The sequence below is a fragment of the Drosophila gunungcola genome, assembly GCF_025200985.1.
Source record: "Drosophila gunungcola strain Sukarami chromosome X unlocalized genomic scaffold, Dgunungcola_SK_2 000049F, whole genome shotgun sequence".
In the NCBI taxonomy this organism is placed as follows: domain Eukaryota; kingdom Metazoa; phylum Arthropoda; class Insecta; order Diptera; family Drosophilidae; genus Drosophila; species Drosophila gunungcola.
Window position 1 is genome coordinate 1 of NW_026453193.1, and position 112,329 is coordinate 112,329.

General features: G+C 41.5%; 18 protein-coding genes across 42 annotated transcripts; 9 read left to right on the forward strand and 9 right to left on the reverse strand.

Annotated features, from left to right (window-relative positions):
* Positions 1-14,476: 14,476 nt before the first annotated feature.
* On the reverse strand, positions 14,477-32,168 carry LOC128261029 (uncharacterized). 8 transcript variants are annotated; one of them, XR_008268204.1, is made up of 7 exons: positions 31,660-32,168; positions 30,896-31,400; positions 30,524-30,819; positions 15,635-15,922; positions 15,403-15,491; positions 14,739-15,227; positions 14,477-14,649 (listed from the first exon to the last, which is right to left on the reverse strand). XR_008268204.1 is itself a non-coding variant. In XM_052994449.1 (6 exons), the coding sequence occupies exons 2-5, from the start codon at positions 30,898-30,900 to the stop codon at positions 15,419-15,421; spliced, it is 474 nt and encodes a 157-aa protein (XP_052850409.1). In that variant the 5' UTR covers positions 30,901-31,400; positions 31,660-32,168; the 3' UTR covers positions 14,477-14,649; positions 14,739-15,418. The 8 variants fall into 8 exon arrangements, 2 of the variants coding, with proteins under 2 accessions (XP_052850409.1, XP_052850410.1); XR_008268203.1 differs by having other exon boundaries at positions 14,739-15,240; XR_008268207.1 differs by lacking the exon at positions 15,635-15,922 and having other exon boundaries at positions 14,739-15,240.
* On the forward strand, positions 20,553-25,975 carry LOC128261027 (collagen alpha-1(III) chain). Of its 11 annotated transcripts, none has more exons than XM_052994444.1 (4): positions 20,553-20,660; positions 21,080-22,174; positions 22,256-22,298; positions 22,965-25,975. In XM_052994444.1, the coding sequence occupies exons 1-4, from the start codon at positions 20,619-20,621 to the stop codon at positions 25,760-25,762; spliced, it is 3,978 nt and encodes a 1,325-aa protein (XP_052850404.1). In that variant the 5' UTR covers positions 20,553-20,618; the 3' UTR covers positions 25,763-25,975. The 11 variants fall into 11 exon arrangements, with proteins under 11 accessions (XP_052850404.1, XP_052850406.1, XP_052850407.1 ...); XM_052994446.1 differs by having other exon boundaries at positions 24,063-25,975; XM_052994447.1 differs by having other exon boundaries at positions 21,080-22,108; positions 24,063-25,975.
* A 323-nt stretch (positions 32,169-32,491) lies between the features above and the next one.
* Positions 32,492-33,212, forward strand: LOC128260983 (uncharacterized). The gene is made up of 3 exons (XM_052994362.1): positions 32,492-32,526; positions 32,585-32,786; positions 32,840-33,212. Exons 1-3 carry the CDS (start codon positions 32,492-32,494, stop codon positions 33,002-33,004), a joined length of 402 nt encoding a protein of 133 aa, XP_052850322.1. The 3' UTR covers positions 33,005-33,212.
* Positions 33,213-34,977: 1,765 nt separating this feature from the next.
* On the forward strand, positions 34,978-35,922 carry LOC128261026 (moonshiner). Its single transcript, XM_052994436.1, has one exon. It carries the CDS (start codon positions 35,083-35,085, stop codon positions 35,638-35,640), a length of 558 nt encoding a protein of 185 aa, XP_052850396.1. The 5' UTR covers positions 34,978-35,082; the 3' UTR covers positions 35,641-35,922.
* A 7,535-nt stretch (positions 35,923-43,457) lies between these two features.
* Positions 43,458-48,309, reverse strand: LOC128261033 (probable cytochrome P450 318a1). The gene is given in 8 exon segments (XM_052994458.1): positions 43,458-43,748; positions 43,751-43,762; positions 44,261-44,756; positions 44,921-45,236; positions 45,306-45,375; positions 46,512-46,712; positions 46,772-46,963; positions 47,767-48,309. Coding segments are annotated over 8 exon segments (1,623 nt in total). The 5' UTR covers positions 47,933-48,309; the 3' UTR covers positions 43,458-43,578.
* Positions 48,310-49,756: 1,447 nt separating this feature from the next.
* On the forward strand, positions 49,757-52,139 carry LOC128261035 (probable cytochrome P450 311a1). The gene is made up of 4 exons (XM_052994460.1): positions 49,757-49,943; positions 50,016-50,393; positions 50,861-51,210; positions 51,485-52,139. Exons 1-4 carry the CDS (start codon positions 49,793-49,795, stop codon positions 52,052-52,054), a joined length of 1,449 nt encoding a protein of 482 aa, XP_052850420.1. The 5' UTR covers positions 49,757-49,792; the 3' UTR covers positions 52,055-52,139.
* A 1,064-nt stretch (positions 52,140-53,203) lies between these two features.
* LOC128261032 (ubiquitin carboxyl-terminal hydrolase 7) lies at positions 53,204-59,073 on the forward strand. Its single transcript, XM_052994457.1, is given in 5 exon segments — positions 53,204-53,333; positions 53,431-54,455; positions 54,458-54,918; positions 55,340-56,737; positions 56,876-59,073. Coding segments are annotated over 4 exon segments (3,420 nt in total). The 5' UTR covers positions 53,204-53,333; positions 53,431-53,644; the 3' UTR covers positions 57,626-59,073.
* Positions 59,074-59,580: 507 nt separating this feature from the next.
* On the reverse strand, positions 59,581-61,455 carry LOC128261034 (pleiotropic regulator 1). Its single transcript, XM_052994459.1, has 2 exons — positions 61,236-61,455; positions 59,581-61,172 (listed from the first exon to the last, which is right to left on the reverse strand). The coding sequence occupies exons 1-2, from the start codon at positions 61,346-61,348 to the stop codon at positions 59,837-59,839; spliced, it is 1,449 nt and encodes a 482-aa protein (XP_052850419.1). The 5' UTR covers positions 61,349-61,455; the 3' UTR covers positions 59,581-59,836.
* A 427-nt stretch (positions 61,456-61,882) lies between these two features.
* On the reverse strand, positions 61,883-64,431 carry LOC128261042 (LSM12 homolog A). Its single transcript, XM_052994470.1, has 5 exons — positions 63,761-64,431; positions 63,057-63,187; positions 62,881-62,997; positions 62,680-62,811; positions 61,883-62,070 (listed from the first exon to the last, which is right to left on the reverse strand). The coding sequence occupies exons 1-5, from the start codon at positions 63,903-63,905 to the stop codon at positions 61,942-61,944; spliced, it is 654 nt and encodes a 217-aa protein (XP_052850430.1). The 5' UTR covers positions 63,906-64,431; the 3' UTR covers positions 61,883-61,941.
* A 488-nt stretch (positions 64,432-64,919) lies between these two features.
* LOC128261043 (chromatin accessibility complex 16kD protein) lies at positions 64,920-65,523 on the forward strand. The gene has a single exon (XM_052994471.1). It carries the CDS (start codon positions 64,995-64,997, stop codon positions 65,382-65,384), a length of 390 nt encoding a protein of 129 aa, XP_052850431.1. The 5' UTR covers positions 64,920-64,994; the 3' UTR covers positions 65,385-65,523.
* Positions 65,524-66,066: 543 nt separating this feature from the next.
* Positions 66,067-71,950, reverse strand: LOC128261041 (regucalcin). 3 transcript variants are annotated; one of them, XM_052994469.1, is made up of 3 exons: positions 71,812-71,950; positions 66,655-67,373; positions 66,067-66,345 (listed from the first exon to the last, which is right to left on the reverse strand). In XM_052994469.1, exons 2-3 carry the CDS (start codon positions 67,371-67,373, stop codon positions 66,153-66,155), a joined length of 912 nt encoding a protein of 303 aa, XP_052850429.1. In that variant the 5' UTR covers positions 71,812-71,950; the 3' UTR covers positions 66,067-66,152. The 3 variants fall into 3 exon arrangements, with proteins under 3 accessions (XP_052850429.1, XP_052850428.1, XP_052850426.1); XM_052994468.1 differs by lacking the exon at positions 71,812-71,950 and adding an exon at positions 69,065-69,214; XM_052994466.1 differs by lacking the exon at positions 71,812-71,950 and adding an exon at positions 67,807-67,962.
* Positions 71,951-73,614: 1,664 nt separating this feature from the next.
* Positions 73,615-89,910, forward strand: LOC128261031 (zinc finger protein hangover). Of its 4 annotated transcripts, none has more exons than XM_052994454.1 (8): positions 73,615-74,281; positions 79,459-79,800; positions 81,001-81,144; positions 81,460-83,305; positions 84,248-85,269; positions 85,871-86,509; positions 86,808-88,278; positions 88,362-89,910. In XM_052994454.1, exons 1-8 carry the CDS (start codon positions 73,982-73,984, stop codon positions 88,535-88,537), a joined length of 5,940 nt encoding a protein of 1,979 aa, XP_052850414.1. In that variant the 5' UTR covers positions 73,615-73,981; the 3' UTR covers positions 88,538-89,910. The 4 variants fall into 4 exon arrangements, with proteins under 4 accessions (XP_052850414.1, XP_052850415.1, XP_052850412.1 ...); XM_052994455.1 differs by having other exon boundaries at positions 81,460-83,293; XM_052994452.1 differs by having other exon boundaries at positions 86,808-89,910.
* A 1,127-nt stretch (positions 89,911-91,037) lies between these two features.
* On the reverse strand, positions 91,038-94,433 carry LOC128261038 (cell cycle control protein 50A). 3 transcript variants are annotated; one of them, XR_008268208.1, is made up of 7 exons: positions 94,223-94,433; positions 93,728-93,996; positions 92,795-92,990; positions 92,400-92,735; positions 91,805-91,970; positions 91,628-91,716; positions 91,038-91,484 (listed from the first exon to the last, which is right to left on the reverse strand). XR_008268208.1 is itself a non-coding variant. In XM_052994464.1 (6 exons), exons 1-6 carry the CDS (start codon positions 94,281-94,283, stop codon positions 91,439-91,441), a joined length of 1,074 nt encoding a protein of 357 aa, XP_052850424.1. In that variant the 5' UTR covers positions 94,284-94,433; the 3' UTR covers positions 91,038-91,438. The 3 variants fall into 3 exon arrangements, 2 of the variants coding, with proteins under 2 accessions (XP_052850424.1, XP_052850423.1); XM_052994464.1 differs by lacking the exon at positions 91,628-91,716; XM_052994463.1 differs by lacking the exon at positions 91,628-91,716 and having other exon boundaries at positions 91,038-91,487; positions 94,223-94,432.
* A 615-nt stretch (positions 94,434-95,048) lies between these two features.
* LOC128261037 (protein DDI1 homolog 2) lies at positions 95,049-99,458 on the forward strand. The gene is made up of 4 exons (XM_052994462.1): positions 95,049-95,638; positions 97,200-97,683; positions 98,033-98,318; positions 98,376-99,458. Exons 1-4 carry the CDS (start codon positions 95,401-95,403, stop codon positions 98,757-98,759), a joined length of 1,392 nt encoding a protein of 463 aa, XP_052850422.1. The 5' UTR covers positions 95,049-95,400; the 3' UTR covers positions 98,760-99,458.
* Positions 99,459-99,610: 152 nt separating this feature from the next.
* On the reverse strand, positions 99,611-101,913 carry LOC128261040 (eukaryotic translation initiation factor 2 subunit 1). The gene is made up of 2 exons (XM_052994465.1): positions 101,097-101,913; positions 99,611-100,048 (listed from the first exon to the last, which is right to left on the reverse strand). The coding sequence occupies exons 1-2, from the start codon at positions 101,789-101,791 to the stop codon at positions 99,718-99,720; spliced, it is 1,026 nt and encodes a 341-aa protein (XP_052850425.1). The 5' UTR covers positions 101,792-101,913; the 3' UTR covers positions 99,611-99,717.
* Positions 101,914-102,733: 820 nt separating this feature from the next.
* Positions 102,734-104,376, reverse strand: LOC128261036 (gastrula zinc finger protein XlCGF57.1-like). Its single transcript, XM_052994461.1, has one exon. It carries the CDS (start codon positions 104,353-104,355, stop codon positions 102,922-102,924), a length of 1,434 nt encoding a protein of 477 aa, XP_052850421.1. The 5' UTR covers positions 104,356-104,376; the 3' UTR covers positions 102,734-102,921.
* A 282-nt stretch (positions 104,377-104,658) lies between these two features.
* LOC128261025 (adenosine 5'-monophosphoramidase HINT3) lies at positions 104,659-105,380 on the reverse strand. Its single transcript, XM_052994435.1, is given in 4 exon segments — positions 104,659-104,776; positions 104,842-104,867; positions 104,870-105,031; positions 105,086-105,380. Coding segments are annotated over 4 exon segments (426 nt in total). The 5' UTR covers positions 105,276-105,380; the 3' UTR covers positions 104,659-104,728.
* A 445-nt stretch (positions 105,381-105,825) lies between these two features.
* Positions 105,826-111,805, forward strand: LOC128261024 (eukaryotic translation initiation factor 4H). The gene is given in 6 exon segments (XM_052994434.1): positions 105,826-105,950; positions 107,405-107,710; positions 108,087-108,227; positions 108,229-108,371; positions 109,428-109,715; positions 110,200-111,805. Coding segments are annotated over 6 exon segments (1,077 nt in total). The 5' UTR covers positions 105,826-105,918; the 3' UTR covers positions 110,367-111,805.
* The last annotated feature ends 524 nt before the right edge of the window (positions 111,806-112,329 follow it).

Sequence of the window (112,329 nt, forward strand, 5' to 3'; positions counted from 1 at the left end):
AAAAAAACAGAGGAGGGTGGTCAAAAAGTTATGATTATCCTCTCCTACACTGGGGTTTCGACGACAGTAAAGTTCACTTTTAAACTTATAATGTTTCTTAAACTATTTACAGCAACAGAAAACTTCAAATTGTTTATTGTAAAAGGAAATTATGAAATAGGAGAAATAATATGTTAAGATTTAAAGATTTCTTTTTTTGATTGTAAAAAAAATACAAGAAAGCAAATTGAAATTGTTTTTTGACAGAATTTGACAGATTTATTAGAATTTTGTCTGGTGGTTGTCTTCATGTCGAAATCTCTAACTCAAGAATTTCAGCATGTGACAGTTTATATTTAAGCATAAATAGAACACATCCTTTTTGCTGATAATATGCCACAGTTTTGAGGTAATAACCATTTTTCTCGGTGTCCATCGGGAACAAGGACACCCGCAACGACATCAATGTTGCAACGGCGTTGCCTTGCGGACTCCGAGCAGCGCCATTTTTGGCTTGACTTGACTGGGTCGAAACGGAACGGAATGGTGGTCCTAACCAGGATCTGGTAGGTCCTGGTTCTGATGCCTATGCTGATGCTGATGCTGATGATGATGCTGGTTCTGCTTCTGGCCCGGACTTGAGCTTGGCTTCGGAGTTGGCGGCGTCGCATTTGGATGGCGACGAGGACAGCCAGCGAGACAAGCTCAAAGGGATTAAAATTAAAATGTCCTTTGAGTTGTGTTTAATTACTTCCTCTCTGGCAATGAAAACTGTCGCAGCCGCGGCCCATTCTTCTGGTCATGATTTCGAGTTTGCCAAAGTTTCCAGGGGGCGGAATCAGACATCTGGCCAGCAACGGTTGTGGGATCAGTGGAAATTAGCCAGGATCAGCGGGGGATTCCCCGTCACCGTTGGGTACGTTTTAAATCGAATTCGATTTTTTTGAAATGAAATTTCAAAATGCGCACCATGTTTCCAATGTAATTTTACACATAATCATTTTGTAAATATTTGCTTGATACCATATAGTTTTTAAATTTTATTTAATTAGGTTCGTAGTTATTTTAAAGTTAAAACGTTTATTACATTTTTGCTTTTTTACCCAAAAATGAAGTAGAAAATAAAGCCGGCAACGCCAACCGATTTTTTCATTTATTTGAACTATTGAATAGAAAAACAAAAACTTGATTTATTTTTTTTTAAATTTGTCAAAATAATAACATTTATGGTGCGTTATTTTGTTGTAACTTAAAAAAAATCAAATGACCGCCATTAGAAGGCGGTTTTGTTTAGCCAACGACCTCAACTATCGAAGTCCCGGGGACTTGCATTGTTTTTCGGCAAATTGGCCAAAATTGATTGGATTTTTGTGTGCCAAATTCACCGACGAATTCATAACTTATTGAAGGTTCTTTCCTAGAACAATGATAGATTCTTGCGCATCAAAAAAAGTTTTCAACTTAATTCCTAAGTAGGCTTGGGTCGCAAAAAAAAAATAATAAATAAATAAACAAATAAAAAATACTAAAGCTTAAAATGCGATCAAACTCACACTATTATGAAAGGTCACTAGTTTATTACTGTGAGATTTAAAAGGCGGCCTGTTTCGTCCCACCCTTTCATATTTAAATTATTATATATTATACATATACCGCCCAACAAAATCCACTGGCAATAAAAACAAATTTAAGGTCATTGAAATGACCCAAAACCAATTCAACAAGATCACTCGAGTCCACTCCACTTACGGAAACCGAAAATGTCAGCTTTAATCTGGTCGGTACATTTACGGCTTAATGGTGGTGGTAGGATGATCAATGGAAGTCCTCTCCCAAGGACCCTTAACCCGCCGCGCACACACAGGCAGAGGCTAACCCACAAAGCCGCGAAAAGCTCAACCGTACGTGAGCAGTTCAGCCTTTAATGGCAACATCGCATCCGCATTCGCATTCGCTGCAGGGCATATTTACAGATACATCTTGGCTGCATTTGCATTCGTATCTGGAGCTGCGAATGTATCTGTATATGTATCTGTATCTGTATCATTCATTCTTATCAGCGTATGGGGGATTTGTCGCCTTTCAAGACAGACAGACAGACAGAGAGACAAACAAATGCAAATTAATTGCCAAGTGGCTCCGAAGGCGGGACTCCCATCGATTGTTTATTTATTATTTTATGCCGGGTCTTCGATTGGCGCTTATCTGCACGGCGGACACCCGAAGATCTGGATGTGGAGGTGGATCTGAATCCGGATCAGGGATGCGACGCCATGCCACGCCATGCCATGCCATGTCATGAATGTCGTGTCCTAGTCGCCAGGCGAATGTTTTGCATATCATTGGAGTCGTCGTCTTCCTCGCCGTCGTCGTCGTCGCCGGTTAGTGGAAATTCGATCCGTGGGCTTTGCATACATTTTCCCTGACTCAGCCCGGACAACATATTTTAGGCCCTGCATCTCTTTCCCTTTCCCTCTCCCTTTCCCGTCTCTGTCACTGCCTTGAATCTGTCCCTTTCTAGCGACTGTCCCGCTCAGCATGGAATTTATTTGAGCAAATTACGAATTATTGCCAGAGTCCTTGTCGAAAACGGAGTCGGTAGCGTACACCAAAAAAATCTAACAAAATATATATAAACCAAAACCATTTAAATCTATCTTCTCTTTATTATTAAAGGCAAGTGTTTATATGAAATCGATGAATCAATGAATTAACACTTTTCATCTTTGAAAATCCACAAATGACATAGTTGTATAACTACGATAAAATGTTAAGCTATAAATTCTTGTTCAGAAATATAAAAAAAAACATTAAATAACATTTTTAAAAAAAGATACAAATGCCTACAATTACAAATATCAAATAATATTATTTTATTTTTAAAAGCCTTCATATTTAATAAACATATTTTAAAATATTTAATTAAAATGGGGCACAATGTTTTTAAAAAACTAAATATTTATAAACAGATTTTGATTGAATAACATTTTTAAAAAAGATACAAATGCCTACAATTACAAATATCAAATAATTTTATTTTATTTTAAAAGCCTTCACATTTAATAAAAATATTTTAAAATATTTAATTAAATGGGGCACGATGTTTTAAAAAACTAAATATTTATAAACAGATTTTGATAGACTGGTTCCGACTGTTTTGTGCAGTGTATCTGGAGACGTTGGACATCTATTATGATTGGCCATTTACATTTCACAATTGCCTTGTTGGCATCTTTTTTCCCCGTCTGTTATGGCACTGTTCTGCTTTTCGGGATCGCCCTTTCTCTTCCCTTTCTCCTCACATTTCTTTGACTTTGTTCTTTTATTTTTTAATGGGCTTTTGAGGGGGCGTGGCTCAAGCCGATTTCGCACACTGTTCGTGTTGGTGGCATATATATACCGAATATATATATATGGCCTGTCTTATGAGTGCTGAGTGGATTTTGGGCCAAATTGACGGCAGACATTACAAGGCATGCATGAATGGCGTCGCCTTGAAGATTATTAACTTATGTCCATAATAAAGCATATTAATAGGTAATCTTGCATGAGAACATCTAACGATTTCAGCAACCATATGTTTGAAAAATCTAATATTTAAAGAGAGTGACAAGCGGTAAAACTGTAAGTTATATGTATATTTGGTTTTTTATTTTAAACTGGTAACTGGTTGTTTTTTCAATGTTATAAATAATAAAATGTTTTTTTACACAATATAATAACTTAGCAAGAGAACAGAGATGTCCACACGCATTATACATTATATAATGTTTTAAGTGGATCGTGGTATGTATGCACATATATGTCCAGATCATAACGCATTCGCACTGCGTTCATTGTGGATATATATATGAAATGTTTGCTTACCTAACAACGACATCGACTTTTTCCGGTTATCGGACTCAGTACTCGATTGTGAGCCGATGATAAGCTGCTTCTCCATTATTCACGGTACAGTGGCTCTCATGTTTGGCCTGATATCGGACGATAGGCAGGCAATATCTTGCACAACAAGGACCAATCGGCCCGCCCCCAAAATGCGGGGAGTGGGGTGGGGTGCGTGGGTTGGCTCAGTGGTTGTGCCGACATGAAAGATGTAAATCAAATCCAGGAAAAATTGGAACAACAAAGGACGAAGAAGGCGCTGGTGCTGGTGCTGAAGCTGGAGTTGGAGCAGCAAGGACAATTCAATCGGAAGGGCATGGCATATGACAGGACGAGAGTCCTGTAGCGGATTGCTGAGCTCAAACCTGGGGGCTGCCCCATGGCAATGCCCAAGTCGAGGACACGTCAAGCAGCCAGCTCACTCGATTGGGGTTCCAGGTGGCAATGGACTATGTGAACAAGGATTCGGATTGGCATTGCCATTGCCATTGCCATTGGGATGGGGATGAGTTCGAGAAAAGGGTTAAAAGGAATAGGGTGGTAAGCAGGTCCCGCCGGAGACTACGGCGCTTCCAATGGGTCAGAGTCAGGCCGAAGCACAAGCTGCCAATTAACCAAACAAAGAAACCAAGTAACAGACGCCCCAACTGGCTACGAAACTTCAAATGCCCTTGCAGTTAATTCGGATAATTTTTAAAACAATATATTGTATTAAGTACATTAAATGTACTTTAGTTACATGAATCCAGTTTAATAATTTGTTAATAAGGGTAACAAAAACAAGAAAGAAAGCAAACTTCGGCAAGCCGAAGTTCATATACCCTTGCAGCTATTGCAAGAATTAAACATTTTTGAAAACATTAAAATTATGATTTACTTTCGTATATGTTTAAAAACATTGAAGCTATGATGATTTGCAGCTCAATTATTTGATAGTTATTTTATATATTTTTATTATTTCTAAGGGAGCTATATGATATAGACGTCCGATTTTGATAAAATTTAAACCATAATTCTGAAATATTTAACCATTGCTATATGTCGAAGAACTAAACAAAAATTAAAAAACAGAAAAGTTATAATTTTTTTCATTTATTTTTCCGATTGTTCCTATGAGAGCTATATGATATAGTCGTCCGACTTTGATGAAATTTAATCCGTAAATCGGAAATATTTAACCATTACTAAATGTCGAAGAACTAAACAAAAAAATAAAAAACAGAAAAGTTATAATTTTTTTTCATTTATTTTTCCGATTGTTCCTATGGGAGCTATATGCTATAGTCGTCCGATCCGGCTCGTTCCGACTTATATACTACCTGCAATAGAAAGACAACTTTTGGGAAAGTTTCATGCAGATAGCTTTAAAACTGAGAGACTAGTTTGCATATAAACGGACGGACAGACGGACAGACGGACAGACGGACATGGCTAGATCGACTCTACTAGTGATGCTGATCAAGAATATATACTTTATAGGGTCGGAAACGTCTCCTTCACTGCGTTGCAAACTTCTGACTGAAATTATAATACCCTCTGCAAGGGTATAAAAACGGGTAAAGACTACTTTATAAAACTTAAACGTTTTAGTTGCTTAGGTGGTACCAAATCCAAGAGAATAACTTCAGTAAAATATGTAAAACTCTCTAATAATCTAAATAAAACTAAAGCCCACGAATTTTTGGTTTAAATTGACTGCAAAAAAATCATTAAATAAATTTATTAAGGGATAGTTAAACAATGAGAAGCATGAATAAATAATCTTATTAAGGGATTGTTAAACAATGAGAAGCAAACATTTTATATGGCATGTAAGCCCAAGTAGAAGTTTAAGCCTTATTCGTTAAAATATCAATAAATTTATAATCTTTAGACAGCTTTTTATGAGTTGCATGAATGGGAATACCCTGTGACAGGGCAAGGCAAAACAAAACACCCGCAGTTCCGACAGCGGAGCATTGGAACAGCCCGCCGGACCAGACCAAGTGGACGGAATAAAAAAAGGAGCATGGAAAAGAAAAAACACGGGCCAAGGGCTAAGCCTGAATTTGTCCGGCCCAGGATTCGACTGCGTAGCGTTGCGTCGGAGGAATCAATTAAAAATTCTATGATTTTACACTTGATTGCATGCGTTTTGGGTCGTCCAGGCAACGTCGTGGCCTGAGAGCTGAAGTTGGAGCTGGAGCAGGAGCAGGAGCAGGAGTTGGAGGACAGGAGGATAGGAGGATAGATGTGGCATGAACCTGAACTTGCTGCACATCCGGGGACTCTGCGTTCTGAGTTCTGCTCATCCGGCATTGACTAACATGCCATACGCCCAATGACTGCTGGTCAGTTGATGTGGAATGGGCCAAACTGACCTCGAGGCGCAGCCGGTGGAGCAGCTGCCGTCAAGTGGTCAATTAGCCAAAGAGGTGGACTTCAAATCGCAGAGGAACGCGAGTCCAGCGAAAGAAAAACGAAACCTCTAACTGGAAAAGGCCCTTTGTGGGCAAATCGCTTGGCAATGGCCAATCAAGTTATTTAACTATCAAGTTATATCACTATTCAGTCAGCTTTTGTGTTTTAGCTAATGGCTAACGATCAAGGAAAATTATTTAAAAAATTATATTTCCTTTTGTGGTAAAAAATTCTTTTTGTACTAATAGATATTTTTTTCAGGTAATGCTAAAATTGTTAGCAATTGCTTTTAAATATATATGTGGATCAATTAAGGTTTAACCAAACCCTTAACAAAAAAAGAATTAAATACTTGTCATTTTCAAATTTCAAATAATTTATGCATTAAATCTTGTATACATCCATTTTCAATTTGTTTTAAAGGTATTCTATAACATTACACCAAATTTTTGATTTCATTTAACAAACCAACTCAAAATGTTATCGGGTATTTAATTTTAGAGGAGAGGAGTAACTTGTGAAATGGTTGTGAACCTCGACCTTTTATAAATCTGTTAGGTATAGTCATTACAAAATTGATTTTTTCCACAGATTTTTAATACTAGAAGCATCGTATTGAGCAAAATCAATTATTGGACAAACACCAAACGCTTTCAAAGATGACATTCCTAAGTGGCCATTTGTTCTCTTGTTTTCTCGCTAGAATAGTATTTGCCTTTGATTGGTAAGCCAAGTATATCTCAGATAATCTCTCGCCAGTGCTTTTCACCGGAAAATTCAAAAGATTTTCATACATTATAAATGCACTGGAGACTTCACCGGATGGCAATTAGCATTTTGGTTTTGGTTTCAGAATTTATTTCAGCTTTGCCGGTGTCCATTTGTTCGGATGGTTTTTTAATCAAAGATTTTAAGCTGTAATTAAGCAAACCAAAAATTGCATGACATATGTGCGTCTCTTTCCACCGTGCCAGCCCTCTCGCTCCCACTCGCCCACACACTCACACAAACACACACACACGATAGACATGTTCAGTTGTGCGCTCGTAATACCCCAAAGAATTAACACATTTTAGTTCAAATTAAATATTTAGTGTAACAACAAATTGATATTTGAATTATTAAAATACAAAATAATGCGACGCCATAAGCACACACACACAAATGCACACTGATCCACACATATGCGAGTGAATGTGTGGGCATGAATATTTTTATTCAAACAATGTACAGTGCGTATCAAAAAAATAATATGAAATTTTTAAAATTTAATTAAACTATAAAATCTCGACTTTAGGGTGAAAATATTGCATTTTGAGATTAAAACTAATTCCTTTTAAACAGGCAGAGATATTTATTTATTTTATTTTCAGCTTAAAAAGTCTATGTTTCTAATGATATCACAAAAATTTAAGATTTGGTTGTAAAAAGGGTTTAAAAAAATTTTTTTAAACTTAAATAACCATATGAAGGTGCTGTAGAAATGACTGAGTTTTGATATTACTTACAATGATTTCCAAAAGTATGTATAAAAGTCCGATTGATTTAATTCGAAAAATAACCTTTACAATGCATACTTTTACACACCTTAAAAAGTTATTTCAAAACTGTGGTAATGTTTGTGCCACCCCTATTATTTCTTTAAAGACTCAGAAACAATTTTTAGAACTTTAAACCGTTTTGTGGGTTTCTTAATATTGGTTATAAATTCAATTATATTGGTTGCTGATTTTGAAAAAGAAGCTGAAGCCCCAAAAGTAATCATTAATTTATTAGTTACTGTTATTAAAAACTCACTTTTAGAAAGATTAAGAGACCCTAAATCAAAATTTGGGAATTTTAATTTTATGATTATATTTGACCAAAGACGGACCCTTATACTCGCGATAGGCACTGCACCCATATATGATTCAACGAAACGCATTTGCACATGGCCAGGTGGGTTGGCTGCCTGAGTTGGATTTGTTGGATTTGTTGTCGGCTGATGTTGATTTTGCATGGCGGAAATATCAGCGACAAAGTTACCAAAATATTGAAAACAAATAAATAAAATTTGCATAAATAAATGCTTTTTATGTGTATGCCGCCGATATGCACACATTTGTGTGTGTTTTAAATCCCTAAAGCACTGGATTCAAATAATAATAAAACAGAGCCGACAGCCTGGCAATAGCAACAAATTAACAACAAACATGTCGCCGAGCAGCAAAAAGCCAAAACATGCCAATTGTTTGTAAAATCCAACAGAGCGAGACAGGAGTGGGCAAAATGTCCTCTGATGCGATTAAAAGCGAATCTTTTCTGCATTCCTGTTGTTGGTCTATGCCAAAACTTCAATAAGTTGTTATACATGTATGATACATTTAATTTATAGATCAATTTTGTGTATTTTACCCAGTTTTTTGGACAAGAGACTTTAATATTAATTACTAGATTTATTTATTTTTTTATATTTTCTTTCCTTCTGTAATTAATGATGTTCATATAACCAATCAAAACATAACACATTTTTCCGAACTATTTTGTTTCACTTTATTTTATGTACATTTTGTCGATTTTGTGTTTAGAATTTTCCATTGATATAATTTTGTCTGCTTTGAATTTATTTGTTTTAACGTGACAAAAAAACTACCATATTTAACCTCCAGCGAAATTTATTTAAATATGTATGCATTTGATTAAAGTTCTTTGGTTTATTTTCAATTATTTCTATGCAAATTGGGTTGCCCTAACTAAAGATCGAGTGACTTCACTGATAGCCAAATCAAAAGTTTCCTTTTTTTTAAGGATTACCCTATTAATCAATTACTTAATAATTTTGTTCATATATTTAGTTCAACCATTTTTAATTAGTTGGAATTTTTAAATTTAATTAAATTAGTTGTGTGTCTATGCTTTGTTTTTCCGCATTTTTATGTGGAGTAAGAGTATTTTTCCACTGATATTCCAAGAATTTTGCGTTGATTTAGCATTTTTATCGGTTAGTGGCAATTTTGATTTAAACGAAAATAAAAATTCGAAATAAAATTGAGCCTGACCAGATAAGGCTATCTATTCTCCACCGACATTCCTCTTTTATTTTGGACACGTATTTCCACCGCCCAAGGCTAATAATTCTTGACCATTCTCGGCTTGGTATCGATGTCGATGTCGATTTCGGTTTCGGTTTTAGTTTTGAATTGGCTTGGGCTCTGGCTCTGTTTGATTTTGCACTGGTCGGTTGAGCATTAATTTAGTCGAAATAATTTATGAAATGAAATAAAAACAAACAGAGTGAAAGGGAATAAATAAATAAATCAATTTTACAATTCTCTTGCGCAAACAATAATAATGCACGACAAAATGATTTCAAATGTATTCCCTTCTCCAATCGTTTCCGATTTTCCGTCTAGCAATCGATTGTGGGTGTTTAGGCAAAGATTTTGTACATGTGGTCATCTTAATTTAATTGGTGTAATTATTAAATAAGGTTTATTGTTTGGATACCTAAATAATTGAAGGCATAAATAGAACAAGAATCACGTAGAATTTAAAATAAAATGTTTGAATACCTGATGAAAAATATTGAGATATAAAATTTAAATGGACAATAATGGGATAATATAAGTATAAGTAAAAGCATAAATAGAATTAGGACCATGTAGAATTGAACATACAGTTTTTCAATATCCGATGAAAAAGATTGAGATGTACAATTAAAATGGACAATAATACAATAATAATATAATTTTGTATACCTATAGAAAATAGTCAAAATCTTTATAAGAAACAGTGAGTTAAACATTAAGAATATTCTTAAATGCTATTTTTAAAAGTAAAATATTACACGTTTGCAAAATGTATACTTATATATCACTGACATAAGCAAAAAAAAAAAATATAATTGGAATTCTGTTAAAGAAACGTATTAAGAAAAATTAAGAAATGCCATCAGTTCAGGCGTTGTGGAATGCAAAACAATTGCTCAATCTAAGTGGCTCAATCCGCAATCCGCAATCCGTGATCCACTTCACCTTGCCCCTTTTTGGACGTCTTATCAAATCACCTTTGCCTCTTCGTTTGGGGCAATAATAAAAGAAATAAAAAAGAGGGCCAAAGGAAGTACAACAAAGCAATCGGAAGCGGCGGAAATCAACGGCAAACAAAGACCAAACACAGTCGCTGACTGCAGCCAGAAAATGTCCCATTCCATTTTCATTTCAAACCACCCACCACCCAAACCCCAACACCCACACCCACTCGCTTTTCCGCCCACTCCGCGGGGCGTTTTCTCCTGTTGCTGCCGCTGACAGTTTTCTTTTGCTCTGCCGCTCTGGGATTTTTCCTCGTTTTGTCTTTTCTTTGGTCGCGTGCGCGCGCGAAAATTAGGAAAATATTGTTTTGCTTGCTTTTCAGCGATTTCTTCTCGTTGAATTTTTCGTTTTTTCAGTTTTTTTTTTTTTTATTTCTTTTTGACGGCCCCCTCTATTTATTTAGCTTTTTTTTTTTCAGCATCAAATAAGCGGATTTCAATTTCAATGCCGAATCAAAGTGGCGGCATGTTATTTGGTGGGCGGAACGTTAAGGGTGAGGCCGAAAAGTGGGCGTTCTGGTGGGTGGTAGGGGGTGATGGGGTGGTGTCAGTCGCAGGACGACAATGAAAACTGGCAAGAAACAGAGCAGACGACTACAATTTCGCCAATTTGGCCACCGTCTGAGTTATGGCTACTTAAAGTTCCACAAAACAGTGGCGCTCAAAAATAGGCGTATAATTCAACGTATTTAACAATGGACAACAAATTCATTCAATATGACAAACGTTTTGTTAAGCGATAAAAACAACATATAGGTACATGATCAAACGTCTTAGTCTGGTTATATAAAAAAAAAATAAAAAAAAAATCAACAATGTAAACATCTGATCAATATTAAGCTGATTATTGTTATATTGTAAATAAATGTTGCATATATTTTTGTCGAGAAATTTCATATAGTAATCACAGTTAAAATATAACGTTAACTAACATTTAATTAACGTTTAATAATTAGTGAAATAATGGAGAAATTAAAAAACTGTCAGTTGTGGCAGCAGATCAATTATATTTTAAATGCATTTTAGAAGGTGGAAAGGAATTTTACCAAAAATTATTTATTTTAATTTTACTCTTAGCAATTGAGCTGGTTAATTTTTTTAAGACAAGCTTTAAATCATTTGTCTTTGTTTTAAATTTCAAGATGCTCGTTTTAAATAAATTAGTTGTTTAAAATGTAATGCAATGATTTAAACAAATTACATAGACTTTTGTTGCTTAGAAACAAAATTAAAATCATGTTTTCTTCAAGCCTCAAGTTCGTTCTGACCACTACCAAATAATAAAATATTAATTAAATGGCCGGCTATCGATTGGGGGTTTTCCCCTCCAGTGGGTCACCATCCCCAAAAAGTTCGTTCCCAGTTCTACTTTTTTATGCTTCCCAAATAAAGCATTTGTATTTGATGTAGTCGTTGTTGTAGTTGCGGTTGCCTCTTGTTGTAATTGTTGTTGTTGTTTTTGTTGTTGTTTTAAATCCATTAGGATATGACAACCCCCTGGTTAAATTCAATTAAATTGTTTTCTCTTTGGGTTTACATTTCTTGGCAACTTTATAATTGTTTCATGTGTTTAAACCACTGCCGCCGTCGCAGCCGCCGACGACGAAAAAAGTCCGTAAGTGGAAGAGGGACAAGGCGCGCCAGGATAGGGCAGGAGTGAAGGAGACGGAGACGGAGACGCAGCAGCGCAAGGACGATGGGACAAAGGACGATGGGCGGCAACTGGGGACCGAGGACGCCAAGGCGCAAAGCCAAGAAGCAGCATAAGAAATTTGTACGTACGACCATTGCCCAAGGTAAAGGAAAAGCCCGGCCAGGAAACCAGAAAGGAACGAAGTTTTCAGTAGCCTCAAGAGATTTTCCTGTTCGTTTTTTCTTACCCATTTTCTTCAATCTTTTTTTTTTTCAGTTTGCCTCCCCCCACTGCCTTGAAACCCTGGGTCTGGCATTCGTTTTGGCCTCTGTTTGCCGTTGTTGTTTTGTTTTGTAAAATAATAATCAACGAAAAGGAGCAAAAAAAAAAAATTGAAAGTATGTAAGAAATAAATAATAAAGCAAAGACAAGGCAGCCAGGAGATGCGATTTTGTTTTACAATTTACTGAACATTCAAAGAGATCGTGATAAGCTAAAATAAAATATCAGCCGAAAAAAATAAACAAATCCTCGTGAGAATAGCAAATAAAAAAAAAAGGTACACCCAGAAAACAAACAAACGTTTGGGGTGTAAAATCAGTTGAAATATTTATTATTATTATTATTTTGGCCATGGTTATCATTGACTGGCTACCTATTAATAGCCTATTATTGAAACTTACAAACTAGATAAAATTCTTTAATAATGTTTAAAGTATAAAAAAAAATGTTTTACTTATACTCTTTTTTATGTTGCTTTTGCAACATTTTGCAACAACTCCAAAAACGTCGAATTTGGCAGCTCAATTTTCTCTCTGCAGGTTTAATTTTCAGCTCGTAAGAGCAAAGACTTTAAATTGTCCTACAGCATAAAAAAAAAGATATTAAAGTTTTGCTGTTATTTTATTTACCATCAAAAATGGGCGAGTTTTCAAATCTTTAAAGTACTACGGCTCAGTAATTGCTACGCAGCTTCTTTCCTCTCACACCTTCCACACCTTCAGAACTTTCTTTTTGTCACTGGATTCGAAATTTCGCCCCTCGACCATATTGTCGAGCTTTCTATCTTGAACGTGTGCTCGGTTTATTCAACAACATCCCCTCTGCACTTCACCCTTGTTCATTTATTTCCCATTTTTTTTTTTGACAGTCACAGTTGCCAGTCGTCGGTCGCCAGTTCGCGAAATCACAGCAGCAAACACACACAACTTCTCAAAAAAAAAAGCAAAAAAAAAAAAAAAAAAAAAAACAAGAAACAAGAAACAAAACCGCCGGCAGAAGGAGCTGGGGTTACATTTTTACATGTGGTGACGGTGACGGTGACGTCGACATCACCGGCGGCTGACGGACCAGAAAATAAGCATCCTGGCCCATTCCATTGGGCCACTAGCCCACTCCACTTGGATTCACCTGGCCTGTCCGTCCCTTCGCCTTCGCCTCCGCCTTCTCCGCCGCTGATGTTGATGTTTTTGGCGTGCGGTAAATGGCAAGGCCGATCCACCCCCTTCCACCGCATTTCAGCCCAACCAACCCCCATCCCATCCCACGTTTCCTTACTCCGGCAGTCACCGCACAAATGTTACAAATATTTGAAATATTTAAAATGGCACGCACACACATATGTGCACCACATACATTTACGGGCTCAAGTGGGTGGGTGGTACCGAAAGTTTCTCACCGAGACCTTTTTGCATTATTAATGGCAAATTTCAATTAGCCGTTTCCTCTAAACGCAGCCAAGCGAGGGCAGTCCGAAAAGTTGGGTAAACTTCAAAACTAGCCACTATCAGGGTTCATGCATAGATAATCTTGCTTTGCTTAGGTCCGTTTTCTCAGTAAGGAATTCAAGTTTTTGAATTACTTTTTGAAACTATATGCTAAGATTTAACACCATTGGGCGTTAACGCACTCTAAAAAGTGAGTTAAGGGCTTTTTTTTCACCCCCATGGGCATTGTCATGCACCTAGAAATTATTTATAATATGAGAATTTGGTTGGCTAATAAAATACCTAGTTTCCAGAGTCTTTCATATCTCGCCTCGCTAATGCCAATTTAATGTTTTTGTTTTGTTTGGCATAAAAGTCAAATGCTAAATGTGTGTGTGTGCGTGCACCTGTGGACATAATTAAAGCTGAGTAGGCAGAAGGAGCGGATTCCCCACATCTGCCAAATCGGGGAGCACTTTCAGCTTACACAGACCAAAAAATTGTCCAAGCCATATTAAAGTAAACAAATATGTTGTAAACTTTCTTAAATTGAACAGAAAGCTTAAGCACATTAAACATATTTGTGTTTAAATTAAAAAGACAAACATATGATCTATTGTATCATTAATTCATAAACAATTGATTTTTTGACCCATGGCTTCTTTAATTAAGCCTCAATAAATTGTATTTAATTCTCAAAAATTAAGATTAGACTTCACTGAAAATCGTCGCTTTAATTATTTCAATAACTAAAAACCTTCTTAAAAAAATACAAAAAAATAAAAACACACTTACCTTATACAATCAATGCATTTAATTAACAAATACTGTGCTGTTTTTTTCCAGGTGCTGGATTTCAGCCTCCGGAAGCCCGCACTCCCATGGGCGTGTGTGTGTAGAGGTAAGCACTTCCGCTTCCGCTTTCATGTTGGTTCCTCCCCCGCTTCTAATCCACCTCCAACCGCCTCCTTTTGCTGGCCAAAAATATGAAATGAAAGATAAGCAAACCCCGAAATCAGCTCCACCATACAGGCTTCAAAAGGTAAAAGGTAAAGTTACCCACCGCGTTGCTCGCCCGCACAGATCTAAATTATTTAGGGATAATTTGAGTGTGCAGCATTTTTGTTATGATTGCTCTGCTGCACTCATATTTACATATGTCCACGAGCTGAAAGAATGAAAACACAGAGTGAGATCCAAATGTAACAAAAGGAAATCCAGCTGGGTGGGAAACGCGATGGAAAGTTGAAGGTAGTGTGGGATGGTGTCGGATGTAGAAATGTCTTTGGTTATTTTGCGGTTTGTTGCCGTCTGTGTATGCGAATGCGAATGGGAATGTGTTTCCCTTTTATGGCAGCCACTTTCCATTCCCACATCAATGTCCTTGTCCCCGTTTCTTGTATCCTCTGCTGGGTATTATCCTTTTGACCAGCAGCTTGCGACGCAGTGAGGCCCAAAGCGATCCTAACCAGTGGAATCGGTTAAAACCGGAACCACAAAAGAGCTTTCAGATGATAACCGATGCCGTAACCAAGACATAAGATTGTGATATCTGTAACATATAACTTACAAAATTTTGTCATTAGAGGTATTAAAAAACTAAAGGTTTTTGAATTTTCATTAAGAGGAAAGTAAGCTGTTTGTTTCATTTGGGAAGATTTAAGTTGATTAAAAACAGAAGTTCTTGGATTTAACCCATCAGCATAAAAGTAATTGATCAAACTCACCTTCTTTTACGTCGACCTATTTATACAAAAGCCGAATTTCCTTCATGAAAAGCTCTTCTTTACCTTGTTTGGAAACTAGCGCAGAAGTTCTGTAAAATAAATCGGTTAAGAGGTTTGTTCTTAGAGTGATTAGAGTGATTTCTAAGGAATTTATGTTATGTAGATCCTTAAAAAAAACAAACAAAAAAAGGAACGTCCCTTTATTCATTATATTTTCACTAAATAACATTACCTTCAATTTGTATGTAGTTGTCTTAACCCTTTTTAGGCACTTAAATAATACTTTATAGGATTTAAATTTGTTAATTCATCAATACTTTGGTTTTAAACGGTTTATGATAACCATGTTACTACTGTAATTTTTGGGATTGCAAGGGTATTTCATATTTGCCATAATTTGGTCATGATTCCTGTTCCTACTTCAGCTTTCCGTTTCCCAGCCAGTGCCGTTGGCCATCGTCTATGTCGTCGTCTATTTCGTCGTCGTTGTCGTCGTCATCTTGTCGTGGCTGTGCGGTTCCTGCGGCAAATTAAAATTAGTTGTTTACTTTGTGCAACATAAACAAATAAGCGCGACGTCCAAGGCCCAGAATCCATCCATCCATCCATCCATCCATCCATCCATCCACCACCACCAGCTAATGCCATCTCCAACTCATCCGGATGTGGCAGATAGAGGCTAGACGGGCACGGACATGGACTCCGCTAAGTTGAGTCCATCGAAGCGTTAAAAAGAAATCATTTATCAGAGCGTCAGAAGGACACTGGAATTGCAGCAAATGCAAATTCAAAACAGAAAATAGAAAATAGAAAACAGAGTGTCGAGATGGGGGCCAACGTGGGCCAATCCCAAATGGAATCTCTCATAATTCGCTGGGACAGCACTTGAATGGACACTCAAGGTTGCAATAAATCTGCTCAGGCCATTTCTTTTGGATTCTTTCTTAAAACGGAATCTCCGGTTTATTGCTCCCATATTGCATCCATTTAATGTCAGTGAATATTTTTAACACAACCTAATCCCCCATGAAATCCCCATTGCGGCAAACAGTTTTTCTTGAAGTCAGATTGCGCTATCTTATCATTTGTTCGTGCTCAACATATATGTTAATTAAAATCAAAGTATAATAACATCCGAAATGGATTAATCATCTGTGATTAGCAATCACAATAAAAAAAAGAGCTGAAAGCGACAGAGTATCACCTTATCTTGGCAATAAAAAACGCGTATAGTTTTATATTGGTTATCATTGCTAAAAGGAACTCATTAGGTGATATATTTATTCGATTGTAATAAATTTCTTGTAAAGTATAATGGTTAAAAAAGTTTCTAAAGAGCGTTTAAAAGAATAAAATTTATCTATCATTAAAGCTAACAAAAAAAAAATTCAAAATCAAATAACTATTCACAAAAAAAGTTTTTTATGGAATATTTTTGTTATATATCTTGTATATCAAGCAACAAAAATAAATGTTTTTTGAACTCTAAACATTTTGAAGACTGCCCAAAAAATCGAATGTATTCATTTCAAATGAAGTCAGTGTGTTTGGTCTTGATCCCCACCTAATTTATTAGTTGTAAAACTATTAACATTTTATATATATGTTTCTTAGATATAGACATATTTGCCTGTGCGTTTCAAAAATAACATTATTACACTGCAACATCGAAAAAGGCTAGCTTGGTACATGACTAATTGATTAAATGAACGGCCATATTGGAAACGAGTTAAAACACTTGCATTGGGATGATTCACTTTAAAGGGTGATAAAGCAAAGAAAATGAGTTTTCTGCCAGCATCGTTTAAGAGATTTATTTATGAGCTCTGTAGATTATCAAAACTGAGCTCTATAAATTATTTTCCCATCTTATCTTTTTTTAAACTCTTATCAATACCACATTTCTTGGAAGCACTTTTAAAATTAGATTTCTCTTTATTTTTGTTTTAAATTTTAATTACCCGTCTGAAGATTAGTGTTCTATCGCAATCCCATTAAAAACATTCCTTCGAAATCCAGTCAAATTGAGTCAATTTACTTTACTCTTCTTCAAAAAATAATTAAAGTTTGATATGGTTTACAGCATTGATATAAAATGATGTAAAAATGTTTTTTTTTTTATATGGAATTCAAAGTATGAACATCCCATTGAAAATTGAAAAACTAGAGTAAGGGGTTTTGCTTGAGAAATTCGGAGAAATTATATCGAATATTTTAATAAGGGAACCGCGAATTCTTTAGCATCTCTTCGTCTCCGCCCACTATCCTATCTCCAATGATGATTTCGCCCATCTCAGTCATCGAAACGCAGTTCACCATCCTCCAAATGAATGAAGCCCTAATGAGCCGCAATCGATCAACTTCGCTGATATGTGGCTCACCCTAATGCTCATATATCCTCCTCACTGTCTGTGTATCTGGGCGTGGGAGCCACTGGTGGAGGATGGAGGATGGAGGGTGGAGGGGCGTGCCAAATGGCATCGCATCGCCAGGGGATTAACAGGCAGTGGCAGCGGCCGCCCGAGGGATAATAAGTGCGTTGGAGCAGCAAATCAATAAAACGCGCACAGTGCCCACGGTTGCGACACACACAAAACACACACACGCACTCGCATGGGACAGTGGACACATCGCCCCGCTGTCACCAAGAATTCGCTGCATCAGTGGCTGCAATTGCGAAACATTGTTAATTTATGCAAATTTAGCCAACGCCGCTCGCTTTGTGAAACGCCAATGAGGCAAGAGAGTGGAGTGAAGCCGCGGCTCCACTGGAAGCCACCGCACCACTGCAACCATCATCGGCATCGTCGTAGTCGACCATAGACCATTGGCCAAAGCCGCGACCACAGCGCCAACAACATTAACGGAGGAGCTGCAGCTGCAGCTGCCACCGCCACTGTTACTGCCACTGCCACTGCAAAGGGCGGGGTTTCCCTGCTCGGTCGCCATTGCAAAGGTGGAAGCTAGCTCGCTGTTAAAAGGGTGTCCCTCCTCTGGTGCCCTTGCATAATTTGAGCCACCACCCACCACCGCCTTGCCTCATTTGCATGACCACGCACCTATCACCCTGATCCGACAGCAGACCCCAAAGCCTATTTGGGTTTGGGTCCACTCCAGCCGCTGGGTTTCGAGCGAATTAGCACTCACCTAGGCAGAAAGTTTCTCATCGCTGGCCACTCGAGCAGTCATAATATTAATCACAGCTGCATACTGACAAAAAAAAAAAAAATGTGTGCGGGTTAAAACACATCAGTATGCAAGTAAAAAAAACCTTAAGTTTATAACAGACTTCAAACATTTATCATTTATTTAATAAAAACTTGCAAATACAAAATTGTATCTAAATATTGTATTTTTTTTATACAAATAGTTATATTAGAGTGATATTTAAACTCAATTATAAAACCGTATATTTTCCGATGAGAAATAAAAACAAAGTAAAAACAAAAGAAAAGAAAACCCTACTTTGTATAGAGCTTTTATCAATTGAGAACACTTTTCTTAGAACAAAACGTCAAGACTGTAATTGATCTCCTGATGGCTTTATTTACTCGCAGTGTATACATATTTGATAATACAAATAAATGGCTAACTGTATTTATTGTATTGTCTAGACACACGAAAACCGCAATGTGACTGCGCCTGCATTGCATTTACCATTTACCATTTTTCATTTTTTCCACCTCGATTTTTCGTTTTTGTTGTATGGCTTAACCGCATTAATGTCGAAAAAAAGTAAAGCAAATTCCACTTAATTGTTCAATTTTCATGGAATTCACCGGTCCAGGCTCAAAGGGCATATGCAATAGGCCGGGGACTGGGTGAAGTTCAAAGGGTGCCGGTGGGAGACTTCGTGGGATCCATGGCAGATGTTAAGCCCACCTTTCGACCTCAGGGGAGTAATGTATATTGCAGGTGGTGTCCATTTCATATGGTAATGGTAGGTAATTGAAGCTTCAGGGGAAACTTGGATTTCTTAATTGAAACGGAGTCGGATTTTTATTATTATAAAATCATAATAAATCGAGTGCAAACCTTGCATAAATTAGCAGTTACTCTCACAATATTGGACCATTGATCATTATGTAGGAAAGAGTGGGCCAAGGATAATAAGACTTAAAGGTTTGCAGTTTTCAATTGCAGCAATAAAAAGTTTTTAAGTACCAATATCAATTATTATTATACATTATATTATAAACATATGCAACAAAATCTGAAAATTGTATTAAAATCCAATTCATTTGCATGCATATGGCAGCCTATGTTTGCAATTAAAAAGTTGGCGTATGCAATTTAGGGGGATTCAACTTGAGTGATATTTGAACTTTAGAAAGTCCGGCCTTAGATCGTAAATTTCAAGGGCTTCGTCTCCTGTTATACAATACCGCTTACCCTCAGCCCTTTGCCTTATCTCATCTGACAGATCTGTCCCAAATGATATGCATTTCGGACAGCAGATCACAGCTGAAGCGTAATCTTGAAACAGTAAGCGCAAACGAAAATTAACAACGCCTACCGAAGATATTTTTGGCAAAGAATACTCGCTGGAAGATGTGCCTGCGTCATTGGCGACAACAACTGCACTCGGCGATCACACACAAAAATCAGATCGAGTGAAATTAAATCAAGAGAAGAAAATGTCTGTCTGTAGGTCTGCTCAGTTTTTGTTAATACCTGTTATTATGTTTATTCAACTAGCAAATAAAGCAAATTCCAGTCAACGGAAATGCGCAGCCCGCTTTATCAACATTTACCTTGACGTTAGTGGTGGCCAAGATTAAGATTACGTATTTGGCAGTAAAAACAATTGGGCGGGAAACCATGTTAGATCTGAGATAAGGGCGCTGACTCATTGTCACAGTCATAGCCATTAAGTGCGTTTAAAGTGGAGTCACATCAAATCTCCCCACTCATCCAAATGCAGATTTAACTTCCCTTTTAACACACACGCTATCACAAAAATGTATTTCGATTTGTTTTGCTTATTTTTGGGCTTCGGATATCACTTGCGCCGCAATACCATAAATTGGTTTAGCCACACGCTTATCGGGAATGAGGGCAAACAAGCGATTATCTTGTATTTGGCTAGCATCACCGGAGATTTGGCTCGGGAAACCGCGGAGATAGCGCCAATTTTGCATAAAAGCCCTGTAGGTTGGCGTACAGAGGATAGTAACGATTCTTCATTCGAACCAAAAACACATCCAACGACGACGATGACAACGAACCGATCCACCAGACTTCTGGTGTTGCTAGTGGTAATTGCATAATACCAAAAATCGCGGCCGGCATCTCGATCCAAGCATTACTTGTATTGGAACGTGTTCCCCCCAATTTTTTTTTTTATTTTTGTTTTTTTTTTTAAATTTGTTGTCTTTACTGACGAGTTGTACATATATATATTTTATTGGAATTTATTCGGTGGCGGCACTTGGATACGCACATGCCTCGAAAACAAACGAAAAAAAAACACCAATCAAATTCGAACCCGTAGCTCCCGGGACTCTTGTTACTTTGGATAACGTTCAAAGCGCTCGGCGATCACTCGAAAGTATCCTACTATGCAAGTGAAATGAAACCAGTGTAATTGTTAAGGTCCCGAGACAAGAACAGTGCACCGACCATCCAAATCCCTGGAGCACGCACCCACTAACAAGACTCCTTCTCCCTCTTGCAGTTAACCTCACTGGTGGCCAACCATCACCAGGCGAATGCCGCCGCCGTGGGACTGAAGTGCGGCGGCCGGAGCGCCGTCTGCGTGGGCCCACTTTCCTACCAGCAGTGCGTGGATGGCCTGACGTCCGGCCCGGTGGTGCCATGCGCGGTGAACACCCGCTGCGTGACCGACGGCCTCGAGATCTGCGTGCCGGTCAAGTCGGCCGCTGAGGCTCCTACGGCTGCCGTCGCCAAGATGGTGACCATCACCGACAGCCCCGTCAGCGAGTCCGCTCCGCTGGTGGATGGCTCCAGCTCCAGCTCCAGCGGTTCAGGAGGCGAGATCTCTACCGAGGGACCAAGTGCCGCCTCCAGTGCTGCTCCAGCGGAGTCACCTGCTCCGGTTGAGACGACCCAGGCACCGGTGGAGACCACCCAAGCGGCCGCTGAGACGACAACCGCATCCATAGATGAAACAACCAACGGATCGGAGGCACCTCTAGAGACCGAATCGACGATTCCCAGCGACACCACTCCCGTGGACACCACTTTGGGACCCGGATCGGAAGCCACTAACCCACCCATTGAACCCGAGAGCACCACAGCCGCTCCTGGGGAAGGAACCACCCTTGCTCCAGGTGATGTCGACCCGAACACGCCCATTGATCCAAGCTCCCCCCTGGACCCCAACGCACCCGAAGAATCTACTTACGAACCCGGTTTAGTCGACCCCACCGCTCCAGCTGAAACAACTGCCGCTCCCGGAACTCCTGCTGATATAACGACAGAAGCTCCTGGAGCTCCTGTGGAAGGATCGACTGCTGCTCCTGTTGAAGGATCTACCGCTGCTCCTGGTGCTCCTGTTGAAGGATCGACTGCTGCTCCTGGTGCTCCAGTTGAGGGATCGACTGCTGCTCCTGGTGCTCCTGTTGAAGGATCTACCGATGCTCCTGGTGCTCCTGTTGAAGGATCGACTGCTGCTCCTGGTGCTCCTGTTGAAGGATCGACTGCTGCTCCTGGTGCTCCTGTTGAAGGATCTACCGCTGCTCCTGGTGCTCCAGTTGAAGGATCTACCACTGCTCCTGGTGCACCAGTTGAGGGATCTACCGCTGCTCCTGGTGCTCCTGTTGAAGGATCGACTGCTGCTCCTGGTGCTCCTGTTGAAGGATCTACCACTGCTCCTGTTGAAGGATCAACCGCTGCTCCTGGTGCTCCAGTTGAAGGATCTACCGCTGCTCCAGGTGCTCCTGTTGAAGGATCTACCGCTGCTCCTGGTGCTCCAGTTGAGGGATCTACCGCTGCTCCTGGTGCTCCTGTTGAAGGATCGACTGCTGCTCCTGGTGCTCCCGTTGAAGGATCTACCGCTGCTCCTGGTGCTCCAGTTGAGGGATCGACTGCTGCTCCTGGTGCTCCTGTTGAAGGATCTACCGATGCTCCTGGTGCTCCTGTTGAAGGATCTACCGCTGCTCCTGGTGCTCCAGTTGAGGGATCTACCGCTGCTCCTGGTGCTCCTGTTGAAGGATCTACCGCTGCTCCTGGTGCTCCAGTTGAGGGATCTACCGCTGCTCCTGGTGCTCCTGTTGAAGGATCGACTGCTGCTCCTGGTGCTCCCGTTGAAGGATCTACCGCTGCTCCTGGTGCTCCAGTTGAGGGATCTACCGCTGCTCCTGGTGCTCCTGTTGAAGGATCTACCGCTGCTCCTGGTGCTCCTGTTGAAGGATCTACCGCTGCTCCTGGTGCTCCTGTTGAAGGATCGACTGCTGCTCCTGGTGCTCCTGTTGAAGGATCTACCGATGCTCCTGGTGCTCCTGTTGAGGGATCAACCGCTGTACCCGCTGGTGGATCTCCTGCTGATTCCAACGTTGCTGCTGGTGGTGCTCCTGGATCTTCTGCTGGTGCTGCCCCAGGATCTCCTGCTGATCCCAATGTCCCTGCTGGTGGTGCTCCTGGATCTTCTGCTGGTGCTGCCCCAGGATCTCCTGCTGATCCCAATGTCCCTGCTGGTGGTGCTCCTGGATCTTCTGCTGGTGCTGCCCCTGGATCTCCTGCTGATCCCAATGTACCCGCTGGTGGATCTCCTGCTGATCCCAACGTTGCTGCTGGTGGAGCTCCTGGATCTTCTTCTGATCCCAATGTACCCGCTGGTGGATCTCCTGCTGATCCCAACGTCCCTGCTGGTGGTGCTCCTGGATCTTCTGCTGGTGCTGCCCCAGGATCTCCTGCTGATCCCAATGTCCCTGCTGGTGGTGCTCCTGGATCTTCTGCTGGTGCTGCCCCAGGATCTCCTGCTGATTCCAACGTTGCTGCTGGTGGTGCTCCTGGATCTTCTGCTGGTGCTGCCCCAGGATCTCCTGCTGATCCCAATGTCCCTGCTGGTGGTGCTCCTGGATCTTCTGCTGGTGCTGCCCCAGGATCTCCTGCTGATCCCAATGTCCCTGCTGGTGGTGCTCCTGGATCTTCTGCTGGTGCTGCCCCAGGATCTCCTGCTGATCCCAATGTCCCTGCTGGTGGTGCTCCTGGATCTTCTGCTGGTGCTGCCCCTGGATCTTCTTCTGATCCCAATGTACCCGCTGGTGGATCTCCTGCTGATCCCAACGTCCCTGCTGGTGGTGCTCCTGGATCTTCTGCTGGTGCTGCCCCAGGATCTCCTGCTGATCCCAATGTCCCTGCTGGTGGTGCTCCTGGATCTTCTGCTGGTGCTGCCCCTGGATCTCCTGCTGATCCCAATGTACCCGCTGGTGGATCTCCTGCTGATCCCAACGTCCCTGCTGGTGGTGCTCCTGGATCTTCTGCTGGTGCTGCCCCAGGATCTCCTGCTGATCCCAATGTCCCTGCTGGTGGTGCTCCTGGATCTTCTGCTGGTGCTGCCCCAGGATCTCCTGCTGATCCCAATGTCCCTGCTGGTGGTGCTCCTGGATCTTCTGCTGGTGCTGCCCCAGGATCTCCTGCTGATCCCAATGTCCCTGCTGGTGGTGCTCCTGGATCTTCTGCTGGTGCTGCCCCAGGATCTCCTGCTGATCCCAACGTCCCTGCTGGTGGTGCTCCTGGATCTTCTGCTGATCCCAATGTACCCGCTGGTGGATCTCCTGCTGATCCCAACGTCCCTGCTGGTGGTGCTCCTGGATCTTCTGCTGGTGCTGCCCCAGGATCTCCTGCTGATCCCAATGTCCCTGCTGGTGGTGCTCCTGGATCTTCTGCTGGTGCTGCCCCTGGATCTCCTGCTGATCCCAATGTACCCGCTGGTGGATCTCCTGCTGATCCCAATGTCCCTGCTGGTGGTGCTCCTGGATCTTCTGCTGGTGCTGCCCCAGGATCTCCTGCTGATCCCAACGTCCCTGCTGGTGGTGCTCCTGGATCTTCTGCTGATCCCAATGTACCCGCTGGTGGATCTCCTGCTGATCCCAACGTCCCTGCTGGTGGTGCTCCTGGATCTTCTTCTGATCCCAATGTACCCGCTGGTGGATCTCCTGCTGATCCCAACGTCCCTGCTGGTGGTGCTCCTGGATCTTCTGCTGGTGCTGCCCCAGGATCTCCTGCTGATCCCAACGTCCCTGCTGGTGGTGCTCCTGGATCTTCTGCTGATCCCAATGTACCCGCTGGTGGATCTCCTGCTGATCCCAATGTTCCTGCTGGTGGTGCTGCTCCAGGATCTGTTGGCTCCAACTCTGCTGCTGGCCCGAATTCGCCGCTTAACCCACCAGCTGGCTCACTCATTCCATCGATTCCTGTTCTACCTGGCGGAGTTGGCAATTGGCCTTGGCATCCGCGCCCGAACATTCCAGTCCTGCCGACCTGGAGACCACTGCTTCCTGGACAAAACGGCTCAGGTGCTGGGGCTACTGCTCCTGGCAGTGGACTGATCAATGGCGTCCTTCCCTTCTGGCCCAATTGGCACAAATGGGTGAACAGCTGGCGTCCAACAAGGCCAGTGACCAGCACCGAGGCTCCTGCCCAACCGGAGAATCCTCAGCAACCACAGAGTCCCCAACAGCCACAGAGTCCCCAACAGCCACAGAATCCTCAGCAGCCACAGAATCCTCAGCAGCCACAGAATCCTCAGCAGCCACAGAATCCTCAGCAGCCGCAGGAAGCACAGAGCCCCAAAAAACCCAACAATCCCGAGACTGCCGAGAGCGTAGAACAGGCTGCCCCAGTTCCGCCAGCCGAAGGAGCTGCGTCCAACGAGAATGCCTCCGTTGAGGAGAGCAGCAAGCCCTCCAGCGAGAAGTCGAAGGACAAGCCCAAGTCCAGTGAGGATCAGTCCAAGGAGCAGGAGCAGAAGAAGCCCAGCTCTGAGGAGAAGGAGAAGGAGAAAGAAAAGGACAAGTCTAAGGAGAAGAAGGACAAGGACAACAAGGAGAAGGACAAGGACAAGGACAGCAAGGAGAAGAAGGACAAGTCCAAGGAGGAGAACGAGCAAGAGAAGGAGGAAAAGGAAAAGGATAACGATGGCGACGACGAGCCGAGCTCCAAGGAGAAGAAGCAGTTCGTAAAGGACCTTATCAAGAAACTGAAGAATGGTGACGAGTGCGACGAGAACGATATCTATCCAGATGTGCGCGACTGTCGCAAGTACTACCGCTGCGAGGTGAAAAAGTCGGGCAAGCACAAGTTCGCACACCTGCGCTGCGACAAGAAGGAACGCTTCGATTGGATCGCCGAGTCCTGTGTGCCCAAGGACGAGGCCCGCTGCCTGGAGAAGTAGGCGATTCGTCCGGGAATAGTCTAGAACCCCCGCCGAGCAGAAATCCTTAAATCTACTGCTGCATCCGTACGATAACCCCACGATCTATTGTATTCCTATATTGGCAATCAAATTCTATTCCCTATCCCTTGGTCCTACCTAATTTATTGCATTATTTTAAATACCCATTATTTTTTTGTTTTCCACAATAAATCTTGAAGTTTATGAAAATCTGGCAAATCAAGTGTGTGTCTTGTGGGTGGGACTTTTTTTTTTGGTAACTGAATCTTACACTGTATCTAAAGGCATATAAGGCATAGGTAGCCTTATGTTATTTTGCACTTTACATTGTCCCACTAATTTTTTACCCGCAACAGTGCATATATTTTCTCTAGAATAGTTGTAATTGACCAGTTTAAATTACTATTACCCTATTTTGATCGATTAATTAGAGACTTAAGAAAGCCTGATGAACCTTATCTAAGAATTTCAAGTTGTCAAAGAAGCAAATGTTTGATACTATAAAACTTTCGCTTCTTTGAACTTGCCTAATGGTGTAGCTGAATTATTTAAATTAGTAAATACATCACTTTGTAGGATAAGTTAGTCAGTTAAGAAAAACGGATTTATTAGACACAGCTTTTAATGTCAAACAATGATGATCCAAAGGACTGTCCCCTAAAGCCTAATCTAACCAGCAAATATTCAATACTGCCCATATTTCGTGCCTTTAAACTCACTAAATGGCTTCCCAGCACAGCTGTTTCGAGTCTAGCCTAGTCACCACTTCTTGTTTCTACCAATTTGCTGATTATGCCCGGAAATCCCCCGTCTTCTCCTCGAAGGCGCATAATGAGTGAAGTGAAGAAACTTTGGCAAAGTTCCTCAGCGCGCTTCTTTAAAGCATCTCACTTACACTTGCCAAGTTTTTTTCCTATGTAAATATTTAGTGTAGCATAGAATTTTCAAGTGAAACGTAAACACGAGCAAAAAAGCGTTGAGGGGAAAGTGCATTGGCTGGCTCCGGGTGGTCAGAAGGCACCGAAGTCCCCCAACTGCCGCATTCCCAGCCAGAAAGAGTGGGAGAGCGAAGCAGAGCAATACACTTAAGTTGATTCGCTGTCATCCATTGCAGCTCATTTATCATTAGACGGAGTCACACAGGACCAGGCCTGGCGACAGTTTCAGTGTCGTCTAAGCAGGACGAGGACAAGGACGAGGGCTTAGAGGAGGAGGACTTGGAGGAGGAGAAGGTTCACGGACGGGGGACATGGGCGCGACAAAAGCAAGCCCAACACTTTGCTAGGGAGTGAAAGCAGGGAGTCCACGACAACGACGACAACGACGACGACGACGAAGTAATTCAATTTTTATCGTGGGTAATTTTGTAACGAGAAACGAAGCTAGCAAATGCAGTGGGTATATACGGGTGTGGGGTATTGGGATTGGCATTGGGATTGGGATTGGGGCATAAAGGACCATCGCTGACCGTGCTGATAAGAGCGAGATGGAAATGTTATACAGCCACTGACACGAGAATTGCGGGCTGACAGCAAAAGCCAAGGCCTTAACCCTGTAACACCCAAGAGCAAAAAGCATATTGCCATAAATTAACTTAAGATGTCCACGGACATTCTAAAATTTACATTAAATTCTTGATCTATTCTTGGACTTACAATAAATTCAATATGAACACTCTCACAAAAGAAATCAAAACGAGTTTTTGTAGCTTAGCCAAACATTATTATTGTTACAATATTTGTAAATGTTGAGGATTAAAGCAGTATTAAAACACATATTTGACTTCAGAATTGTTAGTTTCGATAGCCGATAGAACCATAAGAGTTTATCGTGTCACCCTGACTAATATATACAAATTATACTTATAGTTTAAAGCTAGAGTTAAGAAAAGTGCCTAAAAACATTGAAATTCAGCGAGATACTTTGCCAATATATCCAGAGTTAAATCTAAAGTATGAATTCAAAGAACACAGTAACCAAGTTATTTTGGAACAACACTTCAGAGGGTTAAAAACACAACGAGTTGGGGTCAGAAGCAGTTGGTGAAGGCGGGTGGGTTTCGTGACACGGACTGTTGCAACGCAATGTGCGACCATACGTTGAAAATTCAATTTGCCTGATGACTTGCTGTGGTTTAAATACGGCCAAAAAGCGACAGCGCACATTAAACTCATTGCCGCCGTTGTGGCCAAACGGATAAAAGGCGAAACGGACCGGCGACGGGCACCATGGCTACAGGACCATGGTCCTGGTCACCCCATTTACCCACCCATGTCCAGCCAGCTGCACATTATATACTTATGCATACGATGCAACAAAAAACGAGGAAGGGCCACAAAAAAAAAAAAAATCAAACAGAACATTCTGCAGAAGCAGTACAAAAAAATAAAGCCAGCAGAATGAGACTGCGGCGCGCAAAAAGCGTAAACTTTGTTAACTCCATTTGACAACACGGCGGACTGGAGCAGAGTAGTGCATGGAGAATGGGCCACGGAGCACATGGAGCATGGAGCATGGAGCATGGAGCAACCAGGGAAAGGGTCCAGAATCCTAGGACCAGCGTCCAGTTTGGAATCCAGGCCAGCATCCAGGCCACATGGACCCACCACTTGAAGCCCCGGCCGTTGATTGCATTTCATGCGCTTGGAAAATCAATTTTTATTTAATTAATGTGCCTCGTTGCATGCATTACACATATGCCGCGCGCAACCATGGAAAGGGTACTATGTAAAGCCGGGGATATATAGGTTGACGTCCATATGAAAACAACGAAGCTGGCAGCCCTAGATGGAACTTGACTAAGATTGAGTTATCGGGCGACTTAACTCCATTGCTTTACTAATTCGACATACTTTTTCAAAATTTGTTTAACTCAAGTTCCTGGTTAAAAGTTAATTTCGGTTCAAGCTTTGGATTTTAATTCAATATCGACTGATTAAACCTTTTCGAAATTCTTTACTAATAGTGTAGAAAGTAAAACCAAAGCGAAGTTAATAAGATAAGAATTTTCCATATATTGTTATTCCTTGAAAGATGTGCAAGTGAAACTGATTTCATTTTTGAATGCTAAATATTTGTCCACTTGGTTTTATTTTAATTTAAGAAAGGATGAATGGGATTTTTATTTTAAAACAGACTGGGTTTTAATGTTAACCAACAAATTTTATAACCAACAAGTTTTGAAATTATTGATTGAGAGATTATTATTGGTTTAAAAAAGAAATTGTTGTTTCTTACAAACAATTTGATTATTTAATTGTCTTGGTTTCACTAAGCTCTTTTAAGAGGTGATAAACTATCTATAAAAGAATAAAAGCATTGCCTCAAATACAAAGCATCTAAGCCCCGCAGAAACACAACTACTACCCAAGCATCCGTAATCACCATATCACAAATGCCAACTCAAGACATCTTTCTCCAAGGTTGATTTTCGTAGAGCAACCTTTCCGCTAACTTCTTAAGCGCCCACGAGAAGCCGCCGCGAAGCCCTCCAGTCGCTGGGAACATAACTGACCCACACACAACAGTGCCCGGAGCACGGGTCTGGCTTTGGGAATTCGAGGAGAAGCCAGTAACATCAATCAACGATCCCATCTAAATGCCATCAAATGGCATTTTCCACTGCCGCCTACCAGGAAGCACAATGACGCCGCGGGGAGTTTGCCGCAAAGCGTTGGGTAGTTGCCTGGATGAGTGGGTGGCTCTGTGGATGGCTCCATGGGTGATTCCATGGGTGGTTGCGTGGGTGTTTGTGAATCTGTGCCGCCGCCTGCAAGGTGCTGCACCAAACAATAGCAGTGCTCATTAACGGGCAACTTGTACTTGTATATTTAATATTCACATTTCAATTGTTTTTCTTTGTTTTCTTTCGTGCGAGTGAGTGAGTGAGTGAGTAAGTGGTGGTAGCCAACTTTCCACCCCCATTCCAAAATGGGGTTCATTGCGCAATTTATCCAGCTCCTGGATAAGGTTCCATGGCCCCAGAGAGTTTTCCCCTGTTTGCTTTGACTTTCGAGCTTTCCTTTTCTGCCGCCGACGAGTACAAACGGAAAAGTAGAAGGAATCTGGCAACAGCTACCCCAGCATATCCTGGATATATACTATCCCTGGCTTTTATTTATAAAATTTTCATAAAGTTTCGTGTTATTAAAAATGGAATATATTCTCGCGCGAGTACGCAATGGAATATTAATAGCATGAAAGAGCTTGAATTTTAACAAAGATCTACAAACGGCTCGTTTATAAGTGGCAGCCAACCAAAGCCCATTCTTTCGGCTTCCGAAGTCAAGAAACAGCGAGAGTCCCTATCCTATCAATGGGAAATCTGTGCATATCTACGGTTTTCCCTTTGCTTAATCATCAACGTGCAACACTTAGAGAAATATAGCGCCTCTATTCAGAAAAAAAAACGTTCTAAGATGTAAGAAATAAACCTAGTGCAATAAATAAACAGTAAATCGACCTACTTAAATAGTTTCAGATAATTATACGGATTGTTTTTATAATCCAATTCTGCACGTAATCAAAAACAATTTGCAAAATCTTTTTCAAGTCGTCAGAAAATTAAGGAATAATAAAGAAAATGTTAAAAAAAAATGAATTTCTAGAAAGCAATTTCTTTTTTAGTATTTGTAAAATATATTTCTTAAAATAAAGAAAAAAAAAATGAGGCAAGACTCTGTTAAGGGTGAGAATAAGGGAGGTCTCCTTTAACATTTTATAAATGATTTGCAATAGAAAAATCTGTAGGAGTGCACTTACCTATTTGATTTTTTGCTGAGTGCACGCATGCATCCCTGCCGAATGAACGTGCTACGTCAAAGAAAACATCCTCGTCGATTCCATAATAAATCACAGAGTCATGAAGGCGGATGGCCAGCGCGTTGACCCAGTAAGCGAACCCGAACCTCTTTCTCGAACCCTGGCGATGGTGGGGTGCCAAAGTTCGCAGCCAGTCAAGCCGAAATGCTTCGAAGGTGTTGCTGCCAAAGGTAAAGCCAGGTCCCAGGTCCCAGATTCGGGTGTCCGCAGAGCGGGGTAATTGCCTTGAAAGGCCGCTGAAAGCCCTCAAACAAATTATAAATTGCCACCATCGGTATGCCGAGAGGCCCGGCTCAAAAGGGGCTTACTTACAACATTTGACGGGGCAGCAGCAGGCCAGTCCCACTTCAACTCACTCATTACCCCAGCTCCGGGCTCAGCTCCAGCTTTGGAACCTGCTCCTGCTCCCGCTCCTTGTCCTTCTCCGCCTGTCTTATCTGAGGCCGCTGATCCATCACCTGGCGGCCCATGGTGTCGGGAGTCCCAAGTCCGGAATCCCCACTCCGGGTCCTCAGTTTATGAGGCCGTCGTGAAGCATTTTCTGATTGCGTGTGCATTTTTAATGCGGCCTGCCTTTTGGCCTTTCAGCCACTACGCACTTCATTCATCAATGTGCCCCGGCCGCACTTCGTCGCCTCTTCCGTCTCCACGCCAAGACAAATGATGATGTGTATCCAGATTCCATTCCGACATTTCCCTTTTGTTTTACTCAAAGCTGACCTCCAGCTCCTCGTTCTCCATTTTGTACTCTTGCAAGGGTTTCTTTTCTTTTGGCCAGATACTTGCCACGTGGTTAATACATATGTCCTTTTGAGCCCTATAAAAAGTACAGATGTATACGGTATATGGTCCAAAAATTTCAAAACAATTTGGATAGAATTTTAAGACGTAATAACCAGAAATTAAGTATATATGGTATATATCTTTATGTTCTGCCAAACAATCACTACCCTACCGTTCTCATTTTTATTACATACGCAAATAACTGGGAATAATGGAACTGCGAATATCACATTGTTGAACTTTAAAAACATTTCAAATAATTTTCCACGCTCATATGGTATGTACTTGCTTACCTATATTTATGGGGTGTTTATTGGCCAAATCTCCTTAGAAAATAGTGCATGTTGTTCCAGAAATCACTTTCAATGAAATTCCACTGAATTGGTACGCATTCCAGTTGGAATTTGGCTGGATGAGATTTTTGGAGCACCAAAAAAGTGTATTCCAATTGAGGTCTGCGAGAATTCCGCTCTCTTGTGCTTCCAGAGCTTACTTTGATTTTTATAAATTTTATATGGCACACGCCTTTGCCATCGCCATCGCATTCACCTGCTCTTCTGCTTCTGCTCACTAATGAAATATGAATAATTAAAGCTGTGTTTTCTTTTTGTTTCACTTCATTTTGGAGTTCATTATTTTTGGCTCACTGCATTTGGCCCGGTATTTGACTTTTGGCCTCGCCTGCGTTGTCATCTTGGAAGGGATTCCATGAATTCCGCCTAATTACGCGCGGAGCCAATTATTTCGCCAATTATTTATGCAGAAGCTTCTTTGGTGTTGAACAACGTGCTTAGATAAGGGATACTCGATTACAAATGCGATCTGTCGATCCTTAGGCATCGATAAATTGATAGCAACATTTATGGGGTATTTATTTAAACAAGAGGCAAATATATTTTGCTTTGTTTTTTGGCACTTATTAAATAAAAAAAAAAAAAAAGAAAATATAGGTATGAATAGAAAAATATTTATAGTTCATTTTAGACCCATTAGAATATTTTTTGTTTAAAGCCAACCCTGAGTTGTAGATGGTAAAAAATACTGTGGTTTTTATTTTAGATCTGCCAGGTTTGAATTAAAAATGATTAACCATACTTATATAATAAAAAATTATTTGGGATTATAATGTATCGACTACAATCGATAGGTTGCCATCCCTGGTTGACCGGCATCGTTTTAAACGAAAGGGAAGAAGAAGAAGAACGTGCCAGTTTAAAGCTTGCATATCGTTGGAAATTTCGTGGAAAAATGGGTTTTTTTTTTGGAGCACGTGCTGACGGGGGACCAGGTTCACCTGGTCCAGGGTATAAACCTGCTTGGTCGCCACTCCATCTGCAACTGGATAATGAAGTACGACTATATGTCCAGATTTCACGCCCTTATCTCGGTGCAAAATGGCAAGGTCTTCATTAGGGAAGTGGTAAGGTGTTACATCCGTTGGACGGACTAATTTCTATCCTCTTTAATCCCTAGGAGGCCCGCAATGGTGTGTTCCTCAACTACTCTCAGGATCGCCTGGGAGTGATACCTCGTGAAATTTTCGAGGGCGACGACCTATCCTTTGGGGTAAAACTGGAAGGCGATGGTGAGCTCGAAATACCGGTCACATTGGGTATATTCACCTTGAAGGCGAAGTGAGAATTCGCCAATCATAGCTGAGGCGTGGTCTTGCCAACTCCCGATAGAACCTGGTAACTGGAGGACTAAGGACCGGAATCCTCTGTGGCCAGATATGACGACGCCTTTATTAAAAGGTGTATACATGTAGTAAGCATTGATTGCCAAATTTTGGAAATCGATGACCTATTTTTATTTCTTAATTTCAAAATGTGATTGAAAGACGTAAATACACTAATGTTAAATTTTTTTTTAAACTAAATAATAATTTTCGACTGAAACGGAATCGTTGGTATGATATAAGAAACAATTCATGTACTCATTAACAAGATACCTTTTCATTTACCTAACTGTTGGTTCTCCTGATAGTTATTCTTGAAAGCCAAGTTCTCTATGGTATCATTATTTGGGCTACTATTTTGATGACTGTGGTTTGAATTGCACTCCCCTCTGCAAAATGCCTTCTTAATTGCAGCACGCAATTTAGCATGTAATCATGCTGGGAGTTCGAGGTCTTTGGAGTTGCAAAGGCTACGTGTGGAGATTTGGGATGTTGTCTTATGACAAGCAGCGCAATTGGATTTCCGGCGTGGACCAAGTCATCATCATCATCGTACCCCAGCGAAAACAAATGCATTCTGCTCTTTGAATTTTAATAGCGACCATCAGTGACCCAAAAGGTTACAAAAATACTCTGCTTCAAAAATAACAAATCGCAGTCTAACCTGGCTACAAAGAATTTCTGCCAACTTCAAGCTAAAAACATTTTACAAAATGTTATCTCAGATAGTTTAACTTAGAGCTATAATAAATCTAATTCTCTGTTATAATTTATGAAACATTGACGCTGTGATAGATTTATTAATAGAAATCATTTTTATTGCTTCCTTAAAAGGTTAAAAGTAAAAAAGTTTTAATTTATATAGTTACATATACAATATTGTCGAAAGTTTGTTAATGTTAAAGATGGTTTTCTGCATTACGGAAGTTGAACTGTATTGCGATAAAACGAGATTACTTTTTAGGGGGGTTTAGGGGTACACGTGCACCCTTTCTCAATTGTAACGCTTTTAGTGTCGACTAATTTGTCACTTTTGTTGTCGCCTTTGGGTTTTCGTGTTTGTTTTTCCGAATTTCGTTGCCTTTTTTGGGTATTTTTTGGCTTTTCCATATGGCTGGCAACCCTTTTCAAGGGCAATTTTGTATTCAAATAATGTTTGACTCGCTGCCCGCCCCTCTATATCTGTCTCGCTCTACCCATTTAGCTGCTGTACGTGTTTGGTGTGTACCTCCCTCACTTTTCCCCCGTTTTCCCAATTTTCCGAGGACCTCGTACCATAGCTCTCATAATTAGCTGTTAATTTGGACTGCCACTGCCACTTGGCAACCGGCGTGCATTTTACTTTGTAACTTTTCCATTGTTTCGGAATCGGGCAGCGCATTCATGGGGAAATTGGGGAAAAAGCACTCTTGATTTGCCACCAGAGACACGGGTCTCGAAAAGTTTATTAGTTTCCATTATTATTCAAGTGGTTTGCTTTATTTTTAAATATGTTTGGTACTATTTTCATTGCAATTGTAATCCTCATTATTTTTTTTTTTTTTGATTAAAAAAACATTTTATTGTTATCTTTAAAATGTAGAGTTATATACCGTTATATTTAAATTATACAATTAAAATAGATTTGATGTTCCTATTGATGCCTCGATTTTTAGAAAAAAAAAGTAGGTACACAATATCTTTCATAAGAAACATAAATGTATTTTGCTTATATATTGTATACAAATTAAAAGTATATTAATTGAAATATTTGCCTTGATAAATCCATAAAAAAAAGGCAGCAAAAATTGTACATACAGTGGGCAAAGAAACGTTACGAAGACTTTATATGAAATTACAGTGCAAGTGTGCTTTAAATTCTTTTGCCCACTGTATGTAGGCAATTACGGTTATCGCTTATCGATGCTTTGTAGATAGATATCGATATAATTGATGTTTCGATTGCGAAAGCGATCTGACTGCCATCCTTAGCTTCCATTACGAAAAGAGCTTAATTTTGAAAATAAACTATTTAAGATAAGGTCTTACTAACGAGATAATGGTTCGACCGCCCAAACTTAAGCCCAGCAATGACATCTGGATCGGGGAGTCGTGCTCCTTTCCGGGGCGCGTGGTGGCGGACACGATGCGCAGCCTGGGTAACGACCTGGAAGGATTGAGTCGCAGCGAGCGCAGGACGCTGGGCGCCCTAAAGAAGTGCTGGATGCAGAAGCTCCTCAACCGCCGGCCGGAATCGAATCGCCGCCCGCCCACGCCAAAGAAACGCCGCTGCCGTGCCCCAAAATCCACCCAATCCGCCCCAAGGCAGATGAGGATGGTCACACCCCCGCCCGCAGAGGATGGCAAGGAGTGCAACGTCTTCGAGCTGGAGGACGACGCGATGGTCAAGAATCGCATCTGCATTCCACGCCTGGCATCCCGATGGCGCCTGCGTTATTTCGAGATCATAATGCCCGCCTACGTGTTGAAGCGGGGATTACTGGATGAGCACTTCAGCTGGGAGTTGATGCACCAGGTCATGGACGCCACCGACGACGAGGGCACCGCCATTTTCCAGCAGTTTGTGGACAACGTGGTCAAGGATCTGAGTCCTTAAAGTATGTTCGTATAGAAAAGCCCATTTCACGCATTATTTGTGTTATGTAAACACATTTTGTATTCTTTCGAAAAGATAACTTGTATTCTTTTGTAAAAGTCTATCTTGTATTCTTGTATTACTTTCGTAAAAAAAGGTCTCTTGTATTCTTTTGTAAAAGATATAATGCTAACAGAGTGGCACCTATATCCCTAATTAAGAAATTATCAATCCGGACACAGCTTAAAAAAATATATAGAAATTGTTAATTTCATTTTCATCTTATGTTAAATCGATATGATAATCTGCTCAAATCACTCTGTATATTTCATAATATATATGATTTGAAAAAAATAAAAATCAAATCTTTGTTGTTAAATGGACAAGTTTATTACGACTATGGAAAGCTTCCCTAAGTTTTGCATTTAAAATGATTTTCATATTTATTTTTTAAATTAGGCAAACATATTTTTATAGTCAGTAAAAAAAAACATTGCCACGAAATATGTTATTTAATTTTATTCATTTTTATTTGCAATTGTTATAGGCGTTTATACTTAGCACTTTTCGTGGTTTTGCTTTGGGTGCCTTTATAAATTGTTATGCGTTTTTTGATAGATAATACCTAACCAGAATTTGGTTTAGGGAAATATTAGGCCCTATTAATTAATAGGTAATGCAGGCGGATTTGGTTAGCTAATCTTCGGCTTAAAACGCTCCCATCTCAGGACTTTAACAGCAGCGGATGGGGTTGTATGTGAGCCAACGGATGGCAAACATTGGGTCAACACCCCCTGCAAATTGCACCCTGCTGGAGCCCCTGATGCCCGGCAACCCACTGACAAGGAAATTACTTGACCGGGGCCACACCAACCACAAGTCAAGGTATATTGCTGGCAACCGTTAACTTTGCAGCTAATTATAAATGAAATCCGATATCAAAAGCCACACGGAGACACGCCTTTGTGCACCACTCGCACTCGCACACCCACAAAACAACACACACACACAAACACCCCCCCCCAACACACAGACGATGTCAATTCATTTGGAGTTTTGGAAGTCCTGGTCTTGAAGTCCTGGAGTCATGGTGTCCTGGAGTCCTATCGGCCGCCAGTCTGTGGTTCTCGGCAAACAAACAAATAATGAAAACAGCACAAAGGGGCGGGAAACGGAGAGGGGGCGCGGGGCGGAGCGGAGCGGAACGCGATTGTGGGCGTGGGCCGAGAACAAAGTGGAAAATTCATAAAATGTCATTGTCGCTTTATTAAAACGCGCCAAAACCTTCACGACTCCCCACTTGCAGCGCCATTTCTCCCCTTCTAAAATACACATACACTGGGAGAATAAGAAATAAGTTATTGCTCCCCCAATATATTATGATAATTATTACATTTTTGGGGGAAAATAAGAACTTTAAGTATAAGAAATATTATTGTATTAATAACATTGTTCGTTGTATTTAATGCAATATTTCATTACCATATTTTATGTCATGACGGTAAATATGTTTAGTTTTAAGATACTTTAAACATTAATCATATAAAATGACATTAGAAATTAGAGTTATAAACAAACTTTGTTTAATTAATTGGGTGTTTAAATATGTTTGTGTTATTTTATGAAAGGTTATTTTTTGAAAAAAATTGTAAAAAAAAACTTTTAAACATATAAACCAAAATTGTAAAAAAAAAACTTTTAAACATCTCGGTTGAACATATTTTTTTTGATAAATGATATGACATTCCACCTTTTGATAATTGTTTCCCAGGGTTCTCATAGAAAAAGACGAAACTTAATTTTATGGCAAGTACCTCTTCATATAAATATTATTAAGATATTAAAATTGGAAAAAAAATAAAAGACTTTATAGGTAAAAACTCTTTTCAAACAGTACCTATTTTTTGCAGACTATTTCTCTTGGTGTAATCACACATAGATGTCAGTGGTGGTACAAGGAAGGGGGTGTTTCTGGGGGGTGTTGGGGAGCTGTCGGGGGGTGGGTGTTTTGGCAAATTGGGCGGACGGCGACGTTGTCTGCTTTGCCATCGACAGCTGTTGGCGTCATTTACAAAAGCTTTTTGGCCGTTTTATGGGATTTTGCAACAGTTTCATTTTCATTTTGCGCAGGGCGCACACACATCCAGGGGCAGGGAGGCCAAGGGGGGCAACGCGTGTGTAGTTGGGGGCCTGATGGGGATGGGTAAGCTAGATGGGGAGGAGGGGTCGCATAATGCCGCCATTAGAAGTTGCCGCCAAGCACTTGCTAACGCCCAAAGATGATGATGAGCAGCAGCAGCAGCAGCAGCAGCAAAAGCAATAGCAACAAGGACCATATGTGTGTACAGTGGCATTCCCAAATGGGGACCAGTTATAGGTTTGCCCAAACCGCAAACCGATTTAACTTAGAAATGAAAGCCTTTTATAAAATATAGAACATTGAGAATAGTTACACAACAGTTAAATCATTCACTATTTCTTTACATTTTCTTATAGAATTGATAGAATTACACCTTTTTAATCCAAAACCTTAAGAAATTCCGTTCAAAATAAAAGTACTCGAAACGAAATTCCTTTATTAGTTACGTATCTCCAGCTAAAAAAATGGAACATTCAATTTTGGTATGTTTGCACATCCCAAGCACCTTGTAAAAAAGTATTTTCACTCACAAATATTAAAAAAAATAAAACTCAAATTAAATTTTAATTTTCTGAAAAATAATCCAATAAATCTGTTGTATTAGTATTATTTTTTTTTTTATTTAGTTTTAAGAGTTAAAAAAAATTGAAAATGTTTTTTTATATTATGTAGCAAAACAGAATTTTAACGGAAAGCATAGATCAGAATTATAAGTAGCGCTGCTCTGTTCCATTGGCATTAGAAAACCCCCTTTAAATGATGTCCTCGCAACGCCACTGTATATGTGTAAGGAGGAGTGCATATTTGTGCCCCGCCAAAGTTGTATTTGTAGCTGTGTGATGTTGCGACAACGATAATAGCTCCAACGTTTGTTGATTCGTTTGCCGTCTATGTCTGCTCCTCCTGCCCATCCTCCGATTTCAACACCCCCAACCGCCTCCCCACTCAGCCCCAAAAAACATTTTTTCTTGCCCATTTTCCAGGCGTCGTCATCCTCATCGTCATCGTAAGCGTCATATTTGAACTTTTAATATTGACGCCATTTAACACGTTCTGGTGGAAATTTTATAAATGACTCTGTCTGTCGGTTGGTGGGTGCCAGTTCGAGTTCGAGTTCGGGATCGGGTTGGGGTTCGGGTTCCCTACCTTGCACTTTGGCCTCCTGCAGGCGACAACCTTCGATTTTGATCCCCAGCGACGCGACAAGGAACAATGATGATTGTGATAGTGCCGATGATGCTGATGATGACGATAGTCCTGATTATGCGGCTGATTAAGGCCGTGAGTAGTGTGCGAATGCTTTCCGCTCTTTTCTCGCCTTGTTGCAGTTCATTCGATAAATTACCAGATTGTTGTGGCCGTGCTATAGTATATATATAATTGAATCAATGGAATGGTTACTAAACTTTCCATATACTTGTTGGTTGTATGCAAAATAATTAAAATTAGTTTAAAAACATCAATTTGAGATCTGACAGCTAAAATAATTAAATAAAATATTTTAATAAAAACAAGAAAGAAAGCAAACTTCGGCAAGCCGAAGTTCATATACCCTTGCAGCTATTGCAAGAATTAAACATTTTTGAAAACATTAAAATTATGATTTACTTTCGTATATGTTTAAAAACATTGAAGCTATGATGATTTGCAGCTCAATTATTTGATAGTTATTTTATATATTTTTATTATTTCTAAGGGAGCTATATGATATAGACGTCCGATTTTGATAAAATTTAAACCATAATTCTGAAATATTTAACCATTGCTATATGTCGAAGAACTAAACAAAAAATTAAAAAACAGAAAAGTTATAATTTTTTCATTTATTTTTCCGATTGTTCCTATGAGAGCTATATGATATAGTCGTCCGACTTTGATGAAATTTAATCCGTAAATCGGAAATATTTAACCATTACTAAATGTCGAAGAACTAAACAAAAAAATAAAAAACAGAAAAGTTATAATTTTTTTTCATTTATTTTTCCGATTGTTCCTATGGGAGCTATATGCTATAGTCGTCCGATCCGGCTCGTTCCGACTTATATACTACCTGCAATAGAAAGACAACTTTTGGGAAAGTTTCATGCAGATAGCTTTAAAACTGAGAGACTAGTTTGCATATAAACGGACGGACAGACGGACAGACGGACAGACGGACATGGCTAGATCGACTCTACTAGTGATGCTGATCAAGAATATATATACTTTATAGGGTCGGAAACGTCTCCTTCACTGCGTTGCAAACTTCTGACTGAAATTATAATACCCTCTGCAAGGGTATAAAAATGCAATTATTAAATAAAGTATTTTAATTTAAAACATATCAATATCTACCAAAACGTGTTTTCAAATCGGATGAAAATTGTTACCATGTTTGTAATGCCATTGATTAAAAAACCAAGTTCAATCCAATCCAATTTCAAAATAAATCAAATTAGTCGAATTCGAATAACCATATGCATGGCCTATTTAAATAAATTATATATCAAAGTACGTACAAACGTTCAAATTTTTGAAGTCTTAGAGATAATCGAGAATTTTATTTTTTTATATAATTTTTTTTATATAAGTTTTTGTTTTTACATAATTTTTTGTTCATGAATAAATTAGTTTTTTATTGAGGTGTCGATCTTTCCTTTAAACTGATCTTCATTCCCTTAAACCAAAAGTTGTAGCTCCGGACTCGAAATGGAATTGAGCAGCCAAGGATACCTCATTGGTGTCCTGTAATTCAACGTGTCAGAAGTCACTTGCGGCTTTTAGGTTGGATTGTCTGCGAATTAGCTAGAGAGCGAATCACTTAAAGCGACCGCGCAGCTCAATCACAGCAGCTTCAGCTCCAGGACTTCAGGACTTCGGGACTCCAGGACTTTGGGGGGCGGATGACGTCAGGACATCGGGACACTGGGACATGAGGACATCAGAACATCAGGACACGACAGCGGAGTCACTATCGAATGTCAGGAGTGTGTGGCATCTTATAAATCGATATGAGTGTCTGTTGCACAGACAGCTACTGAGACAGAGCAGGGCAAATGGATATGGAGATGGAGATGGGGACTGAAGTTCGATCGTTACTCCCGCCGACAACAGTGCCTGTCTTGGCATACACCTGAAAAATATCATAAACACTTGTTTTAAATGACCTAAAATATAATAAGAGCTCACCTGATGTCACAATGTTTTTGATATTACCGATAAATGCGCCTTAAAGTGTGCAATAATATCTTTTGAGCACGAAAGTCCTTAAAAAAGCATTACTAAATAAAACCTTATTTTACAACCTTATTAATATTATATGTTTAAACTATAGATTTATTAAAATTTAAAAAAATGTTTATGTCCACAATTTCTTAAACTGTTTCGAAAACTACTCAACAAATTGCAAACATTTTTTTGTTATAATAAATGTTATTTTATTGGGCTAATTGAATTTATGTAGATTCATATAAATAGTAACTTTTTTGGTTATTTAGGGTTTTCCATTAATATATGCCAATGTCAGCTAAGAAACACATTTTAAATCCATTATTTTTTTATACAAATAATGCAAGTTATTGTTTTAAAAATTTTAAAAGGGAAAGGGGAAAGTTTTAATATATATTTATATATATCCAAAGTCACCTGTTTTTTTTTTCCTGTGCAGCAGTCAGGGGTGCAAATGGGCACAGGGGCTGTGGCATCGCGTCATCTTGTCAAATATTTCGCGCTAAATTAACACGACAGCGCGCCCAAATGGAGTTAGAAGATGTCAGCCGGGCCGAAAGCGCAGACCTGGCACAGAGTCGCAAGTTGCAAGTGCCGAGTCCTCAAAGGACGAAAAAAAAAAAAGTACAGAGTGCCGAGTACAGAGTACAGAGTACAGCGTACAGCTCAAGTGCTGCAGGGGCGTTGCAAGGGGGGTGGCTAGAGGGGTTGGGGTTTTCATGTGCCGGCTCCTTTGCACATACTCGTACATAACTCAAATAGCGACGCAGTTGTCTGTGTATGTGTGTGTAAGTGCATAATTTGTTGGCTTTGTGCAACACCCCCGAGCACCCCCATCGCACCCCCATCGCACCCCCATCGCACCCCTCTCGACCTCTTGTGGAACCCCACCCCTTTTATCCCCACCTAAAGGCATCAAGACAGGCCAAAAGTCGTTTGGTTGGCCAGGACATGGAGCAACTACTTCAGAGCCGAAGTTTAAACTACTCTTTCACAATAATTAATCAAAATGTTGGGTTTTTTCCAGAATCCGGAAGTTCCAGTTAAATATTTTTGTAGGTGTACTGATAGTTTTGAGCTATTAGTTACCTATGGAACATCTTCTTAAACAAAAACTGTAATTTTCCATTTTACCTGTTGTGTTTATATGATCAATTCAAACGTTTTATAACCATTAAGTTGGTTTTAACCAAATAAATATATATTCTTTTTTAAAATATTATAAGGAAACGTTTTATTTCCTACACTTTGTTTAGCAATGTTTTTTTTTTTAATTTGAAACTATAAAGAAAAGTTTAAGAAAATGAGCTTTAAGATACCATCTGCGATAGTGTTAATGGTCACATTTTCTCTCGATATCTGAAAAATATAATGCTAATTATCCAAAATGTTTCTAATAATTAAAATAACCCCCGAAAGGGTATTAAAGCGTAGAAAAGGACAAGGATAGAGAAGATGCTCGCAACAGCTGCCGCTTGCAAAAGTTAACACTAACTAAGGACAGACGGGAACACAGACAGGATAGGGCAGAAAGAGAGGGCTTGATAGTCGGAAAGAGACGGCAGGGGAGGCAGAGATAGAGACAGAAAAAGAGCGACACAGACACGGCATATTATTAAAAATGATATCAGCAATTTGGGCGTCGGCGTAATTAAAATTAGTCAACCTAATGATGCATCATCATCATTATCAGACAGCGGTGGCAACGTGTTAAGCCAACTATACCACTTTGGACCCACTTTCCCCACTTTCTCTACATAGTGAACATATATATATCAAAATCCAAAGTGGTTAAACAAAATGATGAACGAGTAAAATAAATTAATGCGAGAAAAATCGGTACAAAACGGGTAAAGCTAAGAGCCCATTTAATAATTAAAATAAAATAAAGAATTAATTTTAGTTTAAAAATAAAAAATTTAGTTTTTATCAATTTTATCAATTTATCAATTTAAGATTAAGATTAACAACATTGGACAATATTGTGCCTGATATATGTTAACAAGTAAATAAATTAATTAAAACCTTATCAAATTTATTTTCTTAAAAAAAATATTGTAGCTACATTTATAAGATGTTTTTCAAGTATTTTGAGATGATTTCTAAAATTACAAAAACAAAAACTATCAAGCCCCTCTCCAGATATATGGAAACATATATCGTTGTAGTACCTACCTTCTTACTACCGCAAAATCTAAAACAATTATTTCATTTGCGTTTCATAAGATTTAGGGTCAATTCCGATTTTCAAGGTTTTTATGGTTTTTTTTTTTTGAACGAAATAATTCATTTAAGATTTTAATTCTCAAATTTATTACTTGCGCCACCTAGTACTCATACTCCAGTGGTTTGAAAATATGACTAAGCTTTCGACTCAAGCTTCTTTAAAAGCTTTCCCTCAAAATTCAAAAGTTGGGAAAATATTGAGGGGATATTTCATTGTTGTCATTAAAATAAGGACATTTTATTGGGACCACGTAAGATACATGAAAAATAACCGTTGTGTAATAATCATTTACATATTACATTGTAAAATTGTATGTACATTAGGTAAAAAAAAAATGTATTTAAATGTATTATATAATATATTTATCAAGAAAAAACTGTTTTTATTATGGGGACTCCTTGGACTGCTTGTGTGGCTGGATTGCCAGCAAGATATCGTCGGCGTTCTTAAACTTAAGCGATATGTTCTCCACGAACTGCAGTTTTTCCAGCTCGAAATCGCTCTGAAAGTCAAAGTTCGAAATCAGCTTGACCAGGAACACCTTCATAATAAAAGTCCGTAGCGGCGACCTAAGATAAAGAAGGATTTGCATTATTTCAATTTGTGACATCAGTTTAATTTTGGCTGTTTGGCTTTTAACTTTTTTTTGGTCCTACAGATTTTCAAGCTTATAATTTCAGTCTGTTATTAAATAATTTGTTAAAAATTGGAAGTCAAACATTTCAATATACACATTTATTTAGACAAAGTGTTTTTCCAATTAAAAATAAACTCTATTCGAATTGATAATTCGGATTCAATTTCTTCGAGAAATTATATTTATATTGGTTTATCTATTTTGATAGATATGTACATAAATCTATTGTTTAAAGATATTAATCAAATGGTTTTTTTTTTAATGATTTTAAAATTTCATGAAATGTATAAATTTTTTCTAATCAATATAACAAATTACATTTAAAATGTACATATATATAAACACTTTGAATATTAGACCCGCAGGTTTTCAAAATCATTGCTTTACGTTTTAGAAAATTAAATTTTTTTCTTAGAAAATTATCACATACCGATACACGAGCGCAGTCCATTGGAGAAGGGCAGGAAGCTGTAGGAGTGTCGCCGATCCCGCTGTCTCCGTGGATCTCCGGATCCCGTTCCCGATCCCGATCCTGGATTATCGTGTCCCTTGGACTGCTCCTCGTGGTCGAGAAACCGCTGCGGATCGAACTGCTTGGCGGTGGGTCCCCACCAGCGTTCGTCGCGTTGCATATTGAAGGTGTCCAGGACAATGATGCTGTTCTGCGGCACAATGGCATCCCTTCCGGCCAGCTGGAAATCGCGACTGACGTGGCGCAAATTCATTGGCACCGTGGCCAACAGGCGCAGCGATTCGCTGACGAAGGCGTCCAGGTAGCGCAGCTGCTGCAGTTGCTCCAAGCCCACGTGCCCACTGTCCGGCACGACGGCCCTGATCTCCGCCAGCAATCGCCGCTGGCAGTCGCCCTTGTTGGTGGCCAGGCAGAGCAGGGCCAGCATAATGCTGTTGGACACCGTCTCGAAGGACTGAAATGGGCACATGGTTAGTGGTATCCACTTAAAGAAAATTTCTACAATCCAATGGGGGTTGTTATTGCTTCTTAAAAAAATTAGTTTTAATTATATAAAATATGTATTAAAAATGACGGCCCTTACCAATAATAAGAATGTTACTATTATTAAGCACTTACCACCAGAACCATGGACTGTGCCTCGTGCATGATCTCCTCGAGGGTCATCTCCCCATTGGCGGCCAATTGGAAGATCTGCTCGATGAAGATGCGCCGCTGCCAGCCGGCGGACGAATCCTCGCCAGGAGTCTCCCCTCCGACGGCGTCTCTCAGCCGCCAGTTGCGATGCTTGGTCGTCACAATTTCGCCAACAAAGTCGGCCAGCAATTTGCAGCACTTTCTGGACTCCTCGTAAAGTTCCGGGGCCAAAAGGCGGTGGAGTAGGCGGATCTGGAGCCATGGCTTTACCACCCGCACAGCTGAGATCTCCAGCAGTCTGGTGGGGATCGAGTTCGGTTAAGTTGTGGGTACAATAACAAGAAGGGAAGAAGGCCTTACTACTCACCGCTTGTAACTGTGGGCAATATGTGCGTCATCTATTTGCGTGAAATTGGTTGGTGTGCCCATAATAGTCACTGTAAGTGCGTATTTAATATTATTATTAATTATTATTAATTATTATTAAATTACATTGAATAGTTTTCATTATAAGAGAATAGGTAAATCAAATAAGTTAGCCAGATACAAGTAAACGAGGTTAGGAGGTATAATAGTAAATATTAAAATTATTTTTCTTTTTAATTTTTCAAAGGCCTTAAAAAAATGAAACCAGAATAAACAATAAAAATACTATAAAATGAAAAAAATATAGCCTAACTTGCTTTTAACAATTCACAGCTCTTTTTAAGCGGCCATAAATTATTTAGCATTAAATAAATAAATTTATTTCCCTATACCTATCATTTTCCATCTCACAACGATCAAATCCAAAATCATAATTTAATGTAATATTTTGATTTCAATCCGTTAGCGGTTTCAAGGGGATCGAGGTGATTATATATATATATATATATATATATATAGGTATATTGGTTATTTGATATTGGATGGTGGGTGGCGGGGTTCCGCATACGTGAGGCGCATGGAAACGGGGGATACGTGTCGCCCCTCGAAGGGAAGCGAATGCAATCATTTATTTATTTATTTATGCCGCAATGGGTTTTACAGATGGGTTCAGCTGCAATCAAATGGCATTCCGATCACTTAAAAGCAAATTTAGTAATGTAATTAGTTTACTATCATCAATATAGAAGATTTTAACAAGCGGTATGTTAAAAGCACTATATCATTATTAAATACGTATTGTCTGTTATATACTTTCAATCGACTAAACACATTTTTTTAAAGTGGATGTTCTACTGAAGAGAATTTCAAGAATATTTAATTTGTAATTTGAATTAGTTTTATTCCTATACTTTTATATAATTTTAGATTTACCCTCATGAAATTTAAAATTTTAAAATTAAAAAAAAATCGTATTTTTAATTAATGTATGCCTATAAACTTTGGACAAAAATAAATTGCTTTGCGCAAGATCACATTTGAAATGTTTGGATTACGGAAACTAATAAATTATATTTTTTGAAGTTAATTTACTTGTAAGCATATTGTCCCAAAACTTCTTGTATAAAATAATCATAATAAATGTTATATTTGTAAAGCTCTCAATAAATCTTATTATATAGAAAATACAATTAGGAGGACTACTCACAACAGGATACCTCCAGAACAGCTCGACTGAGCAAATCCTCGACATCTGTGAACTTAACACCCTTTCCATGGAGATCGGGCTGGGATAAAAATTGTTCGATTATTTGGTTGCCCACCGAGTTAAAGACATCAAAGAAACTGGCAACGATATTGTGACTAAAGGCTGGGTTTAGTTGTTTCCTTCGCAATTTCCATCGCTGTCCTGTAAATGTTTGTTTTCAGTTTAAGAATCTGGAATTTCGAATTTCATTAAGTATGTACCTCTTGCATGAAGCAGGCCGCGACGAACGAAGAAGCCATCCTGCAGAAAGGTCTTATCCAGACACTCGGGGGCATTCAGGATGCACTCCATTCCGGCAGGATCGTCGATATAGACGAGAACACGGGTGCCCACGAGGACGGCCATTGGACGCTGAAAGTACACCCGATACTTTGTCACCTTCTCCAGAATGCCTGCAAAGTAATGTATTTCACATCATGTTACACGGTACTCAAAAAACAAGCAAACAAATTTAGTAAAAATCGATACATAAATACATAATAATTACGTATCACAAAATAATAATAGTAAAACTTAACTTAATCTTAGTGAATATTACTAGAAAATATGTAGACTTTAACATTTTAAATGCAAATACTTGATTTTATGTTAGGTAACTATTATTGATTTATATAATATTGGTACTTTTTAATTGTCTTTGCTGTTTTGATAATTTATTTATTTAATTAATTTAAGTGTAACCTTATAATTAACACCTATTAATTTTTAAATTAATATATTCAATATATAATAATTTTTTTTTTTAATTTTGCGGATGATATTATATTTTTTTTAAGCTGTTAGTATCGAAAATAAGAAGACAAATTAGATCCCATAAGGATTATATATCTTGATTTGTACTATTTTGAGCACTTCGTATATGTTTTATAAAAATATGGTTATTATTAATATTGATTCTATAAACTGTGGGAAACTCAGTAAAACAGTTTTTCACATTAAAGTTATGAAATATTATTTAATAAATATTAACTAAATGCACTTTGGTATGACAGCAAGGATATATACACTTTAAAATCTTTACCTTTATATTTAAACAATAAATAAATAAATACAAAATAAATGTTCCGTAATTAGTTAAAATGCTTATGGTAATCTAGGTAAGTTAGTAGAGGGTACCTAAACTTTTTCTTATTTTCTTTTTTCGCACAATTATCACTGATGAACATTATGTCAAACGACGGTTTTTTCACTCAACTGTTGGGGTGCAGGTTGAGGCACAGCAGAATCCAGAGCAGTGGCTGCTGGACCACTCCGCGCCATCCATTGAGCTGCCAGATGAGCCGCCAGGATTTGCGCTGCTGCCAGGTGAGGAGCACCGCCAGGAGGGCTCCACATGCCCACAATGCCACGCTCAAGTGCATCAATATCACCGTCTATCTATCTGTCTATCTACGAGTACCTATCACTAATGTGGTGCTTTGTAAGCAGCTCGCTCGCTTCGCTTTGGCTGGCTGGCCAATTTCTCTTTGGATTCGTTTGAGGGCAGGAAATGGATGTGGATTTGGACGTCGATTTGTGGGCGTGGCAGTGGAGATGGAGGTGGCTGCCTAGCGAACCGATCGGTTTAACCAACAGTTGACAACTGCCGAAATATGCGGCACACAATTATTGGCAACACCGCCGATGTCTATGACCAAAATGGCTTTATTAATTGCCCTGGCAGTGGGGAGCCACGGGGTCAGGTGCTGTTACCGCTTCCAGAGAGAGCACGCTCCTCATCAGCGATTTGTTTTTGACCCTGCAAATCAGATGCACAGAAAAAAAAAAAATATTTATTTTATTTAATTTTTTTTATTTTTGTTTTAGATTTAGTTTAGATTTCGTTTCCATCAAGGTCTTAATAAGATTTCAGCCTTTTCCTTAATATATCTTGTAATTAAGCATAAAAAGACACATATTAACATTTTAAAAATTTAGGTTTAGGACACTTACACCAAAATGTGTAGAGTTAATTTATAGTTGAGTCAATAATTTGTTTTTAACTGCGAGTATTTCTATTGTTTGTCTTATCTATTTTAATTAACAAAATTTTGACAAACGATTGAAACGTTAAGAAACATATATTTAAAAAAAAACTCTTAATTTTTTGTCAGTGTAAAACACCCCAAAAAAGTTAATGCATAGAAAGAAAACTTATTAAAATTAACAGCTAAATGGATTTACTGAAATATGCATTATATTAAATTAAAAATTAACTGTTTGCTAAACAACATTAGTTAAACTTTACTATTGTATGATTTTCATTTCCATTAAAAATGTAATGTATTTCAGTGATGTGTTCTATTTTTATAAGTTATTTAATGTTTTTTCTTACTACTACACAACATAAGCAGTCATCAATTGCATACATTGCTTTTTAATTGATAAAATCAAAGTTCAAGACTTTTTATTCCATAGTATAAAAGTATGGACGAATGCAGAAATGCACTTTTGCTAGTATTTTAAATAGCAGATTAGAAATTGCAAGTGGACCGGTAAAAAATAAACAACAACAGACTGATTTTAAGCATTTGGGAATCCGCATAAACCAATAAATAATAATAAAGCATAAAGCAAATGCATATGTACATACATAAATGAAATCCGATAATCTTATCTAACCAGGCCTCTGTTAGCGCTAACAGTTCTGTTAGTGGATCAAATTTAAATAACCCTATAATTCCCAAGTGGTTATTTTGAAAATCAGTAACTAATTAAAATATTCCCTTCCATTATGATTCATTCCAAGCGTCTACTTTTATTAACATGGCAATCAACAATCACTATAAAATTGGTTTAAAATAATAGAATTATACATATATTATATTTGTATAGTATAATTTAAATGTATTATTTTCAAATATGAAGCAATTGATTTAATTTTTGGAATAATAAATTAAATTAATTTTAAATTAAATTAATATTTGAATTTGTACTGTTTAGCCCAATTAATATTAAATCTAGATTATAAATAATAATTCATTTATTAAGTATTTTCTTTATGAATTCGTATAAAATTAGTTGTTTAGAATGGGCATACATTTTCGGTAGGTATAAAATGTATTTTTTTTTGTAAATACAAAAATGTCTCGAATTTGTTTTAAAGAGGGTTAATGATCAACAAGTCTGTTAGGCTGCACCGAGCCCTCAAAAGATTAGCTGCCAATCAGGTTTAATTTACTACATATTTAGTCGGACCGAATTGACCGAAGAGAGAACACTTCTACTGGTTTTCAAGCGACATGGCGCTGTGGCCACTGCTGCTGATCACCCTGGGATTATGGCTACTGATCCGAAAATGGCCACTCCTGCGGCTGGGCACAAGTCTTCCCGGTCCCTGGGCATTTCCACTATTGGGAAACGCCCAGATGGTGGGCAAACTGAAGCCAGAATGTGAGTAGAGCACACGAAGATTTAATTTATTATTTGTTTACATTTACCTACTCCTCCTCTGCCGGTTGGAAGTCATCTTCCTGGTTTTCACGGAGATGCGGGATCGCTTTGGGGCCACCTATCGCCTCTGGCTGGGTCCGCAGCTGTGGGTGTTCCTTCACTCGGCGGAGGAGACACGCCAGGCCCTTCATGATCCCACGCTGCGCAAAGCGGAGACCTTCCTCCAGCTGGAGCCACTAATCGGCAACGGACTGCTCATCAGCCACGGAGCACATTGGACTAGGCAGCGACGCCTCCTGGCTCCCGCCTTTCAGCCGCAACAGCTGCGCAGCTTTGCCCCGGATATTGGTGGTCATGTGGAGCGCCTGGTCAACCGACTGGCGGCCACCAATGGTGCCCCTCTGGAGGTCACCGAACCGCTCTTTGCCTGCCTTCTGGACGCCATAGTGGGTGAGTGCGACATTTTCACTTGAATTCAATTTTCACAAATATTTGCTAGAAGAAAAACCGTTTTTTTTTAAACATATTCAATAGAACAATTGATTTTGAAAACACAAATATTAATCATGGTACTTGGTATCCATAAAAATTTACATATTTAATAGATACCAATTCATGTCTTTTAGACTAAGCTTGTTTTTAAATTGATTACATTTATTTGTGAAACAAAAATATTCTCTTCATGCTCAGAATAAAAACACCAAAATTTGTGATAGTCAATTAATACATTCAATAAAAACAATTCTTCTATTAACGCCAATAAACGGATTTGAGACACACTACAATTGTACAGATTTTTAAAAAATCAAATCATGTTCTTCCAACAAACACATACACCGCTCGTTATTTAATTTATTAAATATTTTGTTAATATTAAGCTTTTCAAAAATATATTTTTAAGAGATTTTTTATTTCAGCCACTTCCATGGGTGTCCAACTGGACACACAGTCAATGGATCACTCGCCCATAATCAATGCATTCCATCTCAGCAGTAAGTTCCTTTTCAAACGGATGATCAATCCGCTCCTGGCTTCAGATTGGATCTTCCATCGCACCAATCTCTGGCGGGATCTCAACGAGCAGTTGCAGGTGATCCACAACTTAATGGAGTCGGTGATCGAGAAGCGGGCCAAGGAACTGGAGGATCACGGGGAAGCTCCAGGAAAAGCCCACAATCTCCTGGATTCGCTTCTTCTGGCCAGATTTGAGGGTCAGCCCCTGAGCAGAAAGGAAATTCGTGACGAGGTCAATACCTTTGTGTTTGCGGTGGGTTTAAAAAATAAATCATTATAAGAGACATCACTTATTATCAATATTTTGAGCTACTAGTTAAAGCTTTATATCTTTTTTAATTATCTATCATATTTTTTTTAAATATATATTAATATTAATTAATTTGAAAGTAAAAAGTATTAAATACAAATATCGTTTAATATTTTTTTGTCCGTTTGTCTGTCCGCATGACCAGAAACTAAGTAAGTAGCCGTGATGGTTTTTAATATAAGCCTGAATTCATGAATATTTTAATTTCTGATTTCAGGGAGTGGACACCACGACGGCGTCCATGTCGTTTGTGCTTTATGCACTCGCCAAGTATCCGGAAACGCAATCACGTCTGCGTAAGGAGCTGCTGGAGTTACCGGGGACTGGATTCTCTGACCCGGACACCCTCAACGAGCTGCCCTATCTGGAGGCTCTGATCAAGGAGGTGCTGCGTCTATATACCATTGTGCCCACCACTGGACGACAGACGACGCAATCCACAGAGATCGGAGGGCGAACCTATTGTGCGGGCGTCACAATATGGATTAATATGTATGGACTGGCACACGATAAGCTCTACTATCCGGATCCGTATGCCTTCAAGCCGGAACGGTGGCTGGAGGATGGCGGTTCCGCCCCACCCGCCTTCAGCTATATCCCCTTCTCCGGAGGACCGCATGTCTGCATCGGAAGACGGTACTCACTGCTGCTGATGAAGCTTCTCACCGCCCGCCTCGTCATGGAATTCGATCTGGAACTAAGTCCGGAGCAGGCTCCCCTCAAGCTGCAGGCCCAAATGGTGCTGAAAGCACAAGGGGGCAATCATGTGTCATTTCTGAAACGATAAAAACCATATTTCAAATTTAACAAAATATCTAAATGTTTCTTTGGATATTTTTAAACCAGTTAAGATGTGTATTTAGTTTTAATTAAATACATTTTGTTTGTTGAAATGAAATTTCATTTATGGTCTTTAATTGATTTGAATTTAGTTTGAAATGTTAAATGTTAGTAAAGAAATAAATAAAAAAAATCATATAATTATAGCAAGTCACTAAGTTTTTTTTTTTAATTCCTTAAAGCACTTTAAAATACTTTGGAAAATATTGACCGTCGGAATTATTTATTTGTCCCATTTCGACAATTATTAAATCCGAATTTCAGCATTCATTAGATCTAAAAAGTTGATCTAAAACATTAGCAACCAATTCAGTATCTTTTTAACACTTTTATTCCCTATGGAAGATAAATATACTGATGCGACTTCCTGCCGCTAATGCAGATGCGCCGCCTGCCTAAACAGACTATAATGCTAAATCTAGCTAAAGTTAGCTATTTCTGGCTAATTCCCGCCGCCCAAACTGTTATCGATTGCCGCGTGACGGGCGTGAGGCGCAGCGTTGCTGGCGCCGATAACATGTGCTGCCGTTTCGTTTTTGACAGCTGCACGAGCTGCGCGCTGCATGTGTATGTGTGTGCGAAAATATTAATTGATACCTGGCGATGCAGTGCCGTGTGAAATACGTCAGAGCTGTTTGTTTTTAGATTCAGATAATTCAAACTGTAAGACAAAATTTATGTTTTCGGCAAAACTTGATTAAAAAGAAGCGACGTGCAACGCACACACCGACAGCCTACGGCAAAAAACACACACATATACGGATGCCATTGAAGTGTATTTGTGTTGTTGGAAAGAAAGCACACGCACACTGCGAAATACGAAAAGAATTTATTTTTTGCAAGTTCGGTCCGGTTTGATTTTGATACCCTGTGATCATCAACCTGCTCGACGCCCTTTCCGCCCACGGTCCACTTCCACCCAGCACCATCCCAATTCGATTCGCAATCGGGAGCGGAGAGCGAGCGGCCCAGAAATATATTTATTTATATTTTTTGACAGCACTGACAGGCAAGGTAAGCTTCATACATACAAAATATACATACATAAAAAAGTGCATGTGCTTGTGCTTGTGCGTGTGGGAAGAAGAAGCGGCGACGCATTTAAAGCTGCTACTTCTTCTTCTTTAGCCGCTGGCCGCAACAAATTGCATAAAACACAAAAAAAGGCAAACACTTTTCATCCAGTCATTGCACAAAGAAAACAGGCCTACATTATTTAAGCATATGTATGTACATATATCTTTACGGGCGAGTGAATTTTTGTCTGTGCGTTTTGAAATATGTTTGTTACAAAAATTGTTTTTTTTTTTATTTTGCAAGCAGCAGAACAACTTTCAGCCAAAGAAGAAAACTGAGAAGCAGAAAGAGAGAGAGATAACGCCGCCCAGCGGATGGAACGGTGATCCAGTAGTCCAGTAAACCAATTCCAGTGAGTCCCCCATACTCCAGACGACGATACCCGATAACGATTCCGATAGCGTTTCCGATCCTCCGCGGAGGAGCCGCCGATTTCAGCACCATTCAAGTGCCGAGTAAAATGGAAATAGAAACAGAACAGTCTATTGAAGCAATGGACACCCAGGACACCCAAGAGGTCGAGATCCTCACCAGCGACCTCCAGCAGCAGCAGCAACAACAACAGCAGCAGCAACAGACCCCGCAGCAGCAGAATTCGCCGCCCCAATTGCCCAAATTCAAGAATCTTATCCAGCCGCAATTGCACGCCGTGGGAGCAGTCACCCAATTGCCCAGCGAGAACGGCAATGTGCCGCCACAGCAACTGCTGGCGGACAGTAGCTCCGCATCCTTTGGCCAGGACGCCGAGCCCATGGGCATGGACGATGAATCCAAGGAGGATCAGTTCCGTTCGGAGACCACGTTTGCCTTCACCGTGGAGAATGTGGGTCAACTGAAATCGCAGAGGCTATCGCCGCCGGTCTATGTGCGCATGCTGCCCTGGAAGATTATGGTCATACCCAATGATCGGGCTCTGGGTTTCTTCCTGCAGTGCAACGGGGAGAACGATTCGCCCACCTGGTCGTGCAACGCCATTGCCGAGCTGCGTCTCAAGTGCCACAAGCCGGAGGCACAGCCCTTCACTCGGGCCCGCATCAAGCATTTGTTCTACTCGAAGGAGAACGACTATGGTTACTCCAACTTTATTACCTGGCAGGAGCTGCAGGATGCGGAGAAGAGCTATGTGCACAACAACAGCATCACACTGGAGGTTCACGTCATTGCGGATGCTCCACATGGCGTACTGTGGGACTCGAAGAAGCACACTGGCTATGTGGGCCTGAAGAATCAGGGCGCCACCTGCTATATGAACTCACTGCTACAGACATTGTATTCACCAATTCCCTGAGATTGGCCGTATACCGTATTCCCACGGAGGCTGATGATAGCACCAAGTCGGTGGGACTATCGCTGCAGCGGGTGTTCCACGAGCTGCAGTTCGGTGACCGACCCGTGGGCACCAAGAAGCTAACCAAGTCCTTTGGCTGGGAGACACTCGACTCGTTCATGCAGCACGATGTCCAGGAATTCCTGCGCGTATTGCTCGACAAGCTGGAGTCCAAGATGAAGGGCACCTGCCTGGAGGGCACCATTCCGGGCCTGTTCGAGGGCAAAATGTCATCCTACATCAAATGCAAGAACGTCGACTACAATAGCACCCGCTACGAGACCTTCTACGACATTCAGCTGAACATCAAGGATAAGAAGAACATTTACGAGTCCTTTCAGGACTACGTGGCCTCCGAGACACTGGAGGGCGACAACAAATACGATGCTGGTGTGCACGGCCTGCAGGTGAGTTGCAATTCGACTTGAATCTCAACCCAAATAATAGTAGTTATTTATTTGAGCAAAGCTTTATATGCAACGTTTTTTTAAAAGGAATGCATACATATCTTGGTCTTCAACATGGTTGTACTTTCAAAATGTATTATTTTTTCGCAGAAATTGATTAAATTGCAAACCAAATAAAGCCAACATTTCAGATCTATTTAATTTCAATCTAGTTAAACTTCAATTTTTAATTAATTTTTCAATATTTATTTAATTTTATTTAACCTTGTAGTATACTATTCAGTTCTTATTAGTATTCCTGGTTTTTTTAAAATGCACAATTAACATAACAATTTATCAGAAATCAAGTTAATTATTTTCATCTGCTAAAATTGAATATTCCAGACTACAAAATAATACAAATATAACCTTTTGTTTTTAGGAGGCCAGCAAGGGCGTCATCTTCACGTCATTCCCGCCCGTCTTGCATCTGCACTTGATGCGCTTCCAGTACGATCCCATCACGGACAGCTCGATCAAGTACAACGATCGCTTCGAGTTCTACGAGCAGATCAACCTGGATCGCTACCTGGCAGAGGGCGAAAAGACCTCGGCGGACTACGTCCTGCACGCAGTGCTGGTTCACTCTGGCGATAACCATGGCGGCCACTATGTGGTCTTCATCAATCCAAAGGCGGACGGGCGCTGGTTTAAGTTCGACGACGACGTGGTCTCCAGTTGCCGCAAGCAGGAGGCGATCGAACAGAACTACGGCGGCATGGACGACGAGATTTCGTTCCATGCCAAGTGCAGCAATGCCTACATGTTGGTCTACATCCGGCAGTCAGAGCTGGAGCGTGTCCTGGGAGACATTCCCGAGAGCGAGATATCCAGCGACTTGGTGGAGCGACTCGACCTGGAGAAACGCATCGAAATGGCGCGCCGAAAGGAGCGCAGCGAGGCCAATCTTTATGTGTCCGTGCACGTCATCCTCGAGGAGTACTTCGAGGGCCAGCAGAAGCGTCGCCTCTTCGACTTGGAGAAGACCCATCAGCGGCCCTTTAAGCTCAAGCAGAATCAGACCGTGGACGAGCTAGTGGATATGTTTGTCAAGGGCTTCGGTGTGTCGCGTGATCGCATGCGCATTTGGAACATGTGCACGGCCCAGACCCAGAAATTCTTGCACTTTGACTTCGAGGCGGAGGCATCGCGCACCATCGAGCAGATCCCCACGTCACAGAAACCCTGGGTCATCTTTCTTGAGCTGGCCTCGCCGGAAAGTCCTGCTCCCCTGCCGCCCTTCAATCCCAAGTCGGATGTCCTGCTGTTCCTCAAATACTACGATGCGCGAAACAAGCGCCTGAACTACATTGGCTGCACCCAGCAGCCGCAGAGCCGCCGTCTAATCGACTTGGTGCCGGATGTCAATCGGAAACTGGGCTTCGACCCCGACACCGAGCTGACCATCTACGACGAGTACGCCGACAAGAAGGTGGCCAATCTGAGCGAGCCCATTGAGAGCGTGCTGTTCATACCGCAAGACCACCTCCAGGGCCACATCCTCATCTTCGAGCGCGAGTGCGTGGACGCCAAGCTGGACCTGCCCACGGTGGAGGACTACTTCCTCGATCTGGTCTACCGCATCGAGATCATCTTCAGCGACAAGTGCAACCCCAACGAGCCGGACTTCACGCTGGAGCTGTCCAACCGCTACAACTACGAGCAGCTCACCAATGCGGTGGCCGAGCGCTTGAACACCGATCCGCAGAAGCTTCAGTTCTTCATGTGCATCAACAACTACAAGGAGACGGCGGGCAATGCTGTGCCCTACACATTTAAGGTGAGTGGATATGCACAAGGTTTTAGCATTAGATTCGAACTTCCACTAAGAGCGACCCAGTTTGCATCCATAAACCGGCATTGAAATACGTTCGTGTTTTCAACAACTGACGATGCTTTCCCGTTCTCATTTTTACAGGGCACCATCAAGGACCTGGTATCGTACACGAAACAGAGCACGCCCAAGCGTATCTTCTACCAGCGCCTGTCGCTCAGCATCCACGAGCTGGACAACAAGAAGCAGTTCAAGTGCGTCTGGGTGAGCAGCGACCTTAAGGACGAGAAGGAGCTGGTGCTCTACCCAAACAAGAACGATACGGTGAAGGGTCTGCTGGAGGAGGCGGCCAAGAAGATCACGTTTGCGGAGAACAGCCGCCGAAAGTTGCGGCTGATGAAGGTCAGCAATCACAAGATAGTGGCGCTCTGCAAGGACGACATACCGCTGGACACGCTGATGAAGACCAGCGAGTCGATCACGACCACACAGGGCGCCCAGAAGACTTATCGCATCGAGGAGGTGCCGGCGGAGGAGATGCAGCTGGCGGAGAACGAGTTCCTCATCCCAGTGGCCCACTTCAGCAAGGAGCTGTACAACTCGTTCGGCGTGCCCTTCCTCACCAAGGCGCGCCAGGGCGAGCCCTATGGAGCGCTGAAGCAACGCATCCAGAAGCGACTGAATGTGCCGGACAAGGAGTGGGAGAACTACAAGTTCTCCGTGATCACCATGGGCCACAATTCGGATGTGAACGACAACACGCCCATCGACCTGGATGTGTATCGCTCGTGGACCAGCGGCCAGTTGCCCTTCTTCGGCCTGGATCACATCAACAAATCGCGCAAACGCAGCTCGCTCAACTTTTCCGAGAAGGCCATCAAGATATACAACTAGGGAGTGTTTTTTCGGAGCCGGGCGACTCGGAACACGGCTGCCTGTAAACCGGTTAAGGAGCAGAGGAGCAAAACTGTTTTTGGGAGTGGAAGGAAGGTGGGTGGGCTAAGTGGTTAAGGATTATGAAGAAGTGGATTGAAGGCTTGCTGACGGCCGTGTCCGTGTCCGTGGCCGTGCTCCTTCAAAATTAAGCCAAGTGAAACACTTTTGAAGTCGCATTTCCACGCCCCTTCTTCGGAACCGCCCCCACACACACACAAAACTTACCCTCCCATCTATGATTTAAATTTAAAATGTTTATTTTTTGTAATCTAAATGCTAAGTCAAATCAAATATTATTTATTAACACCCCGCCGTAACAGAACTGGCACGCCACGCACACCAGCATCAGCTCCCTCCTTAAATACTTTTGACCCGATACCGTACCGTTTCCGCTTTCGATTCCGAATCTGAATCCGAATCCGCTACCAAGTCCTGACCAGAGTATAGAGTATACAGTATCCAGCTTTCGCATCGAGTCCTCAACAAGCTTACGGACTTATTGCTTGGAACTTCAATTTAGACTTAGGCCTTTACGTGTGTGTGTGTGTGTGTGTTTTCTATGCTATAATATTCTTAATCAATAATTGTTTAATCGCAGGCAGAAGTGAACTCGAAACGGAACGAATCGGTTACTTTTGTCTAAATGTAAATAAGCGTTCGTTACAAGTTGCGCCCATTCAAAAACAAAAAAAAAAAACAAAAACACATATGTATGTAACAAAGAGGGGGCGAAACAAAAACCCAAAACTAAAAGAAAATAAAGGAAGAACCTAAACTAAATAAAGCAAAAACCAACAAAAGATACATATATATATATAAATATACGAGAGAGCTGTAAACAAATAAACGCAACTAAGTAACAAGTATAACTTAAAACGAAACAAACAAACGATTAACAAAAAGTCATCAAGTCGCGATAAACGATACAAAGAAAACAAAAAGAGACGGAAATGGAGACAGTTGATATATTCGAGCAGCAGATCGAAAGAGACAGACAGAAAAAGGGAGATGAAAATATAAGATTTGTTTCAAACAATTATTTGTGATTTTTAAACATGAAATGATAATATATATGCAAAGGACTAGACAACATAATATTAATTAATAAATTACTATAATACACAGTTTAGTGCTTTTTCTTTGTTAACTATAGAAAAAGAAAAGAAACCGAGATCCGATACAAAAGAAGCAAAGCAATTTAAATGAGAAGAGCCCACAACAAAACAATATTTTAATAATATATTACTTACTATGCTATTATTATTTATGCAGCAAATAATTCAAATTATTTATGTGTACAAAAAAACAAAAAATAAACAAACAAAAAACGAATAAAATACCAAGAATTCAACTGAAATGTGTGCAAGTAGTGCGAGGATTTCATCGTTTCTTCTTGGGCTTAGAAAGTGACAAACTTTGTTTGATTTCAACAAAATGTAAAATCGGATTTGAAGTGGGATGAGCATAATAGACCATTATAGTTTAGTTGCATATTTCAGTCGGAGGGTTTCAGCATATTCTTAGTTGTTATACAAACATTAAGATCATCGGTATTTCCTTAATTGCTTTCCCTTTCAATAGTTTGAGTAATGTAACCCTAATTTTTTTTGTAGAAAACGACTTAAGAGGAAGATCCAACCATTATGATGAAACACTTATTACTGTTTAGTAGCAAAGATTATTGGGATGTACCTGAATCTGCAGAGTTTCAACTTAAGCTAAACATTACTCCCTTTTGAAATGAACTAAAACCTAAGGATACGCTTGTTAAGTAAAAATATTCCAGGCATATCTGTGTCTGTATAGCTTTAACCTTTACCCTTATTTAGAACATTTCTAAATTACCCAATTCACTTGAAATGAAACCCAAAATATACAGTTGAATCTTAAGCTGGTTTACAGAGAAACGTCTATTTCGCAAATCTATAAAATGTTTCTTTATTTGAAATCGGATCTTTTGAAACGGATTTAGAACCTGAGAATTAGTGCTATATATTTTAAGCTAATATACAAAGTTGTAGCCTTCTGTTAAAAAGTTGGCCTATATGATGATCTACATAAATGTATCCGTCTGCATTAATAAAGTGAAATGAGCGTCATTAATCGTAGTGTTTAATCAAATCGTTTGCAAAAACGTAGTCTAGGGTAGAGCTTAAAAACTAGGACTCTCTAGAATTTGCGCCGCTTGAGCAGCTCGGGCCGCCAGTTGACCGGGTGCGACTCCTCACTGGCCTCGTCGTCCTCCTTGTACACCTTGATGGTCTTGTCCGCCTCGGCGGTGATTAGCCTGGTGCCCGACTGGTCGAAGCACATGGCGAAGATGCCCGCCTCGCTGTCCATGGAGCCCGGCTGGACGGGTGCCTGAAAGCGCTGGAAATTGTAGCCGGTGCGCCAGTCCCAGAAGAACATGGTGCCGTTGTCGCCGCCGGAGACGAGCACGCCATCGTTGTTGGCCGCCATGCAGTTGACGATGGCCGTGTGGCCGGAGATGTTCTGCACAAAGTTGCCCTCCGGACAGCGCCACTGCTTGATGTTGTCCGGCGAGGCGGAGGCGAACATATACAGCGACGGATGCAGGACAATGCTGCGCACGGACTTCTTGTGGTTGGTCAGCGTGCAGACGCTCTTGCCGGCGGCCAGATCCCACAGCCGCACCGTGGAGTCGTGGGAGCCGGTGATGATCTGCGGATTAGTGGCCTGGGCCACCACACTGGCCACCGTGTTCGTGTGTCCCGTCAGCGTGTGCACATTCGCCTTGGTCCTCATGTCCCAGATGCGGGCAGTCGAGTCCCGGCCCGAGGTGGCCAGCACATCGATGGTGGGATGGAGGGCCAGGGAGTAGACGGCGGACAAGTGTCCGTGATAGTGCCTTATGACCTTGTTGTACTCCAGATCCCAGCACTTGACCTGCCGATCCTCGCCGCAGCTAAACAGATACGGATGCTTCGAGCTGACGGCCACTCCGCGCACCGTGCTCACATGGCCGGTGAGCGATAGCTTCAGTTTGCCACTGGCCAGGTCCCAGATCTTGATCACCCGGTCTCCGGCGCCGGTGGCGAACCACTCGTTGCCCGGCTCCACGGCGATGCAGCGCACCCAGCCCAAGTGGCCGGAGATGACCCGCGACAGCTTCCAGGGGGCGTGCCACTTGGGCTTGGGAATGGTGGGCGCCTTCTTGGGTATCAGTTGCAGGTTGCTGGTGGTGCCATTGGCGCCGGCGCCCTTTTCCCCAGCGCTGTTGGGCAGGGAGGCGCGCACCAAGGATGTGTGACTGCCGGTGACGAGGGGCGCTGTCTTCTCCATTATCCTGCCTCCTCCGGGATTGTATTTGACCAGGCTTCCTGCACCACTGGCACTGGAATCCGTAGTGCCGTCTGTGATGGCCAGTGGCTTGTCGCCCGGCATCTGGGCTCCTGATCCCCTTCTGGCCTCGCCGATCTTCACCGCCTTGTCCAGGACCAGGCCATAGCTATCCTTGGCCTTGATGGAGCGTCGCAGCTTTTCCCTGTGCCAAGAATTGCAAGGATTACCACCCAGCGGAACTATCATCACAGCCCCAAGTACTCACAGTCGGTCGTCGATCTCCGGCAGATTGCCCTGGTTAGAGACGAACAGGTCGTGGGTGCGCTTCAGGGAACGGAATATCAGCGTGTGCACGCTGTGCTTTTGCACATCTTCCATGGCAATTGGCTGTTATTTGTTGTCTATTTTATTAGCTAAAAAAGATTAAAAAATGCGGCCCAGCAACACGAAAGCCATTTACCGGACTATCGGTTATCGGCATTCGATAGAAGCCGACAGTGCTGTCATCTAGCTATTTTCAAGCCAATTGTGACCGTTTTGTTTTAACTAGCTGTTTTCAACCCAAATATTAATTTTTTGAATTAAATATTTGTTTTGTGTTAAAGCGGTAATTAAAAATGTATTTGTTAATCTCTCAATCATAAATTTTAAGACCAGTATTATCACCGTCAGTCCAGTCTGTCTGTTTTTAACAGCGCTCTAGGTCGTATGAGTTTTGGTAAATAATGCATAAGTTTATAAGAAAAATCAATACTTTTTTATAGATAAAAATTATTATGTTCAATTGAAAACAAAATTGTTTAAATTGTAGTCACATACCTAAAACCATAAGTATGGCAGCCCTTCGATGAATACAAAAAAAAAACTTATATTTTCCCCTTACCCACTAAAAGATGAAAAACAAATGGGATGTCCTTTTTGAAGCACATTTCTGTTTTTTGTTTTGTTTATATTTTTTTTTCAATTTATTATTAGTTTGCGGGGACCGGAGATCCAGATGCAAGAGATGAGGACGTGGGAGACACCGATGGTGACGAGGTGCTGGCCGCAGCTCCGCTTTCTGGAACCGGCGATGGCCTCGTGTTGAAGAACTGTTTGATCTAGAGATTAAAAAGGATATTCGATTAGTTAATTATCTGTAAATCTTACAAAACAAAAATGTGACCCAAAAACTAACAGTTTTTACAACTTCTAACGTGACATAGTATATTATAAACAAATAAAGGCGATATTAGCTTAAACATTTTTCTTAAAATCAGGTTTGTCACTTCGTTTTTATTTAGATCTTTTTAATTTTGCCGCAGTCTACATAAAGATGTTACTATTTTGACAGCAATTGTTTGTTTTATATCCGCAGAAGAAACAAATAAGCCGTTAGTTTTATATACCGTTATGCTTATCGCTTTTTCGCGTTCCATTTACTAACCTTTAACCAAAAGTTGTATCTTTTCAATCTGACTTTCAATTAGACTAACTTGATATATATTGAAATTCTAATAAGAATGCATGTGTTACATTGATTTAATTTATATTTTTAGAGGAAAATGTGACTTTAAAAAAATTATCTGTTAGTTAGACTGTATATAAATAATTGTATGGCTTTGAGCTAAATAAGTTGAGAATAGTTTGAATGAAAACCAAACATTTCTAGACTTTAGCAAACTTGACTTTTAAGCTATGACAGTTTGTCCGACTCGACAATTGCTTACGATGCGCTTGATGTAGTTGCATGAAGTTTCGTTGTTCGAGCTGGACACCACGTTGTCCACTCGATACGGCGGCGAGATGGTGACTTCGTTCAGGATTTGTATGTTCAGTCCCTGCCAGGAGACTTCATTGTACTGCCAAACACACGACATATGAAGAGTAAAATTGAGTTATCAGTGGGAGTATTTTAAAGGCTATTTTACCCCGTATTGTTTGGCTATCGCTCTATAAAGCTCCTGTGCCTCTGGACTGACATCCGCGTTCTTGGACTTCAGGTAGTCCTGTCTTCGCTCTACTGTTTTCCGCAGGCGCATTTTCACCTGTAAAACGTGAAGATAGAGGCTGACATGTGTGCAAAAGAAAAGTGTTAACTGCGTACCTGTTCCAGGTTGAGCTTTTGCGGATCATCAAAGTTGCCGTTGCACTCCTTGACCACTTGTACGTTGCTGCAAAGCGAGAGGTTCATCACGTAGATATCACTCAGCTCCTCCGTGGACTTGGATCGGCATTCTTTATGGTTGAAAGAAGGAAAGAGGGAAAGGGGAAAAGGGAGAGGGCAGAGATATACGATGTACGGAAAACCAAGTAGTCAGGCAAAAGTAATTGAGGTTGGGCTGATAAGGCATAAGTTATTTCCTGTGGGAAACTTTGTGCAAAGTTAAGTGCATTTATGAGATAAATTAGAAGCCAAGTGTTAGCAACAAGTAACTTATTAAGAGAAGAGAAAAGTTTTCAAGGATTAAGTCAAGAAACAGCCCACTTTCACTTGGTAAGCAGGTGTTGTTTCAAAAGGTCTGTTAAAGTATACTTTAGGATCTGCTGTGATCGAAAATGATTCATAAGCATGATTCAGTTTTAATTCAGGAGAAGCCATTTGTTATGAAAAAGTGATAAGCTTAAATCAATCAAGAGTGATAAATGATTAATGCGCAGAACAGACATAATACAATGGATAGAAGAAAATGATCCCTATACGTTATATAAACAAAAGGAAAGTTGACACTTTCACCTGGTAAGCAGGTGCTATTCCAGCAACTTGTGTGTGATTGTTGCGTACGTTTGTTTTTCTTTGCAAAAGGATACTCAGGATAAGCATCTTTGTGTTGTGATCGAAGGCCAGCACCTCGCCCTCCACTTCCTCATTGAAACAGGTCGTGCAGACGACTGTGGATCCGATGCTGAAGCAGTCGTTCACTGCATTCACTGCGCTCCCAGCGGCAGCGGCCATTTTTAATTGTTAGTTAGATGGGCCAAATGGAAAACTGCACCCACAATCTGTGTGGATATGGTGATCTGGAAACGAATGTGGCTGTCGACTTGATGCCTTCCGTTAACCGGGATGTTCCGCTTGTTTACACAACGTTGCACAAACAAAGATGACGCAAATCAAGGAGCAGCTGCTTGGCCAAGGATTCCCGATTTCTGGACAGGAATACGCTTGCTCTCTCGCTCACTCTACCGCTCTGTCTCTCTCTCTCTCGCTTTCACTTGAACCGCTGCGCTCTGCAAATGTCGCTTCCTGGCGATCTGGTCGAGATCCTGCTCCTGCTCCTGCTCCTGTCACTTGTTCAGTTGAATAGGCCAAAAACGCGCTCACTATTTGGTTAGCTGGCGTTCGACAGTCTGCGTTGGCGCCTCTTGAAGTTTGGTAATTGAAAAGTGGAAAAAATATGCGAAAAATTTATTGGTCAACACACGAAACAACAGCCAAAAGGGGGCAGCAGAAAACGCAGTGTTGCACATGCCGCGCAGCGATAGTTTCGATATTCATCGTCTTCTCTGTCAGTCTGGCAACGCCTGCTGCGCCGATGGTTTTGTTGAATATCGCATGTTACGCCACAATTGAAAAGGATTTTGCTTTTCGGATTTTAAATTCAAATTTAAAACATTGTTAAAAATAAACAAAAGAAGATGAAAATAACCTAAAATTAAACTAAACTATTGGCAACATAGTAACATAGACATTGGAAATACCATGGCACTGACAGTTTGGAAACAGTTTACTTTAAAGATGGATTCATCAGAACAATTTGATCAGTGATTAGTGTTCTGGTGAATGCAGCCATTTAAAATTACTTGAAGAAGTTTTAATTAAACAAATATAAATAAACATACGTTTTTTTTGTTGTGCAAAGGGTATCTGAAAGTCGAGAATTTTTTTTTTTGACGGGAACTGCCAGCGATTTATTGTGTATGCGATAGTCAGCTGTTATCGATAGTATAAGGTCTGGCAAACTGTTTTCAAAATTTGTTTACACCCCAGCCCTGACAAGACCCAAGCGAAGCAAACGAAGTAAAGGGAACAATAATAATAATAATGGTGGAACCCAAAGCAAATCCCGTGGAAAGGCAGCCCAATGCCGATACGTTCCTGCCCCTCAGCCGGGTGCGGACCATCATGAAGAGCTCCATGGACACAGGTTTGATAACCAACGAGGTGCTCTTCCTGATGACCAAGTGCACGGAACTGTTCGTCCGGCATTTGGCGGGCGAGGCATATGCGGATGCATTCCGCCAGAAATCGGGCGAGACGCTTAAGTACGAGCATCTTTCCCAGCTGGTCAACAAGAGCAAGAACCTCGAGTTCCTGCTGCAGATCGTGCCGGAGAAGATCCGGGTGCACGAGTTCCAGGAGATGTTACGATTAAACCGCTCCGCCGGCAGCGACGATGACGATTCGGAATCCGGATCGGAGTCGGATGAGTAAATGGACATGGACATGGCCATCGAGTTGCCTGACCCGTCGTCCACCGACTGATTTTAACACTTAGTTTAGGCTAGCCGATAGGTGAATGATTGTAAATTTATAGCCCCCTGATGAATAAAGAAGCATATGGGTATTGTGTCCTCCAAATGACCCAATGATTGATTTGATAAACCATTATCGAAGTCTATCATAATAAATATGTTCGTTTAAAATGATTAAAAGTTAATAGTGATCAAGAATTAAACCTATGGAAATACCGTTCCATTGTAGTTAACTCTAGCAAGGATTGCAATAGTAAATTATGGAACTATAAACAAATTTTAGCCAAACTAAGCAAAATTAGTTTAATATCAACCGATTATCTGTATAATTTCTATATAACTTGCAAGAATTAACTTTAAACCTAACCGTTATTTATCTGATCTTCATTAGTTTGTCAATTTTATAAAATTAGTTTGGATTTGTCCTCTTAAAACTGGCTAACTATATTTGAAAAAATGATCAAAATGATTTTATAAATCAGGTCTGGTAATGGAAAATACGTGCCCTATTTTCATTTCGAATTTGTCTCTACTAATCGGAGTTATTGTTAAACTACATATATATTAATTTAAGATACGTGTTTATTACCTTTTAAGTTTTAATGGGAACACCCTTTTTTTCAGAAAGAAAAAAACAAAAGTTAAAAGTTTAAAATGTATAACATATAATTGCACTTGGATTCGATTGGTACATTATACTGTGGGTTAACTAGAGAGATTGCAGCTCCTAGACCTTCAAGTTGACGCCGGGGAATCCGGTGGCGTTCAGGCCAGTCACCTTGTAGGTGGTGCCAGCAGGAGCAGGCTGATCGAACTTGGCGGCGGTGGTCACGTACAGGATGTCCAAGTTGGGACCACCAAAGGCGGCGGAGGTGATCTGTTTGGTGGGGAACTTGATCTCCAAAAGGATCTTGCCAGTGCTGCAAAGGAGAAATTACAAATAAATTAGATAACTATATATTGATTAAATAAAATTCATGAGCAAGAGTGTCGGAATAAAATACATTTTTTTTTTTGCAAGACCTATGATAAAAGGGAAAAATCTGCATCCTATGATTTAGTAAGAAACTTTACAAGATAAGCTAGTTTAAGATTGTCAGAACATAGGAAAATGTCTTAAAAAATAAGATGAAACCTTAAGATTTAATTAAGGATAAAACTTAGTTAACATAAAAAAATGTTTAAGGATGTGAGGACCGAAGGTTTAGGATCCCAAAATTGGAACTTACTTGGGATTAATCTTGAAGATGGTGGCGCCATTGAAGGTGGCCACATAGAGATTGCCCTCGGTATCGATGGTCAGTCCATCGGGCAGCAGATGGTCCTTGGGACTGTTCTTGCGCAGGTTGAAGACCACCTTGGGATTGGTGGCCACGCCGGTGTCGAAGTCGTAGTCGTACGACTTCACCTCGTAGTCGGTGGTGTCGATGTAGTAGAACTTCTTGGCCTTCTCGTCCCAGGCCAGTCCGTTGGAGATGCCCACATCGCCCTTGATCACCGAAGTCTGGCCGCCGGCCTCCCAGCGGTACAGCTCGCCGTGGCGGAACTCGAACTCATCGCCAATGTAGCGCATGGTGCCGCCAAAGAAGCGACCCCGCGGATCAGCCTTGGCGTCGTTCAGCCGGTTCTTGTCCATCAGCGGCTGCACCTCGAACAGGGTGCGCACCACCTTGGCGCTGGTGGAAACGCCATCCCAGTTGACGATCACCACGCGGCGGCCACAGCCCACGGCGAACTCCTGCGGACGTCCCTCAACCGGCAGCACGAATCCGGCCAGCGTCTCGCCCTCGATCTTCGCCTTGTAGACCTTGTTCTGTCCGAAATCGTAGCGCAGCAGGCTGCCGGCCTCCAAGTCCACGTAGTAGAGGCTCTGCCTGGCCACATCCCAGTGGGGACCCTCGCCCAGACCGGCGTACGAATCGGGCAGCGGTTCAACCTTGTACGACATCTGTGCAAAAATGGGACAAGTGCAATTTCCATATATTATACATTCACACATCATTATAGTGGAACTAATGATTTAATTATTTAAAATAAAAAAAAAAAAATATTTTAAAATAAAAAAAAAATTCTTTTAATGTATTTGGAGTGGTAAATGAGATTAACAAATTATCCGTTTTCGTTAGAGCTCGACTATAACACTCAACCTAAAGTACTTTAATTTGACATTTTATTTTTTAGTCATTTTGACTATTTTTCACTGCGTTCACAAAACAGATTTGTATGGGGTACATAAGAATAAACAAAAAATCCGAAGACGCTTTCAAAACATAGACCAAACTCCGAAGCACCATATTGTATAGCTTTCTTTGAATAGATTGTTATAAACCCTTATAGGGTTTTACTAAGGGGCACTTGCACTACTTATAGAGATTCACTACCGTTAGTCCAAAAAGGTACGCTATAGCCACTGGAATCAGTAGCGTCGGTCGAAACATTGTGCTCGTGGGTCTGGCTTTCTGGGCTTCCGATTCAAAACTGAAGCTTGAGCCGTTGGCGGGTAAGGCTTTTATTACCTCCAAGCCAGGGGCTTGACATTAGCTGAGAACCGGCATCATTGTAAGCGGAACACAACCGCGAGTTTATTTTCATTTCCATGTTTTTAAGTTCAATTTTTTTCCACAGGCCACCGATGCACAGTGGAAGTGTTGTTCAATGTTCGATTTGAAAAAAATTTTTTTTTTAACTTTCGAAACGTTTGTTTCAGGAGTCAACTTATTGTTAAATATTTTTTATTTCAGTTGCCAATAAATTGTGACTTTTACTTAAGAGAATTCGTTACAATATTACAAATACAAATTGTTCTGCTCCAACTAAATAAATAAATGTATAGGTATATTAAACAATAATCATTTCTAAACAGTATTGAATGAAATACAAAGCGTAGCTTTTGAACATTTTAAGATTTGTCAGGTTTTCCACGGTGCGATGCAGCTGCTCTTGTGACGTCATGCCCTTCACTTACTCAGCAGAAGCAATAAAAAAAAAAAAACAACCTTATGTCGCGATTAATTTTTAACTCTGATTACGCTTGCCATTTAGCACTGTTTGTTGTGGGTTTTTTAATTGACTTTTGTTGTCGAAGCGGCGGCTGCCGGTGTTATTGAATTGGTCAAGTTTAAACTTTAAAGAGATGTTTAGGGGCAGGGACTTCTGTTATCGGACACATGTAAATGGCACAGTGGGTGCAGTGGCTCAAATTCGATCCGAAACTACATTCCCTTCAGAGAAAATAGAACGCCTTTAATTCGTATTTCTTTTTAAATCAAAAAATTACGACTTTTACCTTAGACTTTGATTAATGAATTAGACTTTCATTGTAAACCTTTAACACATCCTTTTTTTAATCTTAATTTTTTTTTTATTCTTTTGTTTTAAATGCCAGACAGAGACTTTAATGTTTGAATTTTTAATTGATCTATATTAAAGGACTTTTTCTTTATTCACTTTAAGGATTTTAATTTTGTTAAGAAACTATTTTATTTTAACATCCTTTACAATTGAATTTTAATTCCTTTTATTACCACATGTAAAGAAGGGTCTGAAAATTATTTCAAGGACCACAAACATTCTCATTTTAAATCACTTTAGCACACGAAAAAAAATAGGGTCTTCAACAGGATTCCCAAGAGGACCTACCTTCAACGAAGTATTTGCTTGGGATGGCAAAAGAGAAAGAGAATCCTTGGACACGGCTCCGTCGAGTGACGCGTTCAAACTGAATTTCACCCGATCCGCCCGAAATCTTATATACCCCAGCCGGCACGGGCGTGACAAACAATCTTGCCCAGACCTAATGCCCCGCCGCCCCTTTGTGGGCTGATAAGCGGGCAATTGGAGGGCTGGATAACCCGGTCTGATAACACAAGCCGGCAACTGGCAAATTAACCCGCTGACAACGGTCGCAGCTTCTTGAAACTCAAATAATGTTCAACAAACAACAGCTTAGGGCGAAATAGTTTCAATAATGACTAGCCATTTTTAGTAAGCCAAAGGTCAAACAATTTAATGTTAAACTGTGAATAGGATTATTAGGACATTTATTAAAATATTCTAAAAAATATTCTTCTTGTTTGATATTGTCAAATATTAAGAACTATATTTTAGGAGCTGGCAAAGTAACCATTTAAAAAAAAATAACACCTAAATAAATTTGTTTATTATACGTGATAATTTTTTTTTTCTTTTAAAATAAAAATGAATTGAATTTAGATAATCATTAGAATTTTTTTAGATAAATTTACATATTTGGTGTAAAACAAAAAAAAACACATAAAGATATATAGGATTGAGAATATATAGCGCCCATATTGTTAAAGGGTATTATGGGGTTAACTAAGAAAGCTGACTTTGGTAGTGCAAACTGCACAGGAGTGGGCGTGGTTAAATTCCGTGTGGGCGAAAGGCGATAAAAGACATTTTGAAAAATTTGATTTGCATTGTTTTATAGTTATTAATTTTGTTTATTTTGTTTTTTAGCGAATTTCTATGCTTCCGCTGGGAGAGTGATAAGTTGCAGCGGGTGGCGATAAATCGCATGCAAGCCACTGTGCCTGGGATACAAAAAGGATGGCTGGTGGTATCAGCTCCCCACATGACCCCCAGTGGTTATTTATGGCCCATCTTTCACTGCTCTTTGCACGGCGAGAGCCGTGGAATGGGAGGATGTGGAGGTGGAGCTGGAGCTGGAGGTGGAGGTGGCGGGGGAATTGGACCATGGCTGAGTCCGAATCCAAATCTTGAGGCCTAAGTGTGTAGACCTCTTATCGGCGGGCGGTGTCACCCCAGTTGACTCCTGACTGGGCTATTCTATTTCGATCGTGACTTTAAATTTAAATTGCTCTTTAATTAATTGCTTCAAGATTTATGGGCATATTTGTTCGCCTGTCCACTGATAAGGTACATAAGTACAACTATTTACAATCCAAATTCGCTAGGGTCCACGCAAATTATGGTTTTCTCAATAAAGAAAATACAGAGGGGATTAACATAAACCCAAAAATTGTACCCTTTGTTTTATAATTTTGTTTATTGAAAACACCTAAATTTAAAAACAAAAAATGCTTCATTTTTTAATTTTCTCTGGCATTAAACTCTGAATGTCAATAGATTGGAAATTTTTTTACGTTTTTCAGGAGGTATGACACTCTAAAATTTGACCATTGTTTCCCAGGGTTTTGACACAAAAACCAAGTTTTTATTGTGTTTTTTGGGATTTTGGTCGATTTTTCAAACAAAATTATTTCTGAAGAGTCTTTTTTCTGTAACTTTTCCAAAATTAGACCCAAAGTCAAAAGAGTTGCTATTTTAAATAGCTGGCAACCTATACCATCCATCCCTGATCGATTGAAAACAATTAATTAAGTTTTGACAAAAAAACAGAATTTTAGAAAGGTTTTTTTTCAAATTAACATAAGTCCGATTTCTGACTTTTTTGTAAGGGGGTACCCCATCATTTGTTGCAGAAATTTGAAAATCTGAAAAAATTTTAACTGTGAATGCCATTCGATTGGAAATTTTATTACGAATTCAACGGTGTATGACATTCCAACATTTGACCATTATTTCCCAGGGTTTTGACACAAAAACTAAGTTTTTAATGTGTTTTTTTTGGCGATTTTTCAAACAACATTATTTCTGCAGAGTCTTTTTGCTGTAACTTTTCCAAAATAAGACCCAAAGTCAAAAGAGTTGCTATTTTGAACAGCTGGCAACCTATACCATCCATCCCTGATCGATTGAAAACAATTAATTTAGTTAGAATTTAGAAAAACGTTTTTTGAAAAATTTATTTTTGTCCAAATTTCTGACTTTTTTGTAAGGGGGTACACCATCATTTGTTGCAGAAATTTGAAAATCTGAAAAAATTTTAACTGTGAATGCCATTCGATTGGAAATTTTATTACGAATTCAACGGTGTATGACATTCCCACTTTTGACCATTATTTAAATAAGAGTATCCGTGTATAGCAGTAAAAACTTAAGATTTATAAAATAGTACATATATGTCAGACAGTTTTGTCGTAAATATTTTCCTAAATTTTATTAATATTTTTTTAATTATTTATTATAGTTTTTTTTTGCAGAATTTAGTACTGGAAAATACTAAATTTTTAAAATTTGTTTTTTAATGTTTGAAGTAAATTTAAATGCATAAAGAAAATAAATAAAGCCTTAATTCCGTTATCTTTAAACATAGAATGATGGTGCAAAGAGAAAGCCTAACTGATTGCTGTTGTTGTTGCTGGACCGGTTTTTTGTTTTCCTTTTTTTTGCCGTTCATCGATTGTGTTATTACCCCTGTTCTATGTCAAGGCCATGATATTTGTGCAAATTAGCCAGAGTTGCAGCGGCTTCGCTTCACCTCCGATGTTGTGGTTACTTACTTGAGATTATTTGAGGGGGCAATTAACTGCAGTTAAATTAAGCAAAATAATTAATAAACAAAACGAAGACAAAAAGATAAAAATTACAACAAAAACGTGTGCTCAGCTGGCGCCTAACAGCACTGCCACCTAGTTAAAATTATGTTAGCTCCTCTGTTAGTTGCTGCCTAAGACAGGGGCGTTCTTCATCTTGGCGGTCCTTTCAAATAATCAATGGATGCAGGGAATACCGTGATGCCTACGAAGTTTCTGGCAACTCCGGCACAAAGTTCGATACATTCTATCGATTTCGGTTCAAATTAGAGGTGGGCGACTTTTGTCAAAAAAATGTTTGCATTTGATAATTTTCTGAAATATCTATAAGAGTCCTGTTATGCCACGTTCATTGTGCGCTAATTTTAAAATGATAATGAGAAGGCAAAAGTCTAAAGGTCTCAAAGCATAAAATGTGGATTTCAACTAAATCTACAAGTAAAGTAATGTAAAAGTTTTTTTTGATGAGAGGGGTTATCTTAGGTAATAATGCCAAAAAAGAAAAAAAAAAAAGATATTTAGCTGTTTTTTCAAGAAATCTTTCTCGTCGCCAGCTTTGCGCTAATTATTTGTTCTCAGGGTCAAAAATTACATGGACTCCGAGTATTTAAAGATTTATTGAATATTTTGATAAAATGTATAATGTGTCCACCCCTGATTTCCCAACAGTTAAAGTTTCTTTGATCAGCCTAAGTTATCAGTAATTTATAAGAAAATTAAAATACAGTTGCTTTACTTTCCAAAAAATGGTTATAATTATTTTTTGGCTCAATGCTTACTAAACTAAAATTGTTTTGTTACTAACATTCCTTAAGTTTTCAAACAACGGATTTGATTGTTTTGTTTAAATTCATAATAATATTATTTTCAACAAATTGAATCTGTAGTACATAGAACTATAACAACAATAAAGCATTTACATAAAAATGACCTTTGGTCGATAGTATCGATATTATCGAGTGGGAGCACTACCGAGGTTTTTACAGCTCTATTATTTTTTTATTGGCGTCCCCATTTTTCAATGCTAGAACGACTCGATATTGTTTTAGTTGGATAAACATCGATGATCCCTGCTAAGCATCGATGATCAATCCTGCATCCCTAGATTTTGGCAAATACAAAATCGGTTCAATCGTTGAATTTAGATTTTTATCATCGCCCGCAATAATTTCTTTGAATGCGTTTTATTATTATTTTTTTGGTACTACGAACAGGTGTTTGTTTATTACAATAGAAAAACTAGTCATTTGCTCAGGGCTGACGGCAACGAAGGGTCTTAAAAATTAATAATATTCAATTCCCTTCCTAAAATTTAAAAACAATTTGTACATTTCTCACATGAGTGGTGTTAAAAATGAGTGCATTTCCGCAGATGTTAAGATTTTTAACAGAAGGTGTGCAGAAATGGAGTAAAACCAGGAACCAGTGTGCAAGAACTGGTGTGGAACCAGGCTAAGTGCGCAAGAACTGCAATGAAAAGTTAACAGTGGCAAGAAAATATATTTAGAGACGGATAAACATCGATAATCTCCGCCAAACATCGATAGAACAGAATTTTGAAAACACCGATTACATCGATGTTTTCCACCTCTAGAGTGAATTTGCGTGCTTGTGGTGGGTTTGTGTTTTGCAGTGAAATGTTAGCCAAACGTCGAACTAACAGCGAACTGTTAGCCAAACGTCGAACTAACAGAGAAGACGGGTAAATATCGATAATCTTCGCCAAGCATCGATAAGGCCGATGTTTAAAAAGCATCGATGACATCGTTGTTTCTTCACCGCTATTCAAATCGGTTCAATCGCTGAAAATCGGTTCCAAATTGAACACCTCGCTCGGACCGCGTCGTCAATTTTTTTCCTGTGCGCTTCTCGTTCTGGTTCTGTTCTGTCCTGGCAGCCAAACAAAACGAAACCGAAACTGAAACCGAGGCGAACCAAAACAAAATCAGCTCAGGATCACGGGAAGCATCAGAGTGCGGACAATGTGCGTGAAGTGGGTGACGCGAGCGGCGTCGACGTCGACGACGGAGAGCGGATAGTGGATGGTGGTACGATTGCGAACGGACGCAGACCGAAACAAAAGTGAAAACGTGCAAAACAAAAAAAAAAGCGAATAGCGAAATACAAAAGCGACAAAATGTGCGACGCTGCGGCGGCTACAACTGCAACAACATCAGTGGAGGCCACAGCGACGCCTGGAACGGGAATGGTCACGGGAACGCCAGCGGGAATGGGAAGCACAACGGGAACGGGAATGGGAACCAATTCCCCAGAAGCTACTGCCGCTACACCAACACCAAAAGGCGAGCGGTCGGCGCGACAAAACTGCTGTCGCCTATGCGTCGCCCCGCAAACCGAATGCATCTCGATCATCAATAGCTATGCGGCGGATAAGGAGCCGCTGTCCACCAAGATCCACAACTGCGTCAGCATCAAGGTGAGTACATAATCCGGCTGTCGTCATCGTCATCCCGGGTGTCCGGCGGCGCTCTCTTTTTGAATGCTCTCTGGGGTTCTGGTGGTTGGACACCATTAACAGTTATACACACATCCAGTGGCCGGTGGAAGGATGAGGCAGTGGCCACACCCGATGGCTTTGTGGACGCCCAGAAAGTGAGGTTACGGATGAAGAGTAGCCATTGGCCCCAGGGGCAGATTGGATTGTGCAAGCACTAAAGATGATGGCCACCTAAATAACAGAAAACCAAAAAAAAAACAGAAACGAACGAAAAACCAGCCAAACCCCGCCTCCTCTCGCGCGAGTATGGGTGTGTGGCTAGCCGCATGGTCCGCTTTTTGGGTTTCCAATGTTTCCACTGCCAAGTCACGATGCAGTGGGGAATGGAAGAGAGCAGGAAGGGGCGAGTGAGTGGGAATAGGAGGAGGAGGAATGGTAGAAGAGGAGCTGTAATCCAATCACGACCACAATCTTTAGCTCATAATCAAACTTGAACTCTCCACTCTTGCTACTCCTCCTCCTTTCATACCTTCCATTCCGTTCCATTGCTTCCATTACCTTCCCGCTTTGAGGTTAGAACTGATCCTGCTTCCTTTCCAAAAATCTGCTGCCTGCTCCTCTTATTCCTCCTCCTCCTATTCTCTTTCGCCTCTTCCCAGCGGGCGAGAGCAGCTGCGAATGACCAGCACAAAGAATAAAGCACGATGAGCGCGCCGTCGTCTGGCCTCTGAACGTGTATGCGTGTGTGTGTTTGCGGCGGGCAACAGAGATTCAGATTCAGATTCCAGGCCAGAAAACCGAAAACCCAAAAACCCAGGCCAATTACATATAATTTCGCTGCGTTGCTTGTACCTTTTTCAAGGAACTTCGCTTGGAGGGCAGCAGTTGCTCTCCGCTCTCTTTGCGCGCGCGCATCCTTTCGAGGAAGAGGACGAGGAACAGGAGGAGGAGGAGGAGGAAAGGAGGAGGACTTGGACTGCTTCCCCATGTGGCTTCGCTAGCTTCGTTTATTGATTCTTTCTGGGTTCTGGATTTTGTTTCTTTTTTTTGTTGTAGGGTTAAGTTCCCCCGGCATCTGGTACATGTATCCCAATATCCCATATCCGCCACGCTTCTGCTGCGTGTGCTCTGTGCTTTTGTGCCCCCCAATGGTCGTCTGGGTCTAATGGTGCTCGGTTCTCCTCGATTCTCGGTTCTCTGTTCTTTCCCTGGGCTTCGATTCGATTTCATGGCAATTGCTCTTCACACAAACGGACACACACAGACATGCCAAGTTGCCTCCGACCAGAGTTGTATATGTGTGTGTATATATGTACAACCCAGCAGCAGCAACAACAACAACACGCTGGTTGGCGTCATCGCTAGCTCGACTGCTTCTCTTGCTCTTCCTCTTCCTCCGTTCTCGTTATCTGGAGGCGGACCACATGCTCGCATACACAGGCACTGGCACAGGCAGGCAGGCACACACACAGGCGGAAGACAAAGGCACAGGCAAAAGAGACCGGGAAACGGGAATGGGAATGGACACGGGAATGGGCATTGGCATGGTTATGGGTAGAAGAGGGTTAGCGGGAACGGACAGGCGGGAAGAAGCAGCGGGAAGCAGGCAGCGGGCTTGGAAAACGGACAGCGGCGGAGACCCAAAACCGGGCACAAAATTCGAGTGGTTTCACCTTGGGCACACCAGATTACCTGGTGGGATGTTGTCGATATATTTCTGCTTTGCCTTTCCGTTCGTTGCCGTTGCCGTTGTTGCTGGCTTGGCTCCTCCTGCGGCCCGCATCGAATTTCCAACAGCAGCAGCAAGCAGCGTCGTCTCCATTTTGTGGCTCTTCTTGGGTCCCCAGGTGGACGACTAACTTTCTCCCCTTGGCCAAAAAATGCGACGACGACGGCGAGGCGACGTGACGAGATGACAAGCCGATAAAAGATGGATTGGAAGGGGGCGAGGGCAACAGCAGCAGCGGAGCAGAGAGAAGCAGCCGAAGCATCCACAATTCCACTCTGGCTCATCCAAGATGGCGGATAGTTGGAATAGGTAGCCAGGATTTTGTGAGCACTAGGGTACACACTTTAGGGATACACATAAATAACCAAGGATGTGCCTCGGTCTATCCAAAAGGGAATGGGAGTCCGCCAATGAGGTGATCCAAAATGATAAATAGATAAATAGTTCAATGATAAGATTCTTAAAATTTAACAATTATGAAGTTGTGAAATTGAGGAGTACATGTGTATGTAAATTATTTTGGACTCATCATGGAATAGGTAGATGATTAGGATACACACTTCAGGTACACATTGTATGTGCCAGCGGGGTTCCTATGTTTATGCAAAATACATACATTATATATTAATGTTTCTGGAACGTAAAAATTTCTAAAAAATAATTATTATAAAAAATAAAAGTTCTTTATTCTGGTCAGTTAACGATTAAAAAGGACACAAATCTTTGAACCCGAAATAAAATTCCATAACTATGGAAACTGGCTAATACCTTAAAGTTCGTTAAGATGTATATATATAAAAATATCTAACAGGTTCTTAGATTCAAATTAGATCTAAAGTTTAAGCCGGGACTGCCCAAATCGAAATTTATGAATAACAATTTTAAATCGATTTAATTTGTTCGATTTTTAGACGATTAATCAAAAAATCTGCAGCTTTGTAAAATGGTCAATTTAAATGTAAGTTTTATTCTTTCATGTTCGCACCACTTCATAAGCTCGGCGGCATCTTTATCGATATTTCGTATTGATCGCCACAATTACGATAACAGCTGTTTGGAAGCCCTAGGGTGAACCCTGTTGCACTTGCGTTTTTATTTTGTTTTGCGTTGTTGCCTGAGACGAAATTCAATATTTTAAATGAACCCCCGACACTTTTTCGTCCTGCTCTTCGTCCTGCTCCTGTTGTTTTCTTGTTGCTGCTCTCAAGATCTCCGGTCTGCTGAATATGAGGGTTACTTTTTGGTTATTTCTACGTCTTCACTTTGTGCGTGGAACGGACAGGACAGGATGCTCTCTCTCTTGCCCACACTCACACACACATACACATAGATATATATACCCAAACAGCATGGGTTTGGAACGAATAAGGACACAAAAAGGAGAAGAACTTGTTCCACGAAGGAGCAGGGGAGGCGGGATGGGAACGGGAATGGGAATGGGAATGGTCCATGGCTGGTGATTATTGCACCTGGTGGCCAGCAGAAAACGAAGGCGGCAGCTGGTGGAATCTGCAGCTGCCACAAGTCTTTCTGCATTATGTACCGTGTTCAAGCCCAACATGTACTTGTATATGATGCCCTTTTGCGACTTTCTAAAATCTCACCTTGTTGCGTAGTATCTATAATGACGATTAACCCAAACCCAAATGGTGTTTCAATGTTTCCACATTAAAGTGCAGTCCGCGAGACTGGGAAATCCTTCTATCCTGTATCCACAGGAACACAGGGAAACATGGCTGCCATAAAGGAAATGCTGGTTTGGGTGAGGTGAATGAACAACATATTATCGAAACGGAATGGTATGGAGTGGAGCCATCGAAATCCTCCACTGGGAGTGTGGGATTGGGATTGTACATAAGGATAAATGTACATATGTATGTAGGCCCAAAATCGGAGGCGGGTGCATGTGCTCGTGTGTGTGTGTTTATGTGTGCTCAAAGGACCCGCCGGGCTTTAATATCCTGGAGTTTCAATTACAATTGCACAGCAAAACAACCAAACAACAACAAGCTTTCGATTATTAAATTAAACACACGTTTGTGGGTGTATGCGTGTATGCATAGCTCAAGTCGAAAAGGCAAATGCAAAACAAAACATTTCCTTCGTTTGTTTTGATCATTTTCTTTCGCCTCTTCGATTGCTAATTCTCGCGTCTGCTATCGATATTCAGCTAAAAAGGAAACGAAAAGGGGAGCGTAGTACTGACTAATTGGCAATTTTCAAGCCAAGTTGTTAAAGCCAGTGATCAGTTTTTTGGCTACTGTATACTAAATATATCATTCAAGAGACCGCTAAATTACAAAATAGTGAAATTCTAAATTTGGTCAAGTACTATGTAACTTTTTTCTGTACTATGAATTAAAATAAGTAAAAAGCTAAAAAGCTTTACTGCTTATTTCCTATACAGGTTCCATTTTTAGTGATTTAGTTAGTATAATGTTTTGAGAGTTAAATAGTCAAATATCACATATGTATTTGTATATATATATGAACATATTTTGTGTAAGATTTGCATGCTTTGACTTAGTAATTTCATTAGAAAATCTAGCCAATATTGGCTATGTTGTCAAATACCCGCTTGTCATCACTGAAACTGCAACTGCTTTGATAAGCGATTACAATAAAATATGCCTAGTCGCTCGGCCTTTGATAATTGAGATTTAATAGATTTTGTGGCGGTCAAGATGTTTTGAGCCCGGCTCCCGGCGAAATCGACCCGTGTGTGGGTGTTTTGGGGCAGAACGTACGAGTATTGAGTTTAAGTATATAAGAGCGGGCGGGCGGGCGTGCGGACGTACGGTCGGGCTTACATAGGCTGGCAATTCGAACGATACACACAGTCGTACACAAACAAACATGCGCACACACTGTTATCAGCCAGCAGGACATTTCATATGATTTGCGCAGTGTCCTGTTTGTAGTTGTGAGCGGTGTGGAGCGGGGTGTGTTGAGGTGAACAGTGGGTGGTGTGGGATGCTGCAGCAGTTTTGCATATAATTATAAGCAGGTCATTGACATTAATAGGGTAGTTGGGAGCTGGGGACCACTACCTGCATTCTCCGCATCGCTGGTCACACAAAATCCACTGTTGTCCCCCAAAAACTCCGCGTTGAAAGGCAAAAAATTAAAATTTTTAATTAAATCACAGTTGATTAATTAGATAAACACATCATGGTCTTTTCCTAACAACACTTTATAGGTTAACTTTTAAGCGAACATATTAAACTCTTTAATTAAAAAAACGTACTATAGAAGTATGTCGCGAATTCTGAATCCTATCATTTAACTTACGTTAACGGATAATAATCCTAAATCTTTTCGATATCCCAGTTTGTTATTTATTTGTTTAGTGTTTGTTGAACGCTTTGGTAAAAAATCAAATTGCCTTTTAAAATTCGCTGTTCATTCCCGATTTTATATTTTTCAGATTACACCTCAGGATCGACTGTCGCTGCAAATCTGCCACGCCTGCATCAGCTACCTGAACTCATGGCAGAGCTTCAAGAACCGCTGCTACAGCTCGCAGACGAAGCAGCGCCAGTGGCTGGAGGCCAACAAGAGCAAGCTCTTCAACTACCTGGACCTGAACAGTGCGGAGAATGGAGGGGGCTCCTTCGATCACCAGCAGCAGCAGCATCAGCAGCAGCAACAACAGCAATCGGAGAGTGAACTCGAGGCGGAGAAGGCGACGCCAACGGCTGCAGCGACGGCAGCCAACATTTTGGATGGCATACACTCGCTGAAGAAACGCAAATCCCTAACAGTCTATGTGAGTCCTAAACCGCAGCAGCTGCCACAGCATCAATTGCAGCAGTTGCAGCTGCAACCACCGGCCAGAATGACGGCGACGACCAGCAACGCGCAGCAATCGCTGCAGACCCTTCTCTTGCAGGTGCCAGCATCGGCGGCCAGCTGCTCCTCCACATCCACATCCACCACATCGGCATCCCAGCAGCGGGAACAGCAGCGCCAGCAGTCTCACCAGTACCGCAGATACCACCATCACCACCAGAAACAGCAGCACCAGCAGCAGCATCAGCAGCGGGGCAAACAGGTGTTGCAACATCATCACCACCAGCAGCAGCAGCAGCAGCAGCAGCATAGTAGACGCCAGCGGCAATTTCGTCCACAGCGTCCAGTTCAGGTGGCCAATCCGGCTCCACCAATGCGAAAATTCAAACCGAAGCTGTATCTGCCATTGGACATTGCAGTGCCTCCGTTGCCACCGATGCCACCGATGCCACCAGTGGCAGGTCCAGCTGGATCCATTGCTCCGCCTGCTGCTGCTGTTGAGCCGCTGCCCGGGATGTCTGGTGTGGGTGGAATGGAGAGCTTGTCGCTGTCGCTGCCACTTGATTTCAGCCAAAGCTGCAGCAGCAGCGGTCACGTCCAGCCACAACAGCAGGCAGGTGGTCTGGCCTCGACGACGACCACGTCTAATGCGCCGGGCAACGTTGTTTCCGCCACGACCTCTGGCTCGGCATCTGCGTCTGCATCCGCATCCGTATCCGTGTCCACCGCACCGCTGCTTATGCCGGTGACGCTGCAGAGCGCCGCCCAGCAGCTGCGCTTTTTCAGACGCTACTCCTATAATGTAATTGTATCGTGCATTCGAAGCGTGACCGAACCCCCATCACCTCCTAATCCCGTACAGCGCTCACTTCTACCTGTTATCCCGAATGCGAAATTATGCGAAATCTTCAATGTCCGTCTGTGGAACATAGTATTGCTCTTGCCTGCCGGTTTTGGAATGTACATATACATATATATACATAGATAAGACTCGAACATAGCTCTCTGGCTAACGGGTACCAATGGACGCACTGCAGCGTCCATGATTAATGTTATTTATTTACCATTGTGCTATTTACGATTGATGTGTGCTCCTTTTGTTCGATTTAAACTAATTTCCGTCTCGTCTGGCACTGTTTGTTCTTTCATTTTTGGTTGAATGTTGGATCCCCTGCAGCCACTGCCTGCGATTCCTATCAAAGATGAGCCCATTGACACGGATGACGACTACCAGATGAAGTCGATAGACGAGTCCGATGACATGGTCGATCCCACAATGTTCCTAGAGCGCTCCGAACACGAGGGCGATGTGCCGTTGACGGTAAGTCTATAATAGTTATTGGTATAAGTTTTTTTAAAAAAAAAGTATAACATCTAATTTTGTATAGCCAGAAATGTGTATGTTGTTTTATATATGCTCAACAGTGAACGATTTCTGTATTGTAGCCCTGACATTTATTCTGTAACGCAATACACAAAAATAGTAATCTTTGTTTGACTTGAAAACGAATTGGATTCAAAATTATTCAGGAATAAAAACTAAACATTTTCCTGTGCACATTAAAGGGCTTGCAAAATGCAGCTCAGACGAGATTTCTTGATTTTAATTTTCATAATTTGTTTATACCTCCCGCAGGCCTCGGACTACGACTACACGGCGCAGCATGGCGTGAATGCCTCGTCCGTGGCCGCCTCGCTGCCGCCGAATGCGGTGGCCAATGTGGCAGCCGCCGGAGACTCCAAGGTGGCCAGTTGCCGCGCCTGCAGCCTGCAGTTCTCTACACGGGCGAATGCCCGTCGCCACGAACGGAACCTGCACCCGAACCTGTTCCAGCTGTCCACGGACTCGCCCCACAACACGCCCATTACGAAGCCAACGCCCGCATTGGCTGCCGCCTTGGAAATCCAACGGGCGGCTGCTGCGGCGGCCACAGCGGAGGCAAACCGAGCCGCTGGTGCCGCTGGCGGGAATATCTCTACGCAAAAGTACCGCCAGGTGGTGATGAACGCCTTCATCAAGTGCGAGGGCGGCGGCTACGACTACGACAATCCCGAGCAGTACCGACCGCTGCTCACCCGCGACAAAGTGGAGTTCATCGAGCAGAACGACGAGTTCCTCGAGCAATACCAGACGATGACCTGCCGCTGCTGCAGCAAGTACTTCAGCACGTACAAGAACTTCATGGCGCACGTGCGCAAGAAGTATCCGATGCTGCCGCGCAACCTGTGCTTCAACTGCCTCAAGATGAACGACTCCAAGGCGCTGTTCATCTCGCATCTGAAGAAGCGGAATTGCATTAATCTCTTTAGGGTTTTGAATGCGCTGCGGGGCAAGACAACAACAACAACAACAACGGCGATGATTACCGCTGGACTGCTGGATGTGCCGGCCAGCGATGATGCGGAGGGAGGAGGAGGAGGAGGAGGAGGGGTGATTGCCGATGTCGATGCCGATGCTGATGCCCGGGCAGAAGTGGTGACCATGAGCAGTCCCACAGTGACGACCGCCGGCGCAGCAGAGGCAGGCGGCACACCCGGCGGCAGTTCCGAACGGCCGGAGAAGCTGCGCGCCAAGGAGCTGCTGGTGAACAAGCTGTACGAGTGCAAGCTCTGTCCCAAGGGGTTCCGCACCAAGCACGAGTTCCGAACGCACGTCTACGACAAGCATGCCGATGTGCAGCGCAAGGACAACAACTCGATACAGTGCAGCTTCTGCGGCCTGGACTTTGCCGATCCGGTGGACAGGCGGCGGCACTACAACAACATGGACTGCATTGTCCGGCTGCGTTGCATGACGTGCGACGCCAAGCTGGAGACGCACCAGCGGTTCCTCGACCACGTCTACCAGGATCATCTGGGCGGCGTGGGTGGCGGCGGCGGGGCGAGCAGTGACAACGCCTCCACCACGGGCAGCGGCATGGCCCGGAGCAACAGCATGGAACACTCGCCGGGCAAGCGGAGCCTGCTGGGCGCCCTGGGCATCGGGGTCGGCTCATCGGCGGATGAGTCGCGTAGCAGCAGTGCGGCACCGCCGCTCACATCCACACCAAAGCTGGCTGCCCAAGTGGGCGCCTCAGCCACTGCTTCTGGCTCCGCCTCCGCTCAGAGCTCGGCAAATCGGGATGCGAGCGCACCCAAGTCGCAATACTTCTCCAGAATGCCGCAGGTGTGCCCCATTTGCGGCCAGCAGTACAACAACTACAACAATGTGCTGCGCCACATGGAATCGAAGCATCCGAACAAGCTGCCCGAGACTTACAAGTGCGTGCGATGCGGCCTGGGCTATCCGCGGATCTCCTACCTGCGGGAGCACATGATCAATGTGCATGGCGTGGACAAGAACCGGCATTCCGGCGGCTTTGAGTACATTGTGAATGCGGATGCCGTGAAGTTGGCGGACGGAAGCACGCCGAACGTGTACACGGGTCGCTACGACTACGTGATGAAGGACCTGATGTCGATAACAAATGGTGGGACACTCGGTAATTAGGCTTAGATTGTAGATGTCCCCCCGCTCTGCCTGTTTCTTGTTGCCTTAGTCTTAGTCTCAGTCTCAGTCTCAGTCTCATCGATTCATCTTCACAGTTTCCTTTAAGATTGTCTTTATTAACAAAAAAGACAAACAAGTTTTAGATGATTTAATACATCAAAGTAACTAAAACATTATTAAAACTGATTTATTCGAAGCTCTTAAAGTAAAAGGGTATATTGTACATCTAAAACATTTTGTTAGAAAATGTTAAAATACTACAAAGTATATACCACTTCCATCTATATCATTATGTCTGTTTAAAAAATTAGAAGAAGCAATTTTTTGTTGTCCTCACATTAATGTTTTTTTTTTTATAAACAAGTTAAATTAGGATAACCTTATAGTTAAAATATGTACATATATACATTTCCATCGACTGTGCAATTTTGTTTCCATTTTTTTATATTGAAGACTTATTTTTCAATAATTATTTTTAATCTAATCATTTTCTAATTTCATTTATAAGCTGTAAAGTGAAACTTTGCCTGCTTAACTGTCCCGAATTGGTTTATTTAAGGTTGTATATAATGTTTACTAACAATTCCCAAATGTATTTGTAAAACTAAACCCATTTATGCACGAGCTGAGTTCTTATTTGATTTTTGGTATTTTATGGGTTTTGAAAGCAGTGATGTAACCCCAGTTAGCAGCTCCTTTAAAATACCAAACTCTTGTGAGGTATCAACTCGGGTACAGAGGCACTAAATTACTAAACGCATCACCACCCATAGCTCTTTAATTGTATACTCTTCACATTTAAATCGAAGGCTTAGCTTTGCTGGATTGTCTCCGTTGCCTTTAGTTTAGTTTTGTTTATTTTTTTTCTGTACCTGCTTGCGACAAAGGCTCCTGCCAGTGCCAGACTAACCCCTGCATTTACTTCCGATTCCAGATGACGAGGAGGAGGAGCCGGGCAGCGTGGCCAAGAAGATGCGCCTAGACGACAGCAGCAACAACAGCAGCCTGGTGGGCGTGGCCAGCCAGCAAAAGGAGTGCCCCATCTGCAATGCGGTGTTCAGCAACAACATTGGCCTGTCCAATCACATGCGCTCCCACTACACGGCCTCGAATGCGGTGAATGCGGCTCTAGCGGCTGCCAATCGGATGACGCCGAAATCGCTGACGATAACCGCCACACCGGCGGCGGATTCGGAGATGGAACTTTTGGCAACAGCTGCGGCAGCATCATCGGTATCAATGGCCCCAGCCACTCCGGCCAATGTGCCACCGGCAATGGCCAACCAAACGCCCCAGGAGCAGGCCGTTTTCCGGCGAAGTCTCGACCAGGCGGCCGACCGTCGCTTCCGGCGTATGCGTTGCCGCATCTGCCAGCGACGCTTCAGCTCCAAGAAGTCCTATCGCTACCACATGCTCACCGATCATCAGGTGCAGAATGTGCAGTTCATCAAGTGCAAGCTGTGCAACGCCGAGTTTGCCTACGAGAAGGGCCTGAAGGTGCATCTGTTCAAGGTGCACGGCCGGGCGATCAAGGACGAGATGATTATCAAGCAGTTTGAGTGCGAGGTCTGCTCCATTGTCTACAGTTCGGAGCTGGAGCTGCAGCAGCACAAGCGCAGTGTCCACAAGCTGACTTCGGTATCGGCCTCGGCATCCACTTCGGTGTCGGCGTCCTCGAAGATTGACGATGACTCGCTGATGGAGGAGGCCAAGCCAACGGCAGCGGAGCTAGCTAATCTCTCCGCCCTTGCGGCTGGCGCATCCGCCAATGCATCTGCCTCGGGCCAGGGACTCCAGGGCACTCCGCTGTACTGGTACCAGTGCAAGTACTGTCCCTCCAACTTTAACACCAACAAGAAGCTGGCCATCCACATCAACTCGCACGACGAGTTTGACTCGAACGATTACTCCTGCAAAGACTGCGGCAATGTCTACAGCGGACGCAAGAGTCTATGGGTGAGTTTGTCGGGGATTAACCAGTTTTTTGGGTTTAAAATAGCTAGAGTGGTGTTGAGGGTTAAGAGGGAAACCACATTGGGCTATATTATCCAAACAGTTTTTTTTTTTTTTAAACAGTTATAATAAATATACAATATAAAACAAACAATATTTCGAGTTACCAAACTTAATTCATGTCTATTTAATAATATATATTTTAATAAGAAAACAGTACTCGAAATATAATTTATAATAGATGAAAATAAATAATGGATCTGTCCATAAAATAATTTAATTTAGTTTCCCCTTTCTTAAACGAGAATACTCTAGCTGTTTATAAACTCAGAGGTTCGAACTTGTAAAATACAATTAGAATTAAAGCCACTGACATTAACTAGGTTTAACTAGGAGCAAGCACTCTTATGTGAAAAAAGTTAGTAACTGACAAGCTCTATAATATAAAAATGTGTTAATGCAATTTGTATTTGATAAATATAATGGCCGAGAAAACTGTCCAAGGCGATTTAGCAAAGCTAAATAATGTTCCGAACTTCTATTGAGCGCGGTTTGATTGTTGTCTGCATATATTGACTCGCATGTTTCCCCTTTTCCCCCACAGGTGCATCGCTACAAGAAGCACCCGCAAGTACCCGATCCAGCAGAATGCTCCTTGTGCCGTAAGGTCTTCTTCGACCGCCAAATGCATGACAACCACACGCCCACCTGCAACCGCAAGCCAATCACCTCGACCGGCGCCCACCAGCAGCAGGAGCCGCAGCTGCAGCAGCAGCAGCAGCAGGCATCGCTACAGCCAGGCAGACGAACCATCTTCCGGCACAAGACTGGCGATGATGAGGACGAGGAGGAGGAGGAGCAGGATGAACAGCAGCTGGAGGACAGGGCGAACAGCGACGGCAACGGGACGACGGTGGCTTCGGGAAGTGCCACGACAGTGGCGGCAGTGGTGGCCACGTCGCTTAAGATACGCATCCCGGAGGTGGCCTGCACCATTTGCGGGGCGCGCTTCACCGACCAGGAGCACTTCAGCAAGCACATCCAGAAGCACGAGCAGGAGCTGTACGTGGACAATCCGTTGGCGGCGATGTTCGACGATGGGCCGGCGGATGTCGGCCAGTTCCAGGTGGAGCGGCAGAACGAGAACGGGGAATATGCGTGCGATTTGTGCGCCAAGACGTTCCCCCAGGTGATCGCACTCAAGGTGCATCGCAAGTGGCATTTCAGAGGTGATAGCAAGCAGGTGAGCGTTTTTGGGCTCGTGCAGCGAGGAGGACGAGCGACGGACGATGGCGAGCGTCATGAGCGTCGTCTGTCGCGCCACCAACAACTTTTGATGTGCTGATGATGATGATGATGCCTCCGCACCAGTCGCAAAAAACAGATATCAACATCTCGTCATTGCAAACTGAATTTGTACTAATCTATATGTTTTCTCTTTTCTTTCCCCACAAAACTCCACAATCCACACAAACCACACGATTCCTGCTCCAATACCCATCCATCCTTCGGTAAATCCTTGCATTAAATCATCCTTGCAGAACCCCATCGACGGCGAAGCGACACAGTTGACCAACAACAATCACACCACCAACAACAACAACAACTCGATGTTGCACCTCCGCGAACTGCATGCGGTGGGCCTGATGCCCAACCAACAGCAGCAACAGCAGCAGCAGAGCCTCAACAACTCGTGCAACAGCAGCAGCATGAACAACCACAACAACAACAACAACAGCAGCAGCAGCAGCAACAACCGCAGCAAGTCGATGAAGCGGAAACGTGAGCTGAAATGCGAATACTGCGCCTCCACCTTCATCAGCAACAACAATCTGCGTCGCCACATGTACGAGCTGCACAAGCACGAGGTGAGCAATCTGCCGGAGCCGCCGGTGATTGTGGTGGACGAATACCTAACCTGCCGCCGCTGCCAGCTGAAGTTCGAGACCAAGGAGCTGTGGATCGAGCACAAGCTGGCCGATGCGAAGGTGGTGCGACCCTTCTGCCCCTTCCAGTGGGGCTGCGACCTGTGCGGCGAGTATCTGTCGCGCAAGGAGAAGCTGATGAACCACATCAACAACCATCTCAAGGAGGAGGTCATAGTGCCGGTGGCCACCAAAGCGGCCATCGAGAGGACGGCGGCCCAGGAAGCGGCGGCGGCAACAGCAGATGCAAAAGCGGCAGCAGCAACGACACCATTAACATCAGCAGGTGAGGCGATGAATACCGAAAAGCAATCTCTGGACAATGGCCAGGTGGCAGCAGCAACAGCAGCAGCAGCAGTGGCAGCGGCAACAACATCATCAGTGAAGTTGGAGGAGGGTCGCGAGGAAGAAGATAGCGATGACCTGGACGAGGAGGACAGCTCGGGCGAAGAGGAGGAAAGTTCGGGCACAGGTGACGATGAGGACGACGACACCGACGATGAGGATGGCGAGGGAGAAGATGAGGACGAGGAGGGCGATGGGGGTGAGGGCGAGGACGAGGAGGGTGTGCAGCCACCGGGTCAACTGTTGCCGCAGAAGCAACACAAGGCGGCCAATCATAACCAGGACGACGATGATCTCGTCGAGGAGGTCATCAGCTCGGATGACGACGAAGGCGAGGATGATGGCGAGGTGGAAAGCGACGACGACGAAGACGGCGACGATGATGGTGAAGATGACGACGATGAGGAGGAGGAGGACGACGATGTGGAGGAGCCGGAGCCAGTGGCATTGCCGGTGAGGCCGCTAATGAACGGCAAGTCCAAGATGCCGCCGCTGATCGTGGCCAGCTCGGACGATGAGGATGACGACGGTGTGTTGCCCATAGAGGACATCATCGAGGAGGAGTTCGATGAGGATGCCGATCCGGATCCCGATCCGGAGGAGGATGCCATCGAGGAGGTGGACGACGATGATTTAGATGAGGGGGATGTGGAGGACGAGCCGAATGTGGTGTCGACAGCCTCCTCGTCGGAGAGCGAGTCCACCACAACGACCACGTCCAATTCGCATTCTCATTCCACGGGTGAGCGGCGTAAGAAGGCCGACGATCAGTTGAATGATCCCGGCTTTACCTGTGATCTATGTCAACTTTGTTTCGATTCTCAGGAGCTTCTCCAGAGCCACATCAAAAGCCATTTCCTCAATGGGCCAAAGCTCTCGACAGCGGCTGCGGCAGTAGCAACAAAGCCAACAGCAGCAGCAGCAACAGCAAGCGGCGCGGCAGCAACATCGGTGGCAACAGCAACAGCAACATTAGCAACGGCAGCAAAGACGAAGCCTGACTCCAAGTCAGCGGTGCTGGCCATCAATAACAACAACAAGAGTAAGACTGTTGCTGCCACGGCGGCGAAAAGTGCAACAACTGTAAAAACTGCAACAGCTGCAACAAATTGAGTAATCATCTTATCGACATTGACATCGACATCGCCATCGACACACCACCACCACCACCACCTCCATCATCTCGATCCAAACTCACTTGAAATGTACAAAGCCAATCCACTCAAACACCGCCATCATCATCATCATAATCATCATCATCATACCATCAGAATCATTCAAACAATGAAAACATCAACAGCAACCACATGAACATCAGCAACGCATTCCATCAACAAATCAGCCAACTTTATGTATAGCACGAGATGCGTGTGTGTGCGTGTGTGTTATATAATCATTTTTTTTTTCTTGCTTCTAGTCTTAAGAACTTAACTAACATATATGTACATCATATATAGAATATATATATATTAACTAAGACTTTTTTTTTAAATGTTAACCTAGTTTGTACCGCGCACACACCCACACACAAAGCAAAAACAGGGGTTTATATGCACCCTTTTACGGCTAAGTTTCGCTTAGAAAAAACTATATATAAACATACATTGATATGTTAGGCTTAAGCAAATAGAAAAGTACGTCTTAATATATTACACAACAATTTTCAAGCAAAAGTTTACGACGCACCAAAGCAAGCGACAGAAAACGCAAGGGAAACCGCTCAGTTAGAGTTAGTAAAACCATCAGGATTTTCAAAGTATTTCACAAAACATGCATGACACTCTCAAACACACACACACACACACACAAAGCGATAGATGTTTAGACTTCATTTTTGTTGTATTAAGCCTTGGTCTTCACAAAATTCTAAACACAGTATCAAACTTAATTTTGATAGAACACCAATCCACAAAACTTGAAGATTAGAAATCTTGAACGATGTTTGCCGCATGAAAACCAAAAGCTTAATTTTTGTTATTTATTTGGAAGTCTTAAAGTAAATTTGAGGTAACGCAAATGCATCTAACAAGCAAAACTGTTTAAGAAATCCAAACTGTACATTTGCACGAACAAAATATTTTGAAAATTGCCTAAAAAAGAACAACAGCCGATTTTATTTGATCTATAATTATAAACATTTAGCTGGAGACTACATTTCTGGTTATTCTCGAGACGGCCGGCCTTGAGTCGAAAAAACGCGAAAAGGTTAAACCTGACTTAAATTTCGGCCTTTTAATGAATTTACACGAAATTAATTTGCAATCCAACTATGTTTCTCTTTTTGATCGAGCTTCAAGTTTGCATGGCTCAACATAAAAGCCAATGAATAATTTCGTATAAAATTGATTTCTCTTCCCAACAAGAAAACAATATTTTAATAGGAAAATAATAATAAAAATAATCAAATTTAAATTTTTTTTTTATAGTTGTTTTTCGACTTTTGGCTTGCCCTCTAATATGTTTCCAAAATAAAGAATCCAATTTTATACTACTGAAAGCAAAACCTGCAGCATCAAATTCCAATTCTTATTCATGAGTAGGAAATATCATTGAAAAATTCTTAACGAATTCCCTTTTGTAAAGGAATAAAATAAAAAAAGGATTGTGTGTTGCCAAATGTTACAACAAATATTAATACTCATTTTGAATTTATTCACATTTAGTTTCGACCCATTGTTTTGAAAATTGTATTATACGTTTATATAAACAGACAGTTCCTTGGATAGTTATTTTTGAAATTGAGTGAAGTGCTAAATATATAACCAACGAATCTGTAATCGGTTCTAACTTCTCATCTGAACTTAACTTAATGCGCAAGGAAGACCAAGGTCAATAGAGGATCCATACTTAGACACGTATTTATATAGATTGAGATTCATTCATATAGCTAATATAACGATTTACACATAATCTGTACATTACTTGTATTTCACACTCTTACACCCACACGTATGCGCACACAACTTCAACATATAAAGACACAACTGATAACGGCGGCATTATATGTAAAACTAGCTTAAGCGACATCTAAAATGTAACTGGAAATGTAGTCTTAAACGTACAAAATAAATTAAAAAAAACAAATGCAGAATCATATAAGCAAACTTTTTTCCCTCACGCGTTGAAGAATCGAAAAGAAAGTAATACAAGAAATATAAACCTAAAAATATATATAGAAAAGAAGACTGTAGTTTATTTTGGTAATGTGGATTAACATGGATTAAGTTACCTAAATCTTAAATCCAGCCGGAAAATTATGAAATTGTGCCGATAGCATAATGTTTTTAATCTAAACGTTTGAGTTTTTATTTTTATTGCTAAATGATTCGTCTTTTGCATGATAGCATAATGGGTAACCTTAATTTCATAATTATTAAACATCAAAGGATAATAATTTACTTGAGCACTAAATAAACAAAAATAGAGTAAAGTCAGAGATGCCAAGTAATTAAAAATTTCTTTCCCCAGTTAATTGCCAATAAAACAAGATAGCAAGAGCAATGCCATTAACAATATTTATTTGCGCTTATAAACGTAGTAAAAGGCAATACAGATTAGGTCAGGCGCAAAGTAATACTTTGCAGTTTGTAAAGCAATGGTGGAAATTCGTGTGGATTTTCGAAGGGCGTCCACTTAATGTTGTGATGTGCAGAATAAGTTATACAAAGAGAATCACAATTATTTTGGATGCACATGTGGGGACAAGAACAGAATTAGAATAAACAAAAGGCATGGCCAGATCACCGGATGGCCAAATGCAGACAGCCAGAAAGCAAATAGAACAGAGTAGTTGAGAACACAGTGCCAGTTGGTCAATAGAAACTACTTTATGCTGATTGGGCTTAAACAGATGGATCTACTAAAGCTAATTGAATCAGCCCGGAATACTGTCGGTGCTCGGTCTAGGAGTACTGCGTGTGCGGATTCACGTTGATCATCTCCATGTTGCTGCTGGGGAAACAGAGATAAAACGTTGATTAGTTCAAGAGCCCCTAAAATTCAGCTAGTTGTCAATCAAATTGGCCAGTGCCCGATAAGGATTCAAGCTACTACTATCAAACGCTACTTAAATGTCAATACTTATCGCGCACCGAGCAAAGGTATTTTGGCCATGCTTAATTATGGGGCTTCAATGGGTTATGATATTCTCGATTCCCAGCGTACTTAATGCACTACAATTCTGTGGGAGCAGGGATACGGACAGGAAGGATGTTGATGATCATGAGGGTTACATGCGGATGAATCAGTTATGTTCGGGTGCAACTCACCTGCGACTGCAGCGCATATGGATGAAAAGCAGGGCCAGGCCCAATGTGATGCAAATGGCGCCGACCACAATGTACGCAATGCCCAGGAAAGGATTCTTGCCACCCAGCACGGAAGTGGTGGACAATATCATGCGCTTGGTGCCGTCGAACGAGACCACTGGATATTCTGGAAAGTAAAACAAAATAATATAAAACGCTGTGCTCAAATATGCTTAGCTAAGAAAAACAAGAAGTTCAGGGATCTTTAAAATCATAAAAAATATTGACTTAAAAATTCTTTTAAATAATTAATTTTAAATTACTATTTTTGTGTTATATCGTTCAAAAGGTGTTATGTATATCCTCGTATAAGGTACACTTCATCATAAAAAATTTCAGAAATATCCTATTTAAAGCTCTTTTACGGTTAACTGTCATTCAGAAAATAGTTCATTGAATATCTGGGGCTTAAGCAACCACTTTACTTTTGATATATATATCTATTACTTAGCCAAAGGCCCTGCAGCCAGTGCTATATCATGGCAGTTAGTTTAGTTTTGTAAACTATTTTATCTATATTAATAATATATGTATAGGGTCACCCATAAATACTTACTATACGTGATGTTTAGCGTATAATTGCCGGCCTTGAGGCCGTTAGCATAGTTGCTGTTCGTCTGGTCGAGCCGACGATATAACTTCCGGAAGCTGGGCAGGGCGGCAGTGCGCATCCACACGATAAGATCCTCGTTTTGGAAGCCGTTGTTCTCCGGATTCTCTGGGTCCAGGTCGGCCAGGCCCTTCTGCCAGAACACCGGCTTCTCGAAGCCCTCGAGGGTGACGTTGAGGTTGCCCTCCGGGTTGCGGAACTTGACCCGCTTGTCCGACGGCCAGGCAATGCCCGTCTTCAACAGCTTGATCTCGGCTCCACCCTGGATCAGGGTCAGCGTGTCTGGAAGGGATCAAGGTTAGTTGGGATATAATCAAGGGGGGCAGGAGGACATAACGCACCATTGAACAGCGAGTTGGCGATGGCACCGCAGGGCGCTATGGGCTTTCCGGATTCCGGACCATAAGCGAATGGGGCGCAGTCCGTGCTGGGCGTTTGCGACAGGTGACCCAGCAGTTGCTCGTCGTCCCGTGACTTCACATAGCGCCGGTGGTTCTGGTAGTAGTTTGTCAGTCCGTAGTACATATAGACCTCGCCCTTTGAAAAGAAGAAAAGCAAATGGTTATTTAAGAGAAGTTACCTAGGTGCTTGTTAAAACTAAAATCTTAATATGTCATATTTTATGTTATGTTTATTACAATCAAAAGAAACAACTTCATTAAATCTAGAGAAATAGATAACTGATTGTTGAACATATTTGATAATTGTGGAAACTATCTTGAAACCCATTGCTTGAAGAATTAGAGATTATGATGTGGGGATATATAAAATTTAGGTTTTCCAATTTTTCCAGTAACTGGGTGGATACCGAAGTAACAAAAATAAAATTTACATATTATAATTTTAAAGTCAATCCTATTATAGGTTATAAGTTTGTTAATACAAAACTCATGTTTTAATAAAGTTATACTATAAACTAATTGAGGCCAATATAAAAATCCGCATTTAACATAGGTAGAATATTTTAAAATATTTAATACATTGATTGGTAAAAAAAAAATGTTTTTATTTTTATAAATATGTATATTAGACATTAAAAAGCCTTTTACTGCAATACAAAGTCCAGATAAACGAGTATTTATAGTTATTATTTATAGAATTTTAAGGAATTATTAGAAGTTTAAGGAATTAAAACAGTAAAATAGTTCTTTGGTCGCATTTTGTTAATTGCTGAGAAAGCAATACGATAAATAAACTTTTACTTTGACCGCAACTGTAGGTGCTTGAACTCTGGATGGGCTACTTAAACTGGGCTCAGGATCCCCTCAACTCACATTGAAGTCCTTGGGCAGAACGAAGGGCACTTGGCAGGGGCACTCGCGGCCGGGGTTGGCCTCCAGGAACTCCGCGCAGGTGGCGTTGCCAGTGGTCGACCTGCACTTGGTGTAGTCTATGATCAGCTCGTTGGCGGTGTTGCTCAGGTGCAGCAGGACCACGCCGATGGGTATGAAGAGCACCCCGATCACGAAGAATGTGGGCAGGACGGTGCGGGCGGTGAGGACGGGCTGCCAGGCGGGCAGGCGCTGCTGCTTGAAGGCCGAATCTGGGGGGCGGTTGGAAATGGAAGTGGGCGGAAAAAGTTAGCGACCAAGCGTGACCTCATGGTTTATGCAGGGCGCCAGGATTGGCCCCGAAAATCGATTTGCCATTGGACATTAGTCATTCTCCTTATCACTTGTTACGCGCGTGTGTGTGTGTGTCTGTGTGTGTGTGAGGAAGTGGGAGTGGGAATGGGAGTGTGTGGTACTCGAATCAAACTGGGTTTTCACCTGAAGGTCGCTTGGACTTCGCCGCCGCACTCTCCTCAATCTCCGCTGGCTGCGTAGACATGGCGGTTTATCTGTTTTTTATCTAGGATCGGCTGGCACTACAATGCTCCTAAGCTCGTCCACACGCTCCAAGTTTGTCCAATTGAATAAAGTAAATAAATTTACAACAATAATTTTCGGGCTTAGCGACGGCACCACATGAGTAATCGATATACATCAATGCCATCACTAGCTGGCAACAATCGTTAGAAAAGATGAAGAAAAAAATGAACTTAAATTTATACAAAGCCATAGTACAAATATTTATAGTTTAACGATTCCGAAATGTCAGAAGACAAGATTGAGTCTAGTTTTTCCAATAGCGTGTTTGGAACAAAAAAAATGATTTGTAACTGTACTCAGATGGCAACTTAAAAAACCAAAGGTTATTGTTGGCAAACTAGTAACAAAACTACATAATATACTCCAAAAAGGATTTCATCAAAGTTTTTATAATTGACGTATTACAAGCTACAAATATTTAGTATAAAATAATATTAAGTATATTAAATCTAAAGTTGATCTTGAAAAATATATATTTTGAAGATACAAAGTTTGTTGTTGTTTGCTTTTAAAGTACAACATTGAGTGTTTCAGCCTAAGCTCATTGAAAAGCAAAAGAGCTCATCTTTATATAAAAAACATAATTTGTAAGCATGAAAGCTTATATTTTATAACAAATTTTGTAATGAAACACATGACTAATATTGTTAACGATTTTCAGGTCATACAACAAAATTGCAATTAAAATTACAATTTTTTCTATTCCTATAGTATTCTTCGCGTGATGTGTCGAAATAATTGAAAACATTTTATTAGGCCCTCCAAATTCCCAGTTAACTTCCGCTTTGGATACCCCAGAAAATATGCATTAAAAAGACAAAGAAGACTCGAATCCACCCACAACCATCGATAGGCAGACGGCTCCGGAGTACGATACCGCAACGCATGCAACCGTAAAGTGTGGAGGCGGCGTTTTCGTTGTTGTGTCAAAACAATAAGCAGAATATCAGCACAGCACCCCCACTTGGCCACCGAAGATAACGGGAAAGAGCAGAGATTAGGACTTACCCACCAGAAGCAGCACCGGAACCCAGATCCCAATCAGAGATCCCCGAAGAGCAAAGCAGGGAGCGGCAATGAAAATCACAGTGACCACCAGCGATGACAAGGTCTTCTGCTTGGACGTGGCCCAGGATCTGGAGCTGGAAAATCTCAAGGCCCTCTGCGCGATGGAGATCGGTGCGGAGGTGGCCCAAATTGTGGTCATATTCAACGGGCGCGAGCTTTCCAACGACAAACAGTCGCTGCAACAGTGCGGCGTCGGCGACGGGGACTTCATTATGCTGGAACGACGCAGGAGCGCCAATCGCTCAGGTAAGAGAAATGGAAAGAGAGAGGAGTGTGGAGAGCCATTAACCCTTAAGTGGGTCAGGTCTTGTGGGGACAGCAGTGGATCTTGAGGGAAGTTTTTGAGGTTTTTGGCAGTTTACACATTATCATTACTAAATGAAATTAAATTTATGATTTTAGGTTTAATTAATGTAATAATTTTCAAGAAGGTAATTAAGCCTTGGTTAAATTCGATAAATTATGTTGTAAAAATATTACAAGCAGAACATAATTTAAAAGGGGATCGTTCAGAAAGTTTTCGCCGTGTGGTGAAATTTGAACTGTGAATCAAGCTCCAATGGTCTTTTTTTGCTTTGTAGTTTTTTGGAAAAGCGCACAGCAAATCTTTTTGTGGCGCAGTTGGTGTTAAAAATAAACGCTTGGTTTCGCTTGCCTTTCTTTTTGCAAATTCCAAAATAACAGACACAAGCACGGGAACACTGGAAGTGGCTTATCTGTTGCCACTGCAGTGAAATAGACAGAGAGGGTGAGCGAGCGGCAGGGAACGGAAAGGGAATGGAATGGCATTGGAATTGGAGGAGCAGCAGCAGGTGTGGATCCGCCCATCTCCGACTGTTTTGTTGACCTCTGCGTGCGTGTTTGGCCTTGTCTGTTTGTCCATTGGAATGGGATCGTGATATACTAATATTGTCATACATGTGTACTTGCACATATGTACATACATATGTACATATTTCGGACTGCAGGTGTGGGCGGTGAACATTTTTCGATTTCATTTAACCATTGCACAGCACAATGATATCACTTCGGACTCCATGCTGCAAGACACATTTTAAAATAAAAATGGATATATGTACATACATACATAAATATGTAGAAACATTGTAAATGCATATATTTATTGCAAGTGTAGGCATTTAAAACGAGAAAGGAATCTGTGGGATTGTGAATATCCTAGCAGCTCTGATAAAAGTTGTATACAAATAGGATATAGAAATTACGAAGTTATTTTTATTAAGTATGGGAGATACGCATTAAAGTTAAAGTCATCCAAATTCTCGTAGATCTAAAAATGTTGTATGCAATTATTTAAAAACGTATATGTATTTATATCACATATGACATTGTATTTCTGCCTTTACAAAATTTATTCGCTTATTTTTAAGGCTAATACTTCCAAGATTAAAAATCTCTCAGATCGGACGGGCAATTCATATAGCTGTCATTAAAAATATCTGTTTAAATAGTTGAATTTGATTGTTTTTGAAGATAATTGATTATAGCTTGCTACTCTTTTCCAATAGTTAGTTAACCAGATTTTTTAAATGTGTTAATGTCTTAAAGATTTATTAGATATTGCTCTAGTGGATACAAAATTGATCTTGCTTAAGTAAAATTTATTTTTTTTTCGACCAGATATTATTTTATAATTTCCAAGTTTTATTGCGTAAGCTTATGTAAGGATGTTTATAATCATATTAAACCAAGTTTGGCTTCAACATGCATCCACAGACCAAGACGCTTTTAAAGTAAACAACAAAGATAATAGATAGTTAGATGATAAAACTGCACCGCTTTCTTTCAGGTGGCGGGAACCCAGCGATCAGCACGCTGGACTTCAGCAGCATCGCAGTGCCGGGCACGAGTTCCGGCGGTAGTCCACCTTCGCGGAGTGGCCAGCAGCATGGAATGCTGCCGACGCAGTTCAGCAACCTCACAGACTTCCCCACGACCAACGAGTTTAACGTGAACTTCGACGACGACCCGGCGACGGTGCGCCAAATGTTTCTGTCCAGACCCGAGACGCTGTCACTGCTCCGGCAGAACAACCCGCGTCTGGCGGAGGCCATCGACTCCGGCGACCAGGAAACCTTCGCCCGGCTGCTCCGCGAGCACATTACGGAGCGAAAGCGACGCAACGAGCAGCGCATGCGCATGCTGAACGCCGATCCCTTCGACGAGGAGACGCAACGTCTGATTGCCGAGGAGATCAAGCAGAAGAACATCCAGGATAACATGGCGGCAGCCATTGAATACAATCCGGAGATCTTTGGCACGGTCACCATGCTGTGAGTATCAGACTAAATCCATAATCCTTAAACTGTTTCGAATACGTGGTTGCAAATCAAAACGAGGGGATCCATCCCACCTTGCTGCTTGCCAAGAATTTATATATATTAAACGATGTCGGAGTTAGTAGTGGTACTTCCACAACATATTTATATATATATCAAGATGGGAATCATTCATTAATCATTTTATAGATATTTTTTTAGATTGCTGCCATCTAAAAGTGAGCTAATCATGAAATATTAGAAAAAGGACACAAAATAGTTGATCCTTACCTAAACAATTGCGATCAGATCAGTTATTCATAATGTAATAATACTAATAGTAATAACAAATGTACTTTTGTAGTTATATCAACTGCAAGGTGAATGGGTTTCCGGTGAAGGCCTTTGTGGACTCGGGCGCCCAGACGACAATCATGAGCAAGGACTGCGCGGAACGCTGCCACGTCAACCGGCTGATCGACACGCGTTGGAATGGCGTGGCCAAGGGCGTGGGCACACAGCCCATTCTGGGCAGGGTGCACATGGTGCAGCTGCAGATTGAGAACGATCATTTAACGTCCAGCTTCACTGTGCTCGGCCAGCAGCCCATGGACATGTTGCTGGGCCTGGATATGCTAAAGCGACATCAGGTTGGGATTTATTTAATTGCAAACAGTACAAATGCCTAATGAACTATCCGTTTGCAGTGCCTCATTGACTTGCAGCGGAATCTGTTGATAATCGGCACTACCGGAACGACGACACCGTTTCTGCCGGAGAGCGAGCTGCCGGTCAGTGCCCGGCTCACCGGAAACTCGGAGGAAGCGATGGAACAGGAGGCGATTGCCAATGCCATTGAGCAGAGCAAGCGGGAGGGTGGTGGCGGCGGCATTAGTGGCGCTGGCGGCGGACCCAATACGATTCAGCCGCTGGACCAATTCACCGAACAGGACGTCATCGATCTCATGGCCCTGGGCTATCCACGCAGCGATGTGCTCACCGTGCTGCGGTTGTGCGGCGGCAACAAGCAGGCGGCCAGCTCCGTGCTGCTCAACCGCAACGCCGCCGCCTCCGGGGCCGAACTCAGCTGAACGCGGCTAGATCCTCAGCACACAACACCTCAAGCCGAAATTCCCACAGCCACAGAAAGAAACTGGATTGCAATAGGATGATAAACACACACACAGGATGCCGTTCCAACAAAATACTCCATGCAATACCAAAAAAAAAAGGAGCCACGCCACATATAAAGTCAAGCATACGAACAGTAAGAGGACAACACAACACAACACGTGCAACAAACAAAAAGCAATGAAAACAGAAACGAAAGAAAACCCTTCTAATTTAGTGAAATTTTTATAAACTGAAGCCACTTTTTTATACGAATCGTTTGTTACGATGTACAATAGCTAATTAGGGTGCATTTTTCCAGCAGCGGATCATTTTTAAAACAGAACTAGGGTTGGTTTTTTCTAGAGAATATTGAGAGGAGGAATACAGTAGGCGATTTAATCTAAAATTAAGACAAAAGTAACGTATTTAATGAATGGATCTGGACGGTGATGGAACCAAACCACACCACATCAACGAAAACATAAACTGTATTAAGCGAACATACAAACAAATTACGAAAAAAAAAGTATGCCTGACTATTAAATATATTACAATTATACACATGTAAACATTATATACAATTTGAACTAGTATTAAGGCTCTGTCAAGCAAAACTGAATTGGGTTCAATAAAAGGTCGAAAGTATTGTTTTGGATTTGAAAAAAAAAAATAAACAACAAGCGCATTTTGAATTTTCTTTTGTCGGGCGGCACACTTCGCTGTTTCCCCTTTGTAAATCTTTAATAGCGTTAGTTAAGTTATGTATATAAATTATAAAATTACAACTTCTGGTCTGCTGAAGGCTCCAAAGGTTCCACACACACGGCCATACCGTTCACAAGCATACACATGGCGCATATGTCTGGATTTATTAATGCAAAACTCGTTAAATCATTTGTTACAGTTGCTATAGTTGTGTCCGATGCCGTGGCTACGCTAATCCTCGTCCTCCTCCTCATCCTCCTCGTTCGTGCGACCCGCCGCCGAGCCCTTGTGGTTGAACTCCTTCTCCGGGTCGAACTGCATGCCCTCCTGGTCGGCGCCATCCTCCTCGTCATCGTCGCCAGCCACCTGGGCGTTCTCGGCCTCGGCTCGCTCCAGGCGTCGGGCCAGATCCGCCTCGTCGATGGCGGTGACCAGCTTGGGCGCCATGATCACCTTGAACTCGCCTTCGTACTCGATGATCTTGGCGCGTATGTTCTCGATGGCCACCTCCAGGGCCTTCAGACCGTCTGTCTTCTTTGTGGTGGACGTGGTCATCACGTAGCTGCAAGGTTTGACAGGGAAATTGGTTAGTTTTCTTGGTTAATTACCTAACGACTTACAGGCTATTATTAAGTTCACTAGGTTTTCCAGAAGAGGAAAATAACCTGATTTAAGTATAGTTTTATACAAGTTTCTGAAGCTGTCATTAGATATTCTGCCGAATTGCCAAAATTCAAGGAAAGTCCATTTTTACGAGGTGGACTTTGTTTATATTTAATCTATACCTTATTAAAGGTTTAATAACTTTCGCTCTTTGGTAAAATATAAGTAAATGTATGAGGATGATTTTTGCATAAATAAATTGAATTTAATTTAATTCAATTTTTATAAAACAACATAAGAGAACACCTTCTGATCATAGCTTGTGTGACTACATATAAATACTTCCTCAAAAGATTAATAATACGATTAGTTTCTTTGTGATTTAACGATTTCAAGGGACCTCAATTGAAAAATACGCTATGGAGGCCTACCACAATCTAACATTTTAAGCAGCTTACGCATCACAACCCAAATAACTCCTTAGTAAACCCACTTTTGTGTAAAAATCTTTAAACTATATGATCAGAGCAACTTTATATTAAATTAGAAAGATGATTTAATATAAAGTTGCTCGTTTAATTTTCTTAATTCCTTAATAAATCAAAAACTGTGTTTGATCAACATATACATGAACTACTATTTAACATAACCCTCGTAACTCTTTAGTGCGTGCCAAATGGAACTAATTTCAAAGTACCCTTACCCAAAACCGTGTAACCTTTAAATTTAGAAAACGAAGCACATAGATTTAGTAATACTTTATACTACATAGCTTAAGTAACTCTTTAGATTATCCCCAAACGCGATCAACTTCGACAATCCTTATCCAAAAATCTGTTACTGTCGAGGCAACTATACATATTCCTATTAACTGATTTTAGAAGGCAGGATAAATAACCACAAATGGAGGTTCAGAGGTTCAGAGTTCGGAGAACTAACGACATATCTTCTTGGAATTAATTTCATCAGTGCAATCAATAAAACACAACCCTTCCATTTCAACTCACAGAGGCGGCGCTATCAGGTTGATGCGGATGGGCAGCTCTTCGGTGCTCAGCTCCAGGCCCTTGGTGAGCGATGCCTTGACGGCGTCGATGCCCTCGTAGCCGTAGCAGGAGCACTCGATGTCCGCCCGGATCTTGACGGTGGGCGAGACCAGCTTGCGTTTGATGTTGCTGAGCAGCACCTCCTTGGTCTCCGCGTCCAGGTTGCACTCATCGAAGACGGACGGATCGGTGACCGACTGCTTGAAGATGTCGTAGGCGACCGTCTTGCTGTTGTACTTCTTCTCAAAGTACCAGGCGGTCTTCTGGTAGAGCTCCTCCAGCTTCTCGTTGCCCTCGTAGCCAAGGATGTCGGCGACGTGGCGCAGGAGCGAGTTGATGGCCTTGGCCTTTGCGAACCGCTCCGTGCACTTCTCCACATCCTCGGGCGAGACGCGACGCTTGGACAGATCGATGTAGCCCTTCTCCTTGTCCACACGGATGACCACCACCGGCTCGGTCTTGCCCACGCGTATCAGCTTGTTGATGGAGCGGATGCGCCGGCGGGACAGCTCCGACAGCAGGATCATGCCCTCGATGTTGTTGTACTCCAGCAGATGGACGTAGGCGCCCATCTCCGCGATGGACAGCACGTTGACCATGACCACATCCTCGATCTCCGGATACCGCTCGTTGTAGAAGCGCGACGTGAGGGCCATTTTCGAATGCGTAATCGTTTGCCGAGCCGAAAAAAAAAGGGAAAATGCACTTTTCGAAACGAAAAACGTGTACAATTTTTGCCGAGCGGGCGCAAGAAGAAGAAGCAGACAGTGAAGGCAGGGCAGCAGCAATAATATCGATAGTTTTAGCCGGTACGGTATCGAGACACAAGCGAAAATGGTCACACTAGATGGAGGTGGGGCAGCGACGATAATTCTCTGCCGCCAACTGGTCACACTCCATGAGCGCCAAATCGGTGTTTCCCCAAAAATTTCCGTTATGAAATTTTTCCCAGTCCATAAAGTTATGTTTTTTTTCACGGAAAGCAGATCCTCCATAGCTTACAGTATTACATTTTTTTTTTTAAATTTAACAATGGGACAATTATAAAATTTGAAATTATATTTTTTAAAAAAATATTTGTGTTTCCATATTTTTATGTTCGCATGTATTGTACTTTGAATTACACTAAATCTATTTTTAACAGACACCTCAATTAAGAGTTATTTGAGACTTTGTGATTCTTGTAGACCAAAGTAAATACAGTTTCATGTGTTTTCCAAATTTGTTGAGTTTAATATGCGGTGGGTAAAAAAGTTTACGAACATTTTATAAGAAATTTCAGTGCAATGTGTATATATACACTTCTTTTGTCCACTGTATTTCGTGGACGAGATCAAAATAGTGTTATATTTGATGTTTAAAATGAAAAGTAAAGATTACAAATAACTCTTATTAAGGATTCCTGATTTTATACATATTTATAATGCTTTTTCTCTACCCGCATCATTCTTTTTTTATATTAAATCACAGAACTCCTATTATTTAATCCCATATAGTTAACATTTTTAAAGAGGGCTTAATATCACTAGTAATTTGTATAAAGTTAGGAAGCCAATACAAAGCGGTGATGCCTATGAATATAATAACCAGTAACCATATGAGTTTGATTAAAATATATTTAGAAGCTCTGTGGTGACTATGCCTCTGGTTGTTCTTCGGCGTGCATAAGAAGGTGTTTCTGCAGAAATGCATCCGATTTGAAGTTGCTTGGACATTGGGAGCACTTGAAGCGGCTTTCGCATAGGTGCGCTGTGGCCAGATGACTCCGGAGACTGTACTTATATCCTTAGGTCTTGGGACTACGTGGGCACCCAAAGACCTGCTCTTCTGCCGAGTGCGTCTTCAAGTGGCGCTGCAGCGAAGAATTGACTGCATAAGCCTTCGAGCAGTGGGGGCAGCCAAAGGGCAAGGCTTCTGAACGTTTTCGTTTAAGTCCTTTGTGCTCCTTTGAATGCGTGCCCATGTGCCGGCCAAGATTGGCTTTCTGTGCAAATGCTTTCCCACAGATGGCACACTCGTAAGGTCGTTCACCCGTGTGGACTAGCAGGTGTGCCTTGTGATGTGCTCTGTATGCGAAGACCTTCGGGCAGTGGGTGCAATTGTAGGCCTTGGGTCTATTCGTATGACTTAGGGTGTGCCGCATTAGAGCCGATTGCTTGGCGAAGGCTTTTGGGCATTGGGTGCAATTGTAGGCTTTAACTCTTTTCGCTGAATGCGATCGCTGGTGGGACCTGAGAGTTGCCGGCAGGGAGAAGGTTTTTGAGCATACCGGACACTCAAAGGTTTTTTTCAAAGACAAATGCGTCACCAAGTGCCGCCTCAGTTCCGTCAGATTGCTAAAGCTGCTTAAGCAATTGGCACAATTGTGGGTACCAGTACCAGGTTCCAGCTGCAATCTTCTGTCCAGCGACACCTCGCTGGGGGCATGGTCATGACTTTGGGTGTGCCGCTTCAGATCCGTGTGCTTGGCGAAAGCCTCCGGGCAGTGATCACACTTGAAGGGGCACGACGGCTGATATCGTCCGGTGGCGTGGGTTCGCAAGTGTTGTGCCAGGTAACCAGGCCTCGCGAAAATCTCTCCACAGACCTCACACTGGTAGCCAACTTCATCCTCGTGCTGCTGCTTGTGCCGAGCCAGAGCACCGCGCAAAGCAAATATCTCTGGGCACTGATCGCACTGGAAGGGTGTCTTGTGGGATCGCAAGTGCAGCTGAAAGCCGGCATGGGTGGAAAAAGACATCAGGCAGTGGGAACAATTTAAGGGTGCATGCGACTGGATGTGCCGACTTAGATCGACGGGATCCGCAAAGGTTTCCGGGCAATAGTTACATTTGGATTCCTGAGTTACATCTCCTTCTTTCCCAATCGGAACCTCATCAATTGGTTCATTTTTTACCTCAATTTGCGAATAATCCATGCAACTGACTGACGCATCGCCGACTTCTTCATCGTCAATGGGTTCGTTCTTTATTTGGCCATGGAACTGCCACTCCACATCCTCGATTGGCTCTTGTTTGACTTGGAAACCCAAGTCGCATGCTATCAACTCTTTCTCGAATGAATATGAATCCTTCTCCTGCTTAACTTGAACATCGAACCGATGGGACATTTCAACACCGTCCAATATCTCAGTCTCGTAGTCCGATAAATCGTTCACTTCTTCCACAAGTAAGTCCAAGTCCTCCTCCTCCTCCTCCAAATCCTCTTTTAAGGACTCCATTGTTCTGAAATCAAATTAACGTTTTCGAGACTTCTAACAAAAAACATATGTTGTCTATCGATATACTATCGACCTTTCAGTGTGACCGGCTTAATCGATCATTTTTACATTTGATTATTGAATATTTAAAGCTAAAATATTTTACATGTACCTAATTAAATAATAAAGAAGCCCTTAACACACAAAAAAAAAAAATAAAAGTAAACTGATGTTTGTATACCCCTACTATAATATATATAAATTTTATCTTTTGAAAGCTTTACAATTTTTAAACTATTTTAAAAATAAATAAATTCTGGCGTTTTTTAACTTCATTTATTTGTTTTGACCACTTTTGAGCATTTTTCTATTTATTATCTAATTTAATCCGATTTCACTGCAAGCTTTCCTTTTGTGAAAGGTATAGTCGCGCGTCGTCGGCCTATAATTGAAGAGATTAGATGGTATCAGCGTTATGGGTAATTAAAAGGGTTAGGCATTACGTACGGTTTTGAACCAAACAGAGGGTCTAAGATTAATCTGGATAGGAAGCCCATTTCGGATCGTGGGGCAATGGCATGCATGTGGAGGTGGTTGACCGTGATGAATGGTGGCAAGTGGAAGCCGAACAACGCATCCTGGACAGAAATCCCTTTGCTCGTTAGGAACTCCTTCAAACCGCTCTCCATTCGTGTGACTGAAAGGACTTTTATTAATAAAAGCTAATACAAAATATTTGAATCACTCTCACCCATGGGATCGTGGGACTTGTCCAGAACCTTTAGGCTGTTGTAATGTTTTTTGGTAACCGCTAAATAATGGTGCTGAGAAGCGGGTTTGATGTCCTTAAAAATAACAAATTCATCAGTTTCCACTTCCAAAACACTGGTGGGCTCTTGGCCGCTGGAAATGTTGCAGAAAATGCAATTGTCTTCCGCCATAGTTTTGTTGCTAGACTATTGGTATAATTTATATTCATAAACTGCGTAGGAGTTTGTACTCTGGCAGCTGATAAGATGCACTAAAAGGTAGGGCTGTGTATGTTATTCTTGGTATCGATAAAAGTTTAAGAATGTTTGTCAAATTTGATGTAAAATGTAAAATAATCGGTAAAATTTGGGACAATTTTTTTTACGGTGAAAGCTATGTTAACGTGTTAAATATTTTTTAATTTTTTTTTCACAAACGATTTAATCTTAATTATTAAAAAAATAAATAAATTAGGAATTTATAAATCACGTATTTATGCACGTTTACCAGGTTTTATGAACATATTATTCGCAATAAATCGCTTTCCCATTAAAAAATAGGTAAGAATTTATATTGATTATTGTGAATCATTATACATTTTTACTATTAACTAATATATTAAAAAATTATTGTTTTTTGTAAGTTTGTATTTAAATAACTAAAATCAAGATTAGACAGAAATAAAAATACTACTAAAAATACCGAAGCCGATATCGGAGAACCAAAGTCGGGGTGTGGTGACACTTTTACGGCGAATTCGCTGCGATAGTATTTTTCGCCCGTGTGTTCACACTGCGGATTGCAGCGAATTCGCTCATTTGAAAAAAATAAAACATGGCTGGAAGAGGTGGTTATGAACACGCTAGGTAAATATTATTAATTATTATTGCAATCGCGAACGCTGTATGTTGGCCGCGATGCGCCGGTGTTTGTGAAAGTGGCCCCGGTGCGGGTAAATTGCGCGAGTGCCGACAATTCGTCCAAAATGTGTAATAATGCACGCGGTTTTTGGGGTTTGGGCAAAAAAAAAAGGCAACACCAGCCCACCAATACACGCGCACGCTCTCGCCCTCGCCGCTCACACACACTCGCGCGCGCTCACGAACACTTATGTGCATGTATAGTGTACGTGTCGGTCGTTGGTCGCCGCCGCCTTTGCATGTGTGTGCGCGTGAGAGTGTGTGTGCAGGGCAGTGTGCGTGCGTGTTTTTTTTTTCAACATTCTTTTTCCCTTTTTTTTTTCTTGTGGTTCTTTTTTTTTTATTATTAATTGCACCGCCTGCGTTGTTTTTCTTTTCGGGAAATTCTGTTTTGGCCAGCGTCGGCGTCGCTGCCGGCGTCGACGTCGACGGCAGCGCACCGGCGGCTTTTCAATTATCCCCCTCCTCCACAAAATAAATAAAAAAAAAAAAAAAACCAAAAATAGATGCAAAATCCATGAAGAATGCAGTATTTGGCAAAAAGCGCGCGCTATTTTCCCCACCATTTGACACCTGTACCCCCCCCCACCCCGCATTTGTTGTTGCCGTTGTTATTAGTGCCTGCATCTCTGTTGACTTTTCGCCGGGAAATCGGAGCCAGCTTACCCATATAATCCAATCCAGCCATGTGCGTTTTGCCACACGGGGTGTCGTTTTGCCCACCGGGCCCCACAATTAAGAAGAAGACGCAGACACACCCCTTTGATTGAATTCGGTTTCAAGGTCTCAAGGTTCCAAGGAAATGCTACTCCACACAAGGCGGCACAACATCCAGAATTCGACCACACTTTTGGTTAACTAAACCATTTGTAGATCCTAGCGAAATCTAGGAAATCTAGGATTAGGGACTACAACAACAATATAAATAACATACCCCAAACAATAACAGTATCCAATATTAATCTCAGTCCTTCCTTAATCGGGGCGATTAGTTTATAATGACGGCGATCAGTATACAGGAGAAAAGTACATTTGTAAACCTAACCTTAACTAAAAGCCTTTCATCCTTGACATTCTCCAAGATACGTTCAAATATTTTAATCAATATAACCAATTTAGTTTCAGTAAAAAACATACTTCTTTATTATATTTAAAAAAAATCGTTTTTATTTTGTAACCGATAAATACTATGGGTCTACTTAGTAAAATCGTTTCGAACTAGCTTTTAACAAGTATAATTTATTTCTCCCTTGTAAAAACTCTCAAATCAATAGTATTCTCTAAAGATTATTTGAAAACCAATTAATTAAAAAACTATAATAAGCTTGTGTTTCCGAACTAACACCTTTCATTCCAATATAACCAACACTTCTAATGCAAATTTTGTTTCCCCATTTCAGAGGCGGATACGGTGGAGACCGGGCACTGAAGCAGTTGCCCACAGAACCGCCCTTTATCGCATTCGTCGGCAATCTGCCGCAAGGCCTAGTGCAGGGCGACGTGATCAAAATATTCCAGGACTTTGAGGTGAAGAACGTGCGGCTGGTGAAGGATCGCGAAACGGATCAGTTCAAAGGCTTCTGCTACGTGGAGTTCGAGACGCTGGACAATCTGGAGCGGGCGCTAGAATGCGATGGTCGGATCAAACTGGACGATCTGTCGGCGCCACTGCGCATCGATATTGCCGATCGCCGGAAAAATGATCGGTATGTGGAATATGCCCTTTCACTGCACATTCGAGTGGTTCGACTTGTTAGGACGCAAAATAAAATATTAAATAGACATAAAATACATTTCAACATATCAATTTCATTCAAATATTTCAAAAAATTTCTAAATACTATTGTATTGATAAAGCCAACATCTTAAACGAGCTGTTTAATATACATTTGTAATTGCATACATTTTTTAAAAAGAAAAGCAATTATCATTCTTACATAAAGAGCAACGCGATTGAAGGTACAAGTTATTGCTTTGCTTGCTTAGAGTTGTCCCAAACGATTAAAGGGCCTCCAAGTCGATACACTCCCGTGCTCATGCTGGTTTACAAGATGAAATACAATATTTTGCACTTTCTTACAGCCCTGGTGGCGGTGCTGGCGGCGGCGGCAACGGAGGCATGACCCGCGGCGACGGCAGAGACGGTTTCCAGAAGCGCGGCCCACCCCGTCAGGGCGGCAGCAGTCAGTCCTACAGCCGGGGAGGTCCTGGCACTGGCGGCGGTTCGCGAAGGCGGCGGCGGATCGGGTAATCGCGGCGATAGTAGAGGTTCGTACAATGATAGTTATGGTGGTCACAGTGATAGAAGTCGCGGCGGCGGCGGCAGCGGCGCGGGCTCCGGCGGTGGCATGAATAGAGGATACAATGGTAAAGCATTTTTATCTGCCGTCCAACCTACCAACCAACCAATCAACCAAATCAATCAAATCAACCAACCAAACAACCAACCAACAACACGTAGCTGCATCCCTCGTAGTGCCGCCAAAAAGTAGTTGATTCTAATTACTGATTACTGATTACGATTACGATTCCGACTCCGATCCTGATTCAAATAATAATTCGATTCGATCGCATGGCAGGAAGACATCCATGCTGCAGTCCTCGAAAGTGATCCTAGAATTTCCCTTTCCCTTTCTATTTCTATTTTATATTTCCGTTTCTGTTCCTTCTTTACTTGTTACCCTCCTGCGGTTCTTTACACTGATCTTTAGTTAATTTTGCTTTGCTTTTCTTGGCCAATTTTGTAATGGGTTGGGTTGACAAGGCGTCAAAAGAAATTACAAGGCAATTATTGATCATTTATTGACCTTGAAGTTAATGGCTAAAATTACTTTATTAAACATTTTATAGTTAAATGCACTCGCGCTTATTATCCTGTTCATTTGTAAACAATGATTTACACATATAAAATTCATCAACTTAATTGCGATTCAAGCATTTGAAAAATAAACAATTTTATTTTTATAAATTTACACCAGTTGCAGCTTAATTATTTTTGTAAGAAAAAAATTGATAATTTCTTTTTAGCTCTTCATTTATTTAATTTTTTTTTAATTAAATCTCTTAACGAGATTTTTAGAGCATTACTTTTGAGAACCACAAAATGTTGGTGTTTTGATTGGTTGGAGTTCCTAGTTATGCCAATCAAATCGTATTTACTGAAATCTGTGAGGATTTCCCTTTGCTATTTTTGTTGTTTTGGGGGATCTATTGCTTACATTTTTCCACCTTATTTTAAGCCACCCCTTCTACCCCGTATAGCTCCCTTGTATCAGTAGCCTAAGCACACATATTGATAGATTTGAATCGACTTTACACCCGCACGCCTTTTACTTTGAACTGCATTTAGTCAGCATGCTGAGCCTAACTCTAAGCAGGTTTACCCCTGGCCAACAGGTGCTAATCCCATTGTTTCCGTTGCAGATCGACCGGCAAATCGGGGTCGGTACGGCAACTTCAACAACGATGATCGATTCGATCGCAACCAGGATCGCGATCGCGGACAACGGGAAGGCAGCTATGGCAATCAGTCGCGCGACGGCGATCGCTACAACAACTTCAGCCGGCACCGTGACCGCGAGCGCACCCACTACAATCCCAACCAGCAGAGCGAACGTCCCAGCGGCGGAATGGGCGGCCTGGGTGGCGGTTCCGGCGGATCAGGCGGCTTGGGCGTCGGCGGCGGCGGTGGTTCCTCGATGGGCGCCATTGGTGAGTTGCGCAGATAATAAGGTGGGATCTAAAATATATAGCACCATGGACTAGCTGTAGATCACAAAGTTCTAGTGGCATTTTGTACATAAAAAGTTAAAGTCTACTTATTTGACTTTAACCTTTTTTCATTCTCTAAGATTGCAAATCCGTTATGCTATCAAAATTGAAGAAATATTCTAGTAATTGCTAACATGATAGATCTATGTTTATGTTCGTTGTAAATGTACATATATATTTTGTGTCAACCATTTTGATTTCGACTTCAAATATTAATAGGTAAAAAAGCGAAAAAAAAACAAAAAGATTATAAGGGTTTTTTTTTGTTGTATTGTCTTCAAATGAATGTTTATTAAATTGAAAATAGAATATTATAAGTTTGGTAGATGGGCCATTCGTTATACATTTTCCTCCTTTGTCGCTGTCCAAATTGGCCAAATTTTTCGATTACTCACCCATCCATTTATCCATCCTTCATCCCCAGACGACAATGAGCGGCCACGCCTGCAGCTGAAGCCACGGACCATTGCCGCTCCCATAAACGCGGTGGCCGAGACCAAGCAATCGGCCTCGATCTTTGGCAACGCCAAGCCGCGCGAGGAGAAGCTGAAGGAGCTGCAGCAGAATGTCAATCACAACGGCGATAACTAGAAAGCGCAGGAGTCGGTCCGCAATATAATATGCCTGATATGATATTTTGGAGTGCGAGTCGAAGTCGAGGTCGAAGTCGAGATGGATGGAGAGTGTGAGGAGGGAGGAACAGAAGGAGCATCAGCAGCATGCATATATAAACACATACATTAATTAATAACACTACGCTACATAGCTATTATATACGAAAGATTTGTACTACATTACAAGAACGAAGATGAAACAACAGGCTGGCCTCTGTCTCTCTGTGTCAGTGTCCAGTGTCAGTCAGCAAGCAACTTAACAGCAGCAGCAGCAGCAACATCAGCAGGAGCAACATCAACAGAAAACAGTAAACAACAAACAGCAATAGAAACCAAGCAACCTTTCTAACTCTTTGCAACAAGAACATCCGCAACAACAATGGAAAGTTTATACATGTTAGTCCTTAAGCAGCGATAAACTTTAGTCTCGTGCATATGGCCTATATATATAGTATATATACGCTTATGTGCGGTTCGTGTACAGCAGCTGTATGCACGCTGCTATTTGTTAGTTAAGTAATGCATATAAACCAACAAAACAAAACAAACGTTCTACCGTTAAGGCATAAATAGAAACGAAAAACAAGCAAAACAAAACAAAAAAAATGAAAATAATTCAAAAAAAAGAAAAAAACCCGAAAAACAAAGCAAAAATCGAAAATAAAACTTTTTTGACAAAACGTTCAGCGTAGCAGGCAGGCAATTTATACAGTTTATATAGCAAAAAAAAAAAAAAAGAAAAAAAAACAAATAACGACAATTATTGAACATTTATACCTTATGAGAAAAACACCAACAGCAGATCTAACAAAACAAATCGCAGAGAAGCAGAACACCAACTACGTACGTAAAGAAAAAGTAAACGGCGAAGTATTCGTTGAAGATTAACTAGAAAAAATACGCAGGAGTAAAAACAATAACAGCAACAAGCAACTTTATATACATACAGAAAAGCAATCAACTACATAGGTCGTATGTAGTTGAAAAAATGTCTAAGTCGCAGACCAAAATATATGATTATTATTTTGTTATCCACATTTTAACTATTCCATTTTATACGTTTCATTTGTAAGAGACCCCGATTTGATAACTTCTTCGCCCATTATTGTACGTTTATTTTTCTTATATTGAACTCTCGTGCACATAGATCTGATTTCTTTGTAGATAACCTCTGTAAAAGACGCAAAAATAATTGAAAAAACAATGTATAAAATTAATTGTTCTTTGTGTGTTTCGATTTTTCTTTGCATCCACAATGTACGTAAGCGAAGAGCGTTTTTTTCTTCCCTAATGACCTTCTTTGTTTCCTCACAAGTTATTTTTTTGAATAATTTTTTTTGTACCTTGCAAGAGCTGAAAAAAACGCGAAAGTTGTAAATTAATTTGAAAATAAAGCGAAAAAAATTTACATAAGAATTTACCGTTTCGGTTTGGTGTTTTCCTTCGGACTATTCGGAATTGTTTTTCGGAGTGCGGCTCAAAAACAGGCTCAGCATTTTGTACATACAAACAAATAATCAAACTTCCCTCGCTCCCACACTCCTGGAGTAACAATTGTTGTGTTGTCCTGCTCCGAATTCCGATACCTTGCCCCACATTTATTGCGATTTCACCCCAAAAACTCAAAAACAAGAAAAAAAAAACTAAAAAACTAAAAAATTGAAAATTGAAAAACAAAAACAGAAAAACCGACTTGACCGACAAGCTTAAACAGAGTTAACCGCGACCAGGAGGCGCAGCAAAGAAGCAAATAGAAATACAAATGAGAGTAATGTGTAACAGTTAAAGTAAAGATTACGTTTAATATACCTTTAAAGCTAAAGATAAACTTAACAATTAATTTTTAGCACTAATACCGTAAGCAGTCAAAGATTTACATTAAACGAAAATGGACAAACAATATTTGTAACTCCTCAAAAATAAATGAATAAAAAACAAGA

Coding starts and splice junctions, on each gene's coding strand:
- LOC128261027 (XM_052994437.1), top strand. CDS start 20,619: ATGACAACGAACCGATCCACCAGACTTCTGGTGTTGCTAGTG. Junction 20,661..21,079: donor GACTTCTGGTGTTGCTAGTG/GTAATTGCATAA, acceptor TCCCTCTTGCAG/TTAACCTCACTGGTGGCCAA.
- LOC128261029 (XM_052994449.1), bottom strand. Junction 15,923..30,523: donor CTCAGCAAAAAATCAAATAG/GTAAGTGCACTC, acceptor AATTTGCCGCAG/GAACCGCACAGCCACGACAA. Junction 15,492..15,822: donor CTGGGAAACGGAAAGCTGAA/GTAGGAACAGGA, acceptor TTTATTTTACAG/AACTTCTGCGCTAGTTTCCA.
- LOC128260983 (XM_052994362.1), top strand. CDS start 32,492: ATGTATCGACTACAATCGATAGGTTGCCATCCCTG. Junction 32,527..32,584: donor TCGATAGGTTGCCATCCCTG/GTTGACCGGCAT, acceptor GCCAGTTTAAAG/CTTGCATATCGTTGGAAATT. Junction 32,787..32,839: donor AGGTCTTCATTAGGGAAGTG/GTAAGGTGTTAC, acceptor TTTAATCCCTAG/GAGGCCCGCAATGGTGTGTT.
- LOC128261026 (XM_052994436.1), top strand. CDS start 35,083: ATGGTTCGACCGCCCAAACTTAAGCCCAGCAATGACATCTGGATCGGG.
- LOC128261035 (XM_052994460.1), top strand. CDS start 49,793: ATGGCGCTGTGGCCACTGCTGCTGATCACCCTGGGATTATGGCTACTG. Junction 49,944..50,015: donor GGGCAAACTGAAGCCAGAAT/GTGAGTAGAGCA, acceptor GCCGGTTGGAAG/TCATCTTCCTGGTTTTCACG. Junction 50,394..50,860: donor CCTTCTGGACGCCATAGTGG/GTGAGTGCGACA, acceptor TTTTTATTTCAG/CCACTTCCATGGGTGTCCAA.
- LOC128261034 (XM_052994459.1), bottom strand. CDS start 61,348: ATGGAAGATGTGCAAAAGCACAGCGTGCACACGCTGATATTCCGTTCC. Junction 61,173..61,235: donor CCGGAGATCGACGACCGACT/GTGAGTACTTGG, acceptor TTCTTGGCACAG/GGAAAAGCTGCGACGCTCCA.
- LOC128261042 (XM_052994470.1), bottom strand. CDS start 63,905: ATGGCCGCTGCCGCTGGGAGCGCAGTGAATGCAGTGAACGACTGCTTC. Junction 63,188..63,760: donor CACAAAGATGCTTATCCTGA/GTATCCTTTTGC, acceptor TCAACCATAAAG/AATGCCGATCCAAGTCCACG. Junction 62,071..62,679: donor GCAACTACATCAAGCGCATC/GTAAGCAATTGT, acceptor TTTAATCTCTAG/ATCAAACAGTTCTTCAACAC.
- LOC128261043 (XM_052994471.1), top strand. CDS start 64,995: ATGGTGGAACCCAAAGCAAATCCCGTGGAAAGGCAGCCCAATGCCGAT.
- LOC128261041 (XM_052994466.1), bottom strand. CDS start 67,863: ATGTTTCGACCGACGCTACTGATTCCAGTGGCTATAGCGTACCTTTTT. Junction 67,374..67,806: donor CGTACCTTTTTGGACTAACG/GTAGTGAATCTC, acceptor ATTTTTGCACAG/ATGTCGTACAAGGTTGAACC. Junction 66,346..66,654: donor ATCTTCAAGATTAATCCCAA/GTAAGTTCCAAT, acceptor TCTCCTTTGCAG/CACTGGCAAGATCCTTTTGG.
- LOC128261031 (XM_052994452.1), top strand. CDS start 73,982: ATGTGCGACGCTGCGGCGGCTACAACTGCAACAACATCAGTGGAGGCC. Junction 81,145..81,459: donor AGGGCGATGTGCCGTTGACG/GTAAGTCTATAA, acceptor TACCTCCCGCAG/GCCTCGGACTACGACTACAC. Junction 83,306..84,247: donor AACAAATGGTGGGACACTCG/GTAATTAGGCTT, acceptor TTCCGATTCCAG/ATGACGAGGAGGAGGAGCCG.
- LOC128261038 (XM_052994463.1), bottom strand. CDS start 94,283: ATGTCTACGCAGCCAGCGGAGATTGAGGAGAGTGCGGCGGCGAAGTCC. Junction 93,997..94,222: donor GAAGTCCAAGCGACCTTCAG/GTGAAAACCCAG, acceptor ACCGCCCCCCAG/ATTCGGCCTTCAAGCAGCAG. Junction 91,488..91,804: donor CATATGCGCTGCAGTCGCAG/GTGAGTTGCACC, acceptor CTGTTTCCCCAG/CAGCAACATGGAGATGATCA.
- LOC128261037 (XM_052994462.1), top strand. CDS start 95,401: ATGAAAATCACAGTGACCACCAGCGATGACAAGGTCTTCTGCTTGGAC. Junction 97,684..98,032: donor TTTGGCACGGTCACCATGCT/GTGAGTATCAGA, acceptor GTACTTTTGTAG/TTATATCAACTGCAAGGTGA. Junction 98,319..98,375: donor ATATGCTAAAGCGACATCAG/GTTGGGATTTAT, acceptor ATCCGTTTGCAG/TGCCTCATTGACTTGCAGCG.
- LOC128261040 (XM_052994465.1), bottom strand. CDS start 101,791: ATGGCCCTCACGTCGCGCTTCTACAACGAGCGGTATCCGGAGATCGAG. Junction 100,049..101,096: donor AACCTGATAGCGCCGCCTCT/GTGAGTTGAAAT, acceptor CAAACCTTGCAG/CTACGTGATGACCACGTCCA.
- LOC128261036 (XM_052994461.1), bottom strand. CDS start 104,355: ATGGAGTCCTTAAAAGAGGATTTGGAGGAGGAGGAGGAGGACTTGGAC.